Source organism: Manihot esculenta, chromosome 10 (genome assembly GCF_001659605.2).
Source record: "Manihot esculenta cultivar AM560-2 chromosome 10, M.esculenta_v8, whole genome shotgun sequence".
Classification (NCBI taxonomy): domain Eukaryota; kingdom Viridiplantae; phylum Streptophyta; class Magnoliopsida; order Malpighiales; family Euphorbiaceae; genus Manihot; species Manihot esculenta.
Window position 1 is genome coordinate 30,596,733 of NC_035170.2, and position 144,179 is coordinate 30,740,911.

Consider the following 144,179-nt stretch of genomic DNA (forward strand, 5'->3'; position numbering starts at 1 on the left):
GCATGACGATTTGCCCAAATCACCGCCCAAATCACTCGCAGAGACAGAAAGCCAAAAACTGGACTAACTCACAGAAAGCGATTAGGGCAGCGATCTGCCCAAATCACCGCCCCAATCACGTTGACAGCAGAAAATACAGCAGAAGCGAGAAAAGTGCAGAAAACAGAAATTCAAAGGTGGAGAAGTCCAAATCCACTTTAAACACCACAAGATCAGTCCTAAGAGCCACGCCCTTCACTTAGAGAGTTCCATTCTCAATCAAATACAAAATCCAAAGAGGCATCAAAGACTACAAAGAAGACCAAATCAAATTGAGATTTCAAAACCCTAATCAAATTGGAATTGGGATTCTCCAGCTATAAAAGGGCAGCATCCAAACCAGCAAGACATCATCTCAGCATCTTCTCTACACAGCATAAATTCTGCAGAAAGCACAGCAGCTTGTCTCCTTCTTTCTTTTCTTCTTTCTTTTGTGTATTTTAGCCCACCATGAGTGGCTAAAACAATTCCTTTCTAGTTGAAGTTGGAAAATTCAGATTTGTGATGAATTGGGAGATTTAAATCTCCATTGTTAAACTTCTATTTATTTTCAATATTTATGCAATTTGATTTTTCTATAATTGTTGCTTTGCTTTTAGAATCAATTTAGGCCTATTGCTTTTAATTGCTTGAGTAACAATTGTTTGAATAATTTAGGTCCGTAATTGCTTAGATTATTTAAACACACATTTAATCAAGTTATATAATCTAAACTTGACCACGCAATTGGCAAGGTTAGAATTAGATTTCTCTAAGTCTTAATGCAGTTAACAGTTGTTCGATGCTAAAAGCCCCAAGGACGTTTCTTGGCAACTTGTTAACTAGTGCTTGATTAGCGAACGTTTCCTAATCAAACTAGAACTAAGGAGGAATTTGGATTATGAGAAGCGTCTTACACATCCTAAACTAATTTATTAAAATAAATATGAGTGCTAAAGAATCAACGATCAATTCTAAACAATCTGAAATAGATCCATACTTCAACTAGAAGTTTTTCTCTTATTGATTTACTCATCTTCAAATTATTTGCTTTCTATTGTTAATTAGCTTTAGTACATCTTCAAAACAAAAACCCCTTTTTATTTTTGCTATTTACTTGCCTTAGTCATTATTAGGAAGATATTTGGTGTCAAATCCCTGTGGTTCGACCCTATTGCCACTATCTGCAAATTTATTTGTTGATTGATAATAGGTTTATTTTTTACGGCTTCAACAACCGCTATCAACACTGAAATAAGGTTATTATGCATGCGATATTGCCTAAAGCAGACCATAGAGTCACATGATAAGAGTTTGATTAGATGATATTCGATCTCACCAAAGAAAAAGAAGATCAGGACTATCTCAACTACGGGGTGAGGCTATACGAAAAGTTACCGTTAAAAAATATAATCCAGTAGATCTCATTATATTTAATTGTTTTATCCACCAATCAGTATTAGTTGAATTTTCAGATATGTGATAATCAACTCTGACAATATAAAGACAGATGAATATAAAGATCAAAATGTGCAATTTTTACATAATTACTATAAGTTCAAAACATTATATTATACATATTTTTCTCTTCAATTTATTGATTTGAGTGTTCGAGTTGCTGTTGTATATGCCAACCACTTCATTTTTTTTTCTTACATATAATCAATTGCAGTACAATTTCGTTTATATGCTAAAACAAGTTTAGTTTCGTTGTGATTTAAAATTTAAAATAAAAATTATTTTAAACATTATTAAAAACTAATATAAAATATTTAATTACTATATAATTTATAATTGAAATGTATGCAGTAAATTGCATAAGTTTTAATTCCGTAACATAAAATCACTTCAATTTCTATTTAAGTAATATAAAAACTCATTTAAACAGTAATAACAAAATTCTAGATTAATTTGTTGATTATGATACTTGTTAAATTATATATATATACATATCATGTATAATATTTAATTAATTTTTTAATATCTAAAAAAATAGAAAAATTATTTAGTTGATTTAAATAGTTATTCAATTTCTTCAATATATATTCTCGTTATATTTGAATAGTCCAATGATAGAATATATTTTAGTCCATATTTTCATGATCATAAATTAATGTTTATTTGCACCTATTCTACCTAATTTTGTGGTTTTAATCATGTTTTGCAAATATTAGGTGTAAAGAAACAAATTGGAGAAAATGCTCTTAAAAGTGCCAAAAAATGCCAAAAAACAGCCACTTTCGGAAGCCAAAAGTCACCCACCTTCGGAAGCACTTTCGGAAGCCGAAAGTCACCCACTTTCGGGGGCACTTTCGGCGGCCTAAAGTCAAGTCCAGAGGCGAAACTCCACCACTTTCGGGGGCACCTTCGGCCGCCGAACCTTGCGTCCAGAGCCGAAAGTCCAGCCTCCGAAACTCATTTTAGGCAGCCGAAAATCACCTTCAATGCACTCTTTCCTTGTTCAAGAAGCCATATCCCAAGTTGTCATATTTGAAGAGCCAAATAAGGGAAGTATCTTGAGATCCAAATCTTCAATATTCACATTCAATTATTGGATTTCAAGATCCCCCTTATTAAGGAAAGAAAATCCAAAGATCACATGCTTCCTACTTAGTGCCATGCACATTCAAAATTCAAAAGGAGTCTCCACCTTCCTTATTAGTGCATGGGCAGCCTCTCAACTCTTTGGGCAACATCTTGAAGACCTTGGGCAGCAATTGAAAAGACCAAAGTGCCCCCACTTGCCCTCCATCACATGCAACTCATTTTTGCCTTCATACATGCACAAACAAGGCACATGCAATACCAAGGACATTTTGGACAGCCTCAAAAAGTCTCCTGGACTTCCATGAAACCCTAGGCAGCCTCTCAAGACATATTTAAAGGCTTCAAGAAGACAAGAAAGGCAGATTTTGAATCTCCCAACCTCTCTAAGGTTCGGCCGCCGCTCCACCACTTGTGCCACTACCGGTTCTTCCATCTTCTTTCTTTTCTTTTATTTTCTGTTTTGGTTCAGCCATGAGTGGCTGAAACCCTCTTTCTAGTTGAGAATTGGTTGAAACTAAGGTTGTTTAAAAGGTTGTGAGATCTGAACAGAAACTTTTGTCTTTGATTATATTCAATATTCATGCAATTGTGCTTTGATTCCAAGATTGCTTTGTTGTTTTGATCAAATTGGCCACTTGATTCTTGATTGCAAGGTTAATTAATTGTTGGATTAGGATATTTGTTAGTCCGTAATTGCTGGAAATATTCTGTCCATAGAACACTTGGTGTGAAAACCAAGAAATTGCATGATCTAACATCATCTCATGCATTTGAGTAGTTAGGATTTGGATCTTTCTTGTTCTTCATGCAATTGGCAATTGTTTTGATGCCTATGGCCCAAGGACGTTCCTTGGCAATTTGTTGATTAGTAATTGGTTAGAGGACGTTCCCTAATCAGTTTGTTCATAAGGAAAGACATGGTGGTGAGAAGCGTCTTCCACCCCCATAACCAACCTATTGAATCAATCAAGATAACCATGTTTCAATGATCAACCCAAACAACCAAAGTGGATCCATATTTTCAACTAGACCTTTCTCTTATTGATTTCTCTCTTATTTTCAATTACTTACTGCTTTAATTGCTTTTATTAGTTGTTAATCAAATCATCTCAAAACCCCCCTTTTTACTTTCCTTGCACTTTACTTTTGCCCTGTTTGCGATTACTTGCATTCACTTGTGTTTTCAATTGGTTTTATTGGTCCTGATTGAGATAAATAAATAGGTAATCAATTCTCTGTGGATTCGATCATTCACCACTATCTGCAGTTGTAATTGTAGGTAACCAAGAAGGTTATTTTTGACTGGCTTCGACAACCGCTCCTGTCATCCAATTATGATTATAGTTTTATGCCAACCAATCTGCTAGACAGAGGAGGTGAAAAATTTTACAATATAATTTATAATTAAAATGTATGGATTTGAGTTTTAGACTAATTTTTAATTTTTTTAATTAATATATTTAAAAAAATAATTTTCAATATAAATTTAATGTCAATACAAAATAAACTTGAAATGAGTCCATTCACCAATAGTTTGATTCAATACGAAAATATTTTCATTTGATACGCTGAAATAAGGCTATGATGCGTGTAATATCATTTAGAACAAGTCATATATGTCGACAATCAAGATAAAGTTATATGATAAGAGTTTAATATATATTCTCATATATAGTTATATTTGAATAATTCCGTTATGATTATAGTTTTATACCGACCAATGTGTTAGACAGAGGAGGAGGTGAAAAATTTGACAAAATAAAAGTTGTAAAAAAGAAAATATCCAATTACATAAGAAGTAAGATTTTTAGAAATATACATGAATTTGAGAGTGGAAAACATATTGAGGCGGGCCGAAAAGAAAGTCCATGCCCATTCAATATACAGCTGCAAAATAAACAGAGGAAAGCCCAATAATGGACCCGGCCCACGATAAAGAAGCTCTAAAATACTTTCAAATAATTTTTTTATTAAAAGATAATTGTAACCATTAAATTCAATTAAAATAAAAACTTAATAAGCACTAAAATACTTCCAAAGAATTAAATTGTAAATCTAACCTTTCTAAATTTGAAAAAAAAGAATGAAATAAAAACTGCAATCGTGATATCTCATCCTAAAAGTCTGTTTGACATTCTACAGCTGAAAAAAAAAACATTTTTTTAAAAAAATTATTTTGTTAATAATTTTATTTAATTTTAAAAAATTTTTTAAAAAATAAAATTTAATATATTTAAAATATCTATATACGGAACGTATCATGTGTCTCGAAAGTGGTAGTACGGCTGCTATGCCATGGCTTCTCTCTCTCAAATAATTCATAGTACGCACAACTTTTTCCACAACTTTTCAAATGTTCCCTTTTGCAAAGCAAAAGCTGAATACTCACCTCTACTTACTTACAACCATTCATTTCCCCAATTGCTAACATTTCTCTCTCTCTCAAATAGATTCAATGAAAATTTCCACTTTATTAATAAAAAAATGTAATATATATTAATTTAAATTTAAAATTTTTGCTATTAATAATTTAATTTAAAAATTAATAAAGTTATTTAAAATTATAAATTTTATTGTTATTATATGTAAAATAAATACTTAAATGGAAAAAAAACGTCTTTTTTAATATGATAAAATAATATTTTATTATATTTATATGGCATATATATAAATATTATTAATAAAAAATTTAAAATTTAAAATTTTAAAAATTAATATAATTTAATTTAAAATTTTTATATTTAACTTTTTTAATTTTTATTTAATTTAATATAAAAAATTATAACTTTAACTCTTTTTTATTTACTACTAATACTAATAAAAACTATAATAGATTTTATATTTATTAATTTTTATTTTTTAAATATATTGTTAGATATACTATTAAGCTAATAGTATAATCAAATGCTTGAAATTACAAATATAGGTATTATATTGAAAGTAAATATAATTTAAAAAATATTTTTTAATAAAAAAATAAAATCATTTATTATATTTTAAAAATTTTATAAAGGCTTCTGTAAATTTATTAATATATTTTATTTTTTAAATTAAAATTAAATAATAAATAAGTTACACTTTTAAAAATATTTTCTAATGCAAAATAATTTTTTAAATAATTTTTTTTATATAAAATAACAATAAAAAATATTATTTAAATCTTCACTTTGCTTTCTATTGGGAGATTTTTTTTTATCATGGGTGGTTGTGATTAATACTTCATTTATTAAATATTTTTTATTCATTTATTTTTCAATAAATAAAACATTAATTAGATTTAATTTTTTATTTATATTTTTATTAAAATTTATCTGTACAAGCATCTTAAATGCCATGCAATAGATTCATATTTATATTCACTCCTGCAAATCTCAATCTCTAAACCGTGCCTTCCAGTGTTGTTGTTTTCTTTTACTCTCACTCACAGAAAGATGGCGGAGATGCTCGTTACTTCTGTAACTGAACAACTCCTTGTGAAGTTGGCTTCCCAGGAGCTTTGGAGTATGAGAATTGGATTATCGAGGGATTGGAACGGTGAGTTTGAGAGTCTGAATGCGAAAATCTCCAGGATTAATGGTCTGCTTCGTGATGCTGAGAAGAAGCATTTGCGTTCACCTTCGTCAATTGAAAATTGGATTAGTAAGTTGAAAGGAGTAATTTATAGCGCAAATGATCTGTTGGATGATATCTACACAGAAGCTTCGAGGAGGCAACTGGGGACCGGGAGAGAAAATGCGAATGAGGTACTCCTTTTCTTGTCACTCCCAAATCGTCTTGTTTTTTATTTTAAAATGGTTCATAAGATGAAAAAAATTAGAAATATAATGGATGAGATCCAAAAGGACGGAGCTGAGCTTGGTTTACAGTGTTTGGAGGAACCTGCAGAGACTGGGAGAAGTGAAGAAAATGTGTCTGCAATGGCTAGCAAATGGACGGAGAGTGAGGAGAATTCGGATGAAATAGTATTTGGTAGAAATGACGATAAGCACGCAATTACAAACTTCTTACTGGATTCTAACTATGGAGATAATTTGTCAATCATTTCAATATGTGGAATTGGAGGAATAGGGAAGTCAACGCTTGCTCAATTAGTGTTCCGTGATGAACAAGTTCAAACACATTTTGAGCTAAAACTATGGGTTTCTTTGTCTGATATTGCTTTTGATGCTAAACTCATAGTTGAAAGGATTTTGGAATCTATTACTGGAGAAAGACATAAAAACATCAAGATGGATACCTTGATAGTATTCCTCCATAAAAATATTAATGAAAAAAGATATTTAATTGTGTTGGATGATGTAAGAGAGGTGGATGATGAGAAATGGTTGAAATTAAAAGATTTATTGCTTGGAGGTGCAAGGGGAAGCAAAATACTAATTACCACTCGTTCTAAAAGGGTTGCCAGGATCACAAGAGACCGTGTACATGAATTAAGTGGCTTATCTGAGGAAGATTCTTGGTCATTGTTAAATCATATTGCATCCAAACCAGGAAAACCGGTAAATTTTGAACTGGAGGTACTTGGAAAGCAGATAGCCCTGAACTGTCAGGGAGTTCCTTTGGCCATTAAACCAGTAGGAACTGTACTGTATTTTAAGGATACCGTGGATGAGTGGAAACAAGTGTGTAATAATGAGCTTGCAAAGGTGGATAAGGAAAAGGGTATCACTCACACACTTAAATTGAATTATGACTATCTTCCTTCACATTTAAAAAATTGCTTTGCATACTGTGTGCTGTTCCCAAAGGATCATAAGTTTGATGTGGAAATGTTGATTTATCTGTGGATGGGGCAAGGGTTTATTAACTCATCAGACCCAGATGAATGTCTTGAAGATGTTGGCCTTAAATATTTTATGGATTTATTGTGGAGATCTTTCTTCCAAGAAGTGAAATGGGATGAACTGGGCAACATAAAAAGTTGTAAAATGAACAATTTGATGGGTGATCTTGCTACCTCAGTGGCTGGGATTGGGAATAAGGTAATAAATACAGATGCAGAAAATGTCGATGAAAAAATATATCATATGTCACTTGGTTTCCATTTTGATTCAACCTGGCAGATTCCAGTTCGTTTATTTCGTGCACGACAATTACGGACATTTCTTCTGCCAAGTCAAGAAGTTTGGTTAAGCAATGAAGGAAGATGGAAAATTCCAGATTTATTCTCCAATTTTAGGCATTTACATGTGTTTGATTTACACAATTCTGGAATTGAGAAAGTGCCAACTTCTATTCACAAGATGAAATATCTGAGATATCTTGATGTTTCTAAAAACGATCGAATCAAGTCACTTCCAAATTCTATTACCAGGCTTAAATATTTGCAAGTATTGAAACTCTCCGATTGTGACGAGCTTAGGGAGCTGCCAAAAGATTTGAGAAAGCTAGTTAATCTCAGGCATCTTGATTGTGAGAGATGTTGGAATTTGATGCACATGCCGTATGGCTTTGGACAACTAACTTCCCTTCAAATGTTAACGTGGTTTGCAGTTTCCAAAGATAGTTCTGTCTTTAATCGTATTGGGGGTATGAATGAATTGAATGGTTTAAACTTAAGAGGAAGGATAGAAATAAGAAATCTCAAGTTTGTGAAAAATATATCAGAATTTGAGGCAGCTAATTTAAGAGAGAAGCAGCGTCTTCAGTCATTGAGTCTATGTTGGAATCGGGATGATGATGACAGTGTAGACGGTGATTATGATGAAAAGTCCTTGCAAAGCCTCCAGCCACATCAAAATCTGAAGAAGTTGAAGGTTTGTGATTATGGAGGTATGAGGTTCCCAGATTGGCTTTCTTCCCTCACAAAATTAGTTGATATTTGGTTGCAAGATTGTAAAAAGTGCGATCATCTCCCACAGTTGGGTCAAATCCCATCCCTTAAATATTTAGGGATTCAAGGATTTACTAATCTGGAGTACGTAGATCACGAAGGGGATAATTTTGGAGTCAGAGGAAAAGGATCAACTTTCTTCCCATCCCTGAAGGAACTCTATCTCTTGGATTGTCTGATCCTGAAGGGTTGGGCGAAGAATAGGGATGATTTAGGGCTTCACTTTACTAGTCTTTCTAAACTAGAAATCCGTAATTGCCCTCAGTTGACTTCCATGCCGCCATTCTCGGAGCTTGATGAAAAGCTCTTGTTGGAGAATTGCAGCTTAGAACCCTTGCAGCAGAAAATAAAGATGATGATTAAGGCAGTACCATCTTCTTCTTCTTCATCATCATCAATGCTTGGGCATCATCTCTTCAAATTGAAAGTCTTATGGATTGTGTCGATTGAGGATATGGAAGCTTTTCCTGAAGAGTTGCTGCAGAACCTCTCTTCTCTTAAAGAACTGCATCTCATGGATTGCCCTCGGTTAGCTAGTCTACCTCTCGAGATGTGTCGGCTCCCTTTACGAGAATTAGATATTAGAGGATGTGCTCAAATGAAGGAAAGGTATGGAACTAGAAAGTGCTCCGATTGGCCTATAATTTCACACATCCCAAATATTCGAATTGATGGGCAAAAGGTTCAATGGGCGGGCAGCTATCTATTGGATCACTCTGCAAGTCCCCTCTCCAAATTAAGGACTATGACAGTTGAGCATCTTGAATATCTACCAGAAGAGTGGTTGCCGAATCTCACTTGCCTTCAAGAACTACATATTGTGCATTGCCCCAATTTAAAGTCTCTGCCTCGGGGGATGCTTCATCTCACATCTTTAAAGGTATTGGATATTAGCCAATGTCCTCACCTGAAAGAAATTTGCGCAAACAAAGAGAGTGTGGATTGGCTCAATATTGCCCACATCCCAAATATTCAAATTGATGGAGAAAAAATTCAATAGCAAGACCACTGTCTGTTTGATAAATATGAACAGTTTCCTCTGATATTGTGCAGGTCTGTATTACTCTCCATTCCCTTGTAATTTCAATAAAATAACATCCTCATCGTTCTTCTGTCTTTATTCTTGTATTTATAGTGACAAGAAGTTACTGAACTCATAGAGCTAAGGTCTCTCAGATGCAAAACCGTGTGGTCACTGTGTTTAAGCACTTGGTTTTTATGAACTATTTCCATCTGCTTTCATCGTTGACATTTTATTTCTACTATGATACATTTACTTTTTCTGTATCCCAAAATTTTGCCCTATAGAATGTGAGATGCCATTCAAATATGTAACTTTACTAAATTCCATCTAACAATATATCTGTGTGTTCATCTCCAACTCTTTTTAGGTAAAATAGCTTTGATTGGAGCAACTTTCATAAGTTAAGGCCTAAATAATATACAATTCAACATGGGAGTTTCGGTGGCCGAACCATTTAAGGTGAAGAACATTATTCTTGAAATTAGACTTTCGGCTGCTAAATATATGAGACTTTTGCCTCTGTCCTTCACTTTCGGAAGTCGAAATTTGCTTTTAGGGGCATGTTGAAAACAAAAGTTCGGCGGCCTAAAGTCCATGTTGACTTTTACCTGTATTTCACTTTAGAAAGCCAAAATTTAGACTTTAGGGGGCAAAAATTATTTTTTTAAATCTTTGAAAAATCATAACTTAGCCTATGTAAATCCATTTTTCAATCCGTTTGAATTTTTGCAACCTATATTTTTAGATTTTTTATTTTGATAAAAAATAATTTCAAAATCACTCTTTTTGAAAAACTTTATTTTGGTCCCTCAAAGTCAATTACTTAAAATTTGTCCATATTTAGAAAAAACTTTTAAGATTGAAAGAAACCTTGAGCCATCACAATTAATTAATTTGAAATTCACAATGCATAAATTGACAATGCAAAGAAAAATTACAATATAATCCCTTTCTTCTGGTATGCTTCCAAAATTGGCACTTTCTACTTTTGAAACTAAAGCGATTTCATTTATTTTAATATGGGACTTGCAAGCTTAATACAAACCCTTTTGAAGATTATTAGTAGCACACCAATTGTTTATTTATAATCAAAATAAGGATTAGAACATTTAGATCCAATAAGGGAAAATCTAAATAGTCTAATTTCCTGTTTATTTCAAATCATTGAGAGAGATTTCAGAAAATACTTAAAACTAGGCTGCAGCAATCCTATGTGTTAGACTATTCCTTATCAAAATGACAGAATTTTTACTTCACTTGTTGGTATATTTATGTGTAGTTCAATGCAAATGTTCTATGACTTTCTTATATTATTTCAAGTTAGTCAAGTTGCCAATCAGGAGCCTGCATCTTATGTTTCATGTTGCCTTTTTTTGGTTCAGTTAGAGACGAGAGAATAAAATTTATTGCCTTCAAGCACGAGTTTTATTGTTGGGGTGGTTTTTCAATGTTTTATTCTTTGACCTTTGTAGTCTATAATATTCATATCCTGGAGATTTGCATGATGGTTTCTGATCCTTGAAATGAATTTTAGTTGGTTGCAGGCTTGCAGCTTCTAATATGGCTTTTGAAAGCAAAGCTGGAAAACGGAAACAATGCTGGCTTCTCATCATAGAAATCTTTCATAGGTCAAAGGAGAAAATAAGTCTGACGATCTCATTTTAGACTTACAGGTAATGTTGACCTGGCATCAAAATTCTAAGTGAAATAGACAGAATCATAATTGCATTAGCTTCATTTTGTTTAGACATTCTCATTTGACTTCACCTTCCTTTTTTCTTTTTCTAATTCATCCGCTCATTCTTATCCTTTCTTTGTAACAGTTTAACGTTCAATAATTTGTGCAATTTGATGTGGCCTCAAGGAGTTTGATATCATTGTGGAAAATGATGAGATTCTCCACCGATCTCTCCAAGAAGATGCTTTAAGGTGCCTTTTACATTTCCTGATCCTGAAATATAGTTGTGTTTGTGTGGTTTTGTTGTTGTTGTGTTTTTCTTTTTCTTTTCTTTAACATGAAAGCTGCAGCTGCTATTTATTTTTGCCTTGAATCGTCCATTATCAATATGGAGTTTTATGCATCATGAAAATGAGAAGTGAGTAAAGATGTAGCCTTTTGTGGGTCTTTCCTTTCTTCTCTTTCTTCCTTTCCACCTTATTCTCTCTTCTTTCTAAAACCATAACTGTCATCATTATCCATTAGCATATATGGTTTTGACTAGAATTTCAATTTCCCTACATCATCATTTATCTCTTCAGCTTTCTGCTGCATAATGAATGAGGATCACTCTACATGCTCATCATTGAAATTCTAATAAAGTTAGAAACATTTGTTAATGCAATGGATTCTGCCTTGACCAGATTCATGCTTATATCCTTCTTACTCGTACATTCTTATACTCCTTACTCTTTTCTCATGTTATTCTTTCCCCATGCATCTCTAAGCCAATTTGTTTTTTCATGTCTAGGAGTGATTGGTAAGTATAAACGTTGTGGTAGATCATTTTTGTTTCTCCTGTAAAAAATAAAGGGTAATTAAAATATGGTCCCTGAGATTTGATTAAAACTACAACTTAGTCCTTGCTTTTTTATTGAAAAACAATTTAATCCCTGAGGTTTAATTCTGTTAAGAAAATAGCTATTTTGTTAAAATTTATTGTTAGACTATAACAGTTTAATCATTCATATTTCACTGGTTGTTAGAATTTAGTCCCTACAGTTTTAATATTTGTAACAATTTAGTCCCTTAGAATTGGGCTCACTTCTTCGCTTCATGGTTGGGTTTGACTAACAATGAATCTAATAGAATGACTATTTTGTTAACAGAATAAAAAACTAAGAGGTTAGATTGTTTCTCATCAAATAAGCAAGGACTAAGTTGTAGTTTTTGCAAACCTCTGGAACTATGTTGTAAATTATCCCAATAAATCCATCCAAATACGAACCAAAATTAAGTTGATTTCCAGAGAAGTAAAATGTGGAATCTCTCTCAGAGAAGTAGATGTGTGAACTCTTTGGATGTATGTTTGGCAAGTATCTTAGAATCTGTCTCCAGGAAGCTACTAACTGAAGGTAGCTTGTTCTGTCAAGTGACCCAAATAGGCAAACACATCTAATAATTTGATCAAATGACCTTGTTTCAGTTTCTACTAGAAGGAAATATTGCCTCGACTCGAGGAAACAAAGTTAACTTCATCCAATGAAGCTGCCCAGGGCTTTGTGAAAATTCGTTCTAACTTTGCTTATGACCAGAACATTTTCTGATCCTTCCTATCCTCAGCTTTTATTAGGTGAATTCTTAAAACATTCAAGTACACAAAAAGGTGCTACTTTTACACATTGTTTTGATTCTAATTTCTTATTCTGCATATAATATGCATGCATTGAGAAATGAAAATTATGTTAATCCCTTTATTTTCTACCTCTCTTTACAGTTTATGCAATTTATTCCCAGAAAAGAGTTAAAACCTTAATGCCTGTGCTTGCCTTTCCCATAGCTATACAGAGAATCTCTTGCATTTATCAACTGTGGAGTTTAAAGGAGGTCGGGAACCAATTCTGACATTCTTCAAAATCATTTTTCTGTTCAATTGTTTGTCATAATTTCACAAATATGTTTACATCACAACATAAAAATAAGTTATTTTATGCTGCAACCAGTTGTGGCTGGTGTTGTTTTTGTGTTTGCAAAAGGAATAATAGCCAAAAAACTACTTGAACTTTTCACTAAGCTAAAAATTTTTCTAAGTCAATAACTCCTTTCCTAATTTTTTTATATTGTTTTATATCATAAGTATTATAACGACATTATTTATAGGAAATAAAGAATCATGGTTCTCCCTGCTTAGAAAATTAACTATATCTATAGTAACCACTAAACTACTTAAGTATAATTAACTAAAAATGTCTAAATTCAATCACAGTAGATGTGATTAGTATGATTCATTTTCCAAGTCAGTAGAATTATGATTTTTTATTTTGTAGAAACAGTGTCACTATAATATTTATTACCTTTAACAATGCAAAAAAGTGTTTGAGAAACGAATTATTGGCTTAAAAAGTGTTGTCCGAAGTTATCAGTGAACCGAATCGAATTAAAAAAATAAATCAAACTGAAAAATTGCATTTAGGGTATATTTGTTGAGAAAAAAAGATTTAAGTATAATTGTTTAAAATAGTAAAGTTTGGGTTTTTGTTATAAATTTTTTTGTAAGTTATATTCAAATATTAATTTTTTGTGCTGACGAAGATGATGGTGTGACATTTATGTTAGATTTAATATTTAAATTAATGGCAGAGTATAAATAAATTTAAGTGGTTAGTATAAGATATATTAGTTAAAGTTTTTAGTTTGGTATATCTGTTAAAAGCATGAAAAATTCAGCATGTTTTTTTTAATAATTATCCCTTTGCAAAAATAAGTAAACTTTAATATTTTGGTCTATATGATGCTTTTATATATGGATCAATCCATTATTGCTTTTAAGGTTTCTGATGGAGCCTTTAATTCTCAATAAATCCAAAGAGAAATTAAAGAACTTCAATATTTCTCAGAGAAATGAAAGAACTTCAATATTTCTCTTTCACTTTACTCTTTTTCCAGTTAATATTATATTATTTTCACTTAACATCAATTAAAGGGTGATTTTCATGTCAGGGATGTCGATTGTTCAGTGCTTTTGTCCTCCTCTTATGCCGAGTGAACTTCTTAAATATTGAGAAGGTAAGAAATTTGAACCGATTCCCTGACGTATTGTTGATATGTGGATTCATATCTGGCATACACATGAGAATTAAAATAACAATGGTAATTTCTAACTAGGCATGTATGCTTAAATGGTTTTTGCAGAATTTGCGCGAGTGCATGGCTGGACTGGAATTGAAAGAGAGCAAAGGTTTTGATGCACAAATTGGGGTGAGGAAACTATGGGCTTCAACGTTGAACGTCTATAGAGAATCCTATGACTAAGGTGGTTAATCTCATACTATTTTATTGTATTCTCTCGAGTATTTGTATTATTAAGTTGGATATTGTACTTAACCTTTTGATATAGTGGATTATTTCGGAACTGGCCCGTGGTTTTTCCCTCTATTAGAGGGTTTTCCACGTAAATTTGATTTTGTGTTCTTGAAGTCTATTTAATTAAATGCACCAGTCAGGCATATGCATACTACGAAATTCTTTTAAGGGATGATAATATTTTTCTACAGTAGTATGATTTGTTGGATTGGTTATTTTACCAACCCAAAAGGTATCCATCTCTAGTGGTGCTTACCTTTTCATCAAATAGTTGGCATGCATAGAATTTTTAGGCAACTCTTTGTAAATATATTCCCATTTTATACAATTAATATTGGACTTCAAAATTTCTAATAATTAAAAACTCAATTTTGTAACATACAGCTAAATGGGTGGGAGTCACTGGGAGGATGCGTAAAAGATTACCAGGGGGAGAGAAGGGAAACTATTAAATTTAAGTTGAAAAAAATGAGGGAGAGAGAGAACAAAAGAAAATGAATCGTTAAGAGGAATTAGAATTTTTATTTAACTTATTGATAGGAATCCTACCACTGTTTTAACATCTGAATAAAACCTAAATAGTAAAAAGGAAAGAAGAAATTTCACAATTTAACAAAAATGATATTGATTTGTAGCCTAGCTACACAGGAAAACATATTATTAAGTTCTCTATATAAATTTAGTAATATATTTTATTTTTTAAATTAAAATTAAATAATAGAATATAAATTATTTTTGAAAAAATTTCCATAAATATTTTTCAATTATAAGTTATTTTCTGAAAATAAATGTCAAAGAGACGAATCAATCATTTCTAGTCCAATCCAACTTTTAGATTTAATATATGAAAATTGGCAAAGACTTGGGAACATAGAAAAGAAAAGAAAAGAAAAGAAAAGAAGACAAGTGAGGAAGAAGAAAAATAAAACTCTAGTGCCTTAATCCAATACAACTTTCTCACAATCAATTTTACCCTTGCAATAATAAGCTGTAATTGCTCTGGAATTGGTTTCCCACTCCAAACTGAGACATCAGTAGCCAAACAAAAGTAACAAGCTCTCCACCTTTGCTTAATTGCACGGCATGAGAAGTTGCATTGCAATGACTTGCAGCATACGACAGCATCTCCACCCACACTTGGCTCAGTATCTTCCATTTCTGCTCTCTCAATTTTCTCAGCTCTTTCGCCAGCATACTTGCTGTGAACAATACAGATAAGCTTCCATCTCTCTTCACTTCTGCAGGCTTAAACTCTGTGTTCACTTCAAGAATCAATCTACATGCTTTCTTCAGATTATTTGGTCTTATGCCTCTTTTTTTGAAAAATCTTTTAGCATCAGCACATGTATCTTCAAACCTTAGCTTACTGATTCCAGCCACTGCTGCCATCATAGTTGGCTGCATAATTAGAAGATACAGCATGTAATCTGACAGAATCTTACTGAATTCTCTTTCATTGCTGCAATTGTCAATTCCCTTTTTATCATTACACAAGAGCTCAGTAGCAATGTGCCACATCAAGACACTCTCATCGTATGTGACATCAACAACATAAGCCATTAAGTCACTTCCGTTTTTGTCTAAACCATGCCTTTGGAGAACCCATTCACCTCTGGCTGAACATATTTTCCTTGCAGTTTCCGGATCATCAATCAACCAAGATTTCATTTGCAGCTCACTGAATATAAATGCCCAAAGCTCCACAGTCAGCGGTTCGCTGGACGCATACTTTAACTCATCCAGAAAATCTTTGAGACCCACAAGATCAATGAGTCCTTTCTTGAAACTATTCAGGCATGGGATAACTTTATCAAACCAAGCCTGAATGTATTCAAAAACCTGATTGTCTTCAATGTATTCATAAACCTGATAATGAATGAACAAAAACTGAATGACCTTTCTAGAACTAATGTTTATGCATTGACCAACTTTATTGATGATAACACAACATTGATTAGCAATTTTATCAATACCCAGATAGCAGATGACTCTCTGGATGCTGTGCATCACATTGTGGATTTTCCTTGGCCGTTGTTTGAGACAATATCTTATCACGTTATAGCCTGGGACAGATTCAGACCAGCTGCGAAAAGGAATGCATGTAAGCAGAGTTGTATGTTTGAGGAATTTGCTGAAGAGATGCAACACCCAGTGAGATCTATCTTCAGGCCTCGGCATGCACTCCAGAACAGCCACTATTGTCCAGTTAGAGAAAATGGCCATGAGGATGGATACTCCATCGAGTCCTATGGCGCCAAGCAGCAGGGCATAAGTAACCTTGACATCAAACGGATCAAAGCCATGCTTCTTCACATAAAAATGAAAGGTTGCAAGGGCTGCCAAGACTGAACTACAAGAAATGAAGCGTAAAATCATACCCAACATGGAATGCACAACGACCACCTTTGTGTACAGAACATCATAGAGAAAATTGAGCTCTGCTGCTATTACTTTGAAAGCATCTTCTGCAGATATGCTATTGAAGAAATCTCGACTCTTATCGCGCTCCTCGAAGCTGTAAATGATATCAACAATGAGTCCTTTGAAGATCTTGAAGTACTTATGAGCCTCCTGAACCACATCAAGATCTTCTAGTTTTCTTTTGTTGAGACCATCTGTAACCGTAGCTTCTCTTTGGTTCTCTGCTTCCATCGCTGGGAGTTCCTCTGGTTTTTCTGAAGCGAATACCTCTGCAAACTTGGCAAAGTTGATTCCAGGATCTGGTTTTCTGAGCATAGAATCTCTGAATTTGTCCTTGCTGGCAAGATACAAAGAATAAGTCCGCTCTAAATATTTAATAGTCCCAGCAAGAAACAAGAGAGCTGTTGGGATAATCACCTTGTTCTTGCGAAGATTTCGAAAGAAAACATAACCAGTAGCAGCAACCTGAACAATGAACGCAAGCAGATGCCTAAGCCACAACTGGTTGTCCTCAAGAGCAAATGCAGTGATGGTGTCAGGACCACCAAGATGCAGCAATAAAAAAGGAGCCCAGAAAGCCAAAAGTTTACTGTTTTCAGCAGGGGATACATCATCAGGAGGACTGCTCCTGCCATTGAAGATGAGTCCCACTGCAAAGTCTGCTGTTGCATCTGCGAGCAAGTAACTTGACCATACTAACAAATTCACAAACTTATTTGAAGTCCACTTCCTGGAGGGAGCTAGCCATATGAGAAGGATCTGCAATGCAAGGCTGAATTGAACAGCAACTCTGATATTCCAGTGTTCCCACATATACTTCACACGTTCAGAAATGGAATTATCCATTTCTTCTCTCTTCGACCGAGCTCAATCCCACCTGTGCTTGATGATTTGGTAGAACAATTGAATGCTCAAGCTCTGTTGAGTATGAAAAGACAATATGTATTATTTAGCAATGAATTCAACTTTTTGAGGTTGTCTTTTATGTATATATATTTTAAAAGGGAGACCATTACTTAATTTTTAGATATTAATATTATTTTTTTAGTAAGATATTAAATTATTATAAGTTAATATTGTATTTTTATCCGTTAATCATTAATAAAAGGCAATTTACAATAATATTCCGGAGTTTTGACAAAATATGTAACTGAGTCCTTGCTTGTTTAATGAAAAGTAATTTAGTACCCGAATTTAATTATGTTAATAAAATAGTCTTTCTACTAAAATTCACTAACTATAATAATTTAATTTTTAAAATTTCATTTTTATTGACAATTTATTCTCTTTAATTTTAATATTTATTGATAATTTAGTACTTTAAAAAAATTTATATTTAAAAAATTAAAAAATATAAATGTTAATTTCATTATAATCTAAGGATAAACAAATATTATATCTTGACGATGAATTTAGCAAATCACAATATAAGAATTAAATTGTGAAATCTTAAAAATAGATGATATAATTACTATTTAATTATTAAATATTATTATTAATTTAATAAGTCATTCTATATTTTTAAAAAATTATTAGAACGTTGTTATTTTTTCATCAATTAAATAGTTATTTCATTTTTTTTAATTAAAAATAATTGAAAAATAATAAAAAAAAATATTTAAAATTTAATTTTACCAAAATATAAAGGCAGATGAATGAAAAAATCAAAAAATTAAAGCATTTTATTTAATAGTTTGAACGTTCGAGTTACCAAACCAGATGATTTATTTAATACCTATATTTGATATAGTTTTATGCCGACCAATCTGCTAGACAATGGAGGTGAAAAATTTTACAGTGAGGCTGGCCGAAAAGAAAGTCCATGCCCATTCAATATACAGCCACAAAACAAAACAGAGGAAAACCCAATAATGGACCCGGCCCACCCAGAAAGAAACTTATTATTATTCCATCTACGGCAGAAAAAAAACGAATTTTTTAAAATAATATTTTAAATATTATTAAAAATAAATTTTAAGAAAATTATTTTGTGAATAATTTTATTTAATTTTAAAAAAATTTTAAAAATATTTTTTATATTTAATAAAATTTAATATATTTAAAATATCATATCATGTGTGTCAAAGTGAATAGTATGGCTGCTATGCCATGACTTCTCTCTCTCAAATAATTCATAGTACGACAACGGCGGCTATGCCATGGCTACTCTCTCAAATAATTCACTGTCTTTTCAAATAATTCACCGTGTTTTCAAATAATTCACTGTCTTTTCAAATATTTCCTCTTGTACAGAGCAAAAACTGAATATTACGACAACGGCGGCTATGCCATGGCTTCTCTCTCTCAAATAATTCACTGTCGTTTCAAATAATTCACTGTCTTTTCAAATGTTTCCCCTTGTACAGAGCAAAAGCTGAATATTGACCTTGCTTACACCAATTCATTTTCCCAACGGTTAACGTTTCTCTCTCTCAAATAAATTCAATGAAAATTTCCACACATGTTAGCTGTGTAGACTTTATTAATAAAAAAAATGTAATATATATTAATTAAAATTTAAAACATTTTGCTATTAATAATTTAATTTAAAAAATTTTTAAATTTATAAAATTATATAAAATTTATAAATTTATTAATATTATATTAAAATAAAAATTTGAATGGAGAAAGTCTCTTTTTATGATAAAATATTATAAATTATTTTATTATATTTATATGTCACATATATAAATAATATTAATAAAATAATTTATAATTTAAAAAATTAATATAATTCAATTCAACATTTTTAAATTTATTTTTCTTAATTTTTATTTTAATATGAAAAATTATAATTTTAACTTTTTTATTTACCATTAATATTAAAAAATTATAATAAGTCTTATATTTATTATTTTTTTATTTTTAAATATTTTATTAAAATTTTATTATAATAAATTTTATTATAAAAATTATATCAATATAATAAAATATAAATTATAACTTTATTGTCTGCTATTAAACTACTGGTATAAACAAACACTTGAAATATTAAAAATAAATATAATTAAAAAATTACTTTTTTAATAAAAAAATAGAAAATCATTTATTATATAATAAATTTTTTTTAAAAGTCTTTATAAATTTATTAATATATTTTATTTTTTAAATTAAAATTAAATAATAAATAAGTTATATTTTTAAAAATATTTCCTACACAAAATAATTTTTTAAATAATTTTTTTTCATATAAAATAACAATAAAAAATAAAAATTATGAAATATCTCAATTTCTGACAAAAAAAATGATTTTAATTGATTTTAGCAACAAGGGTTTTTTTTTTTTTTTTTTTATTTTCCCCCGAAATTAACAACAAAGTTGAAGGGTTAATTTTAGCGCTCTATAAATACTGGCCTTGGCTTTTATATTCACTCCCGCAACAAAGCAAACAAAACAGCAAATCTCAATCTTTAAACTTTGCCTTCCACTTTTGTTGTTCTTTTCTTTTATTCTCACTCACAGAAAAATGGAGGTGCTAGCTACTTCTGTAATTGAACAACTCCTTGTGAAGTTGGCTTCCAAGCAGCTTCGGAATCTGAGACTTGGATTTTCGAGGGATTGGAACGATGAGTTTGAGAGTTTGAATGCCAAAATCTCCAGGATTAATGGTCTGCTTCGTGATGCCGAGAAGAAGCATTTGCGTTCACCTTCGTCAATTGAAAATTGGCTTAGTAAGTTGAAAGGAGTAATTTATAGCGCAAATGATCTGTTGGATGATATCTACACAGAAGCTTCGAGGAGACAACTGGGGACCGGGAGAGAAAATGCGAATGAGGTACGCCTTTTCTTGTCACTCCCAAATCATCTTGTTTATGATTTTAAAATGGTCCTTAAGATGAAAAAAATTAGAAATACAATGGATGAGATCCAAAAGGACGGAGCTCAGCTTGGTTTAGAGTGTTTGGAGGAACCTGCAGAGACTGGGAGAAGTGAAGAAAATGTGTCTGCAATGGCTAGCAAATGGACGGAGAGTGAGGAGAATTCGGATAAAATAGTAGTTGGTACACATGAAGATAAGCACGCAATTACAAACTTTTTACTGGATTGTAACTATGGAGATAATTTGTCAATCATTTCAATATGTGGAATTGGAGGAATAGGGAAGTCAACCCTTGCTCAATTAGTGTTCCGTGATGAACAAGTTCAAACACATTTTGAGCTAAAACTATGGGTTTCTTTGTCTGATATTGCTTTTGATGCTAAACTCATAGTTGAAAGAATTTTAGAATCTATTACTGGAAAAAGACATAAGAACATCAAGATGGATACCTTGATAGTATTCCTCCATAAAAATATTAATGAAAAAAGATATTTAATTGTGTTGGATGATGTAAGAGAGGTGGATGATGACAGATGGTTGAAATTAAAAGATTTATTGCTTGGAGGTGCAAGGGGAAGCAAAATACTAATTACCACTCGTTCTAAAAGGGTTGCCGGGATCACAAGAGACCGTGTACATGAATTAAGTGGCTTATCTGACGGAGATTCTTGGTCATTGTTAAATCATATTGCATCCAAACCAGGAAAACCGTTAAATTTTGAACTGGAGGTACTTGGAAGGCAGATAGCCCGGAACTGTCAGGGAGTTCCTTTGGCCATTAAAACAGTAGGAACTGTACTGTATTTTAAGGATACCGTGGCTGAGTGGTTAGATGTGCGTAATAATGAGCTTGCAAAGGTGGATAAGGAAAAGGGTATCATTCACACACTTAAATTGAATTATGACTATCTTCCTTCACATTTAAAAAATTGCTTTGCATACTGTGTGCTGTTCCCAAAGGATCATAAGTTTGATGTGGAAGGGTTGATTTATCTGTGGATGGGGCAAGGGTTTATTAACTCATCAGACCCAGATGAATGTCTTGAAGATGTTGGCCTTAAATATTTTAGGGATTTATTGTGGAGATCTTTCTTCCAAGAGGTGAAATGGGATGCACTGGGCAACATAAAAAGTTGTAAAATGAACAATTTGATGAGTGATCTTGCTACCTCAGTGGCTGGGATTGGGAATAAGGTAATAAATTCAGATGCAGAAAATGTCGATGAAGAAATATATCATATGTCACTTGGTTTCCATTTTGATTCAACCTGGCAGATTCCAGTTCGTTTATTTCGTGCACGACAATTACGGACATTTCTTCTGCCAAGTCAAGAAGTTTGGTTAAGCAATGAAGGAAGATGGAAAATTCCAGACTTATTCTCCAATTTTAGGCATTTACATGTGTTTGATTTACACAATTCTGGAATTGAGAAATTGCCAACTTCTATTCACAAGATGAAATATCTGAGATATCTTGATGTTTCTAAAAACGATCGAATCAAGTCACTTCCAAATTCTATTACCAGGCTTAAATATTTGCAAGTATTGAAACTCTCCGATTGTGACGAGCTTAGGCAGCTGCCAAAAGGTTTGAGAAAGCTAGTTAATCTCAGGCATCTTGATTGTGAGAGATGTTGGAATTTGATGCACATGCCGTATGGCTTTGGACAACTAACTTCCCTTCAAATGTTAACGTGGTTTGCAGTTGCCAAAGATAGTTCTGTTTTTAATCGTATTGGGGGTATGAATGAATTGAATGGGTTAAACTTAAGAGGAAGGATAGAAATAAGAAATCTCAAGTTCGTGAAAAATATATCAGAATTTGGGGCAGCTAATTTAAGAGAGAAGCAGCGTCTTCAGTCATTGAGTCTATGTTGGAATCGGGATGATGATGACAGTGTAGACAGTGTAGACAGTGATTATGATGAAAAGTCCTTGCAAAGCCTCCAACCACATCAAAATCTGAAGAAGTTGAAGGTTTGTGATTATCGAGGTATGAGGTTCCCAGATTGGCTTTCTTCCCTCACAAAATTAGTTGATATTTGGTTGCAAGATTGTGAAAAGTGCGATCGTCTCCCACAGTTGGGTCAAATCCCATCCCTTAAATATTTAGGGATTCAAGGATTTCCTAATATGGAGTACGTAGATCATGAAGGGGATAATTTTGGAGTCAGAGGAAAAGGATCAACTTTCTTTCCATCCCTGAAGGAACTCTATCTCTTGGATTGTCTGATCCTGAAGGGTTGGGGGAAGAATAGGGATGATTTAAGGCTTCACTTTACTAGTCTTTCTAAACTAGAAATCCGTAATTGCCCTCAGTTGACTTCTTTGCCGCCATTCTCAAAGCTTGATGAAAAGCTCTTGTTGGAGAATTGCAGCTTAGAACCCTTGCAGCAGACAATAAAGATGATGATTGAGGCAATGTCGTCTTCTTCTTCTTCATCATCATCGATGCTTGGCTTCAAATTGAAAGTCTTATGGATTGTGTCGATTGAGGATCTTGAAGCTTTTCCTGAAGAGTTGCTGCAGAACCTCTCTTCTCTTGAAGAACTGCATCTCATGGATTGCCCTCGGTTATCTAGTCTACCTCTTGAGATGCGTGGGCTCCCTTTACGAGAATTAGATATTAGAGGATGTGCTCAAATGAAGGAAAGGTATGGAACTAGAAAATGCTCCGATTGGCCTATAATTTCACGCATCCCAAATATTCGAATTGATGGGCAAAAGGTTCAATGGGCGGGCAGCTATTTATGGGAACAGAAGGATTCTTCTATCGTTACCGCAAGTCCTCTCTCCAAATTAAAGACGTTGATAGTTGTAAAGTTTAGCTAAGATTGAGATGAAAAATGTAGAGTATATATCTTTAGATCTGATAAAAGTCATGTATATATACACATCTGGAAAACTAATTCCTAACAAACTGATCTTTCTAGAGTTTTCTTGAATTTCATGGACTTTCTGGAGTAAATTACAACAGGTTATGAAACGGCGCCGTTTTGGCTATTTCTATACGTTGCCGTTTTTGCTTCTGAATTAATTCTGTCTTTGGCTGTGCTTGATTCTCCTCTGCGACGTCGTTTGGGGCAGTACATAATATCTCTTCACACCCCCCGCAAGATAGAGTTGCCCTAATTTTTAGGGAAACTCATCTTGGATAGAAGAGTCTGGAACTGCGCCGCTCCCAAGGGTTTCGTGAAGAGATCGGCGATCTGTTGCCGTGAGGGTACGTGCACCGTGGAAATGAGGCCTCTGGTGATCTGCTCGCGGACGATATGGCAGTCGATGTCCAGGTGCTTCGTTCGTTCATGAAAAACCGGGTTGGCCGCGATATGCTGAGCCGCTTGGTTGTCGCAGTGAAGCGGTATAGGAAGTTGTGGATCGGCGTGAAATTCTTTCATCAGGTAAGTGATCCACTTGAGCTCGCACACTGTGAGAGCCATGCTTCTGTACTCAGCTTCTGCTGAGGACTTGCTAACCGTGGTCTGTTTTTTTGTTTTCCAGGATATTAAGGATGGTCCGAGGAATATGCAGAACCCGGTGAGAGATTTCCGGGTCATCGGACAAGAAGCCCAGTCAGCATCGGAGAAAGCTCGGAGCTTGAGATCGTTCTGAGCTGGGAAAAATAACCCTCTTGTTGGACAACTCTTTAGATAGCGAAGCACGTGAAGTGCGGCGTTCCAGTGTGGTTGACGCGGCTGTTGCATGAACTGGCTGAGGTGCTGCGTCGCGTAGGAGATGTCTGGCCTGGTAACTCCGAGGTAGAGTAACCTACCTATTAACCTCCTGTATTTATCTGGTTCAGTCAAAAGAGGTCCTGTTGTGTTGTCAAGTTTGAGTCCTTGTGGTAGTGGGTTGTCAGAAAATTTGGCTTGCATATAACCTGTGTCTTGTATAATGTCTAATAGATATTTCTTTTGGTGAAGAAATAATCCAGTCTCAGAACGTGCGATCTGTAATCCCAGAAAGTATTTGACATGTCCCAGATCTTTGATTGTGAAAGCTTTGTCAAGGTGAGATTTCATTTCTGTTATATCTTTTTCTGATTGACCTGCTAGAAGAATATCATCAACGTAAACTAACAATGTTAAAAATCTGCCTTCCTTTGTTCTTGTGAACAGGCAGTGATCAAAGGGTGATTGTTTGAAACCAAATTGGTTTAAGCACTGGGTAAGCTCCTTATTCCACATTCTTCCTGCTTGTTTTAGCCCGTAAATGCTTTTTATGAGTTTGCACACTTGTCCTGGTTGAGCTTTGTCATAGCCTTCCGGGGGCATCATGTATAAATCTTCTTCTATATGCCCATGTAGGTATGCATTATTTACATCAAGTTGATGTATAGGCCAGTTCTTGGCAGTAGCAATTGCCATGAACATTCTTACAGTAACCAATTTGGCTACTGGAGAAAAATTATCAGTATAATCAATTCCAAGTAATTGATTAAATCCCTTGGCCACTAGCCTGGCCTTGAATCTGTCAACTGAGCCGTCTGGCTTGTATTTTATTCTGAAAACCCATTTGGAAGCAATGGCTCTTTTTCCTTTGGGCAGAGTTGTTAAATACCAAGTATTATTGGTATCTAAGGCTGTTAGTTCATCTTGCATGGCTTGCACCCAATTGCTATCCTCCTTAGCTTGTGAATAGGACTTAGGTTCACAGTTTATAGACACATTTGCCACAAAACTCAAATAATGGGGGGTAAAAATAGGTTCAGAGGTAAAACAGGGGTAGTTATAGGGAGAATTACCTGTGGTGTTGTTGGGGAATGCACCAGGATTGATAGGACATATAGAGGTTGCCACAAAGTCATTTAGCCATCTTGGTCTTGTAGGTAGCCTTGTGCTTCTCCTTGTGTGTGTAGAAGCTCCTTCTTCTGAAATTTCTGGGGCTGGTTCAAGATTGTCAGGAATTTCTCCTTCATCTTCAGTAGATATTTCTCTTCTGTCTTCAGTTGCAGAATCCTCAGTGTACTGTTCAGTCTCTTCTGTTATTCTTAAAGATTCATGGGGAGGGTTAATATCTGTATGAGGTGACATTGGCATGGTTGGACTTGAGTCAGATTCGGGTATTGTATTTGGTAATACTGTTTTATGTGGGTCATGGGTGTCAGGTTGTGATCTGAATGGGAATATGTCTTCATGGAAGATCACATCTCTGGAAACAATGATTTTGTTTAGGTCTATGGCATAGATTTTGTAGGCCTTCATTCCTGGAACATATCCAAGGAATACTCCTTTAAAGGCTCTTTCTTCAAATTTTGTTTTGTGGGGTAAAGTATTGGTTGCAAAGCATAGGCATCCAAAGGTTTTGAGAAAGTTTAGATTGGGTTTTTCCTTGTGCAAACTAGCATAAGGTGTTTCCCAATTAAGTACAGGGCTTGGTAATCTGTTGATGATATAGGTGGCAGTGAGTATGGATTCTCCCCAGAATCTTTTTGGTAGTTTTGACTGAAACATTAGAGCTCTTGCAACTTGTAATAGGTGTTTGTGCTTTCTTTCAACTACCCCATTCTGTTGTGGGGTGTATGGGCATGATTTCTGATGAATAATGCCCTTTTCCTTCAGCCACTTGCTACAATCTTGGTTCACAAACTCTGTCCCATTGTCTGATCTTAAGTTCTTGACTGACTTATGAAATTGATTGTTCACCATAGCTATGAATTCCTTTAACACAGCAGATACTGATTGTTTTTGCTGTAGTAAATATGTCCATGTAGCTCTAGTGTAATCGTCAACTATGGTTAATACATATCTTGCATTTGATACTGAAACTACTGAATATGGGCCCCAGAGATCCACATGAATTAGCTCAAATTGCGATGTAGATGTAATCTTGCTCTTATTAAAACTCAATCTTTGTTGTTTTGCAATAGGGCAGATGGTGCATACATGAGAATCACATTCATTGGCTTTTATTACATTTAGATGCAACAATTTGCTTTTTGATGCATGACCTAATCTTCTGTGCCATACTTCGTAGTTGCTTTGAAGTTGTTGAGATGCCAATGCTGTGCCAATTGTCTTTATTCTGCTGTCTTGATGGCTAAATGATTCTTTATTTAGTCTATATAATCCTTGGTGCATTCTCCCAACAGCCCATGGGTGTTTAGTCACTAGGTCCTGCAAGATGCATTGATTATGGTAGAATTGTACAGATATTTTGTTGGTTTGGGTGATTTGGCTAACAGACAGTAAATTGTATTTAAATGTGGGCATATATAGCACATCTAGCAATAGCATATTCTGGTTTAAAGGTACTGTACCAATTTTGGTGATATTTTTCATGCTACCATCGGGTAGGGTCACTACACTAGGTTTATTTAGAGTTCTGTGGTTTGAAAAAAAAGATAGGTCATTGCACATGTGAGCTGTGGCACCTGTATCTATAATCCACTCTCCTATAGTTCTATTTTCATAAACCTTAGAGTAGCAAGAAGATGTCATACCTGCAAACCCAGTATAGTTCACACAATTTGCATCATTGCTGCCGGCTGTGCTCTGGCCATGATTTTTCATGTATTTGATCATCTCCTGCATCAGTGACTCTATGTTCCAATCAACTTTGCCTTGAGTGTAATCATCATTGCTTTCTAGAGGCGTTTCAAACACATGAGCTGCAACATTTTCTTTTCCTTTGTTTTTCTTCAATTTGAGTTCATTGAACCAATCTGGATATCCATTGAGCTTGAAACATGTTTCCCTCACATGGCCTGTAGTTTTGCAGTAAGAACAGGTTCTGTCATCCCTTTTTTTGAATTGATTTTTCCATGTTTTGCCTTTGTTGATCCCTGAAGTGTTTGCTGTCATTGCACTGTTCCCAGCTTCATCATTTTGTGTCTCCCTCTGTTTTTCAATTCTCAAAATCATAGAATATGCTTTGTTTACACTAGGCAGTGGCTCCATTATGAGAATTTGATTTCTCACATGGTCATAAGACTCATTTAAGCCCATCAAGAATTGCATTAATTTGTGTTTGCCTTCTATCTCAGCAAATAACTTTGCTACACCACATTCACATACTGGAATTGGCTCTAAACATGCATATTCATCCCATAATTTTTTTAATTTTGTGTAATACATCATAATGTTGTTGTTTGCTTGACTGGCATTGCTGATTTCTTTCATTAATTGGTACATCAGGGGGCCATTACTGTCTCCAAACCTTTCTTTTAATTCTTCCCATAATTCATAAGCATTTGTGGCATATAGAAAAGCCTCAGCCAATTCTTTTGAAAGAGCATTCAAGATCCAGGACATTACCATATTATCTGCTTTCTGCCATTCCTCATAGTTTCTGTCATCTTGATCTGGCATCTTGCATTTGCCATTTATGAATCCTAGTTTGTCCTTTGCTTTCAAAGCAATGACCATTGATCTGCTCCATGTCAGGTAGTTGTTGCCATTTAATGGAGAGCTGACGAGGATCATGCTGGGAGAATCAGAATTCAGCAACTTCATCATCTTGTCGTCTTTCTCTTCTTTTCCTGGTGTGTTTCCCTCAGTGATTTCTGCCATTATGCTTGTTGAACAGGCTGTGTGGCTTGAGAAAGTAAGAGGAAAATTTCTCAGATCTAGATCTGAGTTTGTTGAGGTAGTTTACACAGGGCAGTAGTTTGCTCTGATACCATGTAAAGTTTAGCTAAGATTGAGATGAAAAATGTAGAGTATATATCTTTAGATCTGATAAAAGTCATGTATATATACACATCTGGAAAACTAATTCCTAACAAACTGATCTTTCTAGAGTTTTCTTGAATTTCATGGACTTTCTGGAGTAAATTACAACAGGTTATGAAACGGCGCCGTTTTGGCTATTTCTATACGTTGCCGTTTTTGCTTCTGAATTAATTCTGTCTTTGGCTGTGCTTGATTCTCCTCTGCGACGTCGTTTGGGGCAGTACATAATATCTCTTCAATAGTTGAGGATCTCGAATCTCTACCAGAAGACTGGCTGCCGAATCTCACTCGTCTTCAGCAACTATGTCTTGTGCGTTGTCCCAAATTAAAGTCTTTGCCACGAGGGATGCTTCATCTTACATCTTTACAAATTTTGGATATTAGCCAATGTACTCTTCACCTCAAGGAAAGATGTTTAAACAACAAGGGTGTGGATTGGCTCAATATTTCTCACATCCCACGTATTAAAATCGATGAACTACAAATTCAATGGCAAGAACAAAAAGCTATTGAGGGCGAGGCAGCCAAGATGTTGAGCTCAGAGGACATATTGGGGGTAAATACATATCCTCCTGGGCATTCCACACCAAGGACTGAGGTTCCAGCGGAAAAGCATTCTGACCCTGCGAAAATCACCACAGAATCCAATCAACTTGAGGGAGTTCCGGGGTATCCGCAGCTCGATCAGAAGTCCTATAACGACGATCAGCTAGCAGTTCTTAAGTACATCTATGACTATGAGAACAATGATAAGTAAGTACATCCGTTAACCATTTGTATATGGCTAGCTTTCCTTGATTATATATTCTCTGTGTGCTACTTTTCAAGAAAGGAAGTAACAGATTTTGTTATAACAGTGAGACCCTTTTTGAAGGAGATAATTGCATCCTTGCTAGATCAAGGATTGAATATTGGAAGCCTAGACAATGGCTTGAGAACAATGTACGTTATTTGATATGATTGCAATATATAATCTACTTTCTTGCGTGTAAATGATTAAATTTTAATCATCACGTACCATTATATGATTATACAGGATGTTGACGTGGTGGTGGAGGCTGTGAGAAAGGAGGAAGTGCGAGAAAGGAACGGCACGAATTGGTTCTTTCCATGCATCACATACGAAAGCTACAAGGAAGTTTCATCCTTTAAGGTATATTACGATGACCACGTACAAAAGTTTGCAGTGACAAGTGATCTCGAGGCTTGTGAAAAGGTAGAAAATAACAAATCATTCATAACAACTAGTGGATAATTTTTCTTTTTTTTTATCTTTTACAATTTTAATGTCTTGTACAATCTCTCTGTGTGTTTCTTTTGCAGATTTACATCCCCATCCATCACAATGATCGCCGGCACTTTCTGCTGGCTGTGTTGAAAGTCCCGAATCAAACATGCTTATGGTATGATCCGATGTGGAGTGATGAAGGTAGTACTCTGACAGATAATGAAATCCTGCCAATGTTGGTAAGTTGTTAGCATTTTCTTCTTAAATATAATCTCTGGTACAGGTATATTATTTATTTGCTTCTCCCATGTTCTTTTAGCTCGAAGGCCTGGACAATTGTGTACCAGGTATTAAGACGAAGCCCTTCTTCCCAACTTTCGAAGAAGTAATCCAAAAGAATGCTCCTCGGCAACCTAATGGGTATACTACTACCAAACTTTGTGATCTCATACTATTGTGATTTGTATTGTTCGATTTAGGAGCGAATGATTTTCCTTTGCACCTAGATGGGATTGTGGCATCTATGTCATGAATTTTCTCCGTGATTTGCCGGATGACAGTGGGAATCAGTCGGGCAAAATTGTTGTCAATGTCACAGAGGTAACTTCACTGACTAGGTGAACCTTACTTTTCTTGCACTAACCATTTTGCACCAATTAAGCTCTGTCAATTTCGTGCAGGGAGACCATGAAAAGTTTTCTCAAGCACTGAGAGTCGAGTGCCTTCTGTGGGTACTTTTCCACGAAGCCAACAAGAAAAGAGATGGTCTCTTGCTCGAGGCAAAGAAGTTGCAAAATAAGTTGATGAACTCTGACAACAATAGTGATGAAAAAGAAGCACGTGGGTAAGGCTAAGCGCAAAAATTCAAAGAAAATTTTGAAAAGGGAATCAGGGTACTGGATTTGAACCTGGGTCGTTCACTACTTCATTCCTCATTGAGGAGATCTAGTTGGCATATTCGGAAATTATTGTGTACGTATGGTTGTTTAAAATTAACTAATGCTTTTATTGCTACAGTTCATCGAAATGGTTTGAATTCAATTCTTTTACTGGTTCTGAATAACCTTTCAATCTGAATCCTATAACCAATAGCCACATGAAAGGATGACTTTTCAATTTTTTCATGCCAGGAACTTTTATCATTCACCTCTTTGGTCCTCCTGTTATGCAGCTCAGCATTCTCCTTCTTGCAAGATTAAGAAGGTAAGAACTCTGAACCATTCCTCTGTTGTTTAATGTCCACCACCTAAACGAAGAAATAAAAGTTTAAGATGCCAGTTTTCTAACTCTTGGAGAGACATTTCAATACTATGTGCAGAGTTGTGCCCTGAAAGGTTACGAAGAACAGAGTTCAGAAATGCAAAGCAGAAAGTCCTTGGCCTAATTGGAAAGGAACAGAGGTTTTGAGTTTTCCTTTTTGTTTAATTGTATCATTAACTTTATTGTATACCAGGCGTATGCCCACACGTTATGCAGATTTTTACGTGTGGGTATTAAAATTTTGTACATGATGTTATTTTATAAAATAATATTCTAAGAGAGTTTAGAAAAAATAGTAATAACTAACTGTAACAAAAAAAAAAATAAAAATTTTAATATTTGTTATTATATATTATTAATATTAAACATAAATTTTATTTAATCAGCTATATTTTTAGAAAAATAAAATTCATTAAATTCAATGGAGATGGATGGAGTGGCAGTAGTGGGATTTATCTGTCTTATATAGAATAGATAATAAATATTACATATTTGTAGAGGGCAAAGACACTAAAAACTATTATAATAATTAATATAATAAACTATAATAATTTAAATTTAATAACGTTTAATATTTATAACACTAATCAAAGTATTATAATAATAATTTTACTTTTATTATACTTAATTATTTATATTTATTAACTTTTTATAATTATTTGAATGGAATAAAATTTTAATTTGATAATATTTTGTATAATTAATTTTATTAATTTTTTTATGATTTTATATTTTTATCATGATTGATATTTTTTATAATAATTTTAATTATTTTTATATATTTATTCTATATAATTATTCGGCATTTATAATAAAATTATATTAATTATAATTCTATAAAATTGTTAAAACAATAATATTGTGAAATTGTAAAAACTTTTTATATGGTTTTTTTGTTATAGAATTATTATTATATAGTAAAAATAATTTTTTTTATTGTCTAAATATTTTTTAATAACGTTTATTTAATTTGTATAAATATATTTTTAACATTCTATTTATTACTAAAATAAAGATGTAATAAATTTTTTAAATAATAAAAATATAATAAAATTTTTATTACAATATTAATAATATAATATATTAAAGTAGTAAGATATATATAATAGTGATAATGAATATAATAAAAATTATATTTATTATATTAGAAAATAATAAAAAATAAAAAGAAAATATATTAATAGTGATTAAAAAAACAATAGTAATAAATAAAATATTGATATTAAATTATATTTATTGTATATACATTAATTATTATTTTATATAGAAATAAATTTAAAAATATATAAAAAAAATTATAAATATATTAATCACAAATATATAAGGGTAATTGTGTCACTTATCAATTTATAATATATAAGTTCAATCATATGACATTTATCAATCTCTCATAAATCTATTTTAGAGTCTAATTATATATATAAAAAAATTATTATTTATTAAAGATAAAAATATAATTAAACAGACAAATTACAATTTGAGAAAAATAGATATGAATTAATTTTTTATTAATTATTTTAAAGTTATAATTAATTTTTAATTTTAAAATTTTTAATTATAAATTAATATATTATATTACAAATTTTGTAGAAAATTAAAAAATCACCTACTAATAATAATAAGAAATTTAAAAGTTATATAAAAAATAATAAATTATATTTATTATGAATATATTACTTAATAATATTATTAAATATGAAAATATAATTTAAAAGTAAAAATAAAATATATTAATTAATAATATTATTAAATATAAAAATATAACTTAAAAATAAAAATAAAATATATTAAATGTATCGTTTTACATAAATATATAAATTTAAATGTGTTATTTGCATAAAGTTAAATATGAAATTATCTATTTTTTCATAATCTATTTTAAACTAATTTTATAAATATACTAATAGTTTATTGGCACATTGTGTAGGTATTAAAATATTTTATATATAATTTATTGTCTTAAAACAAAAAAAAATAATTATAAAGAAGAATTAAAAATACAAATTGATATGCATAATTTCTATTTCTAAAATAAGAAATTTAAAGATTTTAAATATTAATCAAATAAAAAATTATGCACCAATAAATTTAATTGCATCAAAGAAAATATTAGTGAAAAGTGGTGTTGAGCAGTATTCGGTTTAAATTGAAAAATTGACCGAATCAAATCGATTTAAAATTTTAGTTTGATTTTTTATATATTTCGATTCGGTTCGGTTTTTAATTTCAGAAATTTTAGTTATTTCAGTTTGGTTCGATTTTAATCAGAAAAAAACCAAAAAAAATTGAATCGAACCGATTAGTGATAATAATATGTTTTTTTAATAATATATAGAAATTAAATCATATTAAAATTTAAATATTTTAATTAAATTTTAAAATATTAAAAATAAAGTGTAAAAATAAAAAATTATTAAAAATTGAAATCGATCAAATCGAATCGAATCGAACCGAATCAGACCGATTCGATTTGGTTTCTGACTAAAATCGATTCGATTCGATTTTCATAAACACTAAAATTTTGGTTTTTAATTTATTTAGTTTGGTTCGATTTTAAACCGAACCGAGTGAATGTTGACCCTAGTGAAAAGGAGTAGAATCGCTTGAATCAATAAATCCCAACATTTCAATAATTTTCATCTAATTTTTAACTATCCAAAAAAATTAATATCGATTCAAGTGATAAATTATACTGTGGCATCTCATATTAAATACGTAAAAAAATAATAAAAAAAATTAAAATATGAGCTAATCAAAAGCGAAAGAAATAGAATTGCTAATAATTTTATATAGAATGGATATATAGAAATTATCTATTTATAAAAGGTAAAGAAACTAAAATTATCATAATTATTAATATGATAAATTATAATAATTAAACTTTAATAATTTGTTGAAAGTTTATAATATTTGATTTAGAATATTACAAACATAATTTTATTTTTTTATATTTATAATTATTTTTGTTAATTTATTTTTTTTATAAATTATTTAAATTAAATAAAATTTTAATTTGATAACATTTTATGCACTTACTTTTATTAATCTTTTTAATTGTTTATACTTTTATCACAATTAATATTTTTTATAATAATTTTAATCGATTATATATATATTTATTCTATATAATTATTTATATTAAAAAATAAAAATATATAATATTAATTAATTAAATTGATATTTTAAAATTCTGAATAATGGGATTTATAATAGTTGTGTAAGCTCTATCAAAGAAGAGAGTATTCTTCTCTTTTTATTTATTTTCTTTTATTTTCTTTCATTTGTTTGCTAGTGTCGTTTAATGATCTCTGTATTATAATACCACATATTTTTATCATATAGGTCTGTAAGTACAGGAATATCAGATTTCATTTCCATGTCAGACGACCATTTAATTTTTCTGACGCGTATGCAGACAGAGCTACAAACAAAGTGACCGGATCTACTATCTTTTATCATATCACATTATCGAGCTGAGTTTTTTCCTATTAGATCTGAATTCACATGTAATCCGGTCTGCCATGTGCTTCTGGATTAAGGCCTGAGAAGCCGGACTGTTCGGCCTAAAGGACTGCGCGGACTCTAGGCCGACTCTATTTTTTTATCCTGATCTGATTCATAGTGAATAAAATTCAACGGTTATTATAAATTATATAAAATATGGTTTCAAAAAATTATTAAAATCAATAGTGAAAATTTTTTATATAATATTTTGTCAAACTTATATATATATATATATTATACAGTAATTTATTTTTATTATTTAAATATTTTTTATATAATAATTATTCAATCACAAAAATGTTCAAAACAAAAATGTTCATAATATTATTTTTTAATATAAAAAAGATATCTTACGTGATCTGCTTCATTTATCTCTCTTCTTTTTCTATATATCTCTTTTTCTCTTAGATTTAAAATAAAATCATAGTATAATTAAGTAAAGAATGAAAATGTAAATAAGGAATTATGCAGTAATTTATTATAAAAACATTAAATATTAAAGAATGAAAAATTTAATAGAATCTAAATATTAACTCCATTTATTTCACGGTAAATATTTTTTAATTTTTAACATTTAGAACATTTAGAAAAAATAATCAACAAAATATATTAAAAAAGGTTATTTTTTCATTTTGAAAATCTTATTAAATTATCTATATAAATTTGGTTTTATATTTTATTTTTTAAATTAAAATTAAATAATAAAATATTAATTATTTTAAAAAAATTTCCATAAAATATTTTTCAGTTATTTTCCGAAATTAAATGTCTGAGGGACGAGTCAATCATTTCTAGTCCAGTCCAACTTTTAGATTTAATATATGAAAATTGCAAAAGACTTGGGAACATAGAAAAGAAAAGAAAAGAAAAGAAAAGAAAAGAAAAGAGAAGAAAAGAAGACAAGTGAGGAAGAAGAAAAATAAAACTCCAGTGCCTTAATCCAATACAACTTTCTGACAATGAATTTTATCCTTGCAATAATAAGCTGCAATTACTCTGGAATTGGTTTCCCACTCCAAACTGAGACATCAGTAGCCAAACAAAAGTAACAAGCTCTCCACCTTTGCTTAATTGCACGGCATGAGAAGTTGCATTGCAATGACTTGCAGCATAAGACAGCATCTCCACCCACACTTGGCTCAGTATCTTCCATTTCTGCTCTCTCAATTTTCTCAGCTCTTTCGCCAGCATACTTGCTGTGAACAATACAGATAAGCTTCCATCTCTCTTCACTTGTGCAGGCTTAAACTCTGTGTTCACTTCAAGAATCAATCTACATGCTTTCTTCACATTATTTGATCTTATGCCTCTTTTTTTGAAAAATCTTTTAGCATCAGCACATGTATCTTCAAACCTTAGCTTACTGATTCCAGCCACTGCTGCCATCATAGTTGGCTGCATAATTAGAAGATACAGCATGTAATCTGACAGAATCTTACTGAATTCTCTTTCATTGCTGCAATTGTCAATTCCCTTTGTATCATTACACAAGAGCTCAGTAGCAATGTGCCACATCAAGACACTCTCATCGTATCTGACATCAACAACATAAGCCATTAAGTCACTTCTGATTTTGTCTAAACCATGACTTTGGAGAACCCATTCACCTCTGGCTGAACATATTTTCCTTGCAGTTTCCGGATCATCAATCAACCAAGATTTCATTTGCAGCTCACTGAATATAAATGCCCAAAGCTCCACAGTCAGCGGTTTGCTGGACGCATACTTTAACTCATCCAGAAAATCTTTGAGACCCACAAGATCAATGAGTCCTCTCTTCAAACTTTTCAGGCATTGGATGAGTCCTTTCTTGAAACTATTCAGGCATGGGATAACATTATCAATGAGCAAAACCTGAATTTCTTCATCGAACAAAACCTGAATGACCTTTCTAGAACTAATGTTTATGCATTGACCAACTTTATTGATGATACCACAACATTGATTAGCAATTTTATCAATACCCAGATAGCAGATAACTCTCTGGATGCTGTGCATCACATTGTGGATTTTCCTTGGCCGTTGTTTGAGACAATATCTTATCACGTTATAGCCCGGGACAGATTCAGACCAGCTGCGAAAAGGAATGCATGTAAGCAGAGTTGTATGTTTGTCTGGTTCACAAACATACATCTTTGGTCTCTTTAGAATGAGGAATTTGCTGAAGAGACGCAACACCCAGTGAGATCTATCTTCAGGCCTCGGCATGCTCTCCAGAACAGCCACTATTGTCCAGTTAGAGAAAATGGCCATGAGGATGGATACTCCATCGAGTCCTATGGCGCCAAGCAGCAGGGCATAAGTAACCTTGACATCAAACCGATCAAAGCCATGCTTCTTCACATAAAAATGAAAGGTTGCAAGGGCTGCCGAGACTGAACTACAAGAAATGAAGCGTAAAATCATACCCAACATAGAATGCACAACGACCACCTTTGTGTACAGAACTTCGTAGAGAAAGTTGAGCTCTGCTGCTATTACTTTGAAAGCATCTTCTGCAGATATGCTATTGAAGAAATGTCGACTCTTATCGCGTTGCTCGAAGCTATAGATGATACCAACAATGAGTCCTTTGAAGATTTTGAAGTACTTATGAGCCTCCTGAACCACATCAAGATCCTCTAATTTTCTAATGTCGAGGCAAAAATCAGTAACTGCATCAGTAACCATAGCTTCTCTTCGGTTCTCTGTTTTCACCTCTGGGAGTTCCTCTGGTTTCTTTGAAGCGACTACCTCTGCAAACTTGGCAAAATTGATTCCAGGATCTGGTTTTCTTAGCATAGAAGCTCTGAATTTATCCTTGCTAGCAAGATACAAAGAATAAGTCCGCTCTAAATATTTAATAGTCCCAGCAAGAAACAAGAGAGCTGTTGGGATAATCACCTTGTTCTTGCGAAGATTTCGAAAGAAAACATAACCAGTAGTAGCAAACCGAACAATGAACGCAAGCAGATGCCTAAGCCACAACTGGTTGTCCTCAAGAGCAAATGCAGTGATGGTGTCAGGACCACCAAGATGCAGCAATAAAAAAGGAGCCCAGAAAGCCAAAAGTTTACTGTTTTCAGCAGGGGATACATGATCAGGAGGACTGCTCTTGCCATTGAAGATGAGTCCCACTGCAAAGTTTGCTGTTGCATCTGCAAGCAAGTAACTTGACCATACTAACAAATTCACTAACTTATTTGAAGTCCACTTCCTGGAGGGAGCTAGCCCTATGAGAAGGATCTGCAATGCAAGGCTGAATTGAACAGCAACTCTGATATTCCAGTGTTCCCACATATACTTCACACGTTCAGAAATGGAATTAGCCATTTCTTCTCTCTTCGATCGAGCTAAATCCCACCTGTGCTTGAGGATTTGGCAGAACAATTGAATGCTCAAGCTCTGTTGAGTATGAAAGACAATATGTACTACTTAGCAAAAAGTCGACTTTTTGATGTCGTCTTTTATGTACAGATATTTTAAATGGGAGGTCATTATTTAATTTTAAGATATTAATTGATGGAAAATTGAAATTACCAAAAATAAATTTTTATTTTAAAATAAAACTTGTGATTAGAGTCGATTTCACAGTAAGTAAATTAATTAAAAAATAAAAATAAAATAAAATAAAATAGTGAGACTTTAAATATAAAAAATAAATAAAATTAATTTAAAGAAAAAAATAATTAAATTGAAAAGAAAAAAATAATATCAGAATTGAAATTTTAATTTCAGTTTTTGTTGTTTGATTAGAAATATAAAATAATTTTAATTTAATTATTGATAAACTAATTATTTATATTGAAAACGTTTCAGATATTTAATATTTTCTTAAATTTTAAACTATTTAAGAGATGTTGGTTAACTAGTTCTAATACTTAGATAATTGTAGGAGACACTTTTAGAATTTAATCAAATTATTATATTAAAAATTAAAAGAATCTGATTCTAACTAATAAAAGCGAAATGCTCGGTTCATTTAAGTTAGACTATACTATTTTTTAAGAAGGGTTTACGCAATCTAATTCACTACTTATTTCAATTTAACTAAACAATTACAAATTTAATTAACTTAAATAGCAACATATCATTTTATCAATTGAACAATAGCGTTTTAATGTAACAACCAACATAATAATATTCAATCATAAACACAGAAATAATATAAATAAAAAGAATAATTGAAGAAACAATAAAATCACATAAATTTCATACCCAATTGAACTGAAATTTTAATTATTTTTTAACTGAAAATAAATTAAAATTTTAATTATTCTTTAACTGAAAATAAAAAACTTAGTTACACATGTTCATGATTAAAAATGGGAGATGAAAGATGAGATAAAATCTTAGATATATCAAAATGTCTTTTTATAGTGTTTAGAGTTCTAATTTAATCTAAATACAAGCAGCTAAAATTAAAATCGAGTATATCTTGACAGATGAGAATTATCTTTTTGTTTTTCGAATTCATCTAGTATGTTATGCCCATAACTTGGTCTGGAAATTAGAATTTAAGTATAACTATATTCCTTATTCTTCTATAAATTTAAGTGTGATCACGTTTGATCTCAGAATATAGAGTTCAAATTAGATTTTTCTCTTGTTATTTTTTAATACTACCAAGACAATAAAATTTAAACGAATTAATTTATTTTAAACGAAATTAAATTCAATATTTAAATATTTTAAAATATTAAAACTAGATAATGATGCATATTATCATTAATATTATTTTTTGTAAATAAGATATTACATTATTATAAGTTAATATTGTATTTTTTATCCGTGAATCATTAATAAAAGGCAATTTACAATAATATTTCTGAGTTTTGATAAAATATACAACTTAGTCCTTGCTCATTTAATGAAAAGTAATTTAGTATCCGAATTTAATTATATTAATAAAATAATATTTTTACTAAAATTCACCATTAAACTATAATAATTTAAGTTTTAAAATTTTATTTTTATTGATAATTTATTCTCTTTAATTTTAATATTTATTGACAATTCAGTACCTTAAAAAATACAGCCAATAATTCTTTTTCATTGACGCATCCCTGCAAACAATGAACTAAAATTCTATATTTATAGGTCCACTCAATAGTGGGGAGGATGACCTCTCTTTTTCTGTCCAAAAAGGTAGAGGAAAGTTGACGACGAAAGCCTGAAAGCCCAGAGAAAAATAAACTTTCAAAGAAATGATTACCTTTATGTTTATTTTGGATAAATTATTTTTTCATTTATTTGAAGTTTAATCTCAATATTTCGACTCTAGAATGAGTCTCTGTTCATATTAAAAAAATTTCAAGTTTGATGAAATTCAAATATAAAGGTTAAAAAATTTGTATTTAAAAAATTAAAAGATATAAATGTTAATTTTATTATAATTTAAGGATAGATAAATATTATATCTTGACATTTAATTTAGCAAATCATAATATAAGAATTAAATTATGAAATTTTAAAAATAAACGAAAAATTTACTATTTAGTCATTAAATATTATCATTATTAATAAATTAATTAATATTTTTAAAAAATTATTAAAATACTTTTATTTTTTTATTAATAAAATAATTTTTTTTTATTTTTTTCATTAAAAATAAATGAAAAATAAAAAAAAATATTTAAAATTAAATTTTACCCTTAATAAATTTTATAATTTAATTTTTAAATATTATAATTATTAACAAATCAATTCTTATATTTTTAAAAATTTATTAAAATATTCTCATATTTCCTTTGCATCTTCATCAACATAATAATCTTTTCATTCTCTTTTCATTAAAAATAAATGAAAAACAGAAAAAGAATTTTAAAATTTATTTTTACTTTCAATAAACTTCTTTATTTAGTATTTAAATATTATAATTATTAACAAGTCAGTATTTATATTTTTAAAAAATTTATTAAAATATTCTTATTTTTTTCTTTATTAATAAAATAGTGCTTTAATTCTTTTTACGAAGAAGCCAAATAAAAATAAAAAAGAAAAAATGATAATTTTATTTTTTTACTATATTTTTATCAATAAAAATAAATAAAATTAAATAAAATGATTATTTTATTAAAAAAAATAATAAAAATATTTTAATAAATTTTTTGGAATAAAGAGAATAACTTTTCACTAATGACAATACTTCTAAAATAAAAGGATAAAATTTTGACATAACATACCTCTTGTTTGAAATTTTTTCTTAATTTTTGTGTTTGGCTAAAATAAGACGGTAAAAATAAAATTCTTTAACTCATTTAGTACGAATAATTTTATAAAAAAAAGTTTAAATAAATTCTTATAAAATTATTTATAATCTTTATACATAATAAATAAATAAGAATTGAATTGAATTTTTATAAAAAAAATTGAATGCTTAGAGAATTTTTAATTTTAAATGGAAGTTAAAATCTTATAAAAATAAATTTTAAATTAAAAATCAAACTTATTAAAATTTTATAAAAAATATTCCACTTAAAACTATTTATATTAAAATTATTTAATTAATCATTAAAATTTTCATTTTTTATCCTTTATTTCTTATTTATATTAACTTTAAATTTATTTGTGTTTTCTTAATTAATAACTGTTTTTGAAATTTAATTTATTATTAACTATTAATATTTAATGTATTTATCAAGAAATCTATTGTATTATTTTATTAATTTTTTTAAAAATAATGTCCCTCTTAATTTTTATTTTTTAATAAGAAAGAGAAGTGAAAGAGCACATTGAAGGTTCACGAATCATTTGAGCACCTTTGTCTCCGATGAAGAAACCCTCCCCTGTATAAAATTTGTTTAGCTAGTTCTTTGTTTTGTTATCTCAGGATTGTTAATCTTGCTTTGTTTCTTGGCTTTTTTTGGAGATTTTATTTGAGCTCAGCCAGAGTGTTGCTTCCATCGATGACAGAGAGTTGGTAATTACTCGGAGTCGAAGCATGGAGAGTGTTTCCGATGACGGCTCCATGGCTATGTGAAAATGAAATCGCCATGGGCTAACTCTTTTTGACGGAGGAGGATGTTGTTTCTCTGGAACTTCTGTTTCTCGTTGCCTCTATTCCGGTTCGTTCTTGTTTCTTAATTTCTTTGTAGTGTTTATGGTCGCCTTTGATTTGGAGTGGTTTGGCTTCTGGTTATCTTGGTTGCTGTCGCGCATGCACTTTGCTATCGTGATCGTTTTGGTGATTTTTGTTTATCTGCTTATTGTTCCCGTGCTGCAATAGGTGCGGTTTTATCGGTGGTGGTTGAGGCGGTGATGGATGCTGCTGAGTTTCTTGTATCGGTGATTCGGGTGATTGGAGTGGTGCAGATTCTGATGGAGTGGGTCAGACCGAGTACGAGATTTGGGTTTGAGTCTCTGGGCTATGGGCTTATCAGTTATTAGGCTTCGCTCCTATACTTGTAGACTTTATGGCCTTCTAGTATAACTAGTGCTTATAATAGAAAAACGTAATTAGTAAAATATAAGTATTAATACAAAATAATATAAAATTTTAATTAATTTAAACCTTTTGTGAACATTAAAATAAATAATAGGATCGTTCTTTTTAAATAAATATATAAATATTATTTTTTATATAATATTTTCGATTTTTATTTTTTATAAAAAATAAATTATTATAAAATTCATAATAATAAAATAAATATAAAATATATAAAAATATAATTTATAATAAAATATAATATTTATTTTAAAATTAGCTAATATTAATTTTTTAATTGACTTAATTAATTTTAAAATTATGTAATTAAACTAATAATAAAATTTAATAATTTTATATTTTTTTATTAAAACTATAAATTACCAATAAAAATAATTTATATATTAATTATTATTATTATTTTTTATATTAATAATGTGATCTACAAATTAACTATAAAAGTATAAATAAAACGAAAGCATGTTGAAAATAATTAATATTTATAAATTAAAATATTATATTAAAAGTTTTTAAAATAAAGAAATGTATAAAAAATAATAAAAAATTATTTTTATTATCTTAAAATTTAATTTAACACATTAAAAATAATTTATATGAATATAAATTACTTTTTTTTATAACACTTTTTAATATAAAAAAAATTAATTATATAATTACTTTATTATCCTTTTTTTTAAATAAGGTTAATATTATCATATTTATTGATTTTGATATATATATATATATATATATATATATATATTTTAAATCAATTTAATATTATCCAAATCAAAATTTATTTTAAAATCTTATCTCAAAATATTATCCAAATCAATTTAATATTATCCAAATCAAAATTTATTTTAAAATCTTATCTCAAAATATCTAGTTTACTATTTACATATGTTTTAAAATTAAAATAATTATTTATTAACTTTAAAATAATTTAGATAATAAAATTATTATTCACTTTAAATTTTCAATATAATGATTAATAATATAAACAACAACTTATTATCTTATAACATAATATCATTAAATTTATTAATATTTTATAATTAACAATATATGTATATAATTAATTTTTAAAAAATATGAAAATATATTTAAAATTAAGTTAATTTTTAAATCTAAAATCTATCAATGTAATGATTTATTTTTCTTTATAAACTTAATTTTTTATTATTTTTCAGAATTCATCATTATTTAAATGTGTTGTTTTGATAATTTTATACTAAAATTCTAATTTTTAAATATTTATATATATCTATATATCATAATTTATATATTTATTTAATTAATTTAATTAAATTAAGATAGTAAAAATTACTGTTCATTTTAAAATTTAAATATAATTATAAATAATTACAGTAACAATTTATTATATGATAATTTTATATAATTAAAATTATTAATCTTTTATAATTGCATAAAGAAAATTTTAAATTATATTAAAATTATTGGATTTTTTGTTATATATAGTTGATAGTGATTTTTAAAATTATTATAATCAGTTTAATAATTATTTTATAATTTTAATTTTATAAATTTAGACTTATTATCTAATAATTTAATATTATTATAATTATTTTATCATTTATTATTTTATAATTTTTAATATTAAAATTTAATTTTTTTTTACTATTCATGTATATCCTAAAATCTATATACTTATTTACTAATTTTAAATTGATTTTAATAATAACAATTATTTTTACTTTAAAAATAAAATATAATTATTATAATTTAGAGATCAACACATTATTTAATAATTTTATATTATTAAAATTATTATTTTTATATTCTTTTTTATAATTAATTAATATTTAATTTTAATATAATTATTAATAATTAGAAAAATCACTTTAATATTAATAATATTTTTATTTTATATTATTTTTTATAATTATTTAATATTTAAATGTAAATCTAATAATACGATATATGATAATTATTTTAATATTTTTAATTAATATTTAAAATTTTTATTTTAACAATATTATCAAAAAATTAATTTAAATATTATGAAAATTATTAATTTTTAATAATTATCTTACATAATTATAAAATAAAATTAATTAAACTCATACATAAAAAATTTAAACATGCATTAATTTTAAAGGATAAATATTTAAAATTATTTTAAGAAATTATTTAAATAATAAAATAATTATCCATTTAAAATTTAAAATCAATTATAAATATTAACCTATAATCCCATTATTCCCCTCTATTCACTCTCATAAAAATAGAAATATAGATTTGATGTTGCACGATTAAAAAAAAAAAATTAAATATTGTGAAAATTTTTAAAAATATTTTTAATAAGTAAAAATATTGTTATTTATAAAATAAATATTTATTTTTTAAAAAAAATAATAAAGGTTATAAATCTATTTAAAATAAATGAATTGAATTAAAATCCATTATTTTAAAATTTATTAAAAAAAAATGAATGGAAATGATTCTAAACGAGGGATAGGAATGAAAAAGTAGTTCTCTATTTGAGTTTCGCGGGACCTTGGGGGTTTTTCCATTGTAAATGACAGTGGGACATAGCTAACATCTACGGCTACCTCACAGCTCACGCCATGTTTCCAATTACTATAATCAAGCTTTTGTCCTCATATATTTCTGCGCTATTGTTGAAAGGAAGAAAGACTTACGAAAGAGAGAGAGAATGAGTGGAGAAGGAAGGGTGGTGTGTGTAACAGGAGGCGCAGGCTTCATAGCTTCATGGCTGATCAAGCTCTTACTTCTTCGAGGTTATACAGTTAAGGCCACTGTTCGTGATCCAAGTCAGTATCATCTCTCTTGTTTGGGTTCTTTGTGTTCTCTTTTGAGTTTAAAATTTGTTGTTTTTATTTTGTTTCCTGCGTTATTTGGAGTTTTTAGATTCTGGGTTTCTATCTCTTTCGCTTATAGTTTCTTTGGTAATCTCAAAAGAGATTAGCGTACTCAGTTTCAGTGATTTTCTATGTTTTTAGATTCTGGGTTGTATTCTATTTTCTCATCACCCAAAAGGGCCACAGCTAGAATCCCACTTAATCTCTTCGTTGATAACTACCGAGGTTTTCTTGATATGGGCTAGACAAAGCTGGTTACTTGTAGATTTAAATGTTAACTGATTATATCACAAGCGATTAGTTTTTTCAAATGAAATTTCTAATGAATGAAATTGGGATTTAGGTTTCTCTCTGTTTATTGACCTTGTTAATCCGTGTAATAGAGGATCCTAAGAAAACAGAACACTTGCGTGCACTTGATGGAGCCAAAGAAAGGCTTCACTTGTTCAAAGCAAATTTACTGGAAGAAGGATCTTTTGATGGAATTGTTGATGGTTGTGACGGTGTATTTCACACAGCGTCACCTGTGATTCTTTCAACAAATGCCCCTGAGGTAAACTTGATGTAGCACATTGATTAATTACCAGTATCTGACGGCAAAGTTCTCAGAATTTTCTGTGATTTTATATTCATTTGTTCTCATTTCAGGCAGATTTGCTTGAACCAGCAGTTAAGGGAACGCTGAACGTTCTTAAATCATGTTCAAAAGCTCCTTCCATCAAAAGAGTGGTTGTAACATCTTCCATGGCAGCAGTAATGTTCAATGAAAAACCTCTCAGTCCTGATGTGGTTGTTGATGAGACCTGGTTTTCAGATAGAGCTTTTTGCGAGCAACATAAGGTACTTTATATCTCTTTTGCAAGTTATTTGGTTTCTTTGAATAATATACAAGTTCTTTAAGGGTTAATCTATTTTGGGTTCTTTACAGAATTGGTATGCTGTTTCAAAAACCTTAGCTGAGGATGTTGCTTGGAAATTTGCAAAGGAAAATGGTATTGACTTGGTTACGATACATCCAGGATGGGTGATTGGTCCTTTCTTGCAGCCAACTCTTAATCTCACTGTGGAGATGATTTTGAACAACGTAAATGGTACTCTTCTCCAACTCCAGTTGTTGATGATTTTATAATTTGCCTCCATGTCATACTCAAGCATACATAAGATGCATGTATCTTTCTAGCCAGAAACCTTCCAGAAAGAAAAATCTAGTGTTGGACTACATGAATCCTTTTCTGATGTGCTAAACCTTGCATTTATACTATGTTAAGGGAAAAACTCATCTGTAAACGGAGCCTACTTATTTGTGTTTTGGGTCTACCATGGACTGAGTTAAATTACAAATCTTTATACATTGGCAAGTCAAAACTCCTCCCAATCAAACCTCATCCCCTCTTTTTCATGGCAGGAGTGCAGACATTTCCAAATCAGAACCTCAGATTAGTTGATGTTCGAGATGTTGGAAATGCACATATTGAAGCTTTTGAAAGACCTTCAGCTAGTGGCAGATACTGTTTAGTTGCAAGGGTTACACATGTCTCTGAAGTTTTGAAGATTGTGCATGAACACTACCCCACTTTGCAACTTCCAGAAAGGTAAGTTGTTTCTTTTATTTGCATTACAGTGGATGCCAGTCACTTTGGACCGGCATGTTACCAGAGATATATGTTCATGTGAAAATTCAGATGACAGCAGAATTATTTGATTATGAGTGTCATGATCAGCATTCTTTGTAATAAAAAAATTTTCTGGTGAAAATATACAAATATGACCTAAGTTCTGTTTGTTTCTCCTCTTTCATAAAGCAGATGTGCAGACAACAAGCCTTTTGTGTCAAAATATGAGGTATCGAAGGAGAGAGCGAAAACTTTGGGTATCAATTATATTCCTGTGGAGGTTACTGTTAAGGGCACCATTGAAAGTTTGAAGGATAAAGGCTATCTTAACATCTGAATGATCTTTGAATTTGTATATCTTAACAATGCAAGAAGCAACTTCTAAGCTTAGCTCTTCTTCTCATAAGTTGTTTGTTGTTGATGTCTAGATCAGATGTGGTAGGCCTGTATCCATTGGTTTAAGGATGTTCAACTTCAAGTCATTGAGAAATGCTATTGTAATAAAGAGCTTTTGTTATCCTCATATGAATTATATTTGCAGACTACCCTTTGCTTTTGCTGGGTGGTTGTTTCCATGATTTTGAATCTGTCAATACTCGATGGATGAAAATTGTATATTAATTTGGCCATCTTATAGTTAACTCTTTACAAAGATAAGAACCAACTAAATTTGTTTTTGAAGAAAAGGTATCAAATTAACTGAAAAATAAATTTTCCTAGTTTTTGTATGCTTATATTTATAACATATACTTTTTTCTGTTCTTAAAATTACATGTATAAATTTGTTCTCACTAGGGATGATGGTATGTAGCCCTCGCCTCAGCCTCCATGCTCTATTGCTCCGTCAGTGATTGTCAAGGGAAAATCTTCACTAGGAGAATTTGTCAATACATGAATTTATATCAGCCATTGGATTAATGAGATTCACAGGTAATACCCACCAATCTAACGTCTGACATGAATTCGTGCAGTAGCACACATACCCCACCTCGTCCTTTGCTTTAGAACTCTATCTTTTGATGGAAAGTGTTGAATAATCACTAGAAAAAGTGATTGTCGCTAGCATTTCTCTTATATCTTTTAAGTTCACTTGCGCAAATGGCTGTCACAAGCTAAATTCAAAAGTGACAAACTTTATTAATTTTGTCTTTTTTCGACTATCTTAAAATAACTAGTTAACTACTAGCAAGCACCTGAACAGAAAGGATCTTGACAGGGTCATGGTGTGTGTGCTTCTGAAGTCATTGTGTCTGAGCTCATTGCTTATGCAAAAGTTCAATCAGAGCTCATTGCTGAATCAAGCCTGCAAATTGTGTTTCCATATATATAGAATAGAACCTACACACAAACACCCACAGGCACCACTAATCCTTAAAATTTTCAACTCAAAGCAAGAATCATTCTTATAATTAAGTTCCTCAGAGAGAGAGAGAGAGAAAGAGAAGTGGTGTGTGTAACAGGAGGTTCAGGTTATATAGCTTCATGGCTGGTCAAGCTTTTGCTCCATACGGTTAAAGCTACTGTTCGTGACCCAGGTGACCATCTATCCCTTGTGTCACAGACACTCGACCACCGAATTCTATAACCTTTGTTTCCCTTTCTGTTTGCTAATTTTTTTCCTTACTTGTCTTAGATGATCCTAAGAAAACAGAACACTTACGTTGTCTTAAAATTTTCTACTAACTTTATTCTTCATGGATTAATCTGATTAACTTTTTGTTCTTTCCAGCGTTGGTATGCTCTTTCAAAAACATTAGCTGAAGATGCTGCTTGGAAATTTGCAGAAGAAAATGGAATCAGCTTGGTCACAATGCATCCAGGATGGACGATTGGTCCTCTCTTGCAGCCAACTCGTGGAGATGATTCTGAACCATATAAAAGATACTCTTCATAACACGTTCATCAGCTAGCTTTTGGGATTGATTTGGGTTTTAATAAATTTCATTGCATATTTCACTTGCACGAGAAAAGATATAATCTTGATTAATTTACATGCAAGTTAGCACATGAGAAGTTTATTTTCTTTATATGCAGAACTGGAAACATTTCCAGGTATTATTGATAAGTTTGTTGATGTTAGAGATGTTTCCAATGCACATATTCAAGCATTTGAAAAAGCTTCAGCTAGTGGCAGATACTGTTTGGTTGGAAAACTTGGACACATCTCTGAGATAGTGAAGATTGTGCATGAACATTACCCTACATTGCATCTTCCTGAAAGGTAAGTTTTCTTTTTCAGGTGATGCTATTCTTGATAGAATTGCAGAAAATTTTTCTGATAAGATTGAAGAATTTTTGACAAGGTTTCCTTTTCTTTTTGTTCTTGCATGGCGGGTGTATCAAGCCTTTTATGCCAGAATATGAAGTTTCCAAGGAGAAAGCTAATGCTTTGGGCATGGACTTTACTCCTTTAGAGACTACTGTGAAGGACATCATTGAAAGCTTGAAGGAGAAATGCTACCTTCTTGTCTGAATAATGGGATTTATCTATAAAAATTCATTAACTATAAACTCTTTTCGGCTTCTTTTTATTAATAACATTTAAATTTCTTTGATTTAATTTTGAGGTTTGACCACAATAATATTGATGGGATATGTAATATAAAATTATATAATATTCGAATATAATTATCAATAATGAAAAAAACAATTTGGCATTTTCATATTAAAAAACAAAATTTGAGAACAATTTCATACTGGGACTGAGCCAAGGAATTTAAGATCGATTTCTTATGAAAAAATCAAAGCCCATGAAGTTAAATCCAAAAATCATCGCGAAATCACTTTTGGCTTAGCTTTATCAAAATAGATAATAGATTCTTGTTAGCTGAAGATTCAACCTCCATAATCAAAGAACTGCGAATCTAGTCAAGCAGCAGCGGCAGTAGCAGCACTATCGTCCTTGGTAAATTGTGGGCTTTCTTTCCTTAATTCATTTTTAGTAGCTCTACAGTTTTTTTTTTGGTAATTCATGTTAATGTTGATTGAATTAAAACTAGAGTTAAAATATCCTTCTTTTGGACGCAAATGATTATAATAGCTACAAAATGTTAAGCTAGTTGCGTATGCAATCACAGTTGTTCTGAGAAACCAGTTATGTATACTCATTGTGGAGCAGAATCTGTTTGATTAAATTTATCTTTGAAAATGTAGAGAACGAGTGGAGAAAGAAAAGTGGTGAGCTTAACAGGAGTGTCGGTCACATAGCGTCCTGTCTGATCAAGTTCTTGCTTCAGCGAGGCTATGCGTTTAGTTAAAGCCACTGTTCATGACCCCAGTTAATATCTCTTCTTCTCTTTTGGTTTTTTTCACCTTTGTTTCTCTTTGACTCGGATATTTTGTGGTTTCTGAATAATCTTCAAAATTTAGGACATGGGTTTGGTTGCTTTTATTCTTGGCATAATTGATCAACCTTTGCCTTCTTTGGTAGATGAAAATATTTTGATGGGAAGTAGAGAGTTAGGACTGAATGATTAACCTCCTGCATTTATCCGTATATTGCTTTTGTTGTATTCTCTTTAGTTGTAATAATATATGGTACTTCACATTCTTCTGCAATTATTGTTTATTGGTTAATCTATTTTACATTCTGTGTAGCTTTGTTATGTTGTTTCAAAAATCTCGGCGCCAGGATTAAATTGCAATTTTGTGAAAAGTTGTCTTTAGATTAGGCCATTGAAAATTTGTTTCAATAAAGAAAGCACAAAGCTTTGACCAAATGGCTGGTACAAGTTAGAAAGGCAAAAACTCTAGTACTTTGTCCTTTTCTACAATTTTAAAACACAATTAGCATGTTTCATATTTTACAAAGAAAACATTTAAAGCAATGGGTCTTGACAAGCTCTTGGTGCTCCTGAAGTCAATGATCTTAGCTCATTTCTATGCAGAAACCAAACCAGAGCTCATTGCTGACCCAAAACTCAAGTTGGTTATTCCATTTAAAAGTCACACAGAGAGGCATCAAATGATGCTCAAAACTTCCTTCTGAAAGCAGAATCTGTCATAATCCATATTTTCTTTAAAAGAGAGAAAAAAAAAAAAGAATATGAGCAGAGAAGGAAAAGCGGTGTGTGTAACTGGTGGTTCAGGTTACATAGCTTCATGGCTGCTCAAGCTTTTGCTCCAGCGTGGTTATACAGTTAAAGCCACTGTTCGTGACCTAGGTGACCATCTCTTCCTTTTCTAAATTACAGAAAAATTTTAAACTCCTGTTAAGATTTGAACTCCTAATCTACTGATTTCTACAACCCTTGTTTCTCTTTGCTTTTTTTTTTTGGATATATGTCGTAGATGATCCTAAGAAGATAGAGCACTTGCGAGTTCTTGATGGGGCAAAAGAAAGACTTCACTTGTTCAAAGCAAATTTACTAGAAGAGGGAGCTTTTGATGCAGTAATTGATGGATGTGAAGGTGTATTTCATACAGCTTCTCCTGTTATTCGTTCAACAAATGACCCTCAGGTAAAATTTATGTGAATTCTAGTTGTTCTTTTATCCCTATTGTGTGTTATAACTTTCTAACAATATCTAGATTTTTCAGACAGAAATTCTTGAACCTGCAATAAAGGGAACACTAAACATACTCAAATCATGTGTAAAAGTTCCTTCTGTGAAGAGAGTGGTTTTAACATCTTCAATTCTAACAGTAATGCGCAAAGGACAACTTGTGGCCCCTGATGTGGTAGTTGATGAAACTTGGTTTGCTGATCCAGCTTTTTATCAGGAAAATAAGGTACTGCTCAGTCTGAAAATGATATTAACTCAAATTCTGATGAAGAACACTATCTGTTGACTTTTTCTTGTTGAGTTTATCTGCTTTTGGTTCTTTTCAGCATTGGTATGCTCTTTCAAAAACCTTAGCTGAAGATACTGCTTGGAAATTTGCAAAAGAAAATGGAATTGACTTGGTAACAACGCATCCAGGATGGGTGATTGGTCCTCTCTTGCAGCCAACTATTAATCTCACTGTGGAGATGGTTCTGAATCATATGAAAGGTACTCTTCAACCATTTGTAATTTGTCACTAATTCTGTTAGAGATAAATTTCCCACAATTAAACAGTGAAAAATATGTTAAAGCTTTATTGCATGTTGGACCTCCAGTTTGTGTCACAATTTGGCGATTCCAATTTAAAATCTAATTAGCAAAGGGGTTCAATGAAATCATAAAAAAAAATACTTAGACCAAATCCATATGGAGCTATAGTATAAAATGATGGCGGGCATATATTTACATTACCAGTCATATGAATCCGGTGTAGGTATGATAAATGACTATTTAGACTCCGTTTTAACCAATATCGTTTGGTTAAGACGAAATAACAAAAGGATAGACTAGAAAACTAAAAGTTTTATTGAAATTTCTCAAAAGTTGAAAAAGTGAGTTTCTAACAGTTAAGAGATGTTATTTATAATAGAAATAAAATCCTAATATGCAAAATTATAAAAATACTCAAAATATCTAAAAAAATAATTAAAATACAAAATTGACCCTTAAACGATAGAATTTCCATATTAAACTTTGTGACAGACCTGCGGCTCTCGTCACATTTTTTAAAATCATACGTCTCGAAATTCCCTTTTCAAAAGGCTATCGTGAGTCTTTATTGAACGTTGACAGTAAAAATTAGGTCCGATTCAAATCTGCCTTAAAGTCAGTTGCTCCATGTTAAGGTAAGTACTGTCCATCATAAAAATATATGAGCTGTCTGCTTTATGGCATGGCATTGGATAGTTTAATTGGTCAAAGCACAGTCGATGGCTAGACACAGAAGCTTCAGGTTCAAGCCCCATCAGTCATGATGGATGTAAATCCAATAATCTAATAAAAAACGAGCACCAATTCATCCAACCTTTTTCTGCAAAAGGGGTACAAGGGAGTTGATTTTGTTTTTGATAAATTCTATGTCTATTTCACTTGGACAACTATAGAAAGCTTGCTTTTCTACTTAAATTTAATCTGCCGGTAACCTTCCACAATGAAAGAAAAAAAAAATCTTGATTTGCTTTCAAATAACTGGTTTAACAACGTTAACTAATGAAAATCCTTATGATTTTCTTTCATTTTCTTTATGTGTAGGAATGGAAAGATTTCCAGATGACATTGACAAGTTTGTTGATGTTAGAGATGTTGCTAATGCACATATTCAAGCATTTGAAAAAGCTTCAGCTAGTGGCAGATACTGTTTGGTTGGAAAACATGGACATATATCTGAGATACTGAAGATCGTGCATGAACATTACCCTACATCATGCCTACCTGAAAGGTTTGTTTAATGTCATCAATAGCAATTTTTCTGACAAGATTGAAGATTTTGTCAAGGTTTCCTTTTTTTTTCTTTCTTCTTTCATAACAGATGTGAAGAAGGCAAGCCTTTTGTGCCGGAATATGAGATTTCCAAAGAGAAAGCTAAAGCTTTGGGCATTATCTTCACTCCTTTAGAGGTTACTGTGAAGGACACCATTGAAAGCTTGAAGGAGAAAGGATACCTTACTGTCTGAATAATGGATTCTCTTTTTTCTCCCTTTGTCACTCTCTTCCGGGGGAGTTTGCGCCTACTGAGACTAAATCTTTGGAGTAATGTGATATTTTCCACATTCGGAATGCGATAATGTTAAATTGCATGTCATGTGAATGTTGGAATTCTAGTAGGTTTACTTGCTTTTTGTGTTTTGGTTATAGAATGTTCTGTTTAGCCTCAAATGCTGTTGCAGTGGTGAAAGACTGCATTCCTTTTTTTTTTTTTCCTAATCTTTTCCCATTTTGAAATCTTAACATTTTTAATATTTAGGGTTCAATAATATTTTATAAATTTAAAAACTATATAATAATTAATATTATAATAGATTATATGAAGAATGGAGTTTATGTGGAATGATATATTATCAATCAAAATATACGTACCCTAAGCATAAATCGAGGGAGTTGTGCCCTGATCCCTTTAATAATTGGTTTTATTATTCAGTAAAATTCGTCTCGAATTTCAGCTATTTTAAGGAAAATTTCAGAGAAAACTAGCTACTAGACGATTCGATTAGTCTTTTTTCTCTATATCAAAGTAAAATAAATGATTTGCACGTTAATATTATTATAGATCTCCATCGAAATTTTCTCTAATTTTATTCTCGTTCAAACATAATTTACCATCACGATAAGTAATATCATATAAATAATGTGATATCACATTATCTATGAGTTAACGTAATATCACATAAATAACGTGATATCACATTATCTATGAGCTAACTTGACGCCCCGCATCATCATGAAATATAATAATATTAAATATAAATATTATTATAAAAAATAGATAATATTATTATGTTATTAAAATTTAAAATTATTAGTTATTTGTCATTTTTTAATATTAAATTATTTGTATTTTTATAATAAAAATATATATAAATTGTTGATCCGCAGATTTTATACGGGTCACAATCCCACAACGAGAAAATATACCAAAAAATTCAATAACAGAGAAATTATTTCTTCTAATAATTTATTTAAACGACATAAAAAAATAGAAAAAAATTTTTCTTTGTGTTATCCCTAATTTATGTTCGTTCCCCTGTACAATTATAAGACTCAAAAAAGGCTTAAGATTCCTTTATATCTGAAAATAAAAGTTGCTTATTTCTCTTAAATTATTGCAGAATTTCAGCGGTACTCCATTATAATAAATGTAAAGTAACTACAGCCTGGATGGAGCAGTGTAGCCCATCCCTCCATAGACCCACACACAGAGTCACACAGAGGATGAGCGGAGAAGGGAAGGTGGTGTGTGTTACGGGAGGCTCTGGTTACATAGCTTCATGGCTTGTTAATTTCTTGCTACAAAAGGGTTACACAGTTAACGCCACCGTTCGCGACCCAAGTCAGCTTCTCCCATCTTTCTTTGTTTTTCTTCTCTTTTTTAACATTAATTTGATTATGTAGTTATTATCAGGCATTGTTTAAGATCTTCTTCATATTCTTTTAATTAATTTTTGTTAAATTGTGTGTGTCGTGTGAATTCCAACCAGATCGGTAACTTCTTTTTTTTTCTTTTTTTTCTTTTTTTTTTAAGTTAGGAAATTTTTCAAACAGTTAGTGTTCGTTGTATACACAAGTATGATGAAATTCAATTAAAGTTGTTTGATCAACCTAATTCTTGCTAATTCTTTACCAAATTAGATTAAGTTTTATGAAGAATCTCTCCGTTCTGAAAAATCCCATTAATGTCAACCGTTCTATTCAAATATGTAGCAGGTGATTCAAAGAAAACAGATCACTTGCTTGCTCTTGATGGAGCTAAGGAAAGACTTAATTTGTTCAAAGCTGACTTACTGGAAGAAGGGTCTTTTGATTCTGCAATTGATGGGTGTGAAGGTGTTTTCCATGCAGCATCCCCTGTATTATATTCAGTTACTGATCCACAGGTTTCTTTCTCTTTCTCATACCTTCTGATTATGCTTAAAATTTGGAGATATTATCTGGTTTTTCCACTGTTCATAAGCAGTCTATTCACAAAATACTTCCACTTTGTTTTGCTGTTTTCAGGCAGAACTAGTTGATCCTGCAGTGAAAGGAACACTTAATGTACTTAAATCATGTATAAAATTTCAGTCTATCAAGCGAGTGGTTATTACATCTTCTATGGCAGCAGTTTTGTATGGCAGAAAATCTCTGACCCCTGATGTGGTGGTTGATGAGACTTGGCATTCGGATCTTGCAGTTTGTAAGGAAATGAAGGTGTTATTTTTGCTAATTTCTTAGTACTTTATTTACTTTGTTTTGGTTTATAAATCTTATATGCAATATTTTTAATACTCCATATCAACTAGTTTACTTCTTATTATATGCTGATGCCAGTTAATTTAGTTTCTTTTCAGCTTTGGTATATGGTTGCAAAAACTTTGGCAGAAGAGGTTGCTTGGAATTTTGCAGAAGAGAATGGAATTGACTTAGTTACAATACATCCAGCATACGTGATCGGCCCCCTCTTACAGCCAACTCTTAATTTCAGTGTGGAGATGATTCTTAATATTGTAAATGGTAATATTCAGCTACCATTTTTTTTAATAAAGCTACCATTTAGGATTATATAAGAATTATATATGATAGCCTTCCAAATGAAAAAGAATTGCTAGAAGAGGATATATATGTAGATATGTGATTATTTTACTTAACTAAACTTAGTTGAGTTTCATCACAATTTGGATTAGTTATATAGATTATATTCTCCTTTCTGCCTGTGTTTGAGAGTTTGCTTTAAATGACCATGAAATTTCAAATTTATCCCAACTAATCAAAGCAATTTGCTGCGCAATGTGATTATGCTTTAATTTCTGTGATGGAATATCTTAGTTTTATGGGTGCAGGAGCTGAAACATATCCGGATGCATATTACAGGTCAACTGATGTTAGAGATGTTGCAGAAGCACATATTCAAGCATTTGAGGTTCCATCAGCTTGTGGCAGATATTGTTTAGTTGCTAATGTGTTACACTTCTCTGAAGTTCTGAAGATTGTCCATGAACATTTCCCCTCCTTGCACCTTCCTGCAAAGTAAGTGATTGGCTTCTAAAATTCAAATGCCACTCATTTTAGGCTAGATCATTTTGGATACCATTTCTGGAGTTACATAGGCAATTCAGATGAGCAGTTAGAATCAGTTTTGAGAGAGAGTGTTGAGAAACATTCAGAAGATTAATTCCCCAAATTTTGAAGATGTCCTCTGACACACTTGAACAATTTAAAAGTATAATTTAAATGACACTCATTACGAGGTCATCTTATTTACACTTATAAATAGTTTAGGTGTCATGGAGCACGTTCAAAGTTCAAGGTGTCACAAGGTTTTTTTTATCAAGTTTAAAGGTATAAATATATATCGGCCAAAAATAAGACTTCGCGTAAACAACTTTCATTTATCAGCAATGTCCTAAATAACTTCACTATTTTCTGTTTTTCGAGCTTTCTTGTACTCTTAATTGCAATTTCTCTCATTGAAATCCCTGTGTTGTTCAAACATTGTAGATGTGATGATAAAAACCATCCATTCTTGCCACATTTCAAGGTATCCAAAGAGAAAGCCAAAACTTTGGGTATCAACTTCATTCCTCTGGAAGTTACTCTCAAGGACACTATTGAGAGCCTGAAGGAGAAGGACTTCCTCAGCATCTGACTTAGACTGTATGTAATAGTGACGGGAAGCAAAAATCACCAGCAAAATTCAGAACGAACAACGCTCTTTTCCACAAAAACCTTCAGGTTTCAGATACTTGTAGATATTATTTGAATTTCTCCAACTGTAATTGAAGATTGTATGTGAAAGGCATGCTCACTTAGCTCAACATCTTCCTGAACAGTAAATTAATGTCATCGCAGAAGATTGTGGTCATGACTTATATGTACAACTCATGCTTGGTTCCATGTATGTGGGATTTTTATTTCATTACTATGTGGATGATCACATTTATAGGAATTTTTTTTATGATTTTCTTGCAAGAAAATGTAAAAATGACAAGCTATATGCAGATAAATAAAATAAATTTCGCCTGCAATCTATCTTTCTGTTTGTCTTTTACTTTGACAGAAGTCCATGTTGTTGAAACATATGGATTGGAGTTATTTGAGTAGTTGAGACTCTGTTTGCTTTCCTGAAAATATATTTTCTTATTTTTTAGCGATTGGGTCAATTGAAAAAAATTATCAAAAAAAAATTGTTTTTTTTATCAAAAGAAGTTAATTTTTTAAGAATGTTTTTTACAATTAGGTTTTTTATGTATGAATTCCATATCACTTTTTATTTTTTAATATTTTAATCAATTAATAGAAAATAAGTTATTTTTTAAAAAATATTTTACATAAATTATTTCCAAAATATAGAGCCTAAGACACACTTTTTAATATTTATTTCATGCTTCTTAATAAATTGAAAGGGAAAATGACAGGAATAGGAAATTTAATTTGCAAGTTGAGATTTAACATTAAAATATAGATAGTTGAGTTAGGCATTTTAAGCGTTATTCGGTTTAAAATCGAAATGAATCGAATAAATCAAAAATTAAAATTTTAGTATTTATAAAAATTAAACTGAATCAATTTTAATCAAAAATTAAATTAAATCAAATCGATTTGATTCAGTTCGATTCAGTTTGATTTAATTGATTTGAATTTTTAATAATTTTTTTTATTTTTTACATTTTATTTTTAATATTTTAAAATTTAATTAAAATATTTTTAACTTTAATATCATCTAATCTCTTTATATTATTGAAAATAATATATTATTATTATTAATTTGTCCGATTTAATTTTTTATTTTTTTCTGATTAAAATCGAACTGAACTGAAATAATTTAAATTTTAAAATTAAAAATCAAATCGAACTGAAATAAATAAAAAACCGAATTAAATTTTTAAATTAATTCAATTTGATCAATTTTTTCGATTTAAATTGAATATTGACATTATCGATTCAATCAATCAAATAAACAAGAAGAAAAGCAAAAAAAAAAAAAAAAAAAAGTCATTTCGGCTACTGGAAACTCTTTTAATCTTATTTTATGTATTATAAAAATTCATTTTCAAGTTAAAAAACTTAAAAACACATTTTTCTCCTTTTCCTCCCCATCTATCCCATTTCATTTATTTTTTAATAGCCAAGCTAATTACAAACTCTTGTCAAAGCATGTAAATGAAAAGAAAGAGTTAAAAAGAAAATAGAGAACTGAATCTGGTTGCCTTTTTTATTATTTATTAATTATATTATTTTATAACTTATTGATTTTTTTTAATAAAAACTTAAATTTGATTAAGTTTCAAGAACTATCAATTCAGAAATACAATTAGAAGGCGAGAAAAATACCTCAATCAGGATCGAAATACCATGACTAACTCGAATAAGCGCATGAATTACAAAAGACTTTAATCAGACTCGAAACATCACGACTAACTCGAGTAAGCGCATTAATTACACAATTAGCAGACCTACAAACAAAATTAATAGAAATAAAAATAATATTTAAAAATTATTAGATAATCAACATGATATAATATTCTAATCAGATAAAATATTTAAATTACTTTTAATTATGGTGGTTTATAAAATCATAAAATTAAATTAATAATATAATAGTTGGGCAAGATACATTAAAATTAAAATTAATAATATTTATTGTGACATTTAAAAAATTTATGGATTATTAAAGTTTGGTTGATATAGAATATTTATTTTATTTATTTGCAATATTTAATTTCATAAATAATTAGTAGGAAAGGAAGAGTATACAATTTTAATATTATTAGAAAGATAAAATTTTATATTTAATAATTAAAAATAATAAAAAGGAATGTAATGTGATATGTTTTGTGTAAGTTTCTAACATTTATTGAATTTTAATTGAAAAATGAAATGAAGAGAGATGTAAAGTGAGAAATAATATTAAAAAAATTAGAGTTAAATGATAAAATTAAAAATAAAAAAATTATTATGTTAACCATATAGAAAAACTTTTTAATTAATTGTTTAAAAATATAAATTAATTAATCCATTTAATTTAAATTAAAAGTATTTTAAATTTTATTTTTAATATTTAAAGACTAAAAATAATAAAATAATTAATTAGTAAATTTTTTTTTAAAAAATTTAATATATTTTTTAAAATCATACGACTAATAAATAAAGGTAAGCATTCGATTGGTTCAGTTTAAAATTAAACCGAATTAAATAAATTAAAAATTAAAATTTTAATATTTATAAAAATCAAATCGAATCGATTTTGATCTGAAATTGAATCAAATCAATTCGATTTCATTCGATTCAATTCAATTTGATTGATTTGAATTTTTAATAAATTTTTTAATTTTTATATTTTATTTTTATTTTAAAATTTAATTGAAATATTTTAATTTTAATAATATAATTTTTATATTATTAAAAATAATATATTATTATTATTAATCGATTAATTTTTTTATTTTTATGATAAAATAAAAAAAATTAAATTAATTAAAATTTTTTTAAAATAAAAATTAAATCAAATCAAATTAAATTTAAAATTAAATTAAAATTTTAAATTAATTTAATTCCACCCATTTGTTTTTAATATTGCTGACGTTGCTAATCAGCGAGACCATGGGACCATGCAATAATTTTCCCTTAAAAATACTCGTTAAGGTGAGGCGTCCCTTTCAATTTTCATTGTCTATAAAGAAACTTACAGAGAAGAAATAGCAAGTACTCGTTTCTCTTGCTTTCTTTACCAGACAGTATGAATGGAGAAGGGAAGGTGGTGTGTGTAACAGGAGGCTCAGGCTACATAGCTTCATGGTTGGTTAAGATATTACTCCAAAGAGGTTATGTCGTCAAAACCACTGTTCGAGACCCAGGTCACAACTTCTTCTTTTCTTCTTCTTCTTCTTCTTCTATGAGAAAAAACCCAATTTGACCATATTTCAGGCAAGGTTTTTGCACAGGAATCTATGGGTCTAGGAAACCTCAGGACTGAGAATTTGATCCAAACACTTGAGAAATGTAACTAATGCTCAACTTTTCACGCTAATTTAATCAATGATTTAAATGTGACACAGGTGATCCCAAAAAAACAGATCACTTGCTAGCACTTGATGGAGCTAAGGAAAGGCTTCATTTGTTTAAAGCAAATTTACTAGAAGAAGGGTCTTTTGATGCTGCAGTTGATGGATGTGAAGGAGTTTTCCATACAGCATCCCCTGTATTATTTGCAGCAACTGATCCACAGGTTCCCTCTCTTCTACCTTCCAAATCCCCTCCATCTGCTTGATATGTTAGCCGATGAAATTTGATTCTGTGCTTCTTTTTCTTTCTTCTTTTCTTTTTTTCCCAGAAAATTTACTATTTAGTCCAACGGGAGAAACTAACCAGTTTTTCCAAATCATAGAACTAAAATATTTAAGGATCAAAATTAATGAATATAGAAACACTTTTGATAAATTTTGCAAAATTCAGAGTCCAATTAATAAATTTTTACGTAATATAAGGATTAGATAGTAATTTTTCTTATTTTTTCATTTCAGCTCTCTTTTGTTAGCAGTATCAACATTTTCTTCATTGAATTACATGAACTGCAAGAAATATTCCCATTTTATTTTTCTGGGTTTCAGGCAGAACTAATTGATCCAGCAGTGAAAGGAACACTTAATGTTCTTAAAGCATGCACAAAAGTCAAGTCTGTTAAGAGAGTGATTATTACTTCTTCTATGGCAACAATTCCATATAATGGAAAACCTCTGCATCTTGATGTGGTGGTTGATGAGACTTGGTTTTCAGATCCAGCAGTTTGTAAGGAATTGAAGGTTTGATTGAATGCTAATTTCTTATTATTTCTTCTATGTGACCAAATGCAATTATATATGGGCCCAGCCAACAGCCACGGGCCGGTTCCAATCCAATCTTGGGTTAAAACTGCTGGTCTAGAGGAATTTCAGTTCGAAAATGGTTACAGTTCAAAACAGGTCTGATTTGGTTCTACCGGTTCCTACTTTAACAGAAGAACAGATCCTAGAGATCTAGGGTTATTACCCAACTTACTCCTGTATCTGGTTAAATTTTGACTCTGGTTCAAATTTTTTAAAACTACAATAGTATTTATTTATGTATAGTAAAAAAATAAAAAGAAAGAAATCAACTAATATAACTTTTTTCTAAAGAATGGAATAACAAAAATTCTAAATCAAGCCGGTTCCGAACCAAAATGTGGTCACGCCTAACCATATCACATACGAAGGAAGCATATATATTGTTCTATTTTAAAGAAACAAAATAACAATGTACAGAAAATAATATATATCAAATCTGTTAATTGTACAAATTCCTATGATTACGTAATTAATTAGGCAATTGATTCCAACATGAACCATACTGTGGTCAGACCTAACTATATCACATATGATGGAGCATATCTATTGTTCTTCTTTTTCTTGTATGCTGATGCAATTAAATTAGTTTCTTTCCAGTTATGGTACGTGCTTTCAAAAACATTAGCAGAGGAGGCTGCTTGGAAATTTGCAAAGGAGAACTCAATTGACTTGGTTACAATAAATCCAGGATTTGTGAGTGGTCCTCCCTTACAGCCAACTCTTAATGGGACTGTAGAGATGATTCTCAATCTTGTAAATGGTATTTTTTTTTTCTTCCTGCACCATTTAGGATTATTGTTTGATGCTTGCTCCATATAAACTTCTGTGGACATGATTATCTGGGAAATGAAATCGATCTCAACCTGAATCTATATATCTCATGTCGCCTATATGAATCTTTTTTCTTTTTTTTTTTTGTCATTCTGCTTGGTTTGAGTAGGAAATTTTGTTGTGCTACATTGAAGCAGTCTGTCTTGCATCAAGATGATTCTGTATGGTTTCTTCTGATAAAATCTGGCAATCTTTTGAGTTGCAGGAGCACAAACGTACCCTGATGCAAATTATAGATCAGTTGATGTTCGGGATGTTGCCTATGCACATATTCGAGCATTTGAGATTCCTTCTGCTAATGGAAGATATTGCCTAGTTACAAATGCTCTCCACTATTCTGAGGTTTTAAAGATTATTCATCAACAATACCCCACCTTGCCCCTTCCTGCAAAGTGAGTTTTTGCTACAGTTTGTATGATATTTCAATCATATGCTATATATCCATGCTGATTTTTTTTTTTAAATCCTATTTCTGGATAACCATGCCATAATCATAGTAATAGTAATTGCCTTCAGACAACTAGTTTAGATCAATTGCAAGAGAAAATAAGCTTTTTTTTTGTTTGCCAAGTGTAAACAAACTTTGCATATTTCCTCAATTTCCGACAATTTTTTATGCATATAATTAATTGAACCTATCAAGAAACTACTAAATCTAAAAGTTTAAGCTTTTATGATGGGATTTAAAGAATTTGATAACTATTAGTTTGTGTCGTTCAATTATTGCAGATGTGTTACTCATAGCCTCAACAACTTGCCCGTACAGAAGTACATGGTATCAATGGAGAAGGCAAAAACTTTGGGAATCAGCTTCATTCCTTTGGAAGTGACTCTTAGAGACACCATTGAAAGCTTGAAGGAGAAGGGCTTTCTAAGCATCTGATTCAGATTGTATCCGCTACTGAAGTAATGGAAAACAAGTGCGTAAAATGAAAGAGGGATTATGCATTTCTGCACATCTAGACAGCAGAAAGAGAGAATTTCAGAATTTGGCAGCAAATAAAAGATGAACTCCTGTCCATTTTCTGTTTAATCACTTTCACATTATTCATCGACCTGGCTCACAGCTAAAACATGATTCTTCCCATGCCCAAGTATTCCCCAAGTTATCTGTTGACCATTAAGATCGAAAAAAATATAAAAAAATATCATGTAATTTTATTGACTTTCCACTTTAAAATCTGTAGTTTAAAATCTGTAGTTTATTCAGAATTTGTGGTAGAATAGTACATCATAATATCATGTCATTAGCAAACAGTGGTAATTTTTATATCTCATGTTATCGTTAAATTTATATCACAAAATACTATTTTGATACAAAATTAAATCACAGATCTTGAAATAAATTATAAATCCTAAAGTGAAAAACCAATTAACTGCAGTACATTATTTTCCCCTTGAGAATTTACATGGATTGGCACAGATAACCAGTTACTTCAGATTAAAGAGGTTCAAGTCCAACTGATGGATCAAAATCTCTCACCTCTTGGTACGCTGTGAAAAGAGATACCTCAGCTAAGATTTTAGGAATACGTGTTGAACTTAGATTTGAGTTGCAGCATTACTGCTGGTAGCCAAAATAACAAAAGGCTGAAGCTTTACAGGGAGAAATAAGACGAATCTTCACTTTTACATGAAAAGTTTGAAAAAAGAAAATAATAGGACCTTTAGATATCAGATTTAGCATCACAAGGAATGTCATTGACAGTGGACATCTCTAGTGAATCTCTTTATAGAATAATGGATGCTAATAAGAAGGAAAAAAATCCTTGCAAATCAAACAAGAATGAAAAATGAACGAGTCATGAACCATTTCATTCATTTCCCCATTCAAGACAAAATATATCCAGGTTATAGAGATAATAGATAAGTGGGATAATCCTAAATTGCAATCCACAAACACCATAAGCAATGGTAGCAAAATTGCAGTGCTCACATGAAAATAGACGTGTTTCGTCCACTGACCAAGTGACCATTCCTCAAGCCAATTCTTGCAGTATCATGCTGTTATGCCTACCGCTTAGTGTGTAGACATCATCACATCATTTTGCTGTCCAGGGCAACTGCCAACTCTTATGCCGCTTGATATTTCTACAATGTGCTACTCTGCTAGCTCATCTAGCCCATCCATAACTTCAATACCCTGTCTTTACCTCCAGAAGCTACCTTCTCACCATCGGGACTCCAATCAACAGCATATACCTTACCACAATAAAACAAATCAGAACTCAAAAGATCATTTACAATTACATAAACAGCACAAAGGTGAAATAGCCCTTTGGACTTGCAGAGAACGGACCTCATCAGCATGGCCTGGAAGGTCTTGTTTTAACTTCTGTGTCCTTATATCCCAAACCTGGAAAATGAAATAAATTTTGACGCTAAAAAAATACTGAATACCATCAACAATGAGCACTAAGGTTGCAAATATTCTAAAATGGAATACCATGTATAATCGAAGGATCCTTTTGGAATGCTAAACAACTCAATGAAAGGGCTAAAAGGAAGTGCATGATACCTTCAGCGTGGAATCTTTGCTCCCGCTTAAAAGAAGCCTACTGTCAGCTGACCAGCTGTGGAACATCATACAACATATAGATGAACACTATCAAGTAGATGTACCAGAAACAAAACTATTGAAACAACTCAAACCTGATTTGATAAACAGGCCCAACATGTCCCCGAAAAGCAGCAACAAATTTTCCTGTAACACCATTCCATAACTTGACTGACCTATCAAATGAGGCACTAGCCACCCATTGCCCATCAGGTGAGAAGTAAACATGATTTACAAGCTGTAGAAAGTAGAAACAAACAAGTAGTTCAACACTTTTAACTCAAAAGTAAAACATTAAACAGAGATAAATGTTAAATATGAAGGCTGCACTCCATTGAAGATAATAAATTCAGAGAATATCTATATTAAGACTCCTGTAACAGTTATGATATGTATATTATCACCAATATTTGCATTTCCAACAAGATTCCATAAGCAAGCAAGTCATAACACATCATCTAGGTGATGTGTGTAGAGAAGTCAAAGGTTGAAACAATAATTTAGAAACTGCACGATAGTTATATGGGGATCGTTGCATTCAAACTATGCTTACTGCAGTGGCACAGATATCAATCAAAAAGATAAACGTGAGTTCTAGACATTTATAACCATGTGGGCCTCTTTAGGAAAAGAAAGAGAGTTGAAAACAAAAGAGTCAGAGAGAGAGAGATGGAACTGTGGAAAGACAAGCACCATGTAATGGATTAAAGTACTAAAAAGAGGACTATGATACAATTGAAATTGATGGACTGGAACCACCAAGAAAGTTTTGGATTCTTTGCATTGCACTCCCAACAAAGCACCATCAACAACTGTAATTGTAAACTGAACAAATACAATCATATACCACATACCTGTTGATGACCCGTCATACGAGTTTTGGGGTGTTTGCTAACAGCAGGTTCCCAGAGAAACATAGTAAAATCATCAGAACCTGAAACTAATCTCTCAGGGCCACTGCCTTTCATTTTGTTGTACCTTTCAAGAGCAACCTACAAAATTTTGTTGCACCATGCACTACACTTACTTCCGTATAGAAAGAAACAAAGAACAGTTTAGTCCAGTAGGAAGTAGAGCAAATAAATCAAATACCTTTTTCATTTCCTCTGGCGAAGCATATGTTTTTCCAGTATGATCAAAAGCTCCAGTGCGAAGAACATATTCAGTGCTCAAAGCAAGGGAGTTAACCCAATGTCCATGACCCTAGAACAAGTATCATAAATAAAAGGAGAAGTCATAAAGAAAGCTAAAACTAGAAGGAGAAGATACATTGTATTAACAACTCTATAATCTGAAAGAATCACAAAATACAATAAACTGACAGCACTAACTGCATAGGTGAGTGATCAGCAACAGTTTTTAATTAAAGTTACTATTTGGAGAAACATAACATATCTTTTTTAGAAAGAAACAAAAATTGAACAGCTCAAACCAGCACGTCCATTACTGCACTAACATTACAATCAAACTTGACATTTGGTAGACATTTGACAATCACAAAGCGGGGAGATGTAGAAGAATCAAATATACACCTTGAGGAAGCCACAGGAGGAAGAAGAGGGGAAGACCAAGAAAAAACAAGACTGGACCTTGGAGGTTTACTGATGGAATTAAATTATACGACTTCTCGGACATGAATGAAATGCAAGCAACATGATAATGATATCAACACACATTTAGTAGAACCTCTGTGCAGTCAGGCAATGAGAGAACTGAAGATGAGAAACTGACACCAGTTGGGATATACAACTACCTTCAATTCACGAATTAATTTCCCCTGTGAAGTCTCCCACACTTTGATTGTACAATCTTGGGAGCTGCAAAAGTAGAGAAGAAGACGTGACCAATAAATATGGCTAAAGCATGGTGGAGCCATGATAGTACTCAACTATCTTGAGAACAAATTTTATAGTTCAACGACATAAATTAACGCCAAAAAAATCAAAAGGGCAACCCGTCCAGGCCAACTCAAAGATAATGCTCCAGAAAAATCTTGCACTCTCTTATTTATGGAAGGGAAAGATCAAAATACAAACTACTATCAATGACTGAATTCAGTTCACTAACTTGTATGATAAGCTCCCACAAATTACTGAACCATAAAATGCTATTAACATACTACACAGAAGTTCAATAGCTTTTAGATTTTCAGTCTCTCTAGATCCTTTTCCAAGTCAGCTTTTCCAATATCACCAATCCCCTCATTCCCTAGGCCCATCAACCTAGAGAAGATAAAACTAAGTAGTAAAAGGATAAATAAATCCACCATTTTACAACTGCTAAACCAAGTTGTTAAATTTTAAGGTTGGGCCCAAACAAGACAAGGCTCTAGCTTTTGGTTGGGTTGAAAGAAGCCAGCAAAGGAAATAGAGAAAGGTTTAGAAGCCTCCCCATTCAGGAGAGATACATAAGTTAGAAAAGATGTGGACAGAGAGAAAAAAACTGTGTAGATATTAAGGCTTTGTTCAGCATGTAGAAACAAAGTATGGAAGTAATTTATGCTCATAAAATCAAATTATGTACAAATGCAACATAAAGATACCATGAAATTAACACTATATATATCTTAATTCAGTATAATCAGATTTTAAGTAAATCAGGGAGTTCTTGGATAAAGATTGGCCTAAAAGCTAATTCATGATTTTTAGATTTCCTACAAAGGAATAAGAAAATGGTGATTCGCCTCCAAAAGGAATGTAATGGTGGCTATGTAATTATGGTTCGATATAACACTGCCAACAAAAGAAAAAAAATACCCTGTATAAATTACTCCATCTCCACCCCATTTCACACAGGTTATTGCAAGTGTATGACCAGTGAGACAAATAACACATTTCCTTAATGAAACATCCCATATGCGTGCATCACCGTCTTTGCTAGAACTAACAAATCGGCGGCATGGAGCATTCAAGTGGACTGGTTCCCAAGAGATGCCAGTAATCCATTTTTTGTGGCCCTAAGAGAAGGAAAATTCCAAATATTAGTATCTACATTTACTTCGAACAGCACAACAATTAAAAGACAAAATATGTGACATTGTGAAAATTGTTAATTTCAAAAGGAATACCAATTTGATAGGAACAAGAAATTGAAGCAACATTGTAGGGTCACAATTAGATCTTGTTAAGAAATTCAGTTGAAATAGAGGGATTACCATTTATAATGCACAAAACAAAATATTTTAGCATTTGCATCGATCATCACATTGCCAAGAAAAGGTCTAAGACGTAAGATATTCACCAGATAAAGAGCTATATGGATGAAACTTATCTTCTGATCAACTTTAAAAAGGAGACTTACAAGTTACTACTAATCACAACGAGACTATAGAGAATAACTATTTGTTTTTCATAACAAATGTCCTTGTAATTATTTGATAATAGAAAAGCGTTAAGGATTCTCCACCAAGTTTTCAACAGAAAAATTGCATTCAAGAGAGAGTTAATCACAATAAACATTCAAAAAAGGAGAATACATAGTTTCCATACAGAAGACTTCTGGGAGTCAGATCTATGAAATCTCCTATTGCATTGAAAGGATGCTATCTCCAATGTGAACCAGTGATCTCTAGGTCGCAGTGGAGCAACCTTTATTGAACCAAGATTCATCTTTTCACAACCTCGTTGTTGTATAATGATAGGAAGATATGCTTAAATATAAGAAAACATGGCCTTGTGCCTGGACAAACCCATGAGAACCATCCAAGTAGCAGTCCACTTATGGAATTCTCAATCCCTAAGGTGGGGTAACTTGCTTTATGAATAAATAAATAGAAAAACAGAACAGCATTGATATGAAGCATCAGCCATTTAATCATAGAGACTCTACCATGAGTGGATTGCCTGATGGCTTTCCTGTCTGAGGATCCCAACACTGAAGTTCTCCAGCCTTGCTCCCACTCACTAGATGCTTACCATCTGGTGACCATGCAATACAAAGAACCCAATTCTTGTGTCCTGGATCAAAGAGTTATCAAAGGCTGATTCAATAAATAGGATGATCAATGATTAATAGGGTCACCATCTAAAGTTAATTTAGATGCTAACCCTAACATGAGAAACAACAGTTACCACTACATGGAAAGCGTATGCACACAAACACCCACAAAAATTAAAGGGCATTCCCTTTGCCAAGTATGCACATTGAAAAATCAGCACATGCATCCAAACAAATCATTATGGATAGGATATTGTCTTAAATTATTAAGATTATCAAAAATCGTATCCAGGCTGCTTAAATAGTTCAAAAGATCCAAATGCTTTCATTGAACTATGTCTTTTCTGTATGTGTGTGAATGTTTTCATGCAGCAACCTTTTACTAGGCAAGTAAAACAACATATTCTAGATACAAACCTGTACATGTAAACATTGGTGTTTGGGTATTAAGATCCCATAGGCGAACAGTGGTATCCCCAGAGCCACTAGCCAAATGTCGCCCATCAGGACTAAAAGCAACTGAAAGTACAGCTTCTGTATGACCTGCAGTCACATAACACCACACAAAAAAAAGTGAATAATATCAAAACGAAGGCTGATAAATCAAATCACACAAACTAAATATGAACTCACGCATGTTACTCATTTACAAATAGGAAGAAGCATTCTTTGAACACCAAAGCCACAAATAGGGATTTATCATCAATCAATAAAAGTTAGGATCAAGCTTACCTAATATTTCCTTCGCCAAGCATTTAATACATCATAAAGATAATAACTTTCGTTCTCTAGACATGAGATAAAAGATAAAACGAAGGTCCACATTAACATGCATATGCTTGCACAAATTAAGAATTTAATAATAAATTGACAGAAATCCATAATATCTATTGGTTTCTTAGCTTTGATTTTAATAGCATATCAATTGTGGAGCTTCCTTTATGGTGAATGGCCAGCACTTGCATTCCTAACTAAACCCTAATCACTAACTCCTAGCCCCAAAATAATTGAGCTACCTTTTGAACATTTTATAGAAATTTGCAATTACAATACAATCAGATACTCAGAAGGAAAATTTTTAAAATTCAAAGGAGTTTCCTCAATCAAAAGGAACAGTTCAGTGACCTTGACTGACAAGGTGCCATGGGTCAGTTTTAAGTAAAGAAAAATTATCAAACTTGGCTACATAGTTATGATGGCATAAACAAAGGCTTCTGTACAACAATTCTCATGTAAATGTAAGTGCAAGAAGAAAACCAATATCATACCAGCAATAGTTGCCGAACAACGATTAACTGGACGAATTCGGAAAACAGCTTGCGGTTGATAAACAATGGGAAGTACCTTCTCCACAGAAACTGAACAAGTTTTTTGAACCCATAAATCAACAATATGGAAAACTTTCCCTAAGCCTCCTTTATTTTACGAGAGAGAGAGAGAGAGAGAGCGAGAGAGAGAGAGAGAGAGAGAGATCATATTGTGCATACTGGAATATTACCCTTTTCCCTTCTACTAACCTTTATTTTTCTGCAAGTAAGTTTCAAGTGGAACAAGAAGCTCCTGATCTGATATGTAGAAAGCATATGGCAATTTCTCATCCTAAAACAAAAAGAGTTGCAGAGTTTAGCACTGTCTTTGGCTTTCTTCTCATCCCTTTTAACAGTAATGCATTGTTTAGTTATGCAAGCGCAGAGCAACATTCTTTTAAGTATTTCAAATACCATCAAGAGTTTAGCTTTACTTTCCCAGTAACAGACCTATTTGTTATTCTTTCCACTGTTAACAGATGTTCAACAACCACTGGTTATATTCCTTCTCTTACCAATTTTCTCAGCAACCAAAAGGATCCAGTATCACAATGACACATATAACAACAGGAATTTATAAACTTACATTGTTGAGAAGCTTATTGACTATCTGTTGAAGCTGTTGTGGACCCGCGTTTTGAGGAAGATACAAGGGAGCTCCAAGAGCCGTCCCTTCCCGGTCTGTGAATTGGCACATCACGTTATTTACAGTTTCCACCTCCATTTTTTAATTCCTGTAAAATTGAGGGCTTTACGTGTATCTATATGTATTGTACAAATGGGAGTTTCAATTTTTGGTATTGAAGGAGGCTTTTTGGCTCTGATATTTGCAGAAAGAGGAAGAACTAGGGTTTTTCGAGGGTTTATAAAGTTTGTGTTTTTAAGGACAGATTTCATATTTTCATAAAATTTGGGTTCATTCTATAATTTCTCGTTTTTAAGGGGTTTGTAGTTGAGTGCTTATCTTGCGTTCTGTCTGCCGTTGGATTGCCCAACAATGATTGCTTAAAGATTCCATCTTTTTTCTATGTAAACGACATCGTTTAGGTAGTAGAAATCCTACAGGCAAGCGACTGCACATGTCTGAAGCGTCTTTGGCAGTAATTGACATTTCTTCGAGCATATCTTAAGCGTCTTTGACTTCAAATTTTTTCTTGGGCTCTTCATCCGGACCATATCAGTATGTCTCTGTTTCCCATGTTTTTCCAACAATGAAATGACTATTCAAAACTGAGCCTTTGATCACTACATCTGTTCATCATCAACTGTTCTCCGCCCTGAACAAGCCCACCATGTCTAATCTGCCTCTTTCCACTTCCAAATTCACTGCTATACTGTTGCTCTTTCTGTTACCAGTAGCCTTGTCAGCTTCAAGACACGAAGCTATAGACGCTGTGCTTAATCGTTTGGATTCGAAACGGTCCTCCCCGTCAGTTCAAGAATCAGCGGCTAAAGGTGTTCTGCGAAGATTGCTTCCTTCCCACTTGCACAGCTTTGAATTCAAAATTGTCTCCAAGGTACATAACCCACTTTTGGACTAACGATTTTTCTCAGTTTTGTTATTTGAATCAGTGATTTAACTCTTTATCTTGCTTTATGTCAACTGGGTATGCTTTATTATTATTGTTTTTTTTCTCTTTCAATACTTTGTTTACTTGCTTGATATCAATTGAAATAACTCCACTTTAGCAAGCTGGAATTTTTCTGCCTTCCTGCTTTCGCTTGGGAATTTCGCTATTTATATAGAGCACTGTTCCTTGATGGTTTACTTAATTATAGTGTAGTGTGTACTGTTTTATATTATATTAGTCTAATGGGTGGTTTAAGTTCAAAAAGTTGGTGACTTGGGTATTTGGATTCCAAGATTCTATGTGCTATTGTGTTGAGTTTTTTTTTCAGATCATGCACAAAAACAGAAGAAAAAAATGAAAAAATCATGCATAATAGAAAATTTTTTTCGGATTCAGGGTGCATGCTTGTTCGTACAGTCGGAATAATCATGTTTGCAGCAAGCTGGCCATTTTAGCAGTAACGTGTCACATTTTTTTTAATATTGAGTTTATATTATATTTTTTGTATTAAACTTAGTTATTAATGTTAAATTTGGGCCAACCCTCTCTCACCCAAAAATTAGCTCTAAGGAGGAGCGATTGTGGCCATATAAAGGGCACGTTACCCCTTTTCACGGCCGACGTGTGATTCAACACACTCTTTCACGCCCAAAAATTTTACTGGTGCGTGAAATATTTACGGGAGGCTCAATATCGTTGATATTATGTTAAATTTGGGACAGACCTAACTCACTCCAAAAGCTAGCTTAAGGCTTATCTCACCTCAAAAGCTAGCTCAAGACCTAACTCACCTAGCTCAAGGGGAGGAGTGCCTATGACCCATATAAGGACATATTACCCCTTTCCACAACCAATATGAGATTCAACAATTAAAAAATAAATATTTGACATTAAAATTTTTTTATTATCAAAAATTGAAACATTATTTTCATTATATAAATCACTGGATAGTTTGTTTCTTAAATCACTGGATAGTTTTTTCATGTCATTATCTAAATCACTGATATAGTTTGTTTCTTAAATCACTGGATAGTTTTTTCACGGCATTATCTAAATCACTGATATAGTGTCGAACGAGTTTGCCACGTCAGCAAACTGGTTGATCGGTACTTTGAGTGTGGAACAACATATTTGTTCGACATGACTGTCGAACAAGCATGCCACCCATCCTGAATCTGAAAATAAATTTTGGTTATGTATGATTTTTATTTTTTTATTTTTTGCTTTTCTGCATGATTAAAAAAAAAGCTCTATAATCACTGTTGCTAATTGATTTCACTTTCAACTATCAGGATGTTTGTGGTGGTCACAGTTGCTTTTTGATAAAGAATTACAACAAATCAAGTCAGAATGGGCCTGAGATAATGTATGTAATTTTTATTTTTGCTGACAAGTAGAGGTGCATTGGTTTTCTGGGATTTTTGCCCTTTTGCTGCAGATGTTTAACATTTTTCCTTTCAGCTGTCACAATAAAAAAGGAATGTTACACTTAGGTCATTGAACAGCATTGTCCTAAATCATTGTCTTTCATCAGGCTATGGATAATATGGTTATATTTAAGGGAACATATGGTGGAAACTGGAATACTATAATTGTAAGATTTTAATGGATACATTTGTACTTCCTGAATCCTGGTTATGAAGCAATCCAGAAAATTAAAGTTTTTGGACCTGTGTTTTTCCTTTTGTTTTACAATTCCTTGTACTTCAGAACAAAAAATATGGCATATATTTGGTGTCTTTGTGATATACTTGGTTTTGCTGTCTGTCCGTTTCAGAATTAAAGGCACCACCGCTGTAGAACTTGCATCTGGACTCCATTGGTATATAAAATATTGGTGTGGTGCTCATATTTCATGGGATAAGACTGGTGGAATTCAGATAAATTCAATTCCGAAGCCAGGATCTCTGCCTCTTGTAAAGGATGAGGGTGTAGTGATTCAGCGGCCTGTCCCATGGAACTATTACCAAAATGTGGTTACATCCAGTTGTAAGCATTGAATTTTTCACCTTGTTTTCACCTCTAGGACTCTTTTATTGTTATTTTACTCTGATGGTACATGGTGTGAGATATGGCTATTGGTGCTGAGAACATGAACTTGATTATGTGTATGAAAAATAGTATAGGTTTCTGAAATAAACACAACAATTTGAATATGGATTCTATGATTTTCGTTAGCACTACCTAACTCATCTGGTAACATGACTTCTCAAACATCTTGATTCTTGAAATGCTTTGCTGCAATAATATTGCATTTACTCTTATCATGGTTAGGTTGTCCAAAGTCCTGTCTATCAGTATAATTTACTGTTACCATAAGCAATCAATTTGCCTTCATGTTAAGAGTGCCTTCACTGCAATAGATTGGTTTTCTATACAATGTGCTTTCTATACAATGTATCATTTTCATCGTATTGAATGCCTCTCTGTAAAATAAAGATAAGATAACATAAGACAGTAATCATTTGTATGAATTTAGATTTGTTAGCATTGTTGACATCTGATGCAATGTTCTTATTTACAGATTCATATGTTTGGTGGAATTGGGAAAGATGGGAGAAAGAGATAGATTGGATGGCTCTTCAAGGAATTAATTTGCCTTTGGCATTCACAGGACAGGAAGCCATTTGGCAAAAAGTTTTCATGGTAAGCTATATCAACATTGTTATTATCTTTATATCCACTTATGCTTTGATTTCCTTTGCTTTGAAATATGCTATCAATTTCCAGTTGCTACATGAATGATTAGATGGCTCCTTACATAATAGTTTGTTTTGATGATATTGACAAATGAAATAGAGCTTCATGAGTGCTACAGTCTAGTGCAATGGTAAATTCGCTTGGTTGCAGCTTTTGAGTATCTGTGCCTAATGAAAACTACTGAAAAGTGAAACTTGCTCTAGAGTTCTCTTTGTAGGACCCTATTTCTTATGGGATTCAGCAATTGAGTGGCATTTTTTTAATAATTTTTATATAAATGATATTGTTCAGTGCTAATTTTATATACTTAGGACCAATTGCATTCTTCTGCTAAGATTTTAATCTTTTGAGAATTCTGCATTTTGGTTTTCAATCACTCGGCTCAAATATTGAGATAGATTCTTCAGTTTTACTTTTAACTGAATGTGAATGAACTTCTATTTTTATATTACATTCAATGCTGACCTAGATATGTTAATCATGTACTTGGTCTAGTTTGTTTACTTGGTTGATATCATATGATAAATATTCTTTGCTTGCAGAATCTTAATGTCAGTTCAGAGGATTTGAATGATTTCTTTGGTGGACCTGCTTTCCTTGCTTGGGCCCGTATGGGGAATTTACATGCGTACGTAAATCTTGGAGCTGCTCTATTGCTTCCCTTTCCATCCGCAGCAAAGCACATCTAGAGAATAGTGTCTATCCATATAATATGATATTTTTGTATGTTGGATTGCCGCAGTGCAAGATAATGTTAGACTAGGCAGGCTACTCATGTTGTTGATACCTGCTAGTTGTCATCATGTGATTTCAGTTCCTAAACCTAGCATTTATCTAATTGCAGTTGGGGTGGCCCTTTATCACAAAATTGGTTGGATCAACAATTAAGCTTGCAAAAACAGATACTCTCTCGGATGCTAGAGTTAGGCATGACTCCAGGTATACTAAAGTTTCCGAATAGAAATTGTTGTTGCTTGCTTGCTTACAATCTTCATATAAATATGCGCAGAAAACACATCGAGTGAGATACTCCTAGCATGTCAGCTACACAGGAGTGCTAAATAAACAAATGATGGAAATTTCTGTTTTTATCCTTCGAAACTTTAACAATATAGCAGATTAAATGTCTTTTTTTTCTTTGCTTCAGTGCTACCATCATTCTCTGGGAATGTTCCAGCAGCTTTAAAGAAAATTTTCCCTTCGGCAAATATAACTAGACTTGGAGACTGGTACTTCAGTATTCTTTTTTATAAATATCATAGATTTTGGAACCATCCATGCCATATGAGATTCATGTAGAAATATAATATTTGATGTTGTATTTCATAATAAAGATTACAATCTATTTATATATAAAATACAGTATCTAAACAGGAAGGAAAATCAAGTTTATAATTATACAATCTCTAAGATTAAGCAACTAACCCATCTATCAATATTTACTTCCTATATTAATATATTTACTTTCCTATAATCTATAACAATTCACAATGCATTCCTTCCAGTGAATTTGAAAGGCCTACAAGTTCCTATTGCTTAATTCCCTTATCTTATGTTTCTTGGAACAAAAACAATAGTTGTTTTTTCATTTATTTCGCTTTAACTTGGAACTCATCTGATGTGTAGAACTTCTATTTTTAAATTTTATGTTAATTAAAATTTTTTTATTTCCAATCCTTACCAGGAACACTGTGAATAAAAATCCCCGGTGGTGCTGTACGTACCTTCTTGATCCTTCTGATCCCTTGTTTGTTGAAATTGGGGAGGCATTTATAAGGCAACAAATTAAAGGTGTGCTTTATGCTTGCTTGATGTGATATGGATTCTTTTGAATTATGAATTATGATATCAAGAAAATTTATTACAGCTCTAGGTTATAAGATAGTTGGAAAAATATAGTTAGTCTTGCATTAACAAACTGATACGGGAAGATATGCATTAACTATGAATGTATCATGCAATTTGCCAAAAAATAAAAAAGACTTAAGAGATTTGGAAGTGATTACAGATTTTTTATCTTTGGCATCATACTAGGAATCTAACCAACTGTATCTTGGAGGTATGCATGTGAACTCTATACATTAATACAAGTGTGCATTAACATGTATAGATGTAGAAGTCGTTTAGTTCGTCCTATTAGTTAGGTCTGCTTGTTTGATTTAAATATCTTTAAAATCAAGTGGTATACAGTCAGGAGCAGTTGAATAATGTCCTGGAATTGATGTAGGGTATCATTAGAAACACATCTTTGTTTTAAATATGCAAATTGAATTAACATCATAAATGATTAGAAATTTGTCGGCATGATTAGGATTTGTAAAAAAGTTGATTTGGAAATGGAATGATTTTAAACCTGGGAAATGAGGATGTGGGTCTTGGAGTCTGCTTCTGAGTCTACAAACACCTTTGATAGATTTACTACACAGAAATAGTAATCAGGATTCAGGAGGTAATTTTTATTTTATTTGTGGCTAGTACACTGCCAATATGGTTCAAACAAAATTGAGATTTTTTGCTAGTTAGAAACTTTGAAATCAGCCTTCATGTTCAATGTTGTTGGAAATCACTTCTAGATGTCAAATAAATGGTAAGAGATTCTTTCATACCTTAAATTTCATATGCGTCACAAATAAATTCCCTTCAATATCATCCAACAATGGAAGCACAGACAGTTATATGGTTACTTACCTTCATCTTTAGTAAATTTCTAGATTTGTCAAAGTGAGGCTTTCTTTTGGAAGAGCGATTAAATTTCAATACTGGAGTTTTCTCAGTGTTCTTGGAGTTTTTGGCTCATTTCTGTGTTAAAGCTATGGATGAAAGATATGTTTCATTTAGTTTACGCACGTATTAATATTTCACCTTTTTATATTACCTTTTTCTTATTTTATTTTTGTGGTATTTCAGAATATGGAGATGTGACAGACATCTACAACTGGTAATTTCTCTTATATATATTAATAACTGATTAAATTTTATGAATTATTCTGCTATTCATAGTTGAAAAAATTTTTCACATCTAATATTACTCCATACTTTAATTTGGGATTTATCTTTCTTCTGTTAGTGTAGGACTAGGGCACCAAAATTTTATCATCACAATAAGATCATAAAACTAAGTATATAGGCAAGATTATGTAAGTTTCAAGTTGCCAGCAATCTGGATTCTGGCCTCTGCTAATAGAGGACCTTCTAAAGGTAGATGATTTTCTTCTGAATGGTCATCAGATCATTTAGGAGCTTGTGAATTATGATTAATGGAGTCATTTGAACATGAGCAGGAAAGAATACATTTTCCATGAACCCATCACATCAAAGAAATTTTCTTATTTGTGTTACTTTACCATTAGATGGATAGTTCCAAACGAATTTATTACAGATTACAGAGAGTTGTGGAACCATTTTTTTGTCATAACGTGAATCTATTACATGTTTAATGCAGTGATACATTCAATGAGAATATCCCACCTACAAATGATTCAGATTACATCTCTTCGCTCGGTGCAGCAGTATATAAAGCAATGTCTAAAGGTGATGAGGATGCCGTTTGGTTAATGCAAGTATGCTGCTCACTTCCTCCAACACTGCTTCCTTGCTGGTCCTATAAATTTATTGATGCATGAGGCTATATAGAAACACTCATTTATCTCTCTTACTACAGAAGACAAATTCTTTCAAACTGGAAGTTTACTGCATATAATGTGTGCTGTCACCATCTTTTCTATTTTGGTTCTCTGAAATAAATGAATTCTAGTTGACAGTTCTTTCGATGTGCAGGGTTGGCTTTTCTATTCCGACTCTTCTTTCTGGAAGCCACCTCAAATGAAGGTATACACTTCTATGAGGCATCAATAAAATTTAATTAGCATAGGATCTTCTTAATGGTGACAGGCATGACTCAAGCTCTATCAATGTCATGCATGACATTTCATAACACGAACCCTTGTTTGGAATCAAAGATTTCACAAGAATTCAGTTTAATTTATTTATTTTCTATCAAATTTCACGTTTGGAATGTAAGAATTCATTTCTTTTTTAATTTACAAAATTTTCATTTTTGAAGAAAATGAAATCATGCATGTTGTTTGTGAGAATTCATTTGAATTCTTTTCTTGCAATGCCAAATGGAGGGGAAAGGAATTGGGCTCAATATGTTTTGAAAGAAATAGCTTAGCTATCTGTTTCCATTTGGCTATTGACCGGTGCTTTTTGTTTTCATGCTAATGCAAGTTATGTTTGTAAAATCTTATTTAATCTTAAAGTCGGTGTTATTTGCAGGCGCTTTTACACTCTGTTCCATTTGGGAAAATGATAGTTCTAGATCTGTTTGCTGATGTCAAACCAATATGGAGAACTTCCTCCCAGTTTTATGGAACTCCTTATGTCTGGTAGTTATCCATTCCTTACACCATTAGCAAGATGCTTCAAGCTATCTACCTTAACTAGTCATTTTTCCCCTTTTTAATTTTCTGAACTTGGTATTCAACTTCAGCGATAAATATTTTAACTATTGGTTACATTTGACATAATTCAGGTGTATGTTGCATAATTTTGGTGGAAATATTGAAATGTACGGCATATTGGATGCAATATCTTCAGGTCCAATTGATGCCCATATCAGTGAGAATTCAACAATGGTATGCTCAGGATCATAGTATTTGGAGCATTTAAAATTGAACTCATTTACTTTCTCTGTAGTTCATCTATATAAGGATGTCTATATATGTCCTTTTGCAGAGCAGACTCTAGTGCATTTCCACTCATGTGAATTATAACTAATGTTGAATGTAGGTTGGTGTTGGCATGTGCATGGAAGGCATAGAGCATAATCCAGTCGTTTATGAACTTATGTCTGAAATGGCATTTCGCAGTGAAAAAGTTCGAGTTCTGGTAATCTTAGTTCTCAAATTGTGAAACTTGAATTCCTTCTAATCAACTTTTAATATTAAAGAACATCTCTCTCTCTATATATATATATATCCATGTGCTTATGTGAATGAAAACTTAAGATGATTACATGATTGATATGAACGTTCATGGTTTAATTTTGTGCATTTGTAGGAATGGCTGAGGAACTATTCTCGTAGACGATATGGTAAAGCTGTTAACCAGGTTGAGGCAGCTTGGGAGATACTTTACCGCACAATTTATAATTGTACAGACGGAATTGCTGTAGGTTTTAGATTACTGTTGATTTACTGCAACACCTCTATGTCGTATTATTTTTCTTACAAAAGATAGTATCGAGACATCTCTGTCATATCAAGTTTCTGTTAACCTTTTACTGCACAGAGTTGCAGTCCCTTTTTTTCTTTGTTTGGTAGTGTAATTTCCCTTGTGCCTGATAATTTCAGGCTTTTCAGCATATTTAGTATAACTTGAGACTTTTCATTTGCTGCAGGACCATAACAGAGATTTCATAGTTAAGTTTCCAGACTGGGATCCATCTCTTAATTCTGGATCAGACACATCGAAAGAAGACACGAAGCACATCTTTCTCTCCCTACCCAGAACTAGAAGATTCTTATTTCAACAGTCGAGTTCCAAGTTACCCCAGGCACATTTGTGGTATTCTACTCAGGAGGTTGTCAATGCATTACAACTATTCCTTGATGCTGGGAACGATCTTAACAGGAGCCTCACTTACAGGTCAATAGTTAACTGTCAAACCTAGTCACACTTGTCATTTCTACATTAACATTACATACAGAGACGGGACATTCATAATCATATTTTGTTGTGCTATCTCATTGCAACAGATACGACTTGGTTGATCTAACACGGCAAGTTTTGTCGAAGCTAGCAAACCAAGTGTACATTGATGCTATAATTGCTTTCCAGAGGAAAGATGCTGATGCATTGAATCTTCATAGCCAGAAATTTTTACAACTCATCAATGACATTGATGTACTTCTTGCTTCCGATGATAATTTTCTACTTGGAACATGGCTCGAAAGTGCAAAAGAGCTGGGAGTAAATCCTGTTGAGATGAAGCAGGTGAGAACAGATACTTGTTCTGGAAATCATATTGTATTATTCTTTTGATTGGAAGCATACATGACTCAACATTACTTTGATCATACAACACCACCACTCAACCAAACTTCATCACCAGATTAGCAAATACATCAAGAATTCAGCTGAGCTACGCATTCAACTACAAGATCCACTTAATAATTGTATTCTAAAGTGAGCAATCTGCCAAAAACATACACACTAAAAACGCTTTGTTTCTGTTTATAGTATGAATGGAACGCAAGAACACAAGTGACAATGTGGTACGACACAACAAAGACCAATCAGAGCCAGCTCCATGATTATGGTATTATTACTGTTCACTTTCAACTCTTGTGTGTTGTTTTTCAAACTCATAGGTTATAGCAATTACCTTGTTTGGCATTCTTGATCAGCTAACAAATTTTGGAGTGGACTACTAAAAGACTATTATCTTCCCCGAGCTTCAACCTATTTTGATCATCTAGCAAAGAGCCTGAAAGAAAATGAAAACTTCAATATTGTGGGATGGAGGGAAGAATGGATAGCATTCTCAAACAAATGGCAAGTAAGCACAGAGCTTTATCCAGTGAAAGCCAGAGGAGATGCTCTTGCTATTTCTAAAGCATTGTATAAAAGATATTTTGGTTAACAAGATAATGGGTTCATTTATTTAAAACAATAATAAGGCGGGTTCATCCTAAATGTTCAAAGATTTTCTTCTTTTTTTTTTTTTTTGGAGTGGCTGCCAGAGATCGTATCTCAAATACTAGAATCCTTCATGTTAACACATCTTTCAGTTTTTTTTTTTTTTAGTAAGTATTAAGTCCTTGAATTATTTAAAGGCTCTCTTTAGAGACAATTTTGAATGTAGTGTATAGTGTTTTAGGATATTTGGAGGTTGAGGAAGTAGATTGCAAAGAAGTTGCTTCATATAACATTTGACTAAATACTATTAAAACAATTATCAACCGTTAAAACAATTAATATCTACTAAAACAGGTTGTATTGCAAATAGCTATATATAGTTTTTCATTTCTAAAGGTGGTCTTAGCAAGTGGTGTCGTGTCAAACGTAGCAAACTCAGCAAATAACTATATATATCATTTATGGTAAATCAACCAACAAAACTAATTGGACAAACAATATTAGTTTGGAAGAAGTTTTTTTTTTTTTTTTCATTTCTTTTTATTATAAACAAGTAAAAGATACAGTTAAAAATCAAAGTATACCACCCACACTTTTTCTCTATCTCATTTCTCTCTCCAGTGAACCACACCATTACATATCCCTAGATCAAATTCCCTTCAAAATTCATAACCTGGCAGGACAAATCTTTTTAAGGCTTAGCAGCATCACTGTAAGGACACAATATATGTCCATGACCCCCCACAGCATACCTTTGGTCATTTTTTAGCTTCTTGTTCTTCAATCTTCATCCTAGTTTCTGAATTGAATTGAGGGTCTGAACTGAATTTGAGTCCAAACCCATCTGGCCATCTATCTTGTTGATCATATTTTCATTATCATAATCATCATTAAAGTGGGAATCTTTCACTGGTCCATATAGTCATAATATCGCTTCTGGAATGCCGAGCTTGCCACTAAGATAAAGTTGTGTGGGAATATCACATTTATGTAGATTTGAAACTGTTTCTGTTTGTGTCAGAGTTAATGATCCTGTCAACGCTAGCAACGGCTCTAGCAGAAACGTTTTACTCTCACTTTCTCTTTCCTTTCCTTCTCTCATTACTTCCAACAGAGATTTACTTGTGTCGATGCCTAGTAAGTTGATTTAAACAACACAAGCTCCGTAAGAATCAGCAACCAAAATAACCATTAGCGTTCATATATGTATAAATATAGACCGAGAAGTTTTGTGCTTACCAGAAAGGTATCCACCGTGGACGTAACCATTGAATCTTTCACTAGTATGTTCACCGGTAAAGAAAATGCGCCCTACTGGGGCCTGGACAAATCATAAAACAAGTAGTTCTAATGTTAGAACGTAATCAGAAATAACGCAGGAACCTTAGAAAATTCCCTCTTAAGTGGGATATATAATCCGGTATGTCAATTCTTATTTCCAAAACCAATGATTAAAAGCGTTAAAATATTAGCATGCAGTGAAGGTTCCATGATCAACTCCAGTTGGATGAGGCATGAACCAGTTGAAGAAGCAAGAACAAAATCTACCTTTTCACCAGATTTTATTTTTTTCCTTCAAGCTTTTAGCACCTCTAACACAGTGATAGCAATATATTGTGGGTACTGAAATTCAAAACAGGAAGGGGAAAAAGAATTCTCTTTTGCTAGGTATAGTCCTAACCTCAGCCACTAACAGACACACACAGACATACGCAATTACTCAAAAATACAAAAGACAGCCAGCTAGGTGGAAAATTATAGAATATCACAGTTATATATATATAGCAGCCACTAAAAAATTGGCACATAAATATACATAATTATTTTTTAAAAAAACTGTTCAATAGTTAATTTTTTTAGGATTCACCCATGTATAATTTTCAGTTGATTGTCATTCATGCAACATTTTATCACCATTACACCTGAAAGGCTTAAAATCTCTCCAGCTAGATAGAACTTCAATTAAATTGCATAATATAAATACCTTAATATCATGAACAACTTGGTTATTCGAAATGATAGGGTAATTGCTATAGCTGCCACGCTGGAATCTGTTGTTCCACCAGCGAGGCACAAGAATATCAGTAGCGTTAGGTATGTTGGGCCCAAACATGTCTCTAAGCACCTCCATGGCTTCTTTCAACGTCTCCTCATCAGATTGAGCCTCGACTCGTTTTGATTCCCCATTGGTCAAAGTTACAACCAGTACATTTGAACCAGGATATGCATTCTCCATGTGCTGATGCCACAGAAACAGATCAATCGCCAGATTGGATAAAAATAAGGTAAGTTAATTAACAATGACTCGGCACTTGTGTCTTGTTTGCAATGGGATTAAGTTAAAAATCTACATCAATCACATTTAAAAATGTAAAAGATAAGAGATAGTAAGTTTCCGCACTTCTATTTTGTTTGATCCTTTTCCTGATCAAGCATTGGAAAATATTTAGATATGCTAGTCTAAAAGAGTAAATAACGGCTGAGAAAGCCATTGGTCCCTCGAGTGCAAGTAATGTTGCCAGCTCTACGACAATGACAGAACATCAGGCACTCATCAGAAAGGAGCAACCATACAATACAAATAATGCAAGAGATTTTAATTTGCCATCCCAGCAAGCAAGGTAATCGGTATTTTCATAATTTGGCAATCATGTCACCATATCATATAATAAAGAGGCAGTTTCAGGCTTGCAGCACAGATGTTTAAAACAAACAAAAAAAAAAACAAAATTAACAATAGTAAAAAGGTCAACCCCACAGAAAATGAGTATTAAATGGTATTCCTAACAAAACGACAAGCTATTATAATCAATTATTATATTCCGCCTAAGCATTTTAAGGTCATAAAATGCTTCTACGACGAATTTGCGTACTTTTAAAAAATTATAGCATCCATCTTGGGTCACATCTGTCAAAGAAAATATAATTCTTAAAATACAGCTAAAGCACTTCACTCGTATTGAGATCTAGTGCCTGGTTAACATCATACATCTAGTCACAAATTGACTTTTGCTTGTACCTAGTTACGGCTGTGCTTATAGTTCCTATTATGATTTCAAAGGATTTACACAACCATATGATTCTTCAAGGATGAAACAAGAAATTGAAATTGAAACAAGAAGGGAAATTTGGCCACATAATTATATAAAAAAATAAATAAAGAAAGAAGAAGAGAAAAGAAAGAGAGACAGAGGGAGAAGCAAGGACCAACCTGCCAAAACGTGTAGTATCCTCTCCGCTCGTGGGCGTAGATAAAGAATTCTTTTTCAGGACCAGAAGGCCAAAATTTATATGGAAACTTGAGGAAAATCTTCGTGTAAACCATCACATCACAATTCTCAATGGCCTCTGTTTTCCACCTCTGCATCGTTATTTTATTTGTCTTGTCAATAAATTATCCAACAAAGTACTGTTATCATATGAAAATAGAAAACTTAAACCAGCTAAGCTTTCTTAGTTAAGAAAATTTTTGTGGGTACTTCTACTTCGAAATAATAATTTCATACTATTCTTTGTTATTCCGTAGAAGGTCTGACATAGCACATTATACAGGTCATGTGAATATATTAAAAAGTCAACTGCTAAGGATTTAGAGATCCTAATTTATAATAGGGCAGTCTCCTCAATTTATTCATTAATAAACATCACAATTTATTAATTAATAAACATCACAGCAGGAGTCGTCATATATCTTGGAAAAAAAAAATATCAGACGACGAAAACTGAAGACATGTTTGAGAGATAAACATTAAACTATACAAAGATGAAAACTCTCAAAAACAATAATTCTAAATATTTTTGTTCTGAACTTGTCATTTTTACGCTTGTACCCTTGACAGTAGTCTTTTTGTTAAAGGAAGGCTAGATTTGAACCTTATTATAAGTTGATAAAAAAAAGACCATTATAAAACAAATAATCAACTACAAGATTTATAAAAATGCATAGACTATTTGAGCTGACGATTTTCCCACTTCTACCAATTTGTGTTTGCCCTTCTCTAATCAAATCAATCTTAGGGACAAGCCAACTTCTTGACACTATTCTTTCAATTTATGTTCACCTACTTCACACTATTATTCTTTTTTATCTTTTTTGAACTGGAAACTCAACTGTTATTCTTGGGAGAACGTAAAAATGTAGATTAAAATGTTACGAAGACAGTCATCCATATTTCTAATCCAATTACGTGAGGTAGGATCTTATATTCATATTGATCGGTTGCCACTCGTTGCACTAGAGAGTACACGTGGTGAACCACAACAAAAAAAATTCATTAAAGGAGCGCAACTTCCGGAATGACAATAAATCAAGTATTTTTAGATATTTAATTCAACTTAATTTTAATAAAATTAAATAAATTATAATTAAATTTGAAATGAGTTAAAATTTTAAAAAAAATTATATATATATCAACCGGTTTGGATTAAATTTAAATTTTATATAAAAATTATGTTTATATAAATAATTAATTTAAAATAAAAATATATATATTATAATAATATTTATAAATTTTTTTATATTTTTTTATTTAAATTTTTTATAAAAATATTAGATTTTTTAAATAAAAATTATTAATAAAAAATATTTTTTATATAAATTATTAATTAAAATATATAAAATTAATTAGATAATAATTAAATTTAAAATAAATTTGAATAGTTTGAATTAATTTTTAATTAAATATTATTAATATAAATTAGATTAAATTTAAATAATTTAATTTTACGGTTACCTACCCATTTACGGGTTACCAAATCTGTGGATTGCCATGCAACCCATGGTATTTTTTTTCTATAAAGACAACAAGACACCTCGAAAATCTACCTCTGGTCATCAAACCAGCTAAAGCCTATTTAATACAAGTCCTAGCTATCATAAATACCTGACTTCTTAAACTTAATGATATCTTATATCCTGGGCCACACCCGCACCCTAAAATATCAAAGTGAAAAATCTGGCAAGCCTATTCCTACCCTCTAGGGACCCATTTCCCAGGGCCTAGGGTCTTATCTCTACAGATTCCTCTGCATTGTAGAGATTTAAAAAAAAAAATTAAAAATAAAGCAAAGCTAGTCCAAATTTGGGCTATATCTGAACCAAACCATACTAGTCACATTGAATGGTGAATAAGTAAAGAAGGCTTATGAGATTAATATTAAAAGGAAAAAAAAAAAAAAAAGGGAAAATCATAACGCTACAATGCTAAAGTCGCACAAATTATCATGAGATGTATTTATTTTCTTCAGTAGGAACATGGGTTGCACTACGACCTTTCATTTTGGATTGTTTAAATCTAGATTAGCTCACAAGTGTAGATTACAAATAAATAAATAATCGTAGTTACTGGAGGTATGCCTGTCTCCAATAGTAACACAACGCTTCAATCTTGACCTCTTTCATGGTTAACTCATTACTGTCATTAAGGATTATTTATATACGATAATCATTGAAGCGGGAGTCAAAGTCATAATATGTTAGACAAAAAGGGTTATTATATGAGATGCCTTTATAAATTTCTTGGTTATTTTCGTTGCTATAACATATTGACAGAATAAAGAATAAATTAGGCAAGAGAAGACGTACGGGCAAGGGAGGTCTAAAAGAAATGAGGTCGCTCTGGAGAACACCAATACTAGCTGACAAAATCACATAATTGGCTTCGAAGACGCAACCATCCTCCGTTTTCACAAAAACACCGTTTCTCGAGTGCTGTATTTCTCTAACAATCTGTCCCAATTGCAGATACAAAATCCCCACCCATTGAAAAAAAAAAAAATGGAGTTAACCCTCTGATGGTAAATATAGTAGCAAAGTCCAAGACAATAACTACCCAAATAAGATTCTTTAAAGTCAAACCAAGAAAATATGTGCAGTGCAGTATTCTGGCATCAAAATGGTAGAAACTTATTGAAGAAGCATCTGTGCATACTGGACGTACAACTAGTCAATTGGCTTCCTATGGGATGTTTCCCAAAGACCACAGTGCATTCTAGCAATTGTAGGGAAAGAGGTTCTTTGATTTTCTCATTTGAGAGCAATTGGATTAAGTGAAGACAAAAACAGAACATTTAATGAAGAAATGGACAAGTCTAGCTATTTTCATGTTATTATATTGAATTGATATGACATCTCAACTTCTGGGTAGTGGTCTTCGGCCTTAGGTCATTGTTGTGACCATTGTGCAGGTTAGTGCAAAATGGTGAGTTAAGGGGGCCTACAAGCTAATGAAGGAGTAAAAGGCAAAAGGATGGTGAATATTAATCCAATTCATGGCTATATGATTGAAATCTGACATGTTGGTGGGTCAAATTTATGGCTTTTTGCAGGAGTCCTCTAATAGAAAAGTTCATTTAAAGTTGTGGTTTGTTATCATGATTATTAAGGGGGTGATGGTCAAACAGGCCATCCTTACTTTTTAAGTTCTGACTGGGTGATTTCTTAATTAATATTCAAATGGTCTAAAATTATACCAAAGTAAATTAACGCAAGTCTCATGATGACTGATCCTTTAACAAATTCCATTGGTTTCTCATCTAAATTGTCCACTCTATCACGTTATTCATGCCAACTTCTATTTTTTTACGTTTTTTTATGAAGACTAGCGGAATATACTAGTACGAGAAGGGCAATAATCAACCAGACAACACCAACACAGGCAACACCAAACGAAACATATTATAATCCTTGGTCATGTAGATTAATATCACACAAATATCGAGTAAAATACAATTTCCAGTTAGCCAATCTCAGTAATATACAACTTGAAACATTTATTTTTAAATAAATATTACCTATGACAGATTATTAGAGACAAAAACTCAAGTCATTTGACCACACACAAAAAAAATACTGGGAAAAGTGATAATGAAAATTTAAGAAAAAGCATACAGTTTTCATAAAATGTCATTATCTGCTAAGTACTAACTTTAAAAAAAAGTGAGTCAATCAATCTAAAAAGCAAAAAGATTGCAGTGCATGCATACAAAAATATTTCCCACACTTCAGATTAATGATAGCTTATCTTCTCAAGTTAATAATAACCCTACGCCATTAATAGAAATTAAAAAACTGTCCGCTTTTTCGTCTAAATCTAATAATTGAATAAGGCTTTTAGAAAATCAAATCAGAAACCAACAAAATACAAGTAAAGGAAAAGAAATCAAAACTAATTTTCCCTTACCTTGTTGAGTTTCAAACGAGTGTCCAAGATTTTACCCTCAGAGGTAAAAAGGAAGTCCTCAGCCATTTTGTATAGCAAATACTCGTAACCTCTTTCATCTGCCACTAGAAATTCTCTTTCTCCAAAATCAACATATGTTGATATTGGCTCTACCTCTGTAAGAACAAAAAAATAAAATAAAATAATCAGTTTCAAAGTAGCAGCAAATAGTAACCACAAAAAGGGCTATATATCCAGTGATGAAAAAGATCACATAGGACTAATTTAGTTCCCTTACGAGGTAAACCAACAAAAAGACGAAAACAAAATTTTCCAAAATTTTCTTTTCCTCTCGTTCAGGGAAATAATCGGTAAATTAAGCTGTGAAACAGACCTGCCATTTCAAAGTCATGAAGAATGAAGTCAATGGCGAGCTCAATTGGCGTCTTGGGTGCGCTACGCAAAAAACAAAAAGATAAAAGAAATTTAAACAAAAAATTAATTTAAGAAAGACCATTAACTAGTAAATATGTGCATTCATTACAAGTTGATTTCTTCTCCACTTTTCTAATTAGAAAAAAAAAAAAAAGAGTCAAAATGACTTGTTATATGGGGAATTCAAATGATAAATACCACGGCGGTTCAATAACTTCACCAACATGGTTAGCTTCCAGGCTTCTCAGCTTCATAATAGCTGAATCCACCGCCTTCTTGTAAGAATCGGCCGCCAACCCACTTGGAAATATCTTTCCACTGCAAGCCAAAAGAAAAAAGGAAATCTTAACAAAACGCAATGGATGACACCAAACGTTCACGGTTTAATGCGCATCACTTATCTGTTTCCGGTTCCTGAAATTGTTCCATAAAACCAGAAATTTTTTGTTTTCCATGGGCTGAAACCACTTTCAACTCATGATTACTGTATACACCAAACAGATTCCATCGAAAACAAATAATTTTCCAGAATTAATGATTTGAATAATTACACTCTTGAAATCGCGTTTCATAAATAATTTTTTAAAAAAAAATTCTACGCTTCAAAGCAACAATGCAACCAAAATACGGCAATACTGAACACAAAACAACAAACTACACCACCATTTTCAAAAGCAGAACAAGAAGCGTTAAAAGAAACTAACTACAAAAACTTTCAAATTAAAAGAGACGATTCAAATACAAAAAACGGAAACAATATATCGATAGACATACCTGCGATCGTAGATATTATAACGAGCATTGCTATAATCAGAAAAGCAGGTACGGAGCCCAGATTGATTTGCGAGCTCCCAAACAGGATTGGACTCTTTGCCACCAACACCGGCGATCCATCCAGCACCTAGCTCCACCGATACGCCACCAAAATTTTCCTTCCGGATCCTACCACCAATACGATCTGACGCTTCCAAAATCACCATATCTTCTATTCCATTCTCCGCCAGCACCTTCGCAGCAGATAAACCTTAACCAAAGAAAAAGAAAAACGGAAACAAGAACATGAAAACATTTTCATGTTAATGGCTAATTTGATAATGTAAGAGGAGAAGGCGTGTGAAGAGGCCATAGATAGAGAGTGGCCGGAGAAGTTACCGGAGACTCCAGCGCCAATGATGATGACGGAGGAGCGAGAATGTGAATCCATTTGTCTAGAGGCAGAAGAAAGAGAACGGAGGGAGAGAAAGAGGAGGGAGAGAAAGAGGAGGAGTGTTGTTTTTCTTGTTGGGCGAGAGAAGAGGAAGTAGCGGGAGTCGGTTTATATAGTTGTTTTTATTTATTTATTTTAATATTTAAAATTTTAAAAATAAATAAATAAAATAGTTTTAGAAAAAAAAAAAAAAAAAAAAGAGTTTGGTTCGGTTCTTTTTTCTCGCTTTTTCCAATTTGACGAGGGTTGACTCACTCGCGTCGTCACGCGTATTAGGCAACTCGCAAGAAGGGTATATTTGTCATTTTTTATGTGTATCATTGGTTTTTCGTTAATCATTTTTTTCTCATTTTTCTTTTTTTTTTTCTCGTTAATCATATTTTTTATGGTGGAAATTATGATTTTCAGAGCAAAACAAGGTTTGTGATGCGATAAAATTACATCATATATTTTTCTTGTAAAGGAAAATTGATTTTTTTATATTATTAAAATTAATTAAGTGTAGAATTATTCAATAAATGCCTAAATGTTAAATTTGCGTTTGCATTAATTGTTTTATGTTTACTGTGGAAATTACTTTAAATAATATTTTTTAATAAAATAATTTTTTATTATATTTTAATAAAATTTTTAAAATGCACGCAATTAATTTTCAGTTTGAAAAGTTGAAGACGTTTTCCATAATTTGACATTTAATAATAGGCTGTTTCAGCGAAAGGTCAGCATCTCAAAACTTTTATTTTGTTTACTTATATTTTAAAGGCTGTGATTCACTCATCTTCTGGTCTGTGATGCTCCAGATTGGCAACAGGCTGTTATTATTGTAAAACTCCTCATCACACATGAAAAATAACTTAAAAATTATTATTATTATTTTTGTAATATTTAAAACTTTATTAGTATTAATTATTGCAATTTGAGGATTTTTAATATTACGTTAATAATGTGATTGACGAAATTCAACTTTTTGATGCGAAATTCAACTTTTTGATATTAAATATTTTGATTGTGAAAATATAACTTCAGCGAGAGAAAAAAAAATCATGAATAATTACATGTTAAGCATATTAGTGAAATTTCGGTTCAAATAGAAAAAAAATATTAAATTAAATTTTTTTTTCGGTTCGATTTATTTTTTATTTTTAAAAATTTTAATTATTTTAATTTAATTCAATTTTTATAAAAAAATAATAAAATCAAATCGATTAATGAGTAATAATATTTTTTATAATATAGAGATATTAAATTATAATTAAATTTAAAATATTTTAATTAAATTTTAAAATATATAAAAAATAAAAAAATTACCTGATTAAATTTAACTAAATTAAACTATTTTGATTCAAATTAATTTTTATCAAAATCAATGATTTAATTTTTGATTTATACAAATCCTAGATAAACTCTGAATAACTATATTAATTATCTCCAAATTTATAATGAAATTAAACTGAAATCTTAATTAATTTAGATTTTAAATTATTGATAATTTCTCAAATTTAGATAAGTTATTAGGACATAATTAAAATCTTTGTAATGTAATATGTTGGGTTTCATTTTGAGAAAATTATAAATTATTGTCATAAAGATTTGATATTAAATACATGATTTGTCTACTTGTTGATGCTATAAGCCCAGCTAGTTGACACCAACCACATGATGTGAAATTATCTTTTTATCCATTCTTAGATATCACTATTTTTCAGTCTAAAAACCTTGTTAAATCAAGAATATATAAGACAAATTAACTTTTTATTCTTTTTTTCATATGAAAAATTGAAAATGACCCCTACATATTTCAATAATAATAAAAAATAAACCTTTTTCTATTTATATTTTTCTGTTTTTAGCTATTTTAAAATATTATTCACTTTTTTATTTTAATTTTAATATAATTTTATTTTTTTCAAATGAAAATTTAAGCAATCTCTTAATATTAAATTCAAATTATATGTTATTAATAAGAAAAATTTACTTTTTAATTTTTAATGTATAAAATATAACGTAATTAACAGATTTGTCCCTCATTAGGAACATAAACAATGACAGAACTATCTTTTTACAATTTAATATTTTAGTTCTTGAAATTTAGTTTTTATAAATTTAAAGGTTCCATTTTTAAAGAACTAAAAAAAATATATTTTCGTCTCTAAAATATTATATAATTAACAGATTTATCTCTCTATTTTTTGAATTCAACACTTTAGTCTCTAAAGTTTAATTTCGTCCAAATTCAAAAAAGAAAATTTCAAATTCAATCTCCATTACGTAAATAAAAATTTCAATAAATTTAAAATTTAAATTAAGTAAAAATAATAAAAATTAAAATAAATAAAATTTAAATTATTAAAAATAAAAAAATTAAAATTCAATAGAAATTATTTTTGTAATACTGCTCACTGTGGATCACCACTCGCCATTTGAAAATTTTATTAAAATATATCTAATATTTCAAAAAATTTATTAATTAGTCTTTTTATTAATTTTAATTATTAAAATATTCATAATTTAAGAGACTAATTGATAATTTTTTCTAAATTATAATGACTAAATAATAAAATATTTAATGATAAAATTAATAGATAAAATAATTAATAAATTTTTTAAAATATCAAAGACATTTTTATATATTTTTTAAAATTATAAAAAATTAAATAACAAATTTTTTCGTATTATAAAAATTAAATAGTAATTTATTTATTTTATTATTCATATGAATATTTTTAAAAATTTATTTATTCTCTTTTTTTAAAAAATTATTGATTTAATTGAAATTTTTTATGAAATTAAATCTCACAAGAGAAAATATTAGATTCTAAAAATAAAAGAATAAATTCGTTAATTATGTCATAATTCAAAGACTAAAAAATAAAAATTTCTATTAATAATAATTTTATTATTTTAATGAGATCTAATATTCTCATTTTTATATTAAAAATATATAATTAAAAAGAATTTTATTATCTTTTAACTGAAATAAATATTATTTTTTAATTTTTATAAAAAATAAAAAATTTTAAAAAATTATAAAATGAAGGGAATATTATTTTTAGCTGAATGGTATTTGAATTATTTTTAAAATTATAAGAACTTAAATTCAAATTTTTATTAGAGTATCCAATATGTGTTTTCTTTATTTCAAATTTTATTTTAATTTCTAAAATATTATATAAAAAATTACACAGAATATCTGATGTGTAGAAAAAGAAAATTAATTTAACAATGATATATCATTTAAGGCACTAAACAACAATAAACATTATTCACATGCTGACTGTACAATTTTAATTTATATATTTAATTAGTAAAATTAATAAATTATTATATTTGAAATGCGTTAATTATTGATTAAGGGAATTTTTTGAAAACGATTAAAGGAATATTTAAATAAAAAGTAAAGAAAATATTTTATTTGTGAAGAGCAAATGGAGAAACAACGTCATTAGTGAGAAAAACGTGCGCGCTGGATCTGCAAATGAGCATGCAGGAAAGCTAATTCATCAATCACTCACTCACTAATTATTTGACACGTAGGTGGCAAAAATAAAACTAACGATACGTAATCGCCTGACGTCGGTCGAATACCGGTGGGTCCCATTTGGCTTCTTTGCTTCCCCTGCGTCCAATGGATGGTAACTTGCAAGATCATATCCCTTTTATTTTTTTAAAAAAATTCCTTTATTTTTCTTTTTTCAATTTTATTTTTAATTTTACACATAAATATATGTAAGAAAAATAAATGAAAATAAAATTAATTAAATATTTATAGTTTTATTCAATAGCTAAAAAAATTCAATTCGGATTAGATGGTTATGGGTTAATGTTTATCAAAATTCACCAATAACTTGTTTAAAGAAAGGAGAGCCAGAAATTGTTATTGATTTCTAATTGGCATTTACCTACTAGAGAGCAATTTGTGTCAATGGAGAACCAAATCTTGGAATAAGGACCAATTATTTCCTTTAAATTTTCTATATTCTTCTTCTTTATGAAATTGAAATTCTTAATGGGTTCTTTTGCAATTTGCAGGAAAATATACCAAAAAGGACTCCTAAAATAAAAGTTCCACTATAAAAGTTAATGAAAGTTTTTTCTCCTATTTCATCAAACAGTCTCCCACCATGTGATATTAGAATAAAAACCTGTAAAATGTAGAATGAGTCAGAGATATATTAGGAATATCTCCGGTGAAAATTTTCTGAGTCAAATTAAATTTACAAATTATAGGATCAAAGTTTATTTCACGAAAAGTTGTAGAATAGGAGGAGAAAAAAAAAAAAAAAAGAGATGACACGAAACAACTGAAACAACTAGTATTAAATTTTATAGCAAGTTTGAATCGAACATATTTTTTATTATCGACGTTCGATAGAGATCCATGATAATTTTTTGAAAAAAATTTTTTAAAACGCACAACTTTTATAAGTGTGATAAGAATTATATGTCTGTCACAAAATTCGATATGAAAATTTTATCAGTTATAAATTCAATTTTACATTTTAATTATTTTTTTTAGTTATTTTTATAATTTTACATATTAGTATTTTTTTAATTATAAATAGTCTCTCTTAATTATTAGAATCTTACTTTTTAATTTTTAAAAAATTTTAATAAAACTTTCATTTCTTAGTATATATATATATATATATATTTTTTATATCGTTTTAACCAATCGATATTAATTAAAATTTATAACCGAGTTTAAATAGTTTTTATCAAAATAATTGAAAAAAAAATTGTTTTTTTTATCCACCGCAAAAGAAAGGGGCTCATTTTATTTTACTAAATACTTTTTTATGAGGTTCGTGAATATTTTTTAAGTGAGACATTTTTTTAATTTAAATAATTTTATATATTATAAAAAATCCACCACATAACTCTTCATCAAGAATATGATATTCATCATCTATATTTTGTAAAAAAATCTAAATTAATCTAATGTCAAATAATTTTAATAGATTTTTTAAATTCTAAATAATTGCATTTGCATTATTATCTCAATAATAAAAGTAAATTTCTCAATAATATGATTTGATTATATTAAAAATTATTATTCTAAATGCGTCAAAATTATTTAAAAAATAATAAATTATACGTAGATTAATATATCATTTAATATTATATATAGATCTTGCATAAAAGACATATATTATTTTTTATAGAATATATATTTGATGGGAAAAATAAACCTTTTTTTTTAAAAAAAAAAAAAAAGGTAATTGTGAGAGTTAAAAATTTAAAGAAAATTGGCTAAAATTAAACTGCAAAAAGTAGGTTTAAGTAAAAGTAGATGTCATTTTCTGGCCACTATATGCTTGTTATGAAAATTTCTTACATTTGAAGTACAAAAACCCACAAAGTGAAAAAGCCAAAAGTTAAGTTAGAAATGGAGATCAACATCCCACTTTCATTTTTTCCTGTTCATACAATACAAGGATGACTGGTTGGCCGGCTCCTGTCCAAATCAAATCACAACACTAAACAATAAGACTTTTTATAATAATTTTCAAAATTTTTGTGAAATTAAATTATATTTTTCTAAATATATATATATGCACAAAATCATATTTAAATATTTAAAATTGAAATTTTTAAAGAGTGTGTCACATAAGGCCTAACCTCCATCCACAACCCGAGAAAAATAACAATCCACCAAGCCGCAGACCTACCAAAGACAAATTAAGTCCGGTTGCGTCGCATGTCCGCTTGTGTACTATAAAAATATGTAAATTAACACTTTAGGTTTGATTCAAATAAATTACTTCACTTAAGTAATTCAGAAAAAATATTTTTTTTAAAAAAAATCACTTTAACTTTTTAAAATATTAAAAAAAAAGCTAATTAAACAAATAAAATTTTAGCACTTTCTAAAAATTTGAAGTTACTAAATTAAACTTTCTAAAAATTTGAAGTTACTAAATTAAGTTGTTCCTAATCAAATAAAGCCTATGTATAAATTAAAGATGTGTGAAGATTAAATTTCACCATTTAAAGAATTTTAACTCAATATTTTTTATACAGTACCGAAATACACGGATCACTAACAGAATTAGAATGCAAATTTAAATATTAATGAATTTAATCAGACTTTTTAATTTTATATAATTCATATATATATATATATATATATATTTTCTATGATCAATATGTGATCTCAAAAGATTTATCCACTTTCATAAGAAACACCTTTATAAGCCCTTACCTTTCTGAGGAGAGGTTATATCACATAAAAGCCCTTTTTTTGTAACAATGTAATCACACGTATGAGTTAATACCGAAACACAAGTTAAAACTATAATAGTTTTAATTAGATTCATTAGTTTTATATAGTTCATATACACATATTATATAGAATCAATATCCCAATTTAATTTAAAATAATTTATAACTCATTTTAATTCTCGAAAAAGAATTTATTGTAAATGAATCAGAACTACTTAATTCAACTAATTTGCCACCTCTATTTCTCTTTGCTTAAAGGCCTTTACTAGGTGAGTGGTGAATCAAGCAAAATTCCATTGATTCAAAATAAAGCAACTTGAGTTTTTTGATTTATTGAAATGTTGAAGTGGGTTGCTTTTAACTTGGAGTTGTAGCAAATATTGTTCACAAGAGATTGATGTTCAATTCATCCAATAGCTAAAATGGGTCGGACATATGCCATTATATTTTGTTTTCTCTAGAGCTTAATCATAGTACATTGATTCTGAAAAAGTTCTTTTTTCTTATTTATTAGATGAAATAAAATACTTGAATTAGGGTTTAATCCTTCTTTTCCTCCCTTTATTGACTTTGGTATGCATTTGAGAAGGCTCATTCAATCAAAAATCGACACAACTACATTCTTCGAAGCAAAGGAACAAAAAAAAGAAGACAACTAACAAATCTATAATCCCATTTCACATAATTAAGAGAATATCACTTTTGAAAGTGATTAATTATGAAATTATTCCATGTGCTTTAAATACTTAAACTTATTTTTTAAAACTAAATCGTGAATCAATTTAAAAAGTTTTAGATTGAAATCTGAATAAAATATCTTTCGAATGCTTTTGCGATAAAAAAAGCATAAAATTGTGAGAAATTCAAAAAATATGAGTTAGGATTTGAGAGTATTCTTTAATTAGAATTTGTTATATTTATTGTATGAATTTTTTTTATCGTATGTGATCTTACGTAGTTTTTATGGTTGAACTGTGTAAATTTTGTATATTTTTATTTTTTTTTATATCGTGTTTAGGGGTGAGCATTAGGTTGGTTCGGTTCAAAATCGAACCAAACCAAATAAACCAAAAACTGAAATTTTAGTGTTTATGAAAACCGAACCGAACCGATTTTGGTCAGAAATCGAATCAAACCTAACCGGTCTAATTCGGTTTGATTCGATTTGGTTTGATCGGTTTCGATTTTTAATAATTTTTTTATTTTTTACACTTTATTTTTAATATTTTAAAATTTAATTAAAATATTTTAATTTTAATATGATTTAATTTCTCTATATTATTGAAAAAATATATTAGTATCACTAATCGGTTCGATTAGGTTTTTTCGGTTTTTCTTCGATTAAAACCGAACCGAACCGAAATAACCGAAATTTCTAAAATTAAAAACTAAACCGAATCGAAATGTATAAAAAATCGAACCAAATTTTTAAATCAATTCGATTCGGTTGGTTTTTTCAATTTGAACCGAATACTGCTCACCTGATCGTGTTCGTAATCTGTACTTATATAAAATTTATGGTTTATCTTATTGATTAGGGCTCTAATTATAAAATTATAATTATAATGTATAATTGCAAGTGATGATGTTATATGATGAAAAAGAGAAAATCAAAGTGCTTATTCTTCTTGAAAGAGACTTATAAGAGTTGCCACATAACTTCAATTGGATAACCTTAAGAATATATGTATGGTATAGAACTTAACAAATGGAATCAAAACATTCCCATCTATTCAAACTTCCCTATCACCTTTAGCTACTTTGATTCTAAACCCATCAACAAATGCCAAATCATGGATTCAAAGAGCCTATTATTATGGTGGCTTGAAAAAGATTTCTCTCTCTCTATATAGAAAATTTTAGAGTGAGAGAGAGAGAAGAGTTCAAGTTGATATGGAGGTGGATCAATGGAGAAAATGAAAGGTGTAATGTTGACAGATAGCATATGCCCACAAAGTTGGATCCAATTGAAGCAATTATGGCAGAAGTGGAAAATGAGAGGAATATAATAATTGAATTTGGTTGTTTTGCAAGTTTTGTGCCACTTGGGAACAAAGGGCATTGCATATCAGAAAACTTGATAAAGCTTAGATTATCAAATAGATATGAAGCTTAGCTTTATTTGGAGATTTTCCAACTTTAGAACATTGTTTTATTGATGATATTGGATAAGGATAAGCAAAAACTTTAATCATGTTTTAGCTTTAATTAAGTTTTTATTATTATTATTTGAACAAAAATATTGAATTTATTACTTAAAAGCGCATTAAAATTTTAATTGCATATTTTAATATAAATTAAATAATTCCATTTTTTGTTTAATTATTGCATCAAAATAACATGAAACAATTAATTTTAAATTTTATGTCATATTTGAACCGGATCTTAACTTCACATTCTATGAAATCCACGATAACTTTTTGAAAAGAAAATTTTAATATATACGACTTTCAAAAATGTGACGGATTGTAAGACTGTCACAAAATTCGATATGAACCGTTCAGAGAATCAATTTTGCATTTTAATTATTTTTGATACATTCATAATTTTACAATTTTTTTTTTATAAATAGTATCTTTTAACTATTAGAAACTCACATTTCAATATTTAAAGAATTTCAATAAAACTGTTTATCTTCGGTCTATCTTTTCTCTTATATTATTTTAGTTAAACGATATTAATTAAAACTCCTAACGAAATTTAAGTAGTCTTTTATTACGAAATTATAAAATTAAATTTATATTTTTGAATTCACTACTGTATTTTAGAATTTAAGTAACGGTATTTTCACGGCAATGATAAAATTATTGTTTTAATATTAGTAAGATATCTAATAGCAGTTTAAAATTATTAAAAAATAAAATATTTTTAGATTAAATATTTACATTAAAATTTGTGTAAAATTAATTACAAATTTTTTAATAAGCGTATGAATTATATAAATATTTAATGGAACAATTATTAAATTCATTCTCATTATAAAATCTTTAATAGCTAATCTAAGGTATTTAATAAACACATCTTTTGAATCAAAGATTCAAAAGTTCATAATTGTAACGTTAGAAATTAAGATTTTTTTATTTATTTATTTATCATCTTTTGATTCTTTAACTGCAAACCAAAGACCCTTAATCCTTGTAATATATGTCTTCCTATAAACGATTATAATAAATTTCGTCTAAATTCCTGGAATCTGGAATTTTCACAAGAATCGCAAATATTTTCTTTTAATTTTAAATTAAAAATTTCACAAAAATTCAATATAATTGATTTATTTCTTTTATTAATTTTCTTGTTTATTATAAAAGCATTCAATTATTTTTAATTAAAAAAATATTTTTCAAAAAATTAAAATTTTATTTGATTTTCATTTAAATTCTCTTATAATAAAATATATCGTTCCAAATGAAAGGTATATACAAATATTACTAAAATTCAGAATTTTACATTTAGCAAAGAAAAGATATAAAATTTTATTTTTTTATAAATTTATTTATAAATTATTATTAAAAAATTAAATAAAATTATTCACATAAATATGCAATTTTAAAATTTTTTTGACTAAAGTGATTTGGAGGTATATTTATCCAAATTAAGGGACAAAATTAGAGGGGAGAAATATTTGGTTTAAATCGAAAAAATTGATCGAATCAAATTAATTTAAAATTTAAATTTCGTTTTTTATTAATTTCAGTTAGATTTTTAAATTTAAAAATTTTAATTATTTGGATTCAATTCGATTTTAATAAAAAAAATTAAAAAAACTGAACCGATATGATATTAAGATTAATATATTTCAATTAAATTTTAAAATATTAAAAATAAAGTTTAAAAAATAAAAAAATTTATTAAAAATTTAAACCGATTAAATCGAATCGAACCGAATCAAATCAATTTAATTCGTTTTGATTTCTAATTAAAATCAATTCGATTTGATTTTATAAATATTAAAATTTTAATTTTTAATTTATTCAGTTCGATTCAGTTTTGAACCAAACCGATCAATTCGATACAAATATATATATATATATACAAATATATATATATATATATATATATATATATATTTTTTTTTCCAATGATCACTAATGATGATTTTGAATGGCTTCCAAAGTTGGCTCTACTGTTAGCCGCAAGAATGAAAATGAGACAAGTTGCTTTCATATTTCAAGTCCAATAAATATTACATAGCAAAAGATAATCATTTAAACAATTATGCAACTTTACCAAACAAGTCCTTATATATGACTCCTTTTTCCTAAGCAATTGGGTTTGGAGGAAGCATTGGTCAATTTGAATAAGGGCTTTAATATTCATACATGTAATCATCTTCTTTTAAATGGGTTGTCTTTGATTTTTTTTTTTATTTTTTAAAGTTGAATGATTAGAATAGAATTTATTGCAAAATTTTATTTATAGTCATCATGTTGATTGCATCCATAGAAGCTTCTCTAATTTACGAGTAAATAGTGGTGATGTCAACTTCAACTTCAACTTCATCATATCAAAATCCAATAATCCCATCTCTTTGTTCATTTCTCAATAAAATTGGAAACCTTGACTTGGAAAAAAAAAAAAAAAAAACTTTTTATACTCTTGCTCTTTGTTGACCCATCATTTTTTGTTATGAGTTTTTTGTATTTTTGCCCCATTGTAATCCTCTCATTCCTTTCACACCATTTTTTTTATTAAATGAACAATATATACATTTATTTTTCAACGAAATTCAATTCTAACACGTGAAAATTGAAGTTTCATTTAATTTAGAATACACTCACAGATTTAGTCTAATAGTAAGTGTATCTGAATAAAAAGTCTAAGGTTCTACTCTATAATTCCTAAATTCTCATTTCAAACAAACGAAAAATATTTTTCATATTTTCTAATGTTTAGATCATCAAAAATTTAAAAAAATGACTTCTTTTAAGAAAAGGGAGTATTTTTTATTTTTTAAAATTTTATTAAAATTTTTTATGTAAATTTATTAATAAATTTTATTTTTTTTAAATTAAAATTAAAAATATTTTTCGAAAAGCAAACGCAGGTTTAGCCTTTTTCGTAGGTAACAGTTGAGAGATTTCACATGATTTTCCATTTGTTTGTGATTTTTGGTATTTTTCATAATTTTGAATGCAAGTGTAACTAAAAATAGATATTATTTGGTTTTTGAATTGTTTATGTGAGATAATGTTATTGAGTGCGTTAGTTGGGCCATTGTGGAATCTGTGAATCCATGTGAAACTCATCTTATTCTGACTATGTTTGCATTTTGTCTGCTTTATAATGTTTTTTTAAAAATAGAGATTGAAAATCAAAGAGTAAAATTTGAAATCTCTCAGATTTACTTAGATACACTTACTATAAAGTTAAGATTATGAATACATCTTATAATTTTTTTTAAAATAATAAATAAATTAGCTTTTATTAATTATAAATATATATATATATAAAGATTTCATAACAATACAATTTTACATAATAAAATTTAAAATAAACCACTTAAATAAAAAAAATAAAAATTATTTTAATTTGAAAGATCTCATCATGTTAATAAAGCAGCTGAATTTTTGCCATTTATTTGATAACATCATGCCTCAAATTCAATTGATTTTTTTTTTTAAATGGAAACTTGCATCTCATAAAACAAAGGCAAAAGTTCTGAAGCTTCAAGGATTTGGTTTAGGCTTTTGACAAAGCCCGCTAAAACCCATGTCTTATTTTTAGTTTCTGGCCCAGGTTGAGGGTGAAATGTGGACCAATAACCTTTAAGTAGTGAGCCCAAAAATTTTGTGATTTTATTGAAATAAATTAAAATTGTGTGATGAAAATAAAAACAATTCTTAAATTTAAGCGACTAGCAATGGGAATTACCGGAGAACAGCCACAGACCACAGCCTCCACAGCAACATCGGTTGTCAATCTGGGACAAGTCCTTGTTGGGTTGCTTCTGGAGGCCCATTGATACCAAGTCCCAACTCAATTTCAATGAGTGGATGTTAAGGAGTGGTGTATCCGGGTCAAAGTCAGATTCTTTGAGGATTTTCGACAAATGGGTGGTGGGTGTCGTTCGTGGACGTTGGGCCTTGAACAGAACCAGCTCAACACCCTGCAGTAAAGAGAGTGTGATTGTATTGCGTAATGGCGAAAACCATTAAAGGTTAAATGTTTTGATCAGAAACAATAAATTGGAATCGGCTCAATTTTATTGAATTTAATTGATAGTTTAGATAAAATATATTTTTAATCATAATTTTATTAAATTTCAATACTTTATAAAATATTAGGATCCCATTAATTTTCTTTAAATATAATATGTATATAAAAACCTTTCTTTTATTTAATTTTAATTAAAATATTATAATTTTGAATAAAAAATATTAGGAGACAATCACCACTTGTGCTTTAATAAAAAAATAAATAGATTGCTTAATTGTGTGGTGATACCGAACTCCTGAATGTATCGAATTATATTTTGGGTTTATGCGGGGTCGGTTCCAAGTAGGGTCGCGTTTTAAACTCGTAGTTTTGTTAAGACAATTTATAATTGTTGATACATATTATTATTATTAATAAATTAATTTTAAAATTTTAAAAATATAGTAAAAAATTAAATTATTTTTTTTCTTCATTGTTTTTTCTTTATTGATTCTTTCTTTTTTTTTTTTCTTTCTCTTCCTCTTTAATTTTTTTTTAATTTTTTCTTTTTTTTTTTAAGGATGAGGAGGAGATTTTTCTTCTCCTAATTCATCATCATTTTCTTTTTTATTTTTTATTTTTTTAGGATGAGAAAAAGGAGAATGATGAATTATTTCGTTGACGGAAAAAAATAATATTCTTCTTTTTTTATTTTTTAGAATGAGAAAAAGAAAAATGATGGACTGTTTCGTTGACGGAAAAAAATAATATGGAAATTTTAATAGATATAAGAAAAGATAAGAATATTTTAATATATTTCTGAAAATATAGAGACTAGTCTATTAATAATAGCAATATCTAAAGACTAAATAAGAATTTTTATTTGAGAGTAAAATTGAATTTTAAATTTTTTTTTTCTTATTTTTTATCTATTTTTAACGAAAAAAAGAATGAAATGACTATTTAATTGATAAAAATAAAAAATAATGACGTTTTAATAAATTTTTAAAAATATAGAGACTAACTTATTAATAATAGTAATATTTAAAAATTAAATTATAAATCTCTTTTTTCTTAATACGAATTCGACCTGAGCATAATTAAAAGGTGACATAAACACGATTAAGGAGTGATATGATATAATAAATAAATTATGTTAAAAATTTAAATATTAATACGGTTATATTATATAATCATATTGAATTAATATATAAAATATAATTTATTTAATAAAAATATAAAAAATAAATTATAAATAAATTTATTAATATGATTTGATATGAATAATTTATTATGAAGATTTAATATATTTAATATTTATTTGACATGTTTTAATATAAATTTAATTTTTTTACTTTTTTAATTTTTAATATTTTTAAATTTAGTAATGTATTAAATATAAAATTTAATTATTTAATATTAAAGAGAGTTTAATATTTAATAAATTAATATTTTAATAAAAAATTTATAAGACAATTTAATGAGTAAATTCGAAGAGAAATATAATATTATTTTGTTAATATTAGACAAAATAAAATTAAGTTACAAATTCTTATATTCTAAATTGTGGTCATATATATATATAAAAGATTAGTTACTACCAGTGTTCTATAATTGGTTTAAAATATTTTTTTATCAAATTATTCATTTTTTATAAAATTAAATTATTTAATTTTTATATAAAAAATAGTTACTTTATTTTAAAATTAGATATTTTTATTATTTAATTTAAATAATTTTAATTATTTATATTATTTACCTTTTTATTGAGATTAAAATAAATCGGTTAATATTTTATCTAATATAAAATATAAAAAATTTTAATTAAATAATTTAAACTTATATATTTAATTTTGAAAAAATAAAAAATGTGATAACAATAATTCCAAATATTAATAGTTGTGACCAAAGAGTTCAGGAAGAATTTTGTGATTTTCCACAAAAGCTAAGGTCAAAATGGGAAATAAAAATAGTTCGAAGAGCTTTCTTCACATCTTTAAAAGAAGTGGCGCGGTTTTTCACCAACCACCGCCCTAAGATTATGTATTTTGCAATTCGGTCCCTCATATTTATCAATAAAAAATTTATTACGTAATTATTATAATATAGAAAAATTCATGAATTAACCTTTTAATTTTAAAAAATAATTTTTAATATTTTAAAAAATTTATTAATTAATATTTTTATTAATTTTACCATTAAATTTTTTATTATTTAGTTTCTATGATTTTAAAAAATTTATTAATTAATCTGTTTATATTAGAAATTTTTTAGATTTTTTTCATTTTTATTATATATAAATAATAATATTAAATATTTAATAAATGTTTGTTAAATTTGTTTTTCTACAAGATTTATTCTTATTACACTCACATTTAAATTAAAAATTATAAACTAATTTAAATAAAAAATTTTAAAAAAGGCCTAAAACAGTAAAGTGTGATTGGGGGAGTGGATAAAAAGAGGAAATAATTAAAAATAGGAAGGCTTTTTATGCAAATACCCAATAAAATAAGTACAGAAAATGTAGAAGGGAAGCAGCAAGAAGCACGGTCACCCTCATGTTTCTGTATAAAGATAGCCTATGTTCTCCTCAACTACACTATTAAATAGCACGTCTTCTCTCCCATTTTCATAATCCTTCTCCTCTCTCTCTCTTTGTTGCTGGTCTATTTCCTTGTTTCTTTCTCGTTTTCTTTCTGTTTCTTGGGAAACAAACAGTTTGTTTGTTGTTTCCCAAGAAACAAAGAGAGAGGTTCAAGAAAAGAATAGAGTAAAGAGGGAGAAAGAGAGAAAAACAGATAATATGGGAAAGTACGTGGAATTGTTGGATGTTGGGGTGAGAATTGCTGCAAGATTTCACTCTCATTGCCCCCAGACTGCTCGCCTTTACTACCACCCTCCGGCTAACTCCGACGACCAACACATCCACCACCTCGACCGCCGCCATCATGGCATCGGAAGTTTAAGCGTTTCAAGGGATAATAGGGCAGGTTTTTGCTCTCCTAGGGCTGCCTTTGCCTCTCCTAGGGCAGCAAGGGGGAAGGAAGCAAAAGAGTTATTTCTTTTTTCAGTTTAAAAAAATAATAAGAAGAATCAAGTGTATTTTCTGAGCAGAAATTTATCTCTGTGTTGCTGATGTTATAATAAATTGTTATTATTGATCACATGAGCCTATGCCTCTTATATATGTTTTGTCTCTTCTTATTTTTGTTTTTCTTAAATTATTGAGAAAAAGGTAGATCTTTTTTTTTTTTACAATAAATTTTTTCCTGGATGTGAAATTTAAGAAAAATCATAGTAGACCTTTATCATCCTTGCCAATTAATTTTACCAATTTAGCTTTAAAACCCTTTTTACAATATCAAAGTTAATCACTCACTTCCCCTTAAAAATTAAAATAAATAAAAAAAATGCCTTTTATTCTCCGTTCCCTCATCATAAATTAATAATTAATATTCTTTGTCAATATCTAAGCTATAGGGTATGATATTTAAAATTGGTCAAATGTAAAATTTATTTTGGTATCTCATATTTACTTAACCTCTAAGTTTTATAGAAATATAATTATTGAATCCCTTATTTTTTTTTCAAAAAAAAAAACGCATTTGTTAAATTCACATACTAGAATTAAGTAATTATATTTTTTATTAAAAAATAATTTTATTTTTTATAAAGGTTAAGACATTAAAATGTTAATAATGCAAAATCAAGATACGCAAAAATCAGTAAAAGCCAAATAATGGATTGGGATAAAAGCCAAAGAATGGATTGTGTTTGGGACTGTTTTAACTCTTTTGATCATGGAACTCGTTTTAACTCTTTTGATCATGGAACTCGGATAGTTTTTTTTTTTTTTTTTAAGCAAGGAGTTAAAAGTAAATGACATGTTTTTATTCACTAAACTAAATTAGAGCGAGCTGAAATAATTGATACAAACACCAACTCCTCCGCATTATTCAAGCAAATAAGGTGATAGATTTATGTATTTTAATAATGAATTTGGGATGAAAATCTTTTTGTTTAGAGGAGAAATTAGTGATTTTTCATATAAATATTATTAGTCCTACGAAGTTTATTTTTATTTTTTATTTTTAAAAAGAGTTGATGCGATATTTCATCACCATCCCAAATTTGGCGAAAATTCAATGGCGCGCAGCAGCACTGTTCAGGTCTACCAAGTACCAAACGGAACATTGAATGGCTTACGCCTTCGTTTTGAAACTAGTTTTTCTTCTTTTATTCTTTTTTCTGAATTAATTTGAGATTTTTAAGGTTGAAAGGGGTTTTTTTACTTTCAAAAACCTTAAATTTCTAGCAAATTAACTTCGTGGAATACTTGGATTTCGCTTTCTAACAAATTTTTAATTTTTTTCTTTTTTATAAACAACAAAAATTAAAAATTATATAAAAAACCGTTATTCTATCTCCCTCCTCCCCTTCAACATCTAAGTTTCGCTGATAAGAATCTATTATACTTGCAATAGAGGGCCTCAATTTGTAGCAATATCTTTTTCATTTTCTAGATTTTTAATAAAAAATTTTCTTTCACATATTAAACTTATGGCAGGCTAGAACTTCCATCCAGGATATGTACCCGCATCACTAAGGACCGTGAATCGGTCGGTTCAGTTCCGAACTGAACCAAACCGAAAAAATTAAAATCAAATTGTAAAAATATTAAAAATCAAAAAAATCAATTATAAAAATATAACTGAACCGAATCAAACCGATAAAAATCAATTCGATTCAAACCAAAATCTATAATTTTTTTTAAATTTTCTACTTTTAATTTCAATAAAATAATTTAATAAATATTTCACATAAATTTACTAATAAATATTTTTTGAATACATAATAATAATAATATTTAAAAAATTCATAAAAATCTATGTAAAATTTAAAAATACATATAAAATTAATAAAAGTATATATAAAATTGGTTTTTCAATTTTTCAGTTATTTAACACGTTTAAACAGAACCGAACCGAAAACCCAATAAGTTAAAAAATACTAACCGAATCGAATATTTTGATTAACCGAGCCATTAAACTGAAATTGATCGATTCGGTTCGATTTTTCGGTTCAAACCGATTTATGCTCTCCCCTACGCATCAGAAATGAAATAAAAAGAAAATAATTAATCTTTTCAATAACAAAAAATATTCCAAAAAATCCCCAAAGTGTTGAGTGACAATGACAAAGACAAAGATCGGGCAGAATTTTAAACAGAAGTTGAACAAAAAAACAAAATTCCCATTCTTCAACTGACAGGTAGTAATCAGAGTTCACCATGTTAAATAAATAAATAACTAAAATCCAAGAAGCCACATGGTTGCATACTATAGCCCTAAGAAAATGTCTGAGAGCATAATTAAACATCATGAGATTGTGAAGAACATGCAGACAAAAATGCTGACTACACTACAGCAAGGCAAAACTTTAATATGTTAGATGAGTTAAGGAACCAAATTTGAACAGAAATCCGATGAAAATTTTCAAGCAAATGATAAGAGGTACAATTCAAACCAACTCTGGAAATTGAACACCCATTTATGGTAGCTGCGTATCGTTATCATGGAAATTAGAAACCGATCACTACCATTGTCATGAAAGCTTACTGACTCTCTGAATGTGGTTTCCGAGCCAAGAAGAAAAACATTGGAGTAAAAATCTCCCTCCTGAAACAAACAGTAAGATAATTTTGTTATTGGTCCGGGCAAGCAGTGTAGCGACCTTGGTGAAAGAAAGGAGACAAATAATTTATTGAAGAGATCTCAGAAGAGCATATAGCAACTAGTAATGTGACATTCTTTTGTTCATGTGCTACTGCCCCCTGGGAGTGAACTAACATGCAGCCTTTGAGCACAAAACTAGGAAGGAGAAATTTCGTTAAGATGTTGGGTAAGACCATGACATTATTTTGTTCATGTACCTGCACTATGTGCATCTGGCTACGTGCCACCTAAAACTAAGTGAGAAGATAAAAGCAACGCCTTTTAAGACTTGAACATAAAAATCCCATTGAATGAATAGGAGGAAATCAATTTGCAAGCCCCCCACCCACCAACATGCACGAAGACAGAGTACCAGGTGGACCGAAGGATGGAAAGATCAAAAAATATGATAAAAGGAAAACACACCTTCCGCCTTCAACTAATCCCTCTGCAGCCTTCTCAAGAAAATCTTGTACCCTTTGACTTCCTTTTGGAGCAAATCCCACATATTCTAGGGCCTTGACCTGCAAGTGAAAGGAAAAAAAAAGTTAACTAAACACGAGATTACAATTACTAAGATTTGAGAAATATGCAAAAGCCATAAGCTTTGTTAAATTCAAAGAGCTATGGTGATGTCATACCATGTTTTTTGTGATAAATCTGCCAGGTGCTGTTAAACGGAAGCTACTCAGAGAGAAGTGATTTTTATCCAAGGGCAAGTACCATGGGACAGGTGAGCTTGCTGCAAGATCTCCTGACCACACGACCTTCACCAAAAAATAAAAACCATCATTTGTTCTGCATAAATATTTAACATCTTAAATAAAGGGTTTCCTACTGCAGGTCTTCCTACATTACAGGCTCCAGCAAGATGTATGCAGCCCCCAAGAGGAGGCTACTTCTGCTATTTGATACCATGAGCATCAAATAAACTTCGATGAAATAGGGAGATAAGAGACTTGCAACTTACCTCAAAACCAGCCTTTTTGAGAGCTTCAATACATTGCCCAGTTAATCTAATGTCTGGAAGGCCATCTCCAATCTCAATTTCTGCCTGCTCACTCATAATCATTCAAATTCAGATAAACAGCATGGACAGAAATGCTTAATATTATAAGATATCTGAGCTGACCTTAATTTTCTGATGTTCATGGTTATTGGGATCAAAAGAATCCGTCATGCACCATTCATATGCAGCAAAAAATTGTCCAGGCTTCAATACTCTGTAAATCTCACTGTAGCATCCATACTGTTTAGAACATAAAACAAAATTTAGAAGATAACCCAAAATGAGGGAGAATACGTATGTGTGCAATATTTCTTATAGACATACTGCATCTGGTGCATGGCAAGTAGCTTCAATTGCATATACTGCATCAAAACTAGAGTCAGAAAATGGCATTTTCATGAAGTCAGCCTGCATAATGAGACATAACATCAATAATGGATCAAAGTTAAATAGTATCATATGTCTGAATATACTTCATTCCATCAACCTGTTAAAATTTTAATGGGAGTATCAGATTCAGATATTAACAACACAGAAAAGAGAGGAAAAGAGAAGATATATATTTCATATTTGTGATTGGAAAGAATACAACAAAGAATATAAACAACCTTCACAAAATCACAGGTTTTGTCCACTCCTGCAATGCGATTCATTTCCTGCAAAGCAACATAACCATAAGATTCCCAGGCACCTAAAAAATGCACCAGCTACAAAGTCAAAACATTATTTTATATAGTATAGAGATAAAAAGGATATGCGTCCACCTTTCCTCTTGCTATCTGATATTCATTGTTGTTCAGCCCTGTAACTGATGTCAAGCTGCAACAAATGACCATTGAAAATTTGAAGCTAACGATGTAAAGCCTCCTTTTTGAATGCAAGTATCTTGAAACTCCAAAGATTTATTTATTATATGCATGAATCACAGTAGGGCTGATACAGCAATTAAAAGCTTGCAGCTCTAAGGAAATGCTGATCATTTCCATGACATATATATATATATACAAAGACAGTTGAAGCCAAGTATCTACACTTCCTTTAAAATAAGCAAACAAAAATAGACTACTCTTTTATCCATGGGAACCAAATTAAACATTGGTATTCAACAAGAATCATCAAGTAAAATCTAATATAATGCCCATTGCCTAAAGTTGCATTCTAATTTAGCATTAGTCGATAGCATCCTAGTCTTAAGTCTTAACTGTCTCTAATAGAGAAAGGTTAATGTTTGTCCACTGACCTAAATCGAGCAATTTCTCTCAGTGGTCCACCAACTCCACATCCTACATCCAATACCTATTATAGAAAAGATAAAGTCAAGTCAAAATCAAAGCTAAGTTCTCTTGATTGTCAGTTCCTTCATGTTCTACCGAGGCATACGAACCTTCTGCCCAGATTTCAGGCCAAGCTGTAACGCAAGAAAGTGCTCATGTCGCTTGATGCTTTCCCGAAGAGACTCCCCTTTAAATCTGGAAGAATAAATATTGCACTCTTAATTAGCTTTATAAGCAGCACTCACTGAATAACTATGCTTCATCACTTGAATATGAAGTGGAGAACAAGATTAAAGGATACCTGTGTGCAAAATGGAAAGACTCCCCCCATCCAAACTCATAGAAACTTGTGACAAGATCATAATATTTATTAACCTGAAATCCATATGAGATGACATTTAAACTTTAGAGTTTTTATTGGACAGTAAAATTTCTTGGACAGCATACCCTGGTGCACCCAAAGGAAAATCAATAGGTCATTTCCTTTTTCAGAGATAGAGAATGGATAGAAAAGGCTGTTCATGTCTTCAAACAGGCAGTATGACTAGCTACAGGTTTCAGCTAGGAGAATCAACATTCATAATCAATAAAATAGCTGCAAGAATCATTTTTACTGAAAGCGCATGGATGACCTTCTATATTCCTTTTTAGTTTTGCCTAATTGATGTAGTAGTTTGACAAGGTTTGAACCTAAACCTTCAATCGCACAAAAAGAAAAGCTTGATGATTTTGAAATTTCCCAGAATTTCATGGATTGAAGTTCTCTAATGTTTGTTTGAGCAGCAACCAGGTCTAACATGGACTTTTTTCTTTCTATAGGTGAGTAAATGATATAAGGTGGCCTCTATTTGCAGTAATGGCATCAATTGTATCGGGAAAATTACATTATTTTATCAAGAAATAAAAAAGAAATCAATTACAAGGTTGTTTCATTGCTTATCATGCTATAATCCCTTACAAAAATATCAAGCAAGGAAAAAAGCAAATATCCACATCACAAGGACTTGTTTACAATACAAAGATAAAAGACAAAGCGAAAAAGAAAATCTCTAAATCAAATTTATCTTTAAGCAAATTGAAGCATGCAGTTTATTGGCAAGTCAATTACACAGATGAAAGAAACCAGATCTTCTCCTACCATGTCAGTGTAGTTGGCTTTTCTCTCTTCCTCTGCACCTCCATAAAAGACATGATACTTCTCATATCTGAATCATGAAGGAAAGATTTTACAAGAGTTTAATAAGAGTTGAGGAAATTCAAGGATTGAAGCTCAAACCATCACACAGGATAAGGACGCACAAGATATTAGGAAGAGGAAGTTTTACTATAAAATTCAAACCATGATAATTCAGGCAGATAACTGCACGGCACAAATGATACTGCTATCTGTCCATGCAATGCATGAATCTCACCAATCCACAATATGTGAAACTTCATTTCCCTCAAAATATTGAAAGAGAATATTTTAACATTATTATAATACATCAGCATCAAACTCAAGTTAAAAGTCTTTAACAGAAAAAAAAAATAAAAAAGAAATTTCTTGTCTTTTTCTCTTCATTTTCCATCAACAAATCAAAGGCTTTGTTGATGTAAAAAAAGTTACAACAGCTCTATCGAGCTCACATTAGAATGATGTTTATAGGAAAAAAGCATACATGTAATGAAAGAAAAGGTGTGGGCATCAAAATCTTTCTAGGGATTAATATTTCAAGGGTTCAATAAATCTCTGCAAAGGTTTCAATAAATAATTGTATTTACAAGTCCTTGCTTCTTTGCCAAAAACTAAGCCATAAATATATATATATATTTTTTTAATTTTATTTTACAGCCTCATTTGCTCTTACAACATATGGAGTTTGTTTCTTAAAATCTTTTAGTTCAAAAAACAAACAGCAACGATTACCTCTTTTTTATTTGTCAAGAAATCAGAGGCATGCTAAGAGTATTCTGAATTTAAAAAAAAAAAAAAATTTGATACCATTCGATGCCTTTTAACTATATGAAACCAAATTGTCATTATTTCTTATTCCACCGAAACAGAGTCGATTAACTATTTCTCCAGGCAATCAAAAAATAAATAAAAATAAGATAACCAATGCAACCAACGTTTTCCTTGCGGAAAGATTTTCTTATTGCTTTGCTGTTCTTTGGTGCTATAAAAATATGGTTGAAATGTCAAATCTACGTTAGTGTCACCTTACAGGATGTTAGAGCTCATTGATACAAAATAATAAATGGGAAAGGTAGATGCGCATGAACTAAACTACATCACCAGTCACTAAAAAGCAAGCAGCTATATGTCAACAATCAACATGGAACCCTTCATAAGCTTCGAAATGCAACTACGAATTTCTAGATCGAGAAACAGATAGATTCACAAATACAGCGCTCTAGAGAAACAAAAACGAGAGAATTCAGCATCATTCTAGAGAGAGAGAGAAACTTAAGCGTCAATGCAGAGATGAAGAGATTGAGAGAGAGATAGAGATAGAGAGAGAGTGTGTGTGTGTACTTCTCGACGGCGGAGAAAACATCACTTTTATCTATCTTTCCGCCGAGACCGGAAGCGAGATCCAACGCGCCGGCTTTCGACATCTTGAGACACAGATTCACTGAGATCTAAACACACACACAAAAATCAGAATCGAATAACTACAAATTCCACTTCATAAATTTTGCAAAAAAAACAGACAGAAAAGAATATTTTGAAAGGAAATGCGGAATAATAATATTTTGAAAAGAAATGCGGAATAAGTACTTCCATTTGCTTAGAAGAAATGATTAGTGATTACTTACATTAAAAGATGACGAATGTTGAGAAGAGCCGGTACAGAAGGGACTAGAATGGCCCCCTCTCGCCTCTTTTGTACGCTCTGTGGAGAGATAAGAGAGAGGATTAAGGTGTGAGTTGGTACGTGGACTGTGGTCCAGCCAACTTGGACTCAAATCGGACCGAAATCGGTCTGATTAATTAGTCGATTATGAACCGTATGAAAATAACACACATATCAAATCGAATATGAAAATAATAAAAATAAAATCAATTAAATTTTTATGCTTTTGTTTAATATCCAAATAAGTGCAATTAATTTTTGTGCTTTTAATAAGGTCAAATAAATTATAATATAATATTATTTTTTATCATTTAAAATATTAAAAATTTAATATTTTAATTAATATAAAAATTAAAAATAATAAAAATAATAAAAAAATTTAAAATTATGTAAATGAAGTTTTATTATATTAAAAATATTTTTATTATTAAAAAATAATATTTTATTATTAAAAAAATAATATTAGATTAATAATGACTTTTAACCTTTAAATAAAAATATAAGATTAATTGATAAAAAAAATTAAATTTATTTTATTTAATATTTTTAAAATTTTTTTATAAAAATAAATATTACTTTATTCATATTGAATCGACTTATTAAAAATAAAATATTTTTAATTAGTATTTATTTTATTTATTAAAATTAAATTTTTTATCTTATTTTTTAAATAAAATTAAAATATTTATCTAAATAATCATAGATAACTTCTTGAAATGATTTAAGAACTAATTTTTTAACTTATTTATTAAAAAATTTTGAAACTCTAAGTCAATGTACATTTTAATTAACTTTCAACTTATATATTTTAAAAATAATACAATTAAAATATTATTACACATTTGATGGTTTCAAAATAACATTCTCTTTTTAAAAATTTCACTCACTTTTGTCTCTTAAGAATTATAAAAAAATAATAAATTGTTTTCAGATAAAAGTAAAATTATTTTATTCACTAAATTAAACTCATTATACTTATGCTTGAATTGATTAATAGTGCAATGAATTGTGTATTAAAGTCATTATGTACATACGATTATGACAATTAATTTCTTTAACCTTTTTAGCGACATACATGAAAGAGAAATATTCAAATAGATAATTTGAATTAATTTTTTGCATTTTTATAATTTCTCAAGTTAACATATTTAACATTTTTCAAAAAACAAAAGAAAAAATTATTTTTTAGTCCCTGAAATTTAACATAATTAATATTTCTATCTCTCTATTTTGGCGACCCAACACTTAAATCTCCCACTTTTTCTTTTATTTAAATTCGTAGTCATTCCATCCAAAAATAGCTGTTTGAGACACGTGAATTGATAAAATTGACTCTCACTAAAAGTCCTGCTATTTCAAAATTATGAAACCCAAATCCAATTTCTCTTCATTGTATATTCTTTTTTTCTTTTTTTTTTCTTTTTCTTCTTCTTCACCATAACTCATACCCTTTCTGCAATTCTCAAATAATGCTTCAGATAGAAAAAAATGAAAAAGAGAAAAAAAAAGAAAATCAACAATATCAAAAAGAAATAGAGAAAATATGAGGGAACAAAAATAAAAAAAAAAAAATTAACAATGATAAAATAAAATAAAAAAAATATGAGAAAGAAGAAATATGAAAAAAAAAAGAGAATTAATAATAGATAAAAAAAAAAGAGAATATATAAAAGAGAAAAAAGATAGAAATTTTAGAGAGGAGGGTATTTTTAGAAAAAATTTTCACTTCTCACATTTGACTTTTTGATCAAACACTATTTTGAATGGAAAGATTACGAATTTAGATGGATGAGATTACGAATTTAGATGGATGAGAAAATGAGAGATTTAAGTGTTGAATCGTCAAAATAGGGAAATAGAATTATTAATTATGTTAAATATCAGTAATTAAAAAATAATTTTCCTTAAAAAAAACATACTTAACGATATTCAAATCTCATCTAGCTAATCGTTGAATTATGTGTATAAATGGCATCTTCAAATTATACATTTTGTTATTTAATTATTTAACTATTAAATATTTAATCGAATGGTCCAACCGTCCGATCCTTAACGAAGAAATAGAGAATTTTTTTTTTTTTAAAAGGAAAGATAAAAACAGGCGTCTTTTTCTTCGACGACAAAAGTATTGTCTGCATGGTTCGGTACAGTTGTTACTTTCTCGCTCAGATCACGTGCGCCTCACGTGAATCCGGCTTTTATTGTTGCTTTTCAGTTTTCTTCTTTTTATTCATTTTGGATTCCTTTTTCAATGTGAATAATTAAGCATACTTTAATTATGAATTATATTATAAAATTATATATTTTTAAAACTATTCTAAAAAATTATATCTAAGAGGTAACTCTATTTTTTGTTTTAATTTTTAAAGGATTGAAAAAAAATAACATTTTGATTTATCTTTTGGATCTCTCGTTGCCCTGGTTATTGTTGTGATCAGTCTGATGTCAGTGAAGAAAGCAGAGTCAGCGTAGGTCTTTCGATTAGCACGGCAACGGAATCAATGCAGTGCAATCAGGCGATTCCAGCAATTTCATATTGGGGTGTGAGCGGGTTGAGTCTGATTTCTTTTGGGTTTGGGCTACTCTGCTTGGGCTGGGTATCTTGTTGTTGTGTTATTGGATTGGAGGGGGGAGGTGCTACGCTCACAACATAATACACCGAACAGTCTCTAGATCATGAAAAATGCAAGGCAAAAACCTTTGAAGAAGTTGCAACCCTTGAACAACCCACAGGGAAAGCAGAGACATGGATGGTTCACATAAATACAAAAGCAAAGCAAATGGCCTCAACGGTCAAATTTACAATATATTTGGATATTATAGACCGTTGCACAAATTCCATTATCCGTTTGATATAATCAATAATCTAAGCAACAGGAAAAACCCTAACTTGATCAAGAACAGGACCACAAAGGGATCCAAAATCATCAACTCTAGTGTGGTAAAATGAACTGTAGAATGTAATTCTTGTTCTTGCTGAAATAGCTTTGAACTTGAAGCTCACAGTCTTGGAGATACCCTTTCCTTGGGACTCAAATGGAACCTTAAAGGTTTCTTTATCAGCAAATGCTTCAACCATCATTGATCCATGGCAGCCATTCTTTGCATCTCCAACAGTGAATGTGAGATTATAGATTTTGTTGGGGATTGTTCTGAGGATCTGGGCAATGGCACTTTCTCTTCCTGCAAGAAGCTCAACTGCTGCCAATCCAAATGGAACATTGAAGTGCTTTGAATCAATGAACTTCACAGCTTTAAGTGATTCAATGATCCAACCGGGAAGTGGGGATGTGAGATCTTCTTGTTTTGGAGGAAGGAGGACACCATTGGAAGAGTTGAGTAAGCGATGAGGACCCTCTTCAAATCCAGGATTCTTAACCAAATTATCTACAACAGATCATTTAGGACTATAGATGAGACCATGAAATCAACAAAACAAATAAAGATTAATTACACTTTGAGTTTTAGAAAATTGGATTAAATTGTTAAGAGATGAACATGGTTTAATTCATCAATTACCTCTTGTGGGCCTTGGAGGAAACAACTCCTTAATAGCAACAGCATCAATGAGTGGTCCACAAGCAGGGTCTTCTTGGACACCAGGGTTGTGAAAAGTCACAGTAGCAACATTAGATTTGGCTCTAAATCCCCAAGCATAAGTGTCACCACCATTACTGCTATAAAGTGTCTGCAGAGGCAGGTCGCCAGACAAAGGAGGCACAGAGACTCTCAAAACCTCATCTTGGGCACAAGTTCTTGAAGCACCAAATGTGAGAGCATATAAAGAGCCTGGTTTTACAGGAATTGTTTGAGAAATTGAAGCCTCATTGCCAAGTCTCACAGCATGTACACCATGAGCCACAGCAAAATACATCCCACCAGGCTGTGGGCCAGCAGAGATGTATTCCACTAAGCCATTGGTGATCCAGCCAGGTAATGCATATTTTCCTTTGAGTACTGTCTTGTTTAGGTCACTGGGTTTTGGTTTCTGCTCAAAGTTTCCATTTTTGAGGAACCCTAAAGCAAGAAGCAGAGCAAGTGAAGATCAGAAAATGAACCAGATCAGCTTTTTCTTTGACAAAAAGAGAAGAAAAGAACAAAAACCCATCTAAACGAACAGATCTTTAAGCTAAACATTGACATTACCTTCCATGTAGTTAGCAGCCAAAGCAGAGCCATTGAAGAGCAAGAAGAAAGCAAGCAACGGGAAGACACCCATTGCCATTTTCAAAGGAAAATGAAGCCAAAGATAGATGGAGATGGAGAGATGAGAAATGGTTTAGATTTATAGTGAGAAAAGGACAAAGAGAGTGAAGCAAGTGAAGATGGGCTGTTTTTCAAGGATGGGAAAGAAAACAGAAAAAGATTAGCAGAAATCACGTTCAATCAGCTTCTTCTCTGATCTATTTGTCTCCTCTTTGCCTCTGTTTTCTCAAACCGACACCTTTCTCCATTCTCCACAATTCATGGTAGTGGCACTTGCCTAATTATTAATTCGTATTTATTTTAAAATTAAAATATTTATATTATTTAATTTTTTATTAAAATAAATTAATTAACGATTTATTTAATAAAAACATTATAACTAATAAATTTGCTAATAATTTTCATCTCAATCACTTTGTTTTTTTTTGAAAATTCTTATCTCAATCTTTGGATATGGTTGAAATGAATAAGATTAAATTAATATAATATAACTTAGTTATGTCAGATTCTGTTTTGTGAGTAATTATGTTAACCCCACCATTAATCCTTGTGGTGGGCTCATCATATCTGAGGTTCTAGTGCTGTCATTTTTTTAACTTATCTGCTCACATGCTTCTTTTTTCTATTGCACATAATTTAATCATTTACTCTTTAATATTTTAGAAATTCTTTAATGAGATAAAAATTATTAAATTTAATTTTTTTTTCATCGAAATTGCATTGTTCAGCACTATATAAAATATAATTACAAAGAGAGTCTCGTAAAAGATAAAAAACCTAAATCAGTCTAAAATTAAATAAATAAACCAATAGAAATTCAACTAAAATTTGATCAATTAAATTAAACCACAATCAAACGCCCCACCTCATATACCCATATCGTCGGAATGTTATCCACGACTTTAATAGTAACCAGAACCAAGCGTGATCTAGGTGTAAGCAGTATTCGATTCAAATTGAAAAAATCGATTAAATCGAAATGAATTAAAATTTTGGTTTGATTTTTTATATATTTCGGTTCAGTTCGATTTTTAATTTTATAAATTTCAGTTATTTTGGTTCAATTCGATTTTAATCAGAAAAAAATCAAAAAAATCAAACTGAACCGATTAGTAATAATAATATATTTTTTCAATAATATAGAAAAATTAAATTATATTAAAATTAAAATATTTTAATTAAATTTTAAAATATTAAAAATAAAGTGTAAAACATAAAAAAATTATTAAAAATCGAAATCGATCAAATCGAACCAAATCGAACTGAATCAGATTGATGCGGTTCAATTCGGTTTCTGATCAAAATTGATTCGATTTGATTTTCATAAACACTAAAATTTCAGTTTTTAATTTATTCAATTTGATTCGATTTTAAACTGAACCGATCAAATACTCACCCTAGCGTGATGGCTATAAAATCAGAACAACAACCTTAAAGAATAAAAACGACCAAATAATAAAGAAATTTAAAAAATCACAAGCAAAATAGAGATAAAAGGATTGTTTCCCTTTTTCTGTTATAGAATGATTTGAGCTTTCAGAAAATGGAAGCAATTGATTGATTGAATGATACCTAATAAAACAAAATCACAAAGTGTCTATGTGCATGTGCATGTGCACATTAGTGAACCTTAGGGCCACACTATAATTTAACCCACATGCACCTTCTGCTAAGATGGATCCCACCTTACTCAAAAAATTCCATTAACAAAAAAGAATTTAATCTCCTTAATTTAATAAAATTTATTCATTAATTTTTTTAATATAAATTAAGATTTAAATTTATAATTTTTTTAATAATTTAATCCACACTATACAATAATTTCATTATCAATAATTAAATTTAAGGCTAAATATATATTAGGGAAGATATTGAGTGTGCACGTGACAGTGGGGCTGTAAGTTGAAAACTTTTGTAGGTGGTTAGGATTTGGATGATGAAAGGGTAAAGTGGGCCCATAAACTATGGGGCAATTTTGACTTCATGCCCAAGTACAATGTCCGATGAATGTGAAGTGTCATAATCGAATAATTGAATTAATGAATTAAATTGATAAAACTTAATTATTTTATAAAAGTATAATCAATTTACATTAACGATTTTTTAAAAATTTTAGTTTTTATTTATTAATTTGCTTTTTTAAAGTAAGCAAATAAGCTAAGAATCTAAGTTTTATTGATTAATATATTAATTATAACTGTATTAGTAAAATGTTATTTATTATTATTATTTTTACAATTTTTGTTAATAATATTAAATATATTAATAATTATTTTACAAAAAATTTATATTTTAAAATTTTTTAAAATATTTTTATTCATAATTTAAGTAATTATAAAAACTTAATTTTGGTTAATTTAATTATGGCCAACAACTAATAGAATATTTTGGTTTTGTGAATTTATTTTATTATTATTATTTTTAATTTTGATTCATTTAATTAATAACTTAGAGCGTCGATAAAATTTCAGTTAATTTAATTTTAAATTCATTTCAGTTTAATAAGAGTCGATAAAATTCCTTTCTCTTAAAATTTATTTGGTTTAATTGTTGCATTATAACTGATAGTGGTTATTGATGATTGATAATTTTTAATTGATAATTAATTATAATTAATAGTTAATAATTGATTTTAATACATATATTATAGATATTTAATAAATTATATTTAATTATTACCATTATATATAAAATAACTAATAAAAGTATGTATTAATTTTTTATATTAATAAAATAAATATAAAAATATTAATTTATTATATATATTCATATACATAATTTTTATTATATAATAATAAATATTATAATTAGTTTAATTATTATTTATAATATTTTTTAATTTATTTATTATATTATTAATTTTAATATTTTATTAATATAAAATTTAATTTAAAAAATTATAATTAAAAAACTTTTAAAAAATAATATGATCTAAATAAAAAATAAAGTTAAAACATCTACTGAGAAATAACTTTAATTATAGAGTTGTTTTGAAATGCAGCTGAGCTTATATCAATTGCTTATAAGCTATCGGTAAATATTTTAAATGCTCACCAAATATCTTGATTTAACTGTGTAAATATCATGTCAGTTGCACATTTAATAAATAAATTAAATATTTATTTAATAAATATTAAAAAAATATAAAAAATATATTGACACTTATTAATTTTTTATTTTAAAATATTTGATTTAATTTAAAATATATCTCATCTCTTAAAAATGATTAACTTTTTTTTTTTTTTGAATGGTGATAGCATGTAAGCCATTGGGAGCTGTGGTTAGACGATCAAGTGGAGCCTGAACGTGCAATGTTGATGCGGCTAGGAAATTGGTTTAAACTATTGACCCATCATGTGATTGAAGGGAAGACTTGAAAATATATTTATGGTTTAATTAAGTAGACTAAGAGAATTTGAAAGTAACAAAACTATATCTCAGTGTGCTTGGATGCCATATTGCCATTGTTTTCACATTTGTAGAGTGTTTATTAAATTTAATTCACTCAAAAATTAATTCGAGAAAAAGAATATAAAATTTTTAATAAAAAATTTTTATTTTTATTTTAAATTGACTTTGGATCCGTATGTATTTATAAAATAAATAAACATATTTTTTAATATAATTGTAATTTATTTTATTTAAAATTTTTAATTTAATTGATTAATTATATTGACTTGCTACTTAAATTCAAATTAGTTGAAGAATTATTTTAATATTTAAATTATATTTAATTAAATTTTACTGTAACCTAAAATAAAATTTTATGAAAAAATTACCTCAATTAGAATTAAAAAAAAAAAAGAAGATAGTAGTTGTTTTAGTGATTAATAGTTGAATTTGTTGCTGGCTATACGGTATTGTAACAATACTGTCAGCAGCAGATACTAGTTCGTGGCCAAAATATTTAATGATAAATATTTTCATCACTAATAACTTTTAATAAACTTAAATTTCACAAATTAAATAGTTATAAGATTTATTTTTTTAAATAAAAGATAAATAAATATAAAAATAAAAAATTATTACCAATACTATTTTTATATAATTAGTGAATTTAAATTTTAATAATTTTATATTTTTATTACTAGATTAACACATCAATTAAATTTTTTTAATTTAAAATTTATTATGTGAATATATAAATAGAACTTTTATAGTTATAATTTAATTTAATGTTTTGATTTATTTTTTTAAGTTTTTTTTGAATTTATATATATATTAAAAATAATTAATATAATATACTATACATTAATACATAGGAAATTTTTTTTTACATATTTTAAATTTCTATTAATACTAATAATAATAAAATTAAAAATAAAAATGCAAAATTTATTATTTTTAAATAATTTTAACATATAAGTGATGTAATGAGAAAATAGAGATATACAGCGAAAATTTTCGTTAGTAAATGATTTTAAAATTATAAGTATAATGGGTTCATTGAATTCTGTTTATTAATAATAATTTTATATCGAAATTTATCTTATTTAAAAGAAGATGAATTTAAATAATAAATAAAATATTAAGATATTTGAGTTTTTTCTAAGTCGGATTGTACTTACTTATCAGATTTACAGTTTATATTTTATTTTGAACGAGTTCTCATAACATTAATAAAGTAATATAATATTATTAAAGTATATTTATTTTCCAATGGCTTTTCAAAATAGTATTTATTTTAATGTTGACATTTATAAAGTCTTGGTCTACTTAAAATAACTCTCCACAGCTGTCAGCCGATCACGTACATGCATGAAGAAGATAAATTTCTGAATCAAAATCAGTTGCTGGACATCTATATAAAGGGGACGAATTCTTTAGTTACAGCATCCAAGCTAGAGACTCAAAAATCTACAAGCACACAACAGTTTATAAGTTGAAAGTTGCGGGCCGAGTGAACAATGGCTCAAGGGGGAAACATGAAGACATCACAGCTGGTGAATCAGCAGTTGATGAACTCGAAAGGACGTGGAAATGATGATGATGATGAAAGTGGTGAAGGTTGCAAATGCTGCTTATGGTGGAAATGGCCAAAGTTGAAATGGCCAAGCTGGAAACGCTCAAAGCTGAGCTTGCCAACCCAATCCGCTCAAATTGGAGAAGCTCCTCAAGACTGCTTGAGCAGTCCGTTCGAAGCTGATTGTCTTGGCGAATTTCTGGTCCCACAATCAGCTGAGTCCCAACGAGTTAAAACTTTCACACTGAGTGGAAAATAACAACTTCTTGTTCTTCTAATTAATGTTGTGACTTTGGGTTCAACTTTCACTTCAAGGGGTATGGTTTGTTTTTGTTTTTCTCTCATTTTTTTTGCTTTGTCAAGCTGGGATTTACTGACCTGGATGTAGACTGATGTACGTGTTTAATTTTTTTCTCGAGACATTTTCAATTAATGAAATAATATGCTTGGTTAATAAAGGAAAAGAAAAAGACAATGCCCTTGGAGTTGCATGTTAAAAGAAAAAAAAAAAGTTCTAAGGGTTATCCATCCTATGCAAATAAAATAATATTTATTAACTTATCTTACTCAAGTAATTATAATATTTTATATTATTATATTAAAAAAAATTTATTTTTAACTTTTTTTTTTATAAATAATACCTTGCATGATGATCATATTATAGCCCATGAATTTATAAAATGGCTATGTCAAACATAACATTTCGATGATATAACTGTCCAACAAGCATTTTACACTCTTTGAATTCGAAAATATTTTTAAAATAAAATAATTTTTAATTTTTGCATAATTTGAAAAAAAAAACTGGTAAAAGTAAGATTTTAAACACCTCCTCCAAGTTCTTACAGCAGATGCACAAAATGAAATTAAACATAATAGAAAATTGTTGGAGCTTTTTCTTTTTTTGGGGTTTGGAGAGCTCCAATCCATGATTTAACCATAAAGAATGAAGACGAAATGTCCTATTTTATCTGCTGCCTACAATCAGCCCGAATAGATCTCTACACACTTTTCACTCTCCTCATGTTCCTCTCACTCAATTCTTGTCTCTACACACCCACCAATAGCCAACAAAGGCAGAGAAGTCAATCTTGGGCATCTCTAATTGTTGAAGGGAAGTGAAATTCCATGCAAAGTTCTTCAAACCCAGCAAACTAAATCACTCATGATCACGTAGACTTGAATATGCACAAAATTTCCTAGGTCTGATTTCAATAAATCACATTCACATGCATACATCATCAGATTGTAGTCATTGTCTTGATATCTTCTCTACTTCTATTTGTTACTGAACATTCCAATCTGTCCTGTTCAAACAAAATAATTGAGAGAACTCATACAACAATTGCCAATTGTTGATGGAAGTGCTTGGAATCTGCAGAAATCTTTCTTAACAAAATAAAGTTTAAATGACTAACCAGGATAGGCAGTGAGGTTTTTTTAGCTCTGCATTTTTTACAAGTTTTTGACAAGGTTTGTGTAGACAATCTTTGCCTGAAACCAAAGTGCTCCTGACAGTTAGCTTTTGAACTCTCCATAGAAGTTAGCTTTTGAAGCAACGAGTCAGAAAAACATAGGCCAATTCCTGAAGAGAAAAACACAAATGCGGGCAGAAAGTGAAGAATATCTAACTAACAATCTCTAGATAACTGTAACAGAAGGAAACAAATCAACATTTCTAAGATTTTTCTTATGCAAGATTTTATCCAGAAATCAAAGTTTTCAGAGAAAATTAGAAATGGCAATAAATAACAAAGGAAATGTTCAAATTTCTTTCGTACTTCTGCAATATGTCAAGATGAATATGAGAAGCACTGGATTAAGAAATCATCGAATTGCTCAATGATTGATGTCTCCGACGCAAAAATCATCCTTGGTTATTTTTCAATTGCGATCTTAGAATTTCAGGAATGTGCAACAACTGCAGCCCAGTGATTTCTTAAACTCAATGCCCAGTGTATGGGGACCTGAAACTCCAGTCAAAATCATTGAAAAATCATGTTCAAATTACTAAAAAGGATAACATCAGGAACTTTGTAAAATGAAATGACAATAATAAACAGTTACTGCATACATACGATTGTTCTGTTTCCATTCCATGTGTTATCCTTGTGCTTGATTCTTGCATTTGACTTGTAAAATGTTGCTGAACAAAAGCATTAAATTCTCTGAGGTAATCCTTTACTCTCCATGAAAACCATCCTATCCATCATTGTAAAATGGTCATATCTTTAGGAACACTTGTTTATGCAAAAATTCAAAATAAGTTTTTTCAAATCTGAGCTAGGTGATTGTGGGTACATTGCCGAGTGGATTGCCTTGTGTTGCATTCCCTTCTCATTCCCTTCTCATTCCCTTCTCACATCAGTGTCTGCCTTTTTATGACTTTCACCATGTGATTTTTAGATGCCGTCAGTGATTTTCGAATTTTTTTCTCTCTCTTTTGGTTTCTCTTATTGTTTGGCTATTAGTTTTTCTCGATTTGCCATGTGAATCTCAATGGGTTTTGTTTGGAAATTCTAGCGATGGTATAGTCTCCTTCATTTCTACAAACGGCGCCTCTTGATAATGATGAGATTCAGCGAGACGTCCAGATGAGGACACTTAGATAGAGGACTGATTCGCTGGGTTGGTTATAAGGAATAGAACCTGTAAAATGAAGAAAACAGTCAGGAAATCACTGGGAAAGTTTCCTGTAATACCTTGCTAGACTCCGGTATCGGAATTCCTACTATCCGATGGAATCTCGGATGTCGGAAACCTCTAGAAGGGTATAATCATGTTTTTTACAAATGTTTTAATGTATTTTATGGTTTTAAGCAAGAAAGAAATTTAGTTTTGAATGAAAATAACTATGGAGAGAAATCCAGGTTCGGCCGCCGAACTTACATGCGTTTTGGAGTCACCTTCGGCTCCTGAAGGTGGTCTGGCCAGCCATCTATAAAAGTCCCCAAGGCCGAAAACGGGCGAGTTTCCTCCCCCATTTTCGGCCAACGGTGAGTCCATGCTCTCCCATAGTTGGTTTTGATGATTTTCCTCAAATCTTTCAAGATTTAACTAGTTTTAACTTGGTTTTAAAGATTTTTGAGCTCAAGATCGAGTTTTGGAACTTGGAGACCAAGGAGTGGATTTCTCTCCATCTCCGAGCTAGGATCGTCTCTCATCTCGATTTTCAAGAGGTAAGCTTAGATCCTACCATTCTTGTATGTTTTAAACAAGTTTTATGATGGTATATGGGGTAGAAATATATGTTTAGGTTAGTTGTATGTTGATAGGGTTTTATGTGAGTTTATAGACAATGTGGGTTGTTTGAGTTAATGCTATGTGTTTTTGTTGGGGTTTAGGATAGTTTGAGACCCTTATATGCTTGTTGTTTGGGATATGCATGTTGTAGAATAGCCAAATGCATATTTGAATGTTTTGGGAGGCAAAATATGCATGAAGAGACTGGGTTCTGTCACTTTGGGAGAACCCAGGTTCGGCAGCCGAAGGACTTTCGGCCGCCGAACCTGCCTGTGGAGGCAAACCTTTAGCTGCCGAACCCTGTTCCCGAAAGTGGACTTTCGTCTCTGGAGGGGAGTTTCGACCGCCGAAGGTACCGCCGAACATGCATGAGTTTCGTCTCTGGAAGGGACTTTCGGCCGCCGAAGGTGCCGCCGAAAGTGACTAAGTTTCGGCTCTGGAGGGACTTTTGGCCGCCGAACCTGCCGCCGAAAGTGCCCTGTTCAGCCTTCCTTTGCATGATTTCTATGATTGTTTTATGAGGTTTTAGGGGGTTTTTGGGGGGATGTTTAGTGTCATGATAGTCTATATTTGGTCCCTCATTTGAGTCCACCTATGTAGGTTCGGACCCGAGTGTAATACCCGGCTAGACTCCGGTATCGGAATTCCTACCGTCCGGTGGAATTTGGATGTCGAAAACCTCTAGAAGGGTAAAATCATGTTTTCATAAAATGTTTTCATGTATTTAAGATTTTTATATGAAAAGGAATTTGAGTTTGAAATGAAAAAGACCATGGAGGTTTCCCCAGGTTCGGCCGCCGAAACTCAAAGTTCGGCCGCCGAACATTTGAGAGTTTAGGAGGGAAGTTAGGCACCCGAAAGTTGGCTCAGGTTTGGCCGCCGAACCTCAATGTTCGGCCGCTGAACTTGCATGAGTTTAGGAGGCACTTTAGGCCTCCGAAGGTGGTTTGGCCAGCCCCTATATAAGAGCTCCATGGCCGAAACGGGTGAGTTTTCTCCCCATTTTCGACCACGGTGAGTTCTCGCCCTCCCATGGTCCATTTTTGATGTTTTTCCTCCAATCTTTCACGTTTTCATGAGTTTTATGTTGGTTTGAAGGTTTTAAGCAAGTTTTGAGCTTGGAGATCCAAGGAAGCTAAAAATCTCCCATCTCCAAGTTTAGGCCGTCTCCCTCTCGATCTTCAAGAGGTAAGGGCCGATCTTGAACTCTTTTTATGTTTTAAGTAAGCTTTAAGTTGATTCATGGGGTAGAAATGCATGATTAGGCATATGTTGAGTTTATGGGTTCATGTTGATGTTTTGAGCAATGTATGTTGATTGTGTGTGTTTGATGTGTTGTAGATGGGGTTTAAGGTAGTTTGAGACCCCTAGGAGCTTGTGGTATGAGTATGCATGTTGTAGAATAGGATTTATGCATGATTGATGGTTTGGAAGGCAAATGTGCATGTTTGAACCAAGTTTCTGCCCTTTGGCAGAAACCAGGTTCGGCAGCCGAAAGGATTTTCGGCCGCCGAACCTGCCTGTGAGGCAGCATTTCGGCTGCCGAACCCCTGCCCCCCGAAAGGTGACTTTCGGATCTGTCTGGGAGTTTCGGCCGCCGAAGGTGCCCCCGAACATGCATGAGTTTCGTCTCTGTCTGGGAGTTTCGGCCGCCGAAGGTGCCGCCGAACCTGCCTGACTTTCTGCTCGGGAGGGACTTTCGGCCGCCGAACCTGCCGCCGAAAGTGCCCTGTTCAGCCATTTCTTGCATGTTTTTGCATGATTGTTTCATGATGTTTGAGGGGGGTTTTTGGGGAGTAGTTTAGAGTTATGTTCAAGTATGTTTGGTCCCTCATTTGAGTCCACCTGTGTAGGTTCGGACCCGAGAAACCGAGGACCCCAGCAGTGAGTCAGCTGCTTCAGTCATTGTCAGAGCTAGCCAGAGGTGAGTGGAATAAACTCTTATGTTTTAAAGCAATTAAATATGAAAAGTTTGAGCATGAACCATGCATCATGAATGCCATGTGAACTTTTAGGTTGTTTGCATTAGAATTTCACGAATATGTGCATTGCATAATTTGATGATGATGTGGATTGATTATTGGATGATCCTTTAGTCCTCATATGATATGATGACGATACGGTGCGGAAGTCCAGGTTGTACCCATTCTACGTCCCTGACACAAAGAAAGAGAAAGTCCAGGTTGTACCTATTCTACGTCCCTGACATTTTGGAATGTTATGTTATGTTAAGTAAGAGAAAGTCCGGTTGTACCCATTCTACGTCCCGGCACATTGGAATGTAGAGGACTATTGGTGACAATGCCATCCGTGATGTGATATGTTTTGTGTTATGATGCATTACATGAAAGCATGAAATTTAATTATAATGTTTTTCTATTCTGCTCACTGGGCTTTATAGCTCACCCCTCTCCCCTAACCCCAGGTTTGCAGGTACCGGGTAGATAGAGAAGTCAAGAAGAGTAAAGTCACGTTTATGTAATAGATAGAATGTGGACATGACAAATTGTAAAATGATGTAATGTTATGATTAGAAATGTATAGAATGAAATGTATGATGATTGAGGATTAGAGATAGTGCTTGACCCTATGTACATTGTTATCCCTTTTATTACATGATCTCAGATGTTTCATGATAGATGTAAACCAGCTCAACACATGTATGTTGTCCATTGGGGCATTGATGAGATCCCTAGAGGATTAATGTATAGTATGTTTATGATCAGTACATGTACATGTTGAGTTGGTGTATGAGAGTATGTATGAAAGAAAAAGTTTTTTTTTTACAGGTTTATGAGTATGTTTGATCATGTATGGGATTACACAGGTTTACAGGATGTATGTTAGGCTTGCTACGGGTCCCGGCGGCCTTAAGCCGATCTAGATCGTAGCGCCGGTAGCGGTCCGGTTCCCGGATCGTTACACCGAGGAACCAGGGACTCCAGCAATGAGATAGTTGCTTCAGAGTCTTTTCAGAGCTAGCCTAAGGTGAGTAGAATGGAACTTTATGTTTTAAAGTAAATAAATTTTGAGCATGTTCATGCATCACGAATACCATGATATATATACTAGGTTGTTTGCATTAGAATTCACGAATATGTTGCATTGCATACTATGATGTTGATGTGGATGGATATTGGATGACCCATTAGTCCTCGATATGATGTGATGATGATATGGTATGGAAGTCCGGTTGACCCATTCTACGTCCCGGCATAATGTAAGAGAAAGTCCGATTGACCCATTCTACGTCCCGGCACATTGGAATGTTATGATATGTTATGTTTAAGAGAAAGTCCGGTTGACCCATTCTACGTCCCGGCACATTGGAATGTAGAGGTCTATTGGTGACAAGTCTGTCCTTGATGTGATTTGCTGTGATGTGATGCATTTCATGATGGCATGTTTTACTTAACAGTTTTTAGTTTTGCTCACTGGGCTCTAGTAGCTTACCCATTTCCCCTAACACCCAGGTGTGCAGGTACGAGCTAGACCAGGAAGTCGAGAAGAGTAAAGTTATGTGTAATGTAATAGCTAGAGTGGATATGATGAATTGTATTATGTTGTAATGTAAAGGATAGTACAGTATTGTTATGTAATGATGTATTTGAGGATTAGAATTGTGCTTGACCCTAGCATGTATGGTGAATCCCTTTTTATACATGATCTATAAAATATTTTTATGATGCTTATGTTTAACCAGGCTTATTGTATGTTATGATACCCCATTGGAGCATTTGATGATGGCTCCAGTGTGAGGTTTATGTATATGTATGTGTGCATTGCACAAGTTAAGCTTGGTTAATGAAAGAAAAAGTTTACAGTCTTTATGTATATGTATGGTCATGTATGGGATTTGACAGGTATACAGGTTATATGTCAGGCTTGCTACGGGTCCCGGCGACCTTAAGTCGATCTGGATCCTAGCGCTGGTAGCGGTCCGGTTTCCGGGTCGTTACATTTCCGGTGGAGATCCTCCGACACTCAAGTTAGATCTGAGAACTTCATGGAGTTAAAGGAAGTAAAATAGAGAAGAAAAGAGAATGGTGATTTTGGGTTGTCCTTGTGTGACCGCGAGAGAGAGATAGATTCCCTGTGTGACCGCAAGAGAAATAAATCCTTTTCAGAAAAGGAGAGATCTCTTTTGATGCATAAATACCTTTGAATAAAATTGATATTCCTGGTATCATGTCCCCATCTGATGAGTAGGAATGATGGGTTATATGATAATAAGTACGGAGTTGGCCAGTTTGTACCCTCTACATGTGCACTTACGATCCCTGTGTTGAACCAAGTAGGCGATCAGTTCATAGGAAGTCAACATCTTTACTTTGATTTATCAGGTTGGTCGTGTCGGACTCGTCCAATCTACATAGAAATGAGCTCCTTCCGATTACTAGTGTGGTTAGTCGCTGTTCAAAATCTTATCATAATATAGGCTTTTGAGAATATTCATCTGTCTGTCCTCTCCGATCTTTAAAGAGATCAGTTTGTCCGTTTTAGGTTTAGATAAATTCAAGAGTGCTACTGATATGATTTTTTGTACTCAATAAATCAGATTTTTTACTATCCAGTTCGACTAGATAAAAAGACTTTCAATTCACACGTACACATGTCACGATTTTGAAAATCTTATTTTTTATACCATAAATAATTCTAATCAAATATAAGTTTTATTAAATTTATTTTAGACAAATCAACATAAATTTATTGAACTTAGTATAATAAATTATTTATCAAAACTATTGCACTAATTTTTAATTTAAATTTTTTAATATAATATTTTATCTGTAATATTTATTATAAGATCATTATACAGTTTGTTTATTTTCAAATAGCTCCTTAAAATAATAATTTTAATTTTTTAAAATGTTGACTTTTATGAAGTCTTGGTCTTCTTAAAATAAACAACACTCCATATCTCTGTCATCAGATCATCACATGAAGAAGATAATTTAAAATACAAAATTTATTATTCGATTTTGTTTATTGACTTTTTGAGTATAATTTAATTTGCTTAAATAAATGACACTCCGTAACTGTCATCCTTTTTTTTTTTTTTTTTTAAATCAATGCTAAATATGTTACATTGGTTTAAGATTCTAGACTATACAAAGGGCTATAAAACAGAAAGATTCAAAATATATATAAAAAAAAAAATCAAACCAAAAGTAAATAAATTAAAATCAGACTAAAAAATATAAATCAAACCTAAACTAAACCTTCTAAGCAAAAACGCACAAGTATTGGTATGGTAAAATGCACCAATACCATCTCAAAGGCACCGACACCCATCGCCTCAGAAACATTATATTTTTTATTACATGTCAAATGTAGCTTAATGATTTCTATTCTTCTTTTTCTTCTCCATGTAATATAATGATAATTTTTTAAATTTTTCTTAACTAATTAATTAGTAATGATTGAGATTTGAATTTAAGAATTTCGACTTTGAAATGTTCACACTTGGGAAGTCTTCATCTACTTAAAATAATAACTATTCACACCAGCCATCCGATCACACGAAGAAGAAGATAATTTTCTGAATAAAAGTCGTTTGCTGGACATCCATATAAAGGGAACGAATTCTTTAGTTACAGCATCCGAGCTAGAGACTCAAAAATATACAAGCACACAACATCTTGTAAGTTGAAAGTTGCCGGCCGAGTGAAACAATGGCTCAAGGGGGAAACATGCAGATGGAGACATCAAAGTTGGTGAATCCACAAGGGGAATATGATCCCCAGGGATTGAAATTGGAGAATCAACTGTTGGTGAACTCGCAAGGAGCGAATCAATCGGGAGGTAATGTCCAAATACCTTCCGCAATGGTAAACCCTCAAGGTGGAAATGCTGATGCTGAAAATGCTCGAAATGGAAATGCTCAAGGTGGTATTGTAGAAGGCAGATATGCTCAAGGTGGAGGATATATTCAAGGCAAAAACGCTCAAAGCAGCGAAAATGCTCATGGCGAAAACAATTATGATGGAGGAATCATTCATGGTGGAGGAAGTGCTCAAGGTAGAAATGATGAAGGTCCATATCATCCATATCATCCATCCCAAGGTGAAAACGCTCAAGGTGAAAATGCTCAAAGCGGATATTATCCATCCCAAGGTGGAAATGCTCAAGGTGGATATTATCCATCCCAAGGTGGAAACGCTGAAGGTGGAAACGGTCAAAAAGTTAAAACTTTCAGTTTGTCTCAAAAAGTTAAAACTTTCGGTTTGTGACTTGGGTTTAAGTTGTTAGATTGCATGTTTTGGTGTACCTCTCAAGCAATCTCCAACAAGCAGAGCGTTGGAAGCAATGAAGATTGAAGGTAATCCAGTTTTTTGAGTCTTGAAGTCAGAATAAATAAAGAAGTCTTTGTGTTGTGAGATTTCCTCTCCAACTTCTTATGTCCTAGCCTGGTGTTGTGAGAGAAATAACTACTGCTTTTGAAGACATGTTAAGCTAGCTGCGTTTTCTACAAGTTCAGTTGATGTTTCTTTTTTTTTTTTGAGAATGTCTGTTGATGTTATTCTTGTAAGGCGTGGGTCTTCTTGGTAAATTTATCAATAATATTAGGAGTTTGAATTTTAGAATCGTTCTTATTATTACTGGGAGATTTTAATTAAATATTACTGATTTTGATCTGAATGTAAATTAGTTTTATATGAATATTTAATTTTATAGCACTGATCTTTAGTTAATTTAATATTAACTTATAAGATATAATTAACTGTAAAAATGTATGGATTACTAATAGATTTCACTAACATATTGAATACTAATGGATTTCAAAAGAAAAAATTTCTATCAAATTCCTAAATTTTTAGAAAATTTAATTAATAGTTTATTTTTATTTTAAAATTATACAATCAAAACATATATATATTTTATAAAATCAAATTATTTAGTTTTTTTATTAAAAAACCATTAATTAAATTATTTTAATATTAATCAAAATAATTAAATAATATAAATATTAATATTATATAGACTAAATAATGGATGTAATTAACTATGAAATTTATTGATCAAAATGTGAAAGGATAGTTATATAATAGACTAAATAATATTAAACTAAGAAATGCTCCTTCTTCTCCCCTCGGTTTGAGGCAGAACTCACGATTAAACTAGGTAAGAATTTGGGCATCGTCTTTGAAGGAGATGAAAGGCTTTCATATCCTTAGGAGCTCTTGTTTATGCAAAAATTCAAAATAAGTTTTTACAAATTTGAGCTTAACACTACAAGAATTCAATTGATCACTAACGGATTTCACTAACGGTTATCTCTAACAGAACATGAAAAATATATTATCTACTAACGGAGGTACATAACCGTTAGTATCTTCGTTAGCGAAAAATATGCTCGTAACCATCCGTTACAGGTCTGTTAGTAAAATACTAACAGACATTTTTTCCATTAGAAATCCGTAGGTATTTTATTATTTTTTATTTAATATTTTTTTATTAATGGACCAATTATCCTTTAGTGAATTATAAACCTAAATACAAAATATCCTAACTGAAATCCCTAGATCGTGTGCTTGAAAAATCAAAATCTCTCTGAAATCCGAATTTGCGTCCAACCTCTGGGTTTTTCACTGCCACCACCATCCACCATTCGCCGCCATCCACCATCGACAGGTGCGCCCTTTTCGGCATCACGATCCACGAGTGAGCCCTTCTCTTTCTTTAGTCTTGCCATTCTTCACAGACAATGTCCATAGGTGCGCTATTTTCTTCCTAATTCATGTTCCGCTTGATTTTTGATTCATGTTTTACTTGATTCGTATTCTGCCTTAATCATGTAATTCAGTCTTGTGAAAATTTTGTGAAATGTTTGATATTTTTGAAATTTTTGATTTTTGTGAAATTTGTGATTTCTTTCCAGTGTACCTGCTGGTGCACTTGGCAAGTGCATCAACAGGTGCACTGGAAAATGCACCTGCTGGTGCACTCTGGTGCAATGGATAATGCACCAGCAGGTGCACTTGGCAAGTGCACCAGCAGGTGCACCGGATAATGCACCTGCTGGTGTACTTGGCAAGTGTACCAGTAGGTACACTGGAAAGAAATCACAAATTTCATAAAAATCAAAAATTTCAAAAATTTCAAACATTTCACAAAATATTCACAAGACTGGAGTATATGATTAAGGCAGAACACGAATCAAGTAAAACATGAATAAAAAATCAAGCGGAACATGAATCAGGAAGAAAATAGCGCACACTGGACACTGTCTGTCGAGAATGGCAAGACTGGAGAGAGAGAAGGGCTCACTCGTAGACCGTGATGCCGAAAAAGGCGCACATGTCGACGGTGGATGGCGGCAGCGGTAAAAGATCCAGAGGTTGACTGAAATTCGGATTTCAGAGAGATTTTGATTTTCCAAGCATAGTATCTAGGGATTTCAGTTATGATATTCTGTATTTGGGTTTATAATTCACTAACGAATGATTGGTCCGTTAATAAAAAAATATTAGATAAAAAAAAATAAAATCACCTACAGATTTCTAACGGAAAAAATATTTATTAGTATTTCACTAACGAACCTGTTACGGATGGTTACGAGCGTATTCTTCGCTAACGAAAATACTAACGGTTATGTACCTCCGTTAGTGGATAATACATTTTTCATGTTCGATTAGAGATAACCATTAGTATCACAATGAACTTCAATACGTTAGTGAAATCCATTAGTGATCAATTGAATTCTTATAGTGATAAATATTTACTAAAAGCATTTTATGTTTTAGTAGATTGATTTGGTGTGAACTCATACGAAAATCATCCTAATTTCATATCTTTAAAATATTAGTACAATGTCCTATGAATAATTGAATTAGTCGTATTAAATTAATAAATTTTAATTATTTTATAAAAGTATAATAAACTTACTTCAATTATCGATTTAGTGATTTGTAAAAATTTTAGTTATTATTTATTAATTTGGTTATCTTCGGCAAAAAAGAAAATTTATTACATTGAATTTAAAAAAAAAGCAGGTGATGCATGTTTGGTTTTATGTCTTATACTTAGCCTTAAGCCTTTTATAAATAAATTTGTTATCTTCGGCAAAAAAGAAAAGCAAGCTATTGAGCCGTAAAATTTCAGCTGATGTATTGGCGAAAATTTTGTACTCTCTTAGTCGCTTTCAATGGAAGAATGGGCTAGGGTTGGTTGCTTCTTTACTAAATAAGACACCAAATTTCAAACTATACATACCCATTAGTAGAAAGTTTTTGAATGGCTAGGCTGGTCTTTCTTTTTTTTGGGTGCATGGTGAAGGCATGTAAGCCATAGGAAATTGTGGTTAGACGATCAAGTGGAGCCTCAACGTGCAAAGTTGATGTGGTTAGCAGGAAATTGTTTTAAACTATAGAACCATCATGTGCTTCAAGGGAAGACTTGGAAATATAATTATGCATGGTTTTATCAAGTAGACTAAGAAAAAACTATATCTCTTAGTAGATTGTGAATAGTATTCAGTTTAAATCGAAAAAACTGATCGAATCGAATTAATTTAAAAATTTAATTTAAATTTTTATTTATTTCAGTTCGAATTGATTTTTAATTTCAAAAATTTCGGTTATTACAGTTTAATTTGGTTTTGATCAGAAAAAATTGAAAAAAATGAACTAAATCGATTAATGATAATAATATATTATTTTCAATAATACAGAGAGATTAGATCATATTAAAGTTAAAATATTCCAATTAAATTTTAAAATACTAAAAATAAAATATAAAAAAATAAAAAAATTTATTAAAAATTCAAACCGATCAAATCGAATTGAATCAAATTAAATCAGATCGATTCAGTTCGATTCAATTTCTAACTAAAATCGATTCGATTTAATTTTTATAAATATTAAATATTTAATTTTATTCGGTTTGATTTTAAATCAAACCGACCAAATTATCATCCAGTCTCTTAGTGCTTTGATGCCATATTGCCATTGCTTTCACATTTGAAGAGTGTATATAGAATACACTATATAATCATCACATGCCTTACCAACAACTCTTAGGGAAGAATATCCATAATATATAAAGAGAAAGAGGGAGAGGGAATATTGAGATATTGCTAAAAATATCTTTACATAGTTTTAATAATTACAATTTTATTTTATTCAAAAAATTTTCAATTTGATTGGTTAATTGTATTGGTTTTATATTTAAATTTAAATTAGTTGAAAATTTATTTTAACATTTAAATTCTATATATTTAATTAAAAATATAAAAATAATATACTTAGACAATTTAAATGTATTTAATTAATGTTAATCATTTTACATTTTTATTACTATGTTAATACAATAATTGAAGTTTTTTAATTTAAATTTTATTATGTGAATATATAAATACAACTTTATAATTATAACTGAATTTATCATTTTACTTTTTATGAATTTATATATATATTAAAAAATAATTAATTATAAGTTATAATATAATATACAATACATAATATTATATAATATCAGTATATTATATTTATTTTCAAATTGCTTTTTAAAATAGTAATTTTATTTATTTTTTAAATGTTGACATTTATAAAGTCTTGGTCTACTTAAAATAAGCAACTCTCCACACTCCACAGCTGTCAGCCGATCACGTACATGCATGAAGAAGATAACTTTCTGAATCAAAATCATTTGCTGAACATCTATATAAAGGGAAGGAATTCTTCAGTTACAGCATCCAAGCTAGAGACTCAAAAATCTACAAGCACACAGGCCGAGTAAAACAATGGCTCAAGAGGGAAACAGGCAGACATCACAGCTGGTGAATCCACAAGGGGAATATGATCCCCAAGGATTGAAATTGGAGAATCATCAACTGTTGGTGAACTCGCAAGGTGGCAATGTTGAAGGTGGAAATGCTGATGATGATGATCAAAGTGGTCAAAGTAATTGGAAATGCTGCTTAAGATGGATATGGCCGAAGTTGAAATGGCCAAGTTGGAAACGCTGCTTAAGATGGAAATGGCCGAAGTTGAAATGGCCAAGTTGGAAACGCTCAAAGTTGAGGTGGCCAAGCGAATTATACACTGTAAATGGAGAAGCTCAAGACTGCTTGAGCAGTCCGTTAGTGACTAATTCTCATGGCGGAAGACGGGCCAAAAACTCAGCTCGGCCATCCCAACGAGTTAAAACTTTCACACTGAGTGGAAAATAACAACCGTTTGTTCTTCTAACTAATGTTGTGACGTTTGGGTTGAATTTTCACTTCATGGGTATGGTTTGTTTGTGTCTGTTTTTCCTCATTTTTGCTTAACATCCAGTTGTCAAGCTGGGATTTACGGACCTGGTTTTAGGATCATGTACGTGTTTAATTTTTCTTGAGACATTTTCAATGAAATAATATGCTTTGTTAATTAAAAGAAAAAGGACAATGCCTTGGGAGTTGCACTTTGAAAGAAAATTTGAGGTTAAAGGTTTGATTTCATGAAATTTGCAAAAAAAATCTAAGTTTTATTTAATTTAAATGAGTTCCCTCTCATAAGTAACTTAACTGGTTAGCCTCCAACGAAGATCTCTCCACTATGATAAAAATAAGGTTTAAGGTTTCCAACACGTCCTCCAAGTTCTTACAGTAGATACACAAATTAATTTTAACAACAATGAAATTAAACATAATAAAATGTTGGAGCTTTTTCTTTTTTGGGTTTGGAGAGCTCCAATCCATGATTCAACCATACAGAATGAAGATGAAATGTCCTATTTTATCAGTCTATAATCAGCCCGGATTGATCTCTACACAATTTTCACTCTCCTCGTGTTCCTCTCACTCAATTCTTGTCTCTACACAGCCACCAACAGCCAACAAAGGCAGAGACGTCAATCTTGGGAATCTCTAATTGTTGAAGAGAAGTGAAATTCCATGCGAAGTTCTTCAAACCCAGCAAACTAGATCACTCATGATCACGTAGACTTGAATATGCACAAAATTTCCCAGGTCTGATTTCAACAAATCACATTCACATGCATACATCATCAGATTGTAGTCATTGTCTTGATATCTTCTCTACTTCTATTTGTTAACTGAACATTCCAATCTGTCCTGTTCAAACAAAATAATTGAGAGAACTCATGCAACAATAATTGCCAATTGTTGATGGAAGTGCTTGGAATCTGAAGAAATCTTTCTTAACAAAATAAAGTTTAAATGACTAACCAGGATAGGCGGTGAGGTTTTTTAGCTCTGCATTTTTTACGAGTTTTTGACAAGGTTTGTGTAGACAATCTTTGCCTGAAACCAAAGTGCTCCTAACAGTTAGCTTTTGAACTCTCCATAGAAGTTAGCTTTTGAAGCAACGAGTCAGAAAAACATAGGCCAATTCCTGAAGAGAAAAACACAAATGCGGGCAGAAAGTGAAGAATATCTAACTAACAATCTCTAGATAACCGTAACAGAAGGAAACAAATCAACATTTCTAAGATTTTTCTTATGCAAGATTTTATCCAAAAATCAAAGTTTTCAGAGAAAATTAGAAATGGCAATAAATAACAAAGGACATGTTCAAATTTCTTCCGTACTTCTGCAATATGTCAAGATGAATATGAGAAGCACTGGATTAAGAAATCATCGAATTGCTCAATGATTGATGTCTCCGACGCAAAAATCATCCTTGGTTATTTTTCAATTGCGATCTTAGAATTTCAGGAATGTGCAACAACTGCAGCCCAGTGATTTCTTAAACTCAATGCCCAGTGTATGGGGACCTGAAACTCCAGTCAAAATCATTGAAAAATCATGTTCAAATTACTGAAAAAGATAACATCAGGAACTTTGTAAAATGAAATGACAATAATAAACAGTTACTGCATACATACGATTGTTCTGTTTCCATTCCATATTTTATGTCTGTGTTATCCTTGTGCTTGATTCTTGCATTTGACTTGTAAAATGTTGCTGAACAAAAGCATTAAATTCTCTGAGGTAATCCTTTACTCTCCATGAAAACCATCCTATCCACCAGCACCAGAATTAAAATCAGCAGTAATAAATCTGTGAAATGCTAAAGAACAGCAAAAGGATTCCCATGCCAATGTAACTTGTACAGAAAATTTCCATATTTACATGGAGCAAGAAAATGCATAGCAAAGCAAATAAATTCTGAATGATTAAAAAAGGAAAATGGGTATTCTGCATACTTGATTGGTCTATTAAAAGAAATAAAACAATTCTTACGAATTTAATATGTTGCTCATTAGCAGAGGAATAGAGTGCGCAAATTGCTGGGCATTTGATACTTCATAATTTATTGTCCTGTGCACACATAACAGAATCAGAAAGATGCAAATACAAAATAATTGAACTTGCAAATCTGAAGAGAAAACACCCACTTACAGATTGTGCAGGATTTTTCCTCTCCAGTAGAAAACTGGCCTCCTGCTGAATTCTTTTGTCACCAATTTGAATATTTGGAATGTGAGAAATTGAAGTCCAATCTGCATCCATTTGATCGAGATCTCCATATCTTTCCTCCAACAGGGGACATTTAGAAATTTCCAACTGTCGTAAAGAGGTGAGGAAACGCAACTCTGGAGGCAGAAACCTTAATCTTGGGCAATTCAAAATTCTTAATTCTTGAAGAGAAGCAAGACTCCACAGTGCATTTTCTGGTAGAGAATCAAGATCAGCCATGTTCTCAATCCACAGCTTCTTCAAATTTGAGAGAGGAGGAATGACTGAGGAAGAAGAAGAAGATATTGACGTTGTGAATATATGGTGCAAAAGTTGGTTGCTTGCATCGTCCAAATCCAGAAGTTCATCGAGAGAGGAAAGCTGATGAATCCAAGTCAAATTAGGGCATCTTGAACAAATGAACGTGGAAAGGCAAGGAAATTGGAGTAGCTCTAATGTTGAATCATCCCCCTTCTTCCTCCATCCTCTCAGATTCGGACAGTTCCAGAGCCTGAGATACTTCAACGATGGAAAGAAGATTGTTTCCCCTCCGCTTAAGCAATCATCCTCCTCATAATCTATGTACTCTAAATCACACAACCCATCAATCTTTAACTTTTTAAGACAAGGCAGTTTATGCAGCACAGGGAGATGCTGCAATCTTCTGCAATATGCAATCGAAATATTAACTAGATTGGCATTAGAAGAAATCAAACTCGGGAGCCTTGAGCCACTGTAATTGAACAACTTCAGCTCTTTAAGATTTGGGGGTACTTGAACATTTTCCAATGCCATATGCTCACAGTCATCATCATAATCATCTTGATCCCAACTTAAAATCAATGACTGAAGATATTGCTTTGCTTTCAAATCAGCAGCCTCAAATTCACGCATCCCGTCTTTCAGACATCCCAGATTTCTAATCACTAGACGTCCTCTCAAATCATTCAGCCTATTCAATTCGCTCAAGCGAGCAACAGGCTTTGAGAGTGAACTGTCTACTACAAAACAGGACAACGTTTGAAGAGAAGCCAATTGTCCTAGCCCACGAGGCATATGGGTCAGGCTCCAACATCGCTCACAATAGAGGTGCCTAAGATTCACCAACTTTCTAGTATCTTTGGGCAACTCTTTAAGACTATCACAGCCAGACACATTCAGGACTTGTAAATTGAGTAGCTTAGTGATGGAATCTGGAAGTTCATTGAGTTCATGATTGTCAGAAAAATCAATATATCTAAGATGTTTCAACCTTTTCACCGACGGCAGCACTTTCTGGATATCTAAATAATGTACTTCAAGGACTCGTAAACTTCTACAGTTTGAAAACAGAGCTTTGTAATGGCTTAACTCTTCATCTATCCATCTGTTCTGATTCCCTGATGGTAAAAGTAAAGTTCGCAACTTTTTCATGTTTACCAACTCGATTGGAAAATGATTCCACGACCATGAATCAGAATCAAATGGAATATGTCGGATCCCTTCCCCAGCAACAAAGATTGCAAAATCATGCATTAAATCATGCATTTTGCAACTTTCTATATTGCCAAATTCATCCCTTTCTACCTCTTGAAAGAATGACCTACACCACAATTCTTTAAAATACTCAATCCCAATGTCTTCAACACACTTAGAGTTTGATGACTGAATGAACCCTTGTGCAACCCAAAGATGAATTAACGTTTTCACATCAATTACATGATCTTTTTGAAATAATGCACAGTATGCAAAGCAGCACTTCAAATGGGATGGGAGTTCATCATAGCTCAATTTGAGTACATCGAAAATGTCATCATCAGCTAAATTAAGAAGATTACCTTCTAAAAAAGGCAACCATTCTCTTTCAGGATCTTTGAACAATAAAATACTCGCAATTGCATTTATTGCAAGAGGAACTCCAACACATTTCTTTATAACTTGCTTTCCAATTTCTACCACTTCTGAACTCTTTGGCTCTTGTCCCTTGAATACTATTTTCTTAAACAAAAACCAAGATTCCTCCATAGTTAAGCCCTCTAGATAATGATGTGGCTGTGTGCCAACTATTTGTGCTATCCTTATAGAGCGAGTGGTTAATAAGATCCTACTTCCCCTTGAACCACACATCAACACTTGCTTTAAATCAAGCCATTTTTCAATATTTTCATTCCAAACGTCATCTAACACTAACAAGTATTTCTTTCCATTCATAATTTCTCTAAGCTTACGTATCAATGTTTCTAGCACAAGATCTTCCAACATGCCACACTTTGCAGACTCCAAGATTTTTTTAACAATTATTTTCACATCAAAATTATCTGATACAGAAACCCATAACTTTAAATCAAAATGTTCTCTAACTTTCTCATCATTGAAGATAAGTTTAGCAAGTGTGGTTTTCCCAACTCCCCCAATTCCAACAATTGAGAGAACTGAAACATTCTCTTCACTGTTGGAATCTAATAAATGGTCCACAATTTCTTTTTTCTCCCTCTCTCTCCCTATTACAACTTCAAACGCAAAGGAATCAGCTTGATCCCTCTTCCTAGTAGTATACCCACTCTCCGCAATTAGAGATCTACCCTCCAAATTAAGGTTTCTATTAGCCTCTATATCAGCTAGACTCTGTCTAATTGCCTTGATTTTATGACCCATCTTAAAACCATAAACAAGCCGATTTGAAGACGAAAAGCAAAGGCTTACCTCCTTAGCCATTCTATTTCCAGTCATCACATGTCGCCTTAGAGCTTCAGTGGCCAAGTCATCTACCAAATCATCAGCATCATAAACAACTTCTTGAAACTTTCCAAGCCAATCTTTGACTTGCACATCTGGATTCCGCATTTTCTCAGCAACAAGGAGTACATCCTGAATTACAGAGAATTCGGCTTTGAGTTTTTGAAGCTCATCTTCGACACCACAACATACTCCAATATCATGGACGTCTAGGAAACGTAGCTTCCTAATGATCTCCCCAGTGATGTGATAGAGAGATCCTTGGGCCATTTTGTGTTTTTGGTTGGTGGGAAATGCTATAAAGGGCTCTGGTTGTAAAAGGGTGAAAGGCATATGGGGGAAGCAATGGCCATTGCATATTTATAGACCTCCACCATGCTGTCTCTGCCTTCCACGTAAAATCTAAGCCATGATTAAAGAAATAACTTACTATTTACGTGGCTTTGAGCTGCAAAATGCTTTTATTCTTATGCACTCAAATTAAAATTCCTTGCTTTTATACATAATCGTACTCAAACTAGAAATTCCTTGCTTTTATACACAATCGTACTCAAACTAGAAATTCCTTGCTTTTACACTCGCAAAACACTTAACATCATCAACTGATGAATTAGTTTGATGACAAAAGGATCAATCTTTAAAACTGTAAAGTCTGAATTAAAACTTAATTAGAAATTTAATTGGAAGAATCCAAATCTTTACCCACAAATATGATTCCAACTTGAGTTGTCTTGCCCTACTACTACTTCACAGACAAGGTAGTGAAAGATACCTTGGTTTGGTTTGTCTGAGTACAGACAGCAAGTAAGGCACTTCTTCCACATGCATCCATGGCATCTTATACACAATCTTGTACTCCAAGAAAGGAATTACGAACAGATGAAACAATTTGCTTAGTAGCAGTTCACAACATCTTCCAACTTGTTAAAAAAACATGATGGAAGATATCAATTCAGCTGCGACACTGATCTCCTGCCTGTGGAATTCAACTTCAGGACAAGCATCCTATATCTGCTACGATGAAACGCTCGAAACTTTGAAAAACAAGATGAGACAATTGAGAAGTCAAATGAACGACATGAAGAGAGAAGTGGGAAACGTGAAGAATCCTAGAGAAGAAGTGAAAGAATGGATATCAATGGTTGAAGAGATAGAAAAAAAAGTTGGTGAACTCATAGATCATGGGTCCAAAGAAATTGAGAAGAACTGTGTTGAAGGGTATTGTGCGAAGAGGTGGTGGTCCAAGTATAAGATAGGGAAGGAAATTGAGAGCAAGTTGATTCGGGTGGGTGATCTTAGAAAAGATGGTATATATTACTCGCAGTTGATGCTTAATGACAGATTCTTATCGTCTGAATCCATCAAAGGTAACTCTAATTACACCAAGGAAGAAATTATATCATCAGATGCTACTAGATATGTTAAACTCATCCAAATACGTTTATGATATTTCATTCACTAAAATTTCTCTTTTTATTATTCTATATTATCATGTATAAACTTTCTTGAACCAGTGAATTTATTAAATAATATTAAATTTTAAAATTTATTAAATAATATTTTTATATGAATTATTAAATTTTATATATTTATGTAATTTCAATAATAAATTTATATGAATTAAAATTAAGATATCACATAATAGATTTAAATTTTAAAATTTTTATTATTATTTATACTTAAATATTTTCAGTTAAATTTTTTTGTTATATTTAAATTTTATAATACATATGTAAAAATAAAATTCGCGAAATTAATAAACTAAAATTAGTTTTAAAATGAAAATTTTAATTTTGCGGAAGGACTTTCTTTGCAAAAGCAACTTGTCCTTAGTAAACAGAAAACTAATTACAAGTCATACATAAATTATAAATCTAGTTTTGAATTTCCGTGCTCGGAAAGACCACGATGATTTGTATTCCTTCTTAAATAAACTTGTCTAAATTTTGGTTCGGTGGTATAAGAATTTAATTTTATAAATATAAATATAGATTAATTATATATTTAAATTTTAATTAAAATTATGATTGTCGGGTCTCGCACCTCCTTTAAGCTGAATCAAAGCTTACAAAAGATGATCAGACTTTGAGTTTAGAACGTTTTTAGACAGGCCAGACCAATGGCTTCCAACTCAAAGTCTAGCCTGAAAGATAGGCCGGGTCGTCTGTGAACCCAAGTCCAGTAAAAAAGAGGGCAGCCCAAAAAGAAAATATGAGGAGAAATGTAAGTCTCATTCTTTCGCAGCCATATTCGCATGCCCACTAAGAAAAATTAAATGGCCGCCTTACATACATATAGCAACTGATGGTACGGGCCCGTTTGATAAAGACAGTCGTCACTATAGTAGAGAGGCCATTAGACGCTATTGACAATTAAAAAAAAAATAAAAAAAAGAACCCGCAAAAATATCAAACTTACACACTAAAATTTTATTCTCTAAATCTTAAAATATCATAAATCTATAAAAAAAAGACATAAACTTGTGAAAGTAGGGGAATCATTGAATGCCACATCTTCTGAAATTGACATATATATTAATCTCATATATCATTTTTTCTAAAAAATAAATCACAATATTCAGCATTAATTTCATGGATAATATATTTTTTTATAATTTTAATAAATAATTTAGTCTCATAGAAATTGTTTATTTAATTATTATTTTTAGTATATATAAACTCAAAATACCATAGACAGTTTGATAAATAACTCGATCACTAAACACTTTTTTTCAAAAAAAATCATGTACAAATAATAAAAATATGTATAAAATAGAAAAATTTATGCGGTTGAGTTATTACATGCATATAATTGAATCATCACAGTTTAATTAAAATACTAACGTGTGATCTTGTGAATATATTATAAATACGCCGGCTATTTAAAAATATTAAAATCATATTATACAGTAATTTATATCGTAGAATAAAAAGAAAAATGAATTGTCTTTAATAAAATGAGGTCTTCAATTTGGTTATTTTTATTCTTGTTTGTTCAGTGAAGTATTATAATGTTCATAAATTGTCTTTAACAAAATCATATTATACAATCTATTTTTCAATTTAATGTTTAAGCAATTTTCTTTTTAATTCTTATGTCTTCTTTTATTATTTTTTTAATCAATTATGTCTTCTTTTATTATTAGGTTGATTTTATTTTTATCTATATTTATTTTTATTTTCTGAATTTTTATAATATTCACGCAAAATATAATTTAAAAATATATATATTATTTTTGAATTCAAAGCATATAAATTCTTTTTTATATAAATATTATATTAAATGAAAAGGGAAATGGCAAAGGGGTTAATAATTAGCCCATGTTCATGCCAGTGATACTGTACAAAAGCTAATATTTATTATCTGAAATTAAGAATTAAATATACAAAATTATGAAATATCACTTTATTTCTGGTTATATTTATTAACTTTACATAATTATTAATTAAATAATATCTATTAAAATTTGGGAAGAAAATGAAAAGAGATGCATACAAATTATTGAGCTCTTCCT

General features: G+C 30.9%; 12 protein-coding genes, 1 long non-coding RNA gene and 1 pseudogene across 23 annotated transcripts; 7 read left to right on the plus strand and 7 right to left on the minus strand.

Moving 5' to 3' along the window:
- The first annotated feature begins 5,899 nt into the window (after positions 1-5,899).
- LOC110624899 (putative disease resistance protein RGA3) lies at positions 5,900-14,345 on the plus strand. Of its 6 annotated transcripts, none has more exons than XM_043960971.1 (6): positions 5,900-9,451; positions 10,967-11,095; positions 11,246-12,745; positions 12,857-12,966; positions 14,080-14,145; positions 14,272-14,345. In XM_043960971.1, the coding sequence occupies exon 1, from the start codon at positions 5,997-5,999 to the stop codon at positions 9,396-9,398; it is 3,402 nt and encodes a 1,133-aa protein (XP_043816906.1). In that variant the 5' UTR covers positions 5,900-5,996; the 3' UTR covers positions 9,399-9,451; positions 10,967-11,095; positions 11,246-12,745; positions 12,857-12,966; positions 14,080-14,145; positions 14,272-14,345. The 6 variants fall into 6 exon arrangements, with proteins under 6 accessions (XP_043816906.1, XP_043816908.1, XP_043816909.1 ...); XM_043960973.1 differs by having other exon boundaries at positions 11,246-12,712; XM_043960974.1 differs by lacking the exon at positions 12,857-12,966.
- A 908-nt stretch (positions 14,346-15,253) lies between these two features.
- LOC110624902 lies at positions 15,254-37,748 on the minus strand. 3 transcript variants are annotated; one of them, XM_043960975.1, is made up of 3 exons: positions 36,458-37,748; positions 16,391-16,559; positions 15,254-16,348 (listed from the first exon to the last, which is right to left on the minus strand). In XM_043960975.1, the coding sequence occupies exons 1-3, from the start codon at positions 37,659-37,661 to the stop codon at positions 15,412-15,414; spliced, it is 2,310 nt and encodes a 769-aa protein (XP_043816910.1). In that variant the 5' UTR covers positions 37,662-37,748; the 3' UTR covers positions 15,254-15,411. The 3 variants fall into 3 exon arrangements, with proteins under 3 accessions (XP_043816910.1, XP_021626026.1, XP_021626025.1); XM_021770334.2 differs by lacking the exon at positions 16,391-16,559 and having other exon boundaries at positions 15,254-16,338; positions 36,237-37,748; XM_021770333.2 differs by having other exon boundaries at positions 15,254-16,559; positions 36,458-37,747.
- Positions 20,227-30,943, plus strand: LOC110624898 (putative disease resistance protein RGA3). The gene is made up of 9 exons (XM_021770328.2): positions 20,227-23,499; positions 28,600-29,110; positions 29,215-29,299; positions 29,394-29,573; positions 29,681-29,824; positions 29,905-30,005; positions 30,092-30,185; positions 30,266-30,429; positions 30,904-30,943. Exons 1-9 carry the CDS (start codon positions 20,331-20,333, stop codon positions 30,914-30,916), a joined length of 4,461 nt encoding a protein of 1,486 aa, XP_021626020.1. The 5' UTR covers positions 20,227-20,330; the 3' UTR covers positions 30,917-30,943.
- A 6,538-nt stretch (positions 37,749-44,286) lies between the features above and the next one.
- Positions 44,287-46,736, plus strand: LOC110623939 (phenylacetaldehyde reductase). Its single transcript, XM_021768963.2, has 6 exons — positions 44,287-44,552; positions 44,984-45,153; positions 45,249-45,440; positions 45,529-45,691; positions 46,006-46,192; positions 46,406-46,736. The coding sequence occupies exons 1-6, from the start codon at positions 44,435-44,437 to the stop codon at positions 46,548-46,550; spliced, it is 975 nt and encodes a 324-aa protein (XP_021624655.1). The 5' UTR covers positions 44,287-44,434; the 3' UTR covers positions 46,551-46,736.
- Positions 46,737-47,010: 274 nt separating this feature from the next.
- On the plus strand, positions 47,011-48,686 carry LOC122724853 (phenylacetaldehyde reductase-like). Its single transcript, XM_043960746.1, has 4 exons — positions 47,011-47,016; positions 47,943-48,045; positions 48,266-48,396; positions 48,558-48,686. The coding sequence occupies exons 1-4, from the start codon at positions 47,011-47,013 to the stop codon at positions 48,684-48,686; spliced, it is 369 nt and encodes a 122-aa protein (XP_043816681.1).
- A 1,362-nt stretch (positions 48,687-50,048) lies between these two features.
- Positions 50,049-52,959, plus strand: LOC122721238 (phenylacetaldehyde reductase-like). The gene is made up of 6 exons (XM_043960547.1): positions 50,049-50,376; positions 50,504-50,673; positions 50,753-50,944; positions 51,045-51,207; positions 52,291-52,477; positions 52,568-52,959. The coding sequence occupies exons 1-6, from the start codon at positions 50,259-50,261 to the stop codon at positions 52,710-52,712; spliced, it is 975 nt and encodes a 324-aa protein (XP_043816482.1). The 5' UTR covers positions 50,049-50,258; the 3' UTR covers positions 52,713-52,959.
- Positions 52,960-53,811: 852 nt separating this feature from the next.
- Positions 53,812-62,475, plus strand: LOC110624939 (annotated as a pseudogene).
- Positions 62,476-63,211: 736 nt separating this feature from the next.
- LOC110624058 (notchless protein homolog) lies at positions 63,212-70,121 on the minus strand. The gene is made up of 13 exons (XM_021769128.2): positions 69,811-70,121; positions 69,435-69,516; positions 69,186-69,275; positions 68,335-68,460; positions 67,810-67,937; positions 66,738-66,937; positions 65,735-65,798; positions 65,074-65,184; positions 64,836-64,973; positions 64,077-64,219; positions 63,943-63,997; positions 63,724-63,780; positions 63,212-63,626 (listed from the first exon to the last, which is right to left on the minus strand). The coding sequence occupies exons 1-13, from the start codon at positions 69,946-69,948 to the stop codon at positions 63,543-63,545; spliced, it is 1,416 nt and encodes a 471-aa protein (XP_021624820.1). The 5' UTR covers positions 69,949-70,121; the 3' UTR covers positions 63,212-63,542.
- A 183-nt stretch (positions 70,122-70,304) lies between these two features.
- LOC110624057 (alpha-N-acetylglucosaminidase) lies at positions 70,305-80,225 on the plus strand. Of its 2 annotated transcripts, XM_021769126.2 has the most exons (19): positions 70,305-70,741; positions 72,088-72,161; positions 72,573-72,784; positions 73,320-73,441; positions 74,038-74,123; positions 74,340-74,434; positions 74,643-74,724; positions 75,180-75,286; positions 76,403-76,433; positions 76,938-77,055; positions 77,273-77,323; positions 77,774-77,883; positions 78,030-78,132; positions 78,287-78,385; positions 78,557-78,667; positions 78,897-79,144; positions 79,255-79,492; positions 79,739-79,817; positions 79,906-80,225. In XM_021769126.2, the coding sequence occupies exons 1-19, from the start codon at positions 70,517-70,519 to the stop codon at positions 80,139-80,141; spliced, it is 2,427 nt and encodes an 808-aa protein (XP_021624818.1). In that variant the 5' UTR covers positions 70,305-70,516; the 3' UTR covers positions 80,142-80,225. The 2 variants fall into 2 exon arrangements, with proteins under 2 accessions (XP_021624818.1, XP_021624819.1); XM_021769127.2 differs by lacking the exon at positions 70,305-70,741 and having other exon boundaries at positions 72,146-72,161; positions 72,257-72,784.
- Positions 80,226-80,228: 3 nt separating this feature from the next.
- Positions 80,229-89,013, minus strand: LOC110624143 (polyamine oxidase 1). 2 transcript variants are annotated; one of them, XM_021769250.2, is made up of 10 exons: positions 88,885-89,013; positions 88,507-88,756; positions 87,931-88,050; positions 87,692-87,753; positions 87,319-87,473; positions 85,722-85,865; positions 83,349-83,498; positions 82,122-82,376; positions 81,377-81,458; positions 80,229-81,271 (listed from the first exon to the last, which is right to left on the minus strand). In XM_021769250.2, the coding sequence occupies exons 1-10, from the start codon at positions 88,934-88,936 to the stop codon at positions 81,060-81,062; spliced, it is 1,482 nt and encodes a 493-aa protein (XP_021624942.1). In that variant the 5' UTR covers positions 88,937-89,013; the 3' UTR covers positions 80,229-81,059. The 2 variants fall into 2 exon arrangements, with proteins under 2 accessions (XP_021624942.1, XP_021624943.1); XM_021769251.2 differs by lacking the exon at positions 85,722-85,865.
- A 17,551-nt stretch (positions 89,014-106,564) lies between these two features.
- On the minus strand, positions 106,565-112,204 carry LOC110623913 (cycloartenol-C-24-methyltransferase). 2 transcript variants are annotated; one of them, XM_021768937.2, is made up of 14 exons: positions 112,096-112,204; positions 111,812-111,918; positions 110,435-110,501; positions 109,598-109,671; positions 109,407-109,491; positions 109,263-109,318; positions 108,787-108,841; positions 108,631-108,678; positions 108,347-108,430; positions 108,146-108,262; positions 107,984-108,067; positions 107,655-107,780; positions 107,440-107,537; positions 106,565-106,977 (listed from the first exon to the last, which is right to left on the minus strand). In XM_021768937.2, the coding sequence occupies exons 2-14, from the start codon at positions 111,892-111,894 to the stop codon at positions 106,914-106,916; spliced, it is 1,041 nt and encodes a 346-aa protein (XP_021624629.1). In that variant the 5' UTR covers positions 111,895-111,918; positions 112,096-112,204; the 3' UTR covers positions 106,565-106,913. The 2 variants fall into 2 exon arrangements, with proteins under 2 accessions (XP_021624629.1, XP_021624630.1); XM_021768938.2 differs by having other exon boundaries at positions 111,812-111,911; positions 112,096-112,128.
- Positions 112,205-114,803: 2,599 nt separating this feature from the next.
- Positions 114,804-116,587, minus strand: LOC110624382. Its single transcript, XM_021769479.2, has 3 exons — positions 116,280-116,587; positions 115,653-116,150; positions 114,804-115,520 (listed from the first exon to the last, which is right to left on the minus strand). Exons 1-3 carry the CDS (start codon positions 116,356-116,358, stop codon positions 115,000-115,002), a joined length of 1,098 nt encoding a protein of 365 aa, XP_021625171.1. The 5' UTR covers positions 116,359-116,587; the 3' UTR covers positions 114,804-114,999.
- Positions 116,588-122,120: 5,533 nt separating this feature from the next.
- On the minus strand, positions 122,121-123,514 carry LOC110625328. Its single transcript, XR_002489569.2, has 4 exons — positions 123,381-123,514; positions 123,084-123,269; positions 122,721-122,887; positions 122,121-122,609 (listed from the first exon to the last, which is right to left on the minus strand). It is a non-coding gene; the product is annotated as an uncharacterized LOC110625328 (long non-coding RNA).
- Positions 123,515-137,407: 13,893 nt separating this feature from the next.
- LOC110624462 (putative disease resistance protein RGA3) lies at positions 137,408-141,403 on the minus strand. The gene is made up of 3 exons (XM_021769627.2): positions 137,894-141,403; positions 137,735-137,812; positions 137,408-137,511 (listed from the first exon to the last, which is right to left on the minus strand). The coding sequence occupies exons 1-2, from the start codon at positions 140,996-140,998 to the stop codon at positions 137,798-137,800; spliced, it is 3,120 nt and encodes a 1,039-aa protein (XP_021625319.1). The 5' UTR covers positions 140,999-141,403; the 3' UTR covers positions 137,408-137,511; positions 137,735-137,797.
- Between the last annotated feature and the right edge of the window lie 2,776 nt (positions 141,404-144,179).

Bases quoted from the DNA above. Each gene is read 5' to 3' on its own strand.
- LOC110624143 (XM_021769250.2), bottom strand. From the start codon at position 88,936: ATGGATTCACATTCTCGCTCCTCCGTCATCATCATTGGCGCTGGAGTC. The intron at 88,757-88,884 runs GTAACTTCTCCG...TCTTTGGTTAAG, and splicing joins CATTGGCGCTGGAGTCTCCG to GTTTATCTGCTGCGAAGGTG. The intron at 87,754-87,930 runs GTATTTATCATT...TTTTTTGCGTAG, and splicing joins GAAGTTATTGAACCGCCGTG to CGCACCCAAGACGCCAATTG.
- LOC110624898 (XM_021770328.2), top strand. From the start codon at position 20,331: ATGGAGGTGCTAGCTACTTCTGTAATTGAACAACTCCTTGTGAAGTTG. The intron at 29,111-29,214 runs GTAAGTACATCC...TTGTTATAACAG, and splicing joins GACTATGAGAACAATGATAA to TGAGACCCTTTTTGAAGGAG. The intron at 29,300-29,393 runs GTACGTTATTTG...ATGATTATACAG, and splicing joins GACAATGGCTTGAGAACAAT to GATGTTGACGTGGTGGTGGA.
- LOC110624382 (XM_021769479.2), bottom strand. From the start codon at position 116,358: ATGGCAATGGGTGTCTTCCCGTTGCTTGCTTTCTTCTTGCTCTTCAAT. The intron at 116,151-116,279 runs GTAATGTCAATG...TTCTTGCTTTAG, and splicing joins GGCTGCTAACTACATGGAAG to GGTTCCTCAAAAATGGAAAC. The intron at 115,521-115,652 runs GTAATTGATGAA...GATCTGTTGTAG, and splicing joins TCCTCCAAGGCCCACAAGAG to ATAATTTGGTTAAGAATCCT.
- LOC110624057 (XM_021769126.2), top strand. From the start codon at position 70,517: ATGTCTAATCTGCCTCTTTCCACTTCCAAATTCACTGCTATACTGTTG. The intron at 78,386-78,556 runs GTAATCTTAGTT...GTGCATTTGTAG, and splicing joins GTGAAAAAGTTCGAGTTCTG to GAATGGCTGAGGAACTATTC. The intron at 79,145-79,254 runs GTCAATAGTTAA...TCATTGCAACAG, and splicing joins AACAGGAGCCTCACTTACAG to ATACGACTTGGTTGATCTAA.
- LOC110623939 (XM_021768963.2), top strand. From the start codon at position 44,435: ATGAGTGGAGAAGGAAGGGTGGTGTGTGTAACAGGAGGCGCAGGCTTC. The intron at 45,441-45,528 runs GTACTTTATATC...GGTTCTTTACAG, and splicing joins CTTTTTGCGAGCAACATAAG to AATTGGTATGCTGTTTCAAA. The intron at 46,193-46,405 runs GTAAGTTGTTTC...TTCATAAAGCAG, and splicing joins ACTTTGCAACTTCCAGAAAG to ATGTGCAGACAACAAGCCTT.
- LOC110624462 (XM_021769627.2), bottom strand. From the start codon at position 140,998: ATGCCTTTCACCCTTTTACAACCAGAGCCCTTTATAGCATTTCCCACC.
- LOC110624902 (XM_021770334.2), bottom strand. From the start codon at position 37,661: ATGGCTAATTCCATTTCTGAACGTGTGAAGTATATGTGGGAACACTGG. The intron at 16,339-36,236 runs GTCATTCAGGTT...AGTTCTAGAAAG, and splicing joins TAAACATTAGTTCTAGAAAG to GTCATTCAGTTTTTGTTCAT.
- LOC110624899 (XM_043960971.1), top strand. From the start codon at position 5,997: ATGGCGGAGATGCTCGTTACTTCTGTAACTGAACAACTCCTTGTGAAG.
- LOC122721238 (XM_043960547.1), top strand. From the start codon at position 50,259: ATGAGCAGAGAAGGAAAAGCGGTGTGTGTAACTGGTGGTTCAGGTTAC. The intron at 50,674-50,752 runs GTAAAATTTATG...TAGATTTTTCAG, and splicing joins GTTCAACAAATGACCCTCAG to ACAGAAATTCTTGAACCTGC. The intron at 50,945-51,044 runs GTACTGCTCAGT...GGTTCTTTTCAG, and splicing joins CTTTTTATCAGGAAAATAAG to CATTGGTATGCTCTTTCAAA.
- LOC110624058 (XM_021769128.2), bottom strand. From the start codon at position 69,948: ATGGAGGTGGAAACTGTAAATAACGTGATGTGCCAATTCACAGACCGG. The intron at 69,517-69,810 runs GTAAGTTTATAA...TTTTTGTTTTAG, and splicing joins TCAATAAGCTTCTCAACAAT to GATGAGAAATTGCCATATGC. The intron at 67,938-68,334 runs GTTTGTATCTAG...TCTTTGATCCAG, and splicing joins ACCAATGTTTACATGTACAG to GACACAAGAATTGGGTTCTT.
- LOC122724853 (XM_043960746.1), top strand. The intron at 48,046-48,265 runs GTCCTCTCTTGC...AAACATTTCCAG, and splicing joins GCATCCAGGATGGACGATTG to GTATTATTGATAAGTTTGTT. The intron at 48,397-48,557 runs GTGCATGAACAT...GGGTGTATCAAG, and splicing joins TCTCTGAGATAGTGAAGATT to CCTTTTATGCCAGAATATGA.
- LOC110623913 (XM_021768937.2), bottom strand. From the start codon at position 111,894: ATGTCGAAAGCCGGCGCGTTGGATCTCGCTTCCGGTCTCGGCGGAAAG. The intron at 109,672-110,434 runs GTAGGAGAAGAT...TATGGATTTCAG, and splicing joins AAGCCAACTACACTGACATG to GTTAATAAATATTATGATCT. The intron at 106,978-107,439 runs GTGTGTTTTCCT...TGTTTGTTTCAG, and splicing joins GGATTAGTTGAAGGCGGAAG to GAGGGAGATTTTTACTCCAA.